Source organism: Choloepus didactylus, chromosome 1 (genome assembly GCF_015220235.1).
Source record: "Choloepus didactylus isolate mChoDid1 chromosome 1, mChoDid1.pri, whole genome shotgun sequence".
NCBI lineage: Eukaryota > Metazoa > Chordata > Mammalia > Pilosa > Megalonychidae > Choloepus > Choloepus didactylus.
The window spans coordinates 108,104,111-108,240,037 of NC_051307.1; the positions used below are offsets into that span (position 1 = coordinate 108,104,111).

Here is a 135,927-nt window from a genome sequence, read left to right on the forward strand (position 1 = left end):
TAATGGATAGAACATCTAGTCAGAAGATCCATAAAGAAGTACAGGACTTGAATGATACAGAAAATCAACTAAATCTAATAGACATCTATAGAACACTGTACCCAACAAAAAGAATGCACAGGAGCTGAGAATGCACACTGTACCCAACAAAAAGAATGCACAGGAGCTGAGAATGCACGCTCTTCTTAAGTGCACATGGATCATTCTCCAGGATAGACCATATGTTGGGTCACAAAACAAGTCTCAGTGAATTCAAAAATATTGAAATCATGCAATGTATATTCTCAAACCACAATGAAATGAAGCTAGAAATCAGTAACAAAGAGAGAAATGGAAAATTCCCAAATATGTGGAAATTAAACAGCATACCTTAAATCAACAAAAGGGTTAAAGAGGAAATCAGAAGTGAAATTAGGAAATATCTTGAGGTGAATGAAAATGAAAATACAGCATACCAAAACTTATGGAATGAAGCACAGCCAATGTTGAGAGGAAAATTTATAGCTCTAAATGTTTACTTAAAAAAGAAGACTTCAAATCAGAGACTGTTCTGGTTTGCTAATACTGCCATTATGCAAAATATCAGAAATGGATTGGCTTTTATAAAGGAGGTTTACTTGATTACAAAGCTACAGTCTGAAGGCCATGCAAATGTCCAAATGAAGGCATCAATACAAGTATATCTTCACCAAAGGAAGGCCAATGGCATCCAGAAAACCTCTGTTAGCTGGGAAGACACATGGCTGATGTCTGTTGATCCACGTTTGTGTTCCATTCTCAGCTCCTGTGCATTCTTCAACGTGTCTCTCTTGACTGCAGCACCTCCTTCTGTCTGTGAACACTTTCATAGGACTCCTGTGATTCAGTTAAGACCCACCCTGAATGGGTGGGGTATCACCTCCATGGAAATTATCCATTCAAAGTTCTCACCCACAGTTGAGAGTCACATCTCCAAGGAAACACTCAGTCAAAGGATTCTAACCTAATCAACACTAATACATCTGCCCCCACAAGATTGCATCAAAGAACATGGCATTTTGGGAGACATAATATACCCAAACTGGCACAGAGACCTAAACTCAAAACTGGAAGAACTATAAAAAAAGAAGAGCAAACTAAGCTCAAAGTGAGCAAATAGGGAAGGATATAACAAATAACAGAGCCGAGACAAACTAGATAAAAAGAGAGAGAGAGAGACAAAAAAACAAAAGTTGGTTCTTTGAAAAGGTCAATAAAATTGATAACCCTTTAGCTAGAATGACAAAGAAAAAAGAGAAAAACTACAAATAACAAAAATCAGAAATGGAAAGGGGGACATTATTACCAACCCCACCGAAATAAAAAGGACTATCAGAGGATTCTATTAACAACGTATGCCAATAAATTAGATAACCTAGATGAAATGGACAAATTCTTAGAAACACACAAACTGCCTACATTGACTCAAGAAGAAATAGAAGATCTCAACAAACCAATTACTAGTAAAGAGATTGACTCAGTAATCAAAAAACCCCCAATAAAAAAACACCCAGGACTAGATGGCTTTACAGGGGAATTCCACCAAACATGCCATGAAGACTTAACTCCAGTTCTTCTTAAACTCTTCCAAAAAATTGCAGAAGCAGAACACTCCCTAACTCTTTCTACAAGGCCATCACCCTCATACCAAAGCTGGATAAAGATACCACAAGAAAAGAAGACTACAGACCAATATCTCTTATAAATATAGATGCAAAAATCCTCAGCAAAATACTGACAAACCTAATCCAACAGCACGTCAAAAGAATTATACACCATGATCAAATGGGATTTATCCCTGGTAGGCAAAGTTGGTTCAACATAAGAAAATCAATTAATGTAATGTAATACACCACATCAACAGAATGAAGGATAAAAACCACATGATCATCTCAATTGATACAGAAAATACAGCACCCTTTCTTGATAAAAACACTTAGAACATCAGGAATACAAGGAAATTTCCTCAACATATGATAAAGGGCATATATGAAAAGGCCACAGCTAACATTCTACTTAATGGTGAAAGACTGAAAGCTTTCCCTCTAAGATCAGGAACAAGACATGGATGCTCACTGTCATCACTGTTTTTCAACATTGTACTTGAGGTTCTTGCCAGAGAAATCAGGCAAGAAAAAGAAATAAAAGGCATCCAAATTGGAAAGGAAGAAGTAAAACTTTCACTATTTGCAGATCACATGATCCTATAAACCAAAAATCCTGAAAAATCCACAACAAAGCTCCTGGAGCTAATAAAGAAATTCAGCAAAGTGGTGGAGTATAAGACCAACACCCTGAAATCAATAATGTTTCTATACACAAGCAATGAACAATTGGAAGAAATCGAGAAAAAAACCCGATCACAATAGCAACTAAACGAATCAAATATGTAGGAACAAATCTAACCAAGGATGTAAAGGACTTGTACACAGAAAACTACAAACCACTGCCAATAGAAATCAAAGGAGACCTAAATAAATGGAAGGATATTGCATGTTCATGGATTGGAAGACTAAATATTAAGATGTGAATATTTCCCAAAGCAATTTATAGATTCAATGCAATCCCACTCAAAATTCCAGCAACCTTCTTTGCAGAAATAGAAAAGCCAACCAACAAATTTAAATGGAAGGGCAAGGGGCCCTGAATAGCTAAAGCCACCTTCAAGAAGAAGAATTAAGCTGAAGAACTAACACTTCCCAATCTTAAAATGTATTAAAAAGCCACAGTAATCAAAATAGCATGGTACTGGCACAAGGACAGACTATAGACAAGTAGATAGATTGAGAGCTCAGAAATCAACCCTTACATTTATAGCCAGCTGAATTTTTACAAGGTGGTAAAGCCTCCTCAGTTGGGAAAGAATAGTTTCTTCAACAAATGTGCTTGAAAAACTGGATCTCAATTTGCAAAATAAGAGGAGGACCCCTACCTCACACCATATACAAAAATAAATTCAAAATGGATCGAAGACCTTAATATAAGATAGAGCTATCAAACTCTTAGAAGAAAACATAGGGAAGCATCTTCAGGACCTTGTGTTAGGCAATGTTTTATTAGACTTCACACTCAAAGCACAAGCAAAAAAAGAAAAAATAGATAAATAGGACCTCATCAAAATTTAAAACTTTATCATGAAAGTCAAACAACAATCTACACAATGGGAGAAAATATTTGGAAACCACGTACCTGTAAAGGATTAATATCCAGAATATATAAAGAAATCTTTCAACTTAACAACAAAAAAGATAAACAACCCAGTTTAAACATGGGCAAAAGACTTGAACAGACATCTTTCTAAAGAAGTTATACAAATGGCCAGAAAGCACATGAAAAGATGCTGAACATCATTAGCTATCAGGGAAATTTAAATCAAAACCGCAATGGTGAGGCAGGCTAGAATAGGGCACTTTGGGCAGGCCAGGAGCATTGGTCAGTTCAGATGGAGAGTCAGCATCAAGCCATAAATAGCCAGATGGACAGCAAGAAGGAGGGACCGAGCCAAAGGGGACCCAACCCTGTCAGCTGAGATAGACAGGTGGAGGGAGAAAGGAGGGGCTGGGTGAAAGGAGGATTCTAATTCCTGGAATCGGCTGTTATAGCTAAATGGAGGAAAAGGAGGGGTTAAGCCAGAGTAGGGGGGAAATGGGACTTTCCACCCCCAACCCTAGCCTGAAGCATAGCAACAGGCTAACATACAAAACCTGGACATAATTCAACCAGGTGTGTCCCCCGCCCCCTTCTTGAGACCTGCCTGCGCTGACCTCCCCAGCGTGTATTCCTTCTTACCAACCCTTGCTATTTCCCCGTGTGTGCTGACTTTTTCAAATAAACTACTATTCCTCTTGTCCCTGAATTCTTTCTTGAAACAAGAAAAACAAGCCTGAACCAGAGCTCACCTTGGGCGCCCATCAAGCTTCGGTAACATCAGCACTCAGTTTCCTCCACCCTAGAACTACCTCACCCCTTCAGAGCGTCCATAGCACGTTACACTTAGTGATTCTCACACCCATCATCAGATTCCATCACAGTGACGCTAGCGAGTGCTAACTATAGGCCAAGCACTTTACATACTTTTTCTGTGGTCCTTACAAAAATTGTGCAGGAAATCATTTTCATCACCATTGTGCAGGACACTGAGGCTCAGATATATCAAGAGACTTGTCCAAGGTCACATAACCAACACGTTTCAGAACTTGGATTCAAACCACTATGCTTAACTGCTGCCAGTTCAAGACGCCATATTTCTGGGAAGTTTCCACAAGCAAGTAAACTGGGGCAACAGAGGTCCAAGTGGATCACTAGCAGAGCAGGCTCTTCTCCCTCCTTGTGTCTACCCCACCCCCACCCACCCCCACCCCCCAAACTGCCTCCTTTCTTCTCACGAAATGTCCTCTACGGAGCCCAAATCCACTCAACTGAGTCTTCTTGGCAACCAAAATGAAAACACACGTTGCAAACTATTAAGGTAACCACAGCTATGCGGAGCAGAGAGTCCAGCTTTGAAGCAGCTTTCGTCCGAGCTGCGGGAGGGGCGCTCCGCCCGCGAGTCGCCAGTTCTCCCTGACACCCTCTGACTGCCGCCTTTTCTTTGCAAAACAGACACTTCCCAGCTCCCTGGTGGCTCGCCGCTGCTCCTGACTGTGGTTCATTTTGGGTGTCCAAACTCATTTCTTCCTCATTCAAGGCGCGCTCAGCCAAGTATCTGCTCTGCAGGTAAGCCGCTGGACCCGGGGCCGAGTTCATTCCACCAAGAAGGCGCTCAGAACCGCGGGATTTTGGCTTGTCCCTGCAGCCTCCGTGACCGGCTTCATCCAGATGTGGAAAAACAGCAGCCACGCGGCAATGCCTGTCTTGAAACTCCCACAATCCGTGCGCTAACGCTCATGATACGTTTGCTAATAGGGCCCAGCAAAGAAAAGAGGGATATAAAACTATAAACACAGGGTAAACCCAACAAAACACAGAGAAGGAAGAAAATCCAACCAGAAACTAACAAGCACAGTCTCCCCATGTGAAAGATTATGGGTGATCGTATTCTTTGCCTTTCTTTTGTTTTTTTTTTTGCTTTTTTTTAACCAACTTTTCTACTGTAAGCAAACTTTTCGTCATTTAAAAAGATGGTTCACTAGAAATACCATCTAAAATTCTGAAGTAAAATCTTGGTATGTTAATTTTCAGGGGAAAAAATCACTATTTCTGAGTTGGAGTTTTAATTTTATTAAGTAATAAATTTTCTTCATTTTATACTGTTCTGTTTTCCAAAACTTCTCCAACGAAGAATCATTACATTTTTCATCAGGAAAAAATAAAATACTATTTATTTTATCCCTGTCAGGAAGTTCCCTCATTCATCTACTGGGGAGGAAAAAAAAAAAAAAAAAAAGCTACTTCTGAAGGTCTTCCCTGAAAATGGCACCATAAAGTGATACCTCAGTTGGAACCTACCAGAAAAAAAAAAGTTCCTCCATAATGATGTCAGCCTTGTTTTTTTAAAAAAAAAAAACAACTCTAAAACTCATGAAAAACACAGTTGATGTGAATCATATGTCTGAGTGGCCGAGTTCCTGCTAAGCTGGGCTAGTGCACAGATGTGCAGGACAGAAATTCCTCTCCACACTGCAACCATTCGTCCCAGGCTGCTGAAGGTAAATAGTCCCCAGAAGGCTGGCTGTGAAGTTCCCAATTCTCTCTCTCCTCACCTTTCTGTCATCCCTCCTCTACGCTCTCTCTAACCCTCCCTCTAACCCTCCTCCTTATCAAAAAGGAACAGGAACGGACAAGAATCATTTACAGTTGTTCACTAACAGATGATTCTTTAACAGATGACTTAATATCTTAACCAACCATTAGCATTTTTAAAACTCCCATCTTCCAGTTATGGAAGGAAAAACCCTTTTATTAAAGGAATTTCAGGCATCAGCCAGCAGGTGCAGTAATGTTTTTGCCAAGGGAAGGAGGGAGATGGGTCCTGAAAGTAAATCTGATTCAGACCTCCTAGGACCTCAGGATGGGGTCTTTCAGAAGGAGGGGTGCTTGGCTCCCTGGTTCGAGCTGCTGGAGCTGCTTGGGGAGAATGAGGCATCTCTTGTCCTCCAACATCTGGAGTCTGCCCATCCACAGGTGGTTTATCAGAACCTTGTCCCACTATCCTTCCCTCGTTCCCCTGGTTTCACATTCACCCCTTTCCCCAGAGTTTCCAGGAGCCTATTTGTGTTTGCTGGCATGGTGCTTTTTTAGGTTGTATTCACTGGGATTTTCAAAATACAGCCCGCCTTGTCTACCAACCTGGAAACCTCTCTATGTTTCATGTGGCATTTTGGCTTTTGACAACATTTCTGACCACAAAATATGTGCTTGAATTGCAACCTCTTCCTTAGTAGACATTTTTCTACAGGGTTCCTTCCCAGTCTGGAAGTAGAAACTCCTCCCTTCTCCCCATTTTTCCAGACTCTTAATTGCCTGGGAGGGTTGTATCTTCTAAGCAAACTCACGCCGGCATAACTGACACATTAATGTATGTGACCTAATTGCACCAGGTAATAAATATTTCTTTAAATCTTACTACAGCCCTATTTCATCTTTATATAGTAGATAATCCAAATAGTAGATGAGGCACCATGTCCTTTGAGATTTAAATGCAGTTGAATTAAGAACTCATCTCCTATTCTTTTGGAAGTCCAATTCTCTCCCCCAGTAATCCAGGGAGCTTTCTCCTGGTTCTCTCTCTGAGTCCTGATGTCAATTAACTTATTGATCTCAATGCATCTTACAATTATGGAGGCTTTCATTCCTTCCTCTCTCGTGATATATAACTTAGCCCCATTCATATTTTTTAAATCATTGTATATCTCCATGGATCATTCCCTCCCCTCCTTCAGGTCTTTATTCAAATGTCACTTCACTGGGGTATACTCTGACCATCCTTTTTTTGAAATTGCATCCAGCTCCTCTCTCCCTGGAATTCCCAGTTCCCTCTCTCCTGCTCTGTTTTTCCCATAGCACCATCTTCCTCTGGCACACTGCACTATTTACTTATTTATTATGTTTATTGATGGTCTTTCCCCCATTAGAGTGTAAGCTCCATGTGGGCAAGGATTTTTGTCAGTTTTATTCACTGCTGAATCCCCCTAGAACAATGCCTGGCACAGAGACGATGCTCAATAAATATTACTTGAGCAAATAACCTTACATGAGGCTTTGGCAGTCTGACATTTTGCTGAAAATATAGACTGAGAGGCCGTCTACATCCTTTCTACTCATGTTGTTCCTGAACCAGCAGCTCAACAGCATCTGGGAGCTTGTTAGCGATGCAGAATCTCAGGTCCTGCTCCAGACCTTCTGAATCAGAATCTGCATTTAAACAAGACCCACAGATGATTCACATGCACGTTAAAGTTGAGAAAGCACGGTCTATATCACGATTCAAAAAACTTCAACCTCGATCTCAGACATCCCTGTTCTTAAAAGGCTTTTTTATATGTAAGAAATTGGTAACAGTGGGTATCCTTAGGGAAGGGACCTGGTTTCTAAGTGATGTGGGGTGGGAGGAGGAAACTATTCCCCAGGTATCATTTTGTACCTTTTGCAAGCCATCGTTACCTAATTTAAAGTGATAAAATTGATTACCTGTAAGATAAATAGAGCACAGTAAAAGGCCTTGGGCAACTACTCCATGAGGCGTTTCTTCCTTTTTCTGCAGCCTCTTATCTTGCTGCTTACTGTCCCCCACCCCAACTCTCCCTCCAGAGAAGTATAATGTCTCTACTGCTACCCACTTAGAAGGCAGAAAGGTTACAGAAAGATTAGGTTTTAAAGAAAAAGTTCTTCACCTTTTTGTATTCACATAGGGGAGAATAAAACAGAGAAATGAAGGCAACTGAAAACTTCACATTCACACAAACATGCTACAAATGACTAATGCAGTGCAGATGCTCCACTCTAATACATCACACACTTCAGCCTTATGTGTGTGTGTGTGTCTGTGTCTGTGTGTGCCTGCTCCCAACAAATACCGAGAGACATAGCCCTTGTCCTGCTTCCCTCTGACCTTCCCTCGTCTCTCTGTCCTTCCCCCTTCCTTGTCCCTCTTCTAGAATCTCCAAAGTACCAAAAGAAAAGATGAAGTCCCCCCTTCTGGCTTTGCAGGCTTTGGATTTCCCTACAAGAGAAGGACGGACTGACAGAAAGGAAGAACCTACATACCCCATCCTGCCCCACAGCACAGCATTATCATGAGCCTCTCGAACTTTCCACTGCTTGGTTGTATGATACCTGGCACTAAGTGCTTGGGGCTGCAGAAACAAGAGACAGCAGCCAGCATGGCAGCTTCTAAGGCCAGGGGCCAGCAGAAGACAGCGGCGGTGAGGACAAGACACAGGGCTGCCTGCCACAGGGTGAAGCACCAGCTCCACCCAGGTCTCAAGCAGCCACTGTGGGGATTGGTCAGGATTCAGACCTTGCTGGTGAGTACCAAGGCCAGCAGGAAGACGGGCAGCAACAGCAGGCTGTGCACACAGATCCCCAGGAGGTAGAAAGCCAACTCATGGTCACCTGCTCCAGTCTCATGCACTGTTTCGCCAGCCTTTCCAGGCTCATGAGGTTCACCAGCTGCTGGGCTGGAAGAGCCTGTACTTGGCAGCTCTGACTTCCAGACAGCAGCCTTTCTGCCTCTCACATGGAGAAGTAGTCAGTGTGGATGCTTGTCCAGCAGCTCCCTTCCACTGACACCTGCTTCCTCCACCTGTGGCCCTACTTGTTCCACCACACAAATGAGAGGAGGAGCAAGCAGTCTGCCCCAGCAGGGCATGGGAGGACTCCAAAAGAGGAGGAAAAGTCCTACAGCATGGCCGAGGCAAGTTGACAGGAAGCAACTGTGAAGACTCCTTGGAAGGAACAACCCCAGTGGCCAACCTCTGCTGCCCACCTGAGGACGGCACAACCTCCAGGCTCACCCAATGTCTTTTAGCTCTGGAGCTGGGACCCCACTGGGAGGCTGTAGTCAATTTGCTGAAAATCACATTGACCAATTTGCCAAATTCTCTGAGTTGTTGAAGATTTTTTTTTTTTTAAGTTTCTGGTTTTCTGCCTTCCCTGCTGCTTTAAAAGCCAAGAGACAGGCTTTCCCTTAACTGTAGTCTACTGATTTCCCTATTTGTGCAGACTTAGTATCATACAAATACCCTAAACTGGGTCAAGGAAAGACGTCACAGTCACTTCACAGGTGAAGCGAGTTGTGCTTCAGGGACAGGACTAAGAGTGAGGGAGGAGCTGGGGCTGGGGCTGGGGCTGGGCAAACCAGAACTTTGAAAACTATTTAGTGATCTGGTGAGTTGCCATTCAGTGAATTCACTTGTGGTGAATTAGTCATTCCAGCAATTGGGGTTGACTAAATTGATTTTTAGCATATTTGCCCACTTCCCCCAGTAGTGGTTTCCTCTCCAAGAAGTCACTTCTAATGACTTTGTTCTCCCCTATTAATCCAGTGTTTCTTAACTCAAATCTCTGCCCTAGCTGTGGGCAGCTCTGTGTCTGGTCCTCAACCCACCAGTCTTATGGGAGAGAGAGGAACTAGGATTAGGAATACCCAAGCAAAGAGGTATAGGGCTGGAAATCCTTTATACCAGTTTCTCATTAAATTATCAACACCCCAGGGAAATTGCTACAGTGCTGAAATTGAGAGTCAGAGAGACACAGTGATTTCAGTAAAGTAACACAGGAAAGTTAGGATTTAAAAACTGGTTAAATCCACCTGATTGCAGAGTACAGGCTATTTTCACTGAGCCCTATCAACTGCATGCAACTTTCGGACTGAATTCTAGCCACTGCTGACTATCTCTGCAGCCTTGAACATGGCACATCACTGCACCTCACATTTTTTATCTGTAAATTAGGAATAGTACTAATTATGTCTCAGGGTTTTTGTGGAAACTAAATGGGATAAGTAAGCAAAGTGCTTGGTTTAAAATCAGTGTTTAGTAAATACTGATTTTGTTGTTACTGATGGTGTTTTTTGCAGTATTAATATCATATCATTATGAGAGTAAAAAGAATTTTCTAAATATGACACCAAGAAGGAGCTCACAAAGGAAAAGATTGAAACCTTTGACTTGGTAAAAAGTCTAAATTTAGCACAGAAAAAATACCAAAACAAAGTTAAAAGTCAAAGTAAAAAAAAAAAAGCAATACATATGATAAATAAAAGGACACTATATACCACAGAAGATATACAAATGACTAACAAGCAATATGAAAAGATGCTCAATATCATTAGTCACTAGGGAAATGCAAATTGAAACCACAAGGAAATACCACTTCACGCCCACTAGGATGGCTAAAATAATAAAATGGGCAATAATGAATGTTGGTGAGGATGTAGAGAAATTGCAGCCCTCATACACTGCTGGAGGGAATGTAAAATGGTGCATCCACTTTGTAAAACAGTTTGACTTTCCTCAAAATGCTAAACATAGAGTTACCATATGACTCATTCCTTGATATACACCCAAGAGAAATGAAAACATATGTCCACACAAAAACTTGTGCATGAATGTACATACCAACATTATCCATAATAGCCACAATGTGGAAACAAATGTCCATCAACTGATGATCAGAGAAACAAAATGTGGTATATCCATACAATGGAATACTATTCAGTCATAAAAAGGAATGAAGTACTGACACATGGTATAACATGGATGAACCTTGAAAACATAATGCTAAGTAGAAGAAGCCAGTGACAAAAGACCACATTTCATATGATTCCATTTATGTGAAACATCCAGAATAGGCAAATCCATAGCGACAAAAAATAGATTAGCGTTTGCTATGGGCTAGGGGCAGGGAGAAATGGAGAATGACTGCTAATAGGTATAGGGTTTCTTTCTGGCATGTTTAAAATGCTCTAAAATTAGATTGTAGTGATGATTATACAACTCTGTGAATAGACCACAAACCACTGAACTGTATACTTTAAATAGGTGGATTTTATGGTATGTGAACTGTATCTCAATAAAGCTGCAAAAGAAGAAAAAAAAGGAAATGAGTTAACTCAAGAAAGGAGGAGCACTATGTAAAAATCCCTTACAAATTGCTAAGAAAAATAATAAATAATACAATAGAAAAATGGGCAAAGGGCATGAAAAAAACAATATACACTAGAAGAAATATAAAGAGAGATTAAACTTCCCTGAAAAGAAATGCAAATTAAAATATTGAAAAACTATAAGAGGTTTAGATATTTTTACATTGGAATGTGCATTTTTGTTTTTTTATTTTAGGCTTTTTGTTTTTGTCTTTGTTTTTTGCATTTACTGACTACTCTTATACCTCATTTAAAAAAAATTAGCTTAATCCAATACTTTCTGTGGCAAATATGGTTTCCTCATTTCATACCTTTTCTACTCCCTGCCTTGCCAACCCCTGCTCTCCACATACACACTTTTGATTTCTTCAGTATTTGGAAGTGAATTATTTGTAACCAAAATTCTTTCTATTAGGATTGCATTTATAATTTGCAGACTGCCTTCCTTGGGGAAAAAGTGTTTTGTTTTGTTTTCTTTTTATTTGTGGTAAAATATTGTGTTTTTTGTGATCTTGTTAAATTGATAAAAAACTAAGCCACTTGATAGCTATAGGAGAGCAGATTGTTTTGAGCAGGGAGAAAAAGCCCCAAATCACAGTGTTTGTATTTGCCTAAAAATGTCCTTAATAACACAGTATGCTTTAGGACTAGACTCTCTAGTGAGTGTATACCAGGAAAGCAATTAGATTCAAATTAGTGATGTTCTTTCTCTCAGTAATCACGGAAATACCAAAGTTTAAAATTGTCCTGAGTTTATTGTTTCAAAGTACATATATGTGTATGTGATGTCTTAAATGTTTTATTAGTCTACAGCTAGTCAGTTTGTTATGATATTGTATGCACAGTGAAATCAATGTCTTGTATTTACTTCTTTTGTGAATTAAAAATTGTCACTTGTTTTTGTAATGAGAACTGTAATATTTTCCTGTCTTAAGAGCTTGATTAATTTTAGTAGAAAATACATTAAAGGCTGAAACAAAAAAATTTGAGAAATTTTTTTAAGGGGGAGAGGGTTTCTGGATTATAACAGTGTCTGAGAGGGATAGGAAAACCAGCACACTTGTATACTGCTGATAGGAGCATTAATTACCACTCTTTTTGGAAGGCAATTTGGCAATAAACCTAAAAATTAAAGGTGTGCAGTAATTCTTCCTCTAGAACTATGGCCTAAGAAAACAATTGATAAATGTCCCCAAAATGTGCATACCAGGATGTTCACTAAAGAATTATTTAAAATTGAAAAAAAATACGGAATTCCCTAACCATCCATCAGTAAGAGAGTCTTTTGAAAAATGGTGGTACGTCCATACCTTACAGAGGTTAAAAATGATAGTATTTTTACATTTGACAAGGAAAGACATCAGTCATAAAATGTTAAATGAAAAAAATGTAGTTTATGAAACACCATCGTTGTGGGTTGAATTGTGTCCTCCAAAAGACCTGTTGAAGTCCTACCCCACAGTACCAGTGGTGGTGACCTCATTGGAAATAGGGTCTTTGCAGATGTAATTAGTCAAGATGAGGGTGTAGCCGAATCCAATACGACTGGTGCCCTTATAAGAAGAGGGTAATTAGGGTACAGACACAGAGAGGATAGATAACACCTTGTGAAGACAGAGGCAGAGGTTGGAGTGAAGCATCTACAAGCTCAAGAAAGCCAAGGATCAACTATACCCCCGGAAGCAAGGAGGGAGGGCATGAAACAGATTCTTCCTGAGGGCAGTTAGAGGGAGCACGGCCCCCTAATTTTGGACTTCTGGTTTCCGGAACTGTGAGAGAATAAGTTTCTCTTGTTTTAAACCACCCAGTTTATGGCAATTTATTACAGCAGCCCTAGGAGACTAATATAAACATATTTCCTATGATTCTATTTTTTGGGGAAAATTATATGTATATGGAAGCACCCACAAATATACATATGTGCATTTTTTTAAGTCAGAAAAGAAATGCATAAAAGGTTAGTGGATATACGGAAATTGGAGTAAAAAGTAAATTTTTCTTTCTTCCATACGCATTTCTTCACAACTACTGACAAAGATTTACTTTTTTTTTTTTTTTTTTTTTTACGAATATAAAACTATTTATTGACCACCGTTCACCAGTATTTACAATAACATAAACAATATACAGTTGGATAACATTCTGATTACTATGAAGTTATTGTTTTCCTGGCTTCTGCTGAACACAAATACTGAAAAGACTGAGCCTATATGTAAGGCATATGTTGGGGTAAACAAAAAACATGCAGGTCAACAGTTTAGATTACAAAAGTCTTGTTTACCTATTTATGTCAACATGTCCTAAACTGCAACATCTTTAACCATCTGGTTAGGTTTCCATGAATCATGATCTTTTTAGTCAATACAGCACAGGGATTTCAATTCAAAGTTCTATAAAGGGATGGCTTTATAGAAGGGATCTTTAAACGACCATTTAACTAAGCCTTGCTTGGCTAATGAAAACATATTCGTTGTTTTCTCATCTGGGTGGGGAGATTGCTGGTTGTGGTAGATTTTCCTTTCAGTTTTGCAAGTATTTTCCATTTATATGACTACAGATATAGACATGGATTTTGCTCTGCTTTAAATTATGTAATTTAAATTATTTTCTATTTTATTTAAATTGTCCAATTAATTACTGAATCATCTATTTGGTTTGAAAGTTTATGACTTTACGAAAATTTTCAGTTTAACTTGAAGTGATTTCTTGCTCCGAATGATGGCATCCCAGAAGCACCACGGATTTACCCATGGTTGTGAAGTGCCATTTTTGTTTTGAATGGTTTTGATGAATGTAAAAAAAATAAAAAAATAAAAATTATGTATGTATTTATATATACACTCACACAAAAAATAAACAAAAAAACCTAAAATGGTCAGAATGGTCTCCTTAGGCATATATGGGCTTAAATGCAAGTTCTGATTCAGTAATGACTATGGAAAATTTTCCCCACATTTAGAAAAGCTGTTCTTTAATGCAAAGGAAATATACCATGGTATCAAATGGTCTTTTCTGACAGATGAAGCAACTACAGAAATCTTTTATTTGTTCAAAGTAACCAGTGATACTGATACAAAAACAAAACAAAAACCAATACCCCCCAAAAAAACCGAACAACTCCAATAATACTACTTCAAAACAAACATATCAAACTTGATTTCCATTAGAACATATTCTTCATACTAATAAATCAAAAAACCAAGATCCAGATTATATATATATATAAATATATATAAAAAGCAATGCAAAACAATTATTGAGCTTCATCTTCTGGACAAGAATGCCAAGTTAGTCTCTCTTCATAAAAAGCAATTACAATTTGAGGACACTTCATGTTTGCCTCTTTTGCCAGCACCAAGTCTGCCTCATCTGAATCTTTCCATTTCATGAGAAACATTAATTCTCCACTGCTGTCCGTGGCACCAATTATGCGTTCAGGATCAAGACCTCTAGCAAAGCCTCTTGGTTTGTCAGCAGCATCTCTTTTCTTCTTTGATTTGCTGTCATCAGACTCACTGTCAGATAAAGATTTTCTTTTGGTACCATCTTTCTCTTTACCAGCTTTTTGAGAATTAAGGAATGCTTCAATTAACTCTGGGCAATCTAAATTTTCTTCAGGCTCCCAAGTATTGTCAGCATCTGTAAATCCCTTCCACTTCAGGAAATACTCCACCTTCCCATTCACTACACGTCGATCCAGTACTTTTTCCACCACAAATTCTTCAGGCTCTGCCTCTTCAACTTTTTTACTCTTTCCATTCTGCTTCTTTCCCATTTTTTGTTCACCGCCTCCGAGCTGCTCCGAGTCCCGGGTCTGCAGCGTCTCCGGCCCTGGGCGCCTCCAGCTCCAGCCACATCCGACGGGGAGGGGAGATTTACTTTTATAATGAGCAAAAGTAATTCTGGCAGCCCCTTTTGTACATAAGAAAAAAAAAAAAAAGGCAAACAATATTATAAGGGGTGGCTCCATTTACAGAGGACTACAATTATACCATCCCTAATAATCCTCCCCTTTGGTCACAATATTTAACAAGATATTTCCAGCATTCCATACAATATTCTCTGTGAGTTTCTTCCTCTCCCCAGCTTCTCTGACAACCTTAAATCCGATGAGCTAAAATGTGTCCCTTCCAGCACGCCCAGTGAGCACTCCCTCTTTGTCCCAATTTCATTATTACTTTCCATCATTGGTGTCAGCACTTTTGTTTTTCTATTTCCCATTATTTTTATAAAAGACTAAGGGCAAAATGCAATAACACAGTTGTTCTGAAACCTTTTTTAAAGCAGCCAACTGTTCTTTGGATGCCGTCTCTCCCAGGAGTTGAGCCGCTCTCAGGGAAGCAGGGGTGGGACCTCCCAGTAGGGTTCCCAGGCAGCTCCGACCCCTCCCCCAGCCCTCAACTCTCCCTCTGCCCCGCGACACTGTCACAAGTCGGTGGCCGCTGTTTGAAAATGACCATACTTAAACCACTGACGTAAATTATTCAGACACCTGCACAGACACTGCTCTGGTGACAGTTCACAGAGAACTGGTGGCTGCAGGCATGGCTCCGAGTGGTCATTCATCTCCTGAGGTACCAAAATCCAGATTTGGCATTTAAAAGGCAGGGAAGGGGTGTCCCGCGGCATGCATAAAAGGAGGTTCACGAGCATAACATGGCCAAGTGGTAGACTGACTGTACCTGAAGGAGTTTTCTCTTTGAAAAAAGATGTTTCCAAACCATTTCCCCAGCCAAGTTGGTATCTCGTGTTTTACCTTCTGTCTCTTTCTGCTGGAGAGGCTCAGAGGCCCAGTCAAACCCTCTCAAATGTAGAAGCCCTTACCTCCAGGGCTAGAAGTCAAATTTTAAATCCTAATAGTAATTTTTTGAGGCACTGAAATATGCCGCCCAGGAAAATAGGCCTCTGCTTAGTTTTGTTGTTGTTGTTTTGTGTTTTGTGTATTTTGGCTTTGGGGTTTTTTAGAAAGGGAAAGGGCTTCCTGACAGTTGTTCAGTGGTCTGCAGGGGAATGGATGGGGTGCCCTCTTGAGGTCTCTGCATGCCAGTCTTCCGAGAAGTCTGAAGTGAAGTCCCTTACGCCCTGCGTGGGGCTGGACTTCCAGGTCCCTGGACCACCTGCAGGCTGTTACAGGAAAGATATTTCAAGGACTTTGTCTAAGGAGGACACTGCCCTGCCTGGATCCATTAGCTGTTCCACTCATGCATTCATTTGCCTGACATCTCCTGAGCCTGCTCTGAAGCCCTGCTGGGTGCCTGGGTTCAGGATCCCTGAGATTTCTGCCTCCTGGACCCATCGAGCCCCACCGTGGGTGACACACCCATCTCCCTGCACCCTGCTCTACATTTCCTCCATTCTTGTGAGACATCAGTAACAAACTCATGCTAAATTTAAGGATCAGAATTTCCCTTCCCAACCCCTCTTCCCACCAAACCCTCTCACCACAGAAGACAATGCTATCAGAGGGTCCATTTCTGAATGCAAACCTCCATCGTACTGCACCAGATGCTGTACTTAGTTCCCTGCATTCGCTGAGTCCTGCTGCCTTTTCTTCCCTGTCTGGCCTTCATGTTCCCACAAGTCCAGTTATCCTCATCCTTGTCTTCCCCTCATCCCACGTCTGGTCCCTCCTTTGCCCCTACACCCACCTCTCTGGGTATCCAGCAGAATATTGGGACAGATGTAATTGATGCCTGTTACCGCTCTCCTCCCCAAATTTATCCCTGCCTTCCATTCCAAAACACCTCAGCTAGAGCACCTTTTCCAACTAACATACACTAGGCACTGAGCTGCATAATTCTCATTTCTGACTGAATCCTGTGTGGGAGATATTATCTGTTTTACAGATAAGGAAACAGAGGCTCATGGGGGTTAAATAGATAGCTTATGTAGGCAGAATTGGAACTCACTGCTTCAAGAGGCTAAGACAATAACTCCTTCCCCATAAATAGTTTGCCTAACATGAAATAAGAAGGGTACGATTTCTCTTTCTTCTTACCCTACCAGTTCATAAAACTCCAGACTCACTTTACTCCACATCACTTAGACAAAAGATAGATCTGCAGGCTCACTTACTTGTTAGATTTCAGCTCTGAAATTCTTGTTTCCCTGTGGCCATGAGGCCCCTGGGATCACCTAGTTCCTGATGGCAGGAATGGGGAGTAAGGAGGTTTATCTTATTCTATACATCATTTGGTTCCAAGATAAGCTCAGCCAAGAGCTTGGCCAGGGCTCATTTCAGTCCACTCCGATCTAGGTTTGCCCCAGAACTGGTTGAGAACACAATTAGCTTCCAGGGAGGAAAAATAACAGGAGAAAGTATTGGCCTCACTTTAGACAAAGAAGGTAGGTAGTTGTCACACTTTGATTTCTCTTTAGAGCAATTTCAAAAACATGGGGGCTAGCAAAAATGCCAGCCATGTGAATAGACCAGTGGAGATGAAACCTAAGCCTAAGTCCTGCATCGGGGGGCCTGAGTTCTCAGGGCTCTAGTCCATCCCAAGGACAGTCCCGGCCCAGCTGTGGAATCCAGGCACCCGGGCCATCCACTCTGCCACCTGCTCTCTCTGCAGGCTCCTCACTCCCCTCCTATTCTCAGACCCTCCTCCTCAGCTGCCCCCCCTCATAGAGACAACCTCAAGTCCAAAGCCTGAAAAAAAATTTTTTTTTAATAAATACAAAAGTCTCCAATAATGACTCTGCTCAGCTCAGGGACAGCAGGAGTGGAGTTGGGGGAGAGGGGGGACCCTTGGTGCTGAGTGAGGATAAATTAAAAATCCCAAACAAGCCAGTGACATTATGTAGAAGGAAAAGGGGCTGGGCTTCCAGGGCAGAGGCTGGGAGGGCTGGGCTGGGGGGCCGCAGGACAGGAGTGGAGATGGCCTTGGTCTGGCAGGGCTGGGACTGCCCCTCCCCCTTGTGGAGCTGTGGTTTCCAGAGGTAGTGGGGGAGGGAGGAGCAGCAGAGAAGAGAAGCCAAAGGCAAATGCAGAGTCCTCGGCACCGCCCCTTCCCCCAGTCCAGGCCCGTCCTCTTGGTCAGGCAGCGGCCTTCTGGCGGCTCCCTAGGAGCCTTTGCCTTCTTTCTCCACCTCTGAAACAGACCTGTCTGGGGCTGCTGAAGACAGAAGAGAGAAAAGTGGGGGGAAGAGAGAAGGAATTAGGTAACCCTAAGAAAGGCTCAGGGAGGGCAGAGCAGAGCCTCTGTTATGGTCCCAGAAAGATCAAAATTCTCAAAGCAAGCCAGTGCACATCAACTGTATGACCTTAATCTGATCACTAAATGGCTCTGAGCTGCAGAAATTTCATAGGTAATAAGTGACAACTTTGCAGGGTTACTGTGAGGATGGAACAGGATAGCATTTGTGAAGCAGGTGGCACTGTTTCTGGCACCCAGGAAGTGCTCCCTTCCCTCCCCAGTTCCCCCCCCCCACGCCAGGCAGCCCATGGCTGACTCCCTCACTCACGCCGCCGGGGTGTGCAGTGGGAGCAGCATCGGCTCTCCTTCCCCAAGCCGCAGGAGAGTGGCACTGAGCAGTTGTCCCGCTCACAGTGGGGCACCCCTGCCTGGTGCAGGACAGAGCAGAGACGGATGGTCCCCCGGGGGCACTGGGACAGAGCCTGCCCTCCCTTGAAGGGTCTCTCCACTCTGGGCCAAGCTTCCAATGCCCCCTTCACACAAGCCCCCACTTACCCCACATCTGCAGGTGATACAGCTCATCTCCCCAAAGGGGGGCACCGAAGGGTGCCAGCTCTGGCTCTCTGGGAACCACTGCCCTGCAAATCGGCAGCCTCGGGGCCCATCAGCCTGCATGGGGTCCCCCAGCTGGGGTCGGGCCCCTGACCCCACTGTTGGAAGAGACAAAGGGAGGGAAAGAGAAAGGGTGAGCAAATATGAGCCTTCTGAAGGCAGTCTGAGTTTTGTCTTTGAATCCCCAGCACCTAGCATTTTCTGCACTCAGTAGGTGAGAAATTTGGATGGATGGATGGATGGATGCCGGGGAACTGGAACCCATCATACTACATGAGTACTTGCACATTCTTTCCACATTTAGAACCGTGGCTCCAGGCCAGGCACCTTCCCCCTACCCTCACTATGTGATCCCCTCACCCAGGCAAGCCTGCCCCACAAGGCCTCAGTGCCCAATCCCTCACCTGGACACTGTTTGCAGCAGTCTGTGGGGTTGACGCGGACAGGCTGGGCACAGGCCAGCCGAGGACACTGCACCTTCTCACAGTGCACCTCTCCAGTGCCCCCCTGTAGGGTTCCATTGAACAAGGGGCATCAGGAAGGCAGAGGGCACAGAAGCCTCCTGCTCCCACCCACCCCTTTCCCATGCCTCAAGCATAAAGTATCTGTGGCCTTTTACTCAGAAGCCCTGGGCTGGCTCTTTATACACCTGAATTCAAATCCTCATGGTAACCCTGCAAGGTAGGTACTATCATTTCCACTTACAGGGGAGGAAAGTGAGGCCCAGGGAGGTACAGAAACAAGCCCAGAGTCAGGCAGAGCTAGTGGGCTGGCAGAGTTAGAATTCACATCCAGGTCAGACCTTGTCCTTTTCCTACGGGAAGCTGAGTCTCAAAGCCCAAGGGACTTTTCTGGTATTGCTTAGTTCCTTGAGCCCTCCAAGAAAGCCACCAAGGAGGGGCTTTCTCTGCCTGGCAGACCCTCTGCATCTCTGCAGACCTCACAGGAGGGTGACAGGACCCAACCAGAGTTATGGCACCAGAGAAGATTGGACAGCCATACCTTGCAGGTGCAGACAGCGCACTTAATTAAGCCAAAGGGGGGCACGACAGGGTGCCACTGGGTACCCGCTGCCCGCCAGCTCCGGTCACCATCAAAATAGCAACCTGGAAGGGGACAGGGCCCAGCTGCGGTTAGTGCTGAGCTCATCGGCTGGGCCCACAGCCAAGACTTGTGCCTCAAACCCTCCCCACACCAGCCCAGGGCTCACTTGTGGGCCAGAAACACTAACAATCCCTGTGCCCCTCAGTCCTCAGACCACCCTCCCCTACATGCACACACACATATACCCTCACTCTTCTAGGCCCCTCCTGGTCCCACACAACAGCTTCTCTGGATCCCCCACTCCTGCATACACACTTCTAGCTCACCCTCTCCAGGGTCCCGGCTCTTCTGTAGCCCTGGTCGGTCTCTGACATCTTGTTTCTCTGTGGAGCCAAAGGCATGGCAAGGGCAGAGGGTGACTGCCCTCCTTTCCCTCTCCAGAGGTCCCACCCCTGGCAGGCCACCCCCTCCAATACCCTCTCCTCCCCTGCCAGGCACTTACCGGGGCACACGGGGCAGCACTGGTCGGGCGCCTGCACTGGGTGCAAGCAGCTGGGTGGAGGGCACACCACGGGGTCACAAATCACTGTGCGTCTCTGCAGGAAGGGGCAGGAGCACTGACTGTAGTGCCTGGGCCCCTTGCCATAGACCCTGGGTCCCCAGTGCACCCTCCCTGGCCTCCTACCTGGCAGGTGCAGAGCGAGCAGAGCGGGTCGTAGTTGGGTGTCCAGCGAGCCCCATGGGGACGCTGCTGCCCCTCGAAGAAGCATGTGTTGGGGTCTCGGGGCCGCCCAGGGCCACCGGGTTTGGCGGGCACTGGGGCCTCAGGGCCCAGCACAGCAGGCAGTGCAGGCAGTGCCACTGCCACGTCCGGAGACCAGGATGCCCGTACCTGTTCAGCCCCGGCCGCCACCAGGCGCAGGCCACCCACCTCACAGTGGTTAGCAATGTGCACCTAGGAGAGACCGGCGGAGGTAGCATCCCAGGCTCCCCCTCGCTTCTCCACCAGCCACAGCCAGCCAGGTGCCACAGCCAGCCAGGTACCTCAGTCCCCTGTCCCACCCCCTGAGCCCCCAGGCCCTCCAGAAGGATGCTCCTAGCTACATAAATTGTCCCAGCTGCCAGCAACAGCAGTGATCTCTATGTACTTTGTCTGGCTTTATCCTCCCAACCAGCCATGGGGGTTGATACTTCCATTCCCAGGACTCAGAGAGAGCAAGTGACTAGCCCAAGGCACATCGTGCCAGCCAAACTCTGCTCCACCCACGCTGCCCACCTACCTGCCCTCGCAACTCCCCCCGGGGGCTGCCTTTTGTGGAGATCAGCAGGGAGGCAGTGCCCTGAGCCAAGTGCCTCAGCAACTCAGGCTCCAGGTCCTTCACCACACCCTGGGCCTGTAAGTAGACAGGAGAAGGGACAGGAACAAGGCACTGCAGGACTGAGCCTACCGTCCCCAATTCACAGATACAGAAACTGAGACCCAGGAAGGTTAAAGGTCTCTAGAGCAGCAGCCCACTAGCGATGGTGTGGAGCTCAGAAGTCAGGTCTCCCAGACTCCAAGCCCATGGCAACCCGCCCCAATGCTCTGGAAGTCCAGGATATTACATGCTACCCAAGGCCTGCAGCAGAGAAGGACTCAGGGAGGAGAATGAATAATAAAAGCTGTTTTACTGTTAGTGTTTTATATACATTGCCTCAGAGAATCTAAGTCACTTGCACAAGATCACACAGCCTGTAAGCTGCTGAGTCGGATTCGTACCCAGTTCTGACTCCTAAGCCCATGCCAGTTCTGCCATACCCAGCAGCCTATTCTCTGCTTCCTGCATGCAGCCCTTCATGCTAAAAAGCAGATATTTTCCAAGCTGTTCCCCACCATCATGTCCTCACCTCCGGACCATAGAAGCCCTTCAGCAGCCGCCGGGGCCCTGGCATCCCAGGAGGCCCGAGGAGGTAGGCAGTGACAGTGCCCTGTTCTGAGCCACCAAGCCCAGCCAGCAGCACTTCATAATGCAGGTGACAGTGGGTGTCCAGGGAGAGCCAGGCATGCCCTGCCGCCTGGCTCCGCACAGGGGGCAGCACTAGGGCTCCTGCCAAGGGCACAGGCAGTGCTGGGTGCAGACAGGGAAGAAATGACAGATAAGGTGGTCTAGAGCAGCCCCTCAATCCCAGAGTTCCCTATCTTCCCCAACCCCGACTCCATGAACTGAGTGATGCTATCCATAGGCACAGAACCTAGGGAGCAGCAAGTTGTAGACCCCTTCACCACAGCAACAGGGAGGGTCTGCCAGCAGGGCCACCCACTCTATCCATCCCCACTCTCTGCAGATAGCAACCTGGAGGCTTGGGCACACAGAGGGCTCTCGCTTTCTGGCACCATCCCTCACATGGAATTACAGGTTAAAGGACACCAAAGGGCAGGCAGAGCCCTGGGGCACTCACTGTCATGGCGGGCACTGAGCCCACTGTAGGGTACAGCAGCCACATGCCCCCGCAGCTCTCCATCTGGGAAGTCCTTGGTGCCCACGTTCAGGAACAGCTCATTCTGCAGCAGCATATGAGTCCCTCGGGCACCCAGCCCAGGGCAGATGCCCACAGCCTGGGGAGCAGGGAAGGGTGAGACCTCACTGCAATCTGCATGATCCCTTGATGAACCCCTCTTCAGCTTTCATATAAGCCCAAGGTTCTGAAGGCATTCCGCATTTGTTCCCCCTCTAGACCCATACATACTTCCACACAGCACCAGTGACACTAAATATGAACCTCACTGGCTCAGTTTCAAATCCCTGCTCTACCACTACCTGTCTGTGTAATCCTGAGCAATTTCTTAACCTGTCTGATCCTTCACGTCCTTATCTATAAAATGGGTACTGTGAGGGCCAAAAGTAACATAAGCAGGCAATCAGTGAAGTTCACTGACTGTTGGGACTCCCCGTTTGACTGCAAGCTTACTGAGGACAGAGACCACATCTGATTTTCTTTGTACTCCAATCCCTAGCCCGGGACTCATCTTTACTCATGTCAAATGAATAAATGAATCAATGCAAGAGGCTGTGAGTGAGTACCTGATGCCAAACATCTCTGCTCACCCAACCTGGCTACCCACAGCCCAAGCCCTGGCAGCCCTGGCACATGGGCCCCGTGTGACCAGGTCCCGTGGTCCAGCCTGCCTGGAGCCCTCACCGTGTGTCTTCCCAGCTGGAATCCAGCCATCTGGCACAGGACAGTGCGCTGGTTCTTCCTCTGAGGCTTGGTCTCCAGCGTCATGGCCACCACCTCGCTGCCTGTACCTACCACTTGCACCTGATGGGGAGGGTTGATAGAGGGCAAACTGGAGTGGCAGAGAAGGCCTGGGGCCTGAGCCATTGCAGGGCAAGTCCTCATCCTGCTGTCTTCCCCATCTCCTGCAGTCCCCAACTCTTACCTGGTAGATCAGAGAGCCATTTCCTAACAGTGTGAGGCTAGCTGAGCCCGCAGCACCTGTCTGGACCGGAACTAGGGCATCAGCCCCACAAAGGACACTTTGCAGGACTGCAGACAGACAGGGCAGGTGGCAGGGTTGCTGCATAGCCATTCACACCCCCATCCCCAGAGCCGCTCGCACACCCCACCCTGTCTGTGCCTCTCAGTTGGTTATGCCCCAGGGTGCCAGACTGCACCCTGCCTCACCATCGCAGCTCGGCCTGGCAGCAATGTGTCCACTGATGCGCAGCCCTGGCCCACTCGCCCTCTCCAGGGTCATCTGCAACTCCCCCAGCACCAACCAGTCCATCTCCTGAGCTGTCAGGTTGGGCAGCACCTCAGCAAAGCCTGGTTCCTGTGGACAGAGCAGGGTGTGGTGGGCAGCAGGAAGAGGTCAGAGCAGGTGGCAGAAGGAGACCTGCCCTCACTTACCTGGGCTGAAGCATTGGCCTGAAACTCTCGCAGTAGCTGCCCATGGTGTAGAATCTGGAGCCGCAAGGGAACCTGGGCTGGTCCTGCAATGGCTGCACATGTGGACACTTCTGAGAGCTAGGGGCTCCCCCTATTCCCCCACATGCTTTGCCTCCATCCCACTTACCCCCACTATTGGAGTCCAGCAGCCCCCGGAAAAGCAACAAAAAATGCAGGGAGTCCTCTGTATCACTGAGAGTGAGCAGGGTGATACCACCCACACCAGGCTGTGGGGGGCCTTCCAAGGTCAGGATGGCACTGAAGGTCTCTGGGGGAGGGAGAGCTATGAGAGCCCATCAGAACATTCCCCTCCTCGGTCCACCACATTCCTAGGGATAGAGGAGACTCAGAACTTCACAGCCAGGGGCTGTTTGCCCCCTCACCTGCAGCTAGGGCCCGGTGCCGGATGAGAGGTCCCCAGATCTCCCCTGAAGTCTGAGTGGGTGTCACGAGGGCCACATACAATTGCTCTGACCTGAGGAGCCGCAGGGACAACCGAGGCACTGCTCGCCACACCCCACAGACCTGGAGTAGAGAGACAAGGAGGCCCTACTCAGACAGTATGCAGGACAGGACAGCTGAGAGGCCCAACCCTGATGAGGAAAGAATACAGGTAGGAGCCCCCAGTCCCTCCTAGGAAGCTTAAGAAGGGGGCTCTGGAGCCAGATGCTTGGGTTCAAATCCTGGCTCCACCACTTACTAGCTGTGTGACCTTGAGCAAATCACATTCTGCTACTGAGCCTCAGTTCCCTCATCTGTAAAATGGGCATCATAACGTTAGTGCCTTCCTCTCACTGGGCTGTTGTGAGGACCAAAGGCAGCAACGCATAGCAAGCCCTCAGCACAGTGCTCAGACTGGATACCGGCTCATAAATGGCATCATCTCACCAGGCCATCCTGGGTGGGGGCTGCAGGGTGTTCAAACAGGATGCTGCCAGTGGAGTCTGAGAAGCGGACCCGCATGGGGCGGTCCAGCCTGGGAATGAGGGATCGTGTGAGTCTCCCAATTCTCCTTCCCCGCCCCCTAGCTGACCTCTCCCTCCTCCCCTTTCTCACCGCCGGTAGGAGATGGAGAAACGCAAGCTAGAGCGCAGCAGTGAGACTCGGGCCCGTGCCACCGCCTGCGATCTCGGCCCGGTCAGCAGTGCCACGAAGTCTGCGATGGGAGGGAGAGGGTCCGAGCACCGTCACCCGCCAGGGCGGTCCGGCCCCGACCACGACCCTACTCCCCAGTCCCGACCTACCCGTGTGGCCGTCGCCGCGTGCCCGGTCCTCAGGGCCGGGCTCCCCGCGGTCGCTATAGCTGCGGTGCTCCGGGTCTCGAGGATACTCGAAGGCCAGGCCCGACGGCTGCCGCTCCGGGCCGCTGCGCTCTGCGCCGGGGGTGGGAGATGGGGGCTTCAGCCGGCCCAGAGGCCGGGCCAGTTGGACGCCGGGATCCGCGAGACCCGGGACGTAGTGTCGCGGCCCTGCTGCCCTCCCCCGGCGGCGGAACGGGCCTTACCCTGCGGGCAGGTCTGGCAGCAATGTCCCGGCAGCTGGCGTGGCTGCCCGCAGGCCAGGGTTGGGCACTCGGGTTTGATGTTCTTGCAACTGACCTTGCCTGGGCCCCTCGCGCGGCGACCCCACTGAGGCTGCTTGCGGAGAAGACGGGAAAGGGGGGTGAGGTTCAAGACGCTAACCGGTGAGGCCCAAAGGCGAAGAGGGAGGAAGGGTTCCGGGACCAACGCAATGATAGTCAATACCTGAGACCTGACGGGGGCGGTCCCCCCACCCCTCCTCTGCCGGAAAAAAATATCCCAACGCATGCCTGTCTGTGGGCTAGCCTCTTTCTCCTCACTAGCTCCAGGTCCACTCCGACATACCTGTGCCCCAGCGCTGCCCCACCCGGAGGACCCGGCTGCCGCCACTGCTGGGTCCACTCACCGCCTCGCAGGCGCACAGCACGCAGCGCATCACCCCGAAGGGCTCCCCCAGGTCCGGGTGCCACGTTTCGTCCAAGGCATAGACCTTCCCGCCGAAGGAGCAGCCTGCGGGGAAGGACTTGGCTGGCGGCCGCTGCCCAGCTCCCGCCGTGTGTCCGCCCCGGGTGCTGCCCGCCAGGCCCTGGGTTCCCCGGGCACGACGCGCCCCGCGGCCCTCGTCCACCAGTCCAGGCCGCCCGCTGCGCCGAGCCACCTGTGCCCGGCGCCCCCTCCGGGCAGGCGCGGACTTGTCCCAAGCCGGACTCCCCGCCCGCTCCTCCCCGGAGGCGCCCACCTACCTGCCGCTCCGCGAACTGGCAGCGGCTCCTTCTCGGACCGGATGGGCAACGCGGGGGGCTCGGGGCCGGCTCCGGAGGCCGGCCCGGAGCTGAGCAGCAGCAGCCCGAGGAGCAGCAGCGGGGCCGGCGGGGCCGGGAGGCTCGGCATGACGCGAACCGGACAGCTGGGGAGGCGGGAGGAGGGAGGGAGAGCGGGAGGAGGGAGGAGGGCCGGGCCGGGGGCGGTGCGGCCGGAGGGGGCCGGGGCCGGGGCAGTGCGGCGGCGAGGGGCTTGTCGGACGGCCGCGGAGTCGGCGCCCGGCGGGGCGGGGCGGGAGGAGCGGCCGGGAGGAGCGCGGGCGGGCGCTGACCCGGGCCGTACTCGGCTCTAGTGCCCCGGGCGCCGGCTCCGGCCCGTTTTATGCCCCGCGCCCGGCGCCCCGGCCGGGGGCCTCCTCCTCAACAAACCGGGCGACGGCGGCTCGGCGAGGGGCCGGGCTGAGCCCGGGGGTCCGGCCCAGCAGCGGCGGCCCGGATCGCGAGTGGGGGAGGGGAGGGAGGGGCTGGGACCGGGCAGGGGAGGAGGGAGGGGCTGGAGGGGAAGGGGGAGCAGAGGGGAGAGGGGGAGGGGAGAGACCAGGGGGCGCGAAGAGGGGAAGGAGAGGCGGGCCTGGAGCCCCCTGCTGCCGGCGGCCACAGGGCTGCTGGACCAGGAGGTGTGTGTCCGGCCCAGGACCGGAGTCCCAGGCCAGGGAGGGGCAGAGGCTGGGCCTGAGGCGTGGGCGGGCCACTGGGTGAGGACCCTGGTTCTGCCTAAAGGATGAAGACTTATCTTTAAGGATGAGGAAGTGCATGAAAGTTCTATCAACTGATCTCCCCCTGACTCGGGGTCCACAGCACCCCTAAATCCTACTCCAGCCTCTCTCATTGCCTAGCCCGTGTCACCACCTTTTCCCTGAGGTCTGTCCTCATTTTACTGTTTCCCTGGACAGGACCTAGACAGGAACAGGCAGTGTTCCCCCTTTCTGGCAAGTGACAGTGTTTCTCTCCCCAATGTAACTTGTCCTCAGGCCAATTACACTACTATTGGGCCCAGCCTAAAGTGCTTTCTCACCCTCTTCCTTCACCCAGGGGACCTTCTGCCTCTCTACCGCACCCCCAATCTCCTTTGTCTTGGTTTCCTGGTCATGACTGCCTCCTCTCCCTCCCACCTCCACACGTGCACCAGCCTTCCAGCCATCCCAAGCACCCTCCTTCCTAATCTTGGGAGGCATCTTGTCTGGCTGAACTGGAGAATTCCGGGATCTAGGCCATACTCCTTAGCAGACAGCCCCATCCTTGGGAGGAGGAGCAGGAGAAGGCCTGAGGAAGAATTAGGGGGTGAGGGGGGTTGGGAAACAAGGTCAGGTCAGGAGGCCCCTGAAGACAGAGACTGTGGGGAAACTGGGATTGAGGGGAAAGAAAATGGAACTAGAGTCAGGGCCAAAGGAAGAGGGGGCCAGTGGGGAGGTATTTGTGGGGGAGGTTCAGCAACTATCTTTCCTAAGATAGGGACACATGGGCCTGGTTATTCCTCTTGTCACATGTGGAATGGTAGGCAATGGAAGAGGGAGAGAGAAGGGGGAGAGAGCACAGACACAGAGACAGAGACATTGTCCCGGCCACTGGGTCCCAGCAGAGGAGCACCTGAGCCTAGGTTTAACCCAGCACTACACACCCTCATCTTCCAGTCCTCTCAAACTGTCCAAACTCTTTCCACCTAACACCAATCCCTAACAGGATCATTCTCTAAAACAGGCAATACCCAGATTCCCACTTGGAAAGAGAACAGCAAAACAGCACCCCAAGGGAGTCATAGGAGAGAAAAGCAGGAAAGCAAGAGCCCTATTGGATTTCAGCAACAGGTGTGGTGTCCAGGGAAAAGAAATTTGGACAGCCAGGAATTTTTAAATCCACCAATCTAAAACAATACTTCTGTGCCTCTTCTCCAGGGACAAAAATGTCCTGCCAAACGCCTCCTGGAAAAAACTTCTGCTCCCCTCCCATCTCCTCCCCCCACCAGGTCCCAGGTTTCCCATCTCCTAGAAATAGATGGGATCCTCCTATTCAAATCCTCCCTGTGGTGTGTGTGTATGGGTGGAGGAGCTGGGTTCGTCAGTGGACCATGGTCCAGGCAGGGGCTCCAGGTCCAGTGTGGGTGGGAGGAGAGACGTCACTTCCGGGGGCCCTCGCCAGTGTCTGGTGGCTCTCTGCTCTCCGATTGGGCAGAAGTGGCCAAGGCAGGCGTGTGTCCCCACTGCCGTGGAGGGGCTGTGCCCCAACACCACATGTCTTCCTACCCATCTGCTCCCCAGAGTGCTGCCCGCTCTACACCTGGGTCGTTGAGTACTTCTCCAACCGGTAAGTGGCAAGCAGGGTTTGGGGTTATATGAGGGTAGAAAGGACAGGAAAGAGGAATTGGGCTCTCCGCTGGGGGAGGGGCAGGCAAACTGGAACCTACAGGCACTGACCTTTGTCGAGAAGAGTGTAGCCTTCCCAGAATGGGAGGAGCAGGAGAGAGCAGGGATAGGGGGTGGGGTGCTGGTTTCTGAGGGACTGATCACAGACTTGGTGGAATATAGCACAGTCCTGGCTGACCTTCAGAAAAGGGAACAAGAACTCATGGAGGAATTAAGAAAGGAGGTACATTTAAGGCCTGGGGAGCACAGCACCAAGATGACATAGCCCCAATCCTCATTCCTTGTCAGCTTAAGGCTCTGAATCCTGGGGCTGGGGGAATCTGGGCCAAGGAAGCAAGGCTTGAGAGGGTAATGGGAGGAGGGCTCATGCATGTTGACAGACCTACAGGAAATCCCAATATTGAATCAGGTGCAGGCCTCTTTGCACAACTTGTGAAAGAAGGAGGAAGCCATGTGGGGGGTCCCCTGAAGGAAACGGAAGGGGTCTGCAGAGGGGGCAGGGAGGAAGGTGTGGAGTATGAGACAGATATGTTGGTGGGTGTCTAAGGCAAGGTAAGCCATGTAAGGCGGTTATCACCTCACTCAGCAGGTACCCATTCTTGGGCAACCTGCTGCAGAACGGAAGTCTCAAGTCTCAGGAGGGCCCATCTCTTTGCCTTGGTAACTAGGGACTTCAAAACTTGGAGTACAAAGAAAGAAAAACTCCCAGAGGCTTTGTGTGGGGGCAGGGGTGGGGGTGGTAAATAGGGAAAGAATAAGAAGTTAACTTCTCACACCACTTTCTCCTAATCTTTTACTAACCTGCCTCTAATAGTCCCAGTTGTATTTTTGACCAATCCTTCCCCCTCTGCTCCCACTCCCAAATCTGAAACTACCTATCAACATATTGTAGATATTTGTTAGTTCCTCACTCTGGCCCTATATCTTGTTTTCTGCTCTCTTCCCCAAGCTTGTGCCACCATACTTCCATTCTCTTTCCCTATCCAAGACTTTCTCCAACCAATCAACCAAGATTGCTCAGAATTTGAAGCAAGTTAAGGTATATGTGCACATATCCCGTCCTGCTTCTCTTGGGAGGGGAGAGGGGGTGAGGGTGGGTTACCAAATCCACATCAGACTTACTGAGGAACCTTGACAAAAAGGAGATTCTATATGCTGCATAAAAAAACACGAGACCTGTCAGAGTTTTAGCAGTTCAGATTGGTCAGCATCTCAAGCCTTCCAAGATTCTATTTCCCCTGCCAAGCAGTCTTTTCCTTGAAATTTGATTAAATGTTCACTACTGCTGTCACTTGCAGGGTAGATTCCAGCTCCACTTCCTCGGCCCACCTGTGCCCCACCCCACTCTACCCGGAAGTGCAAGAGCCCAAGCCGCCTCCATGGCCCCAGGAAGGATTCAGGGGAGAGGCCCCATACAGGGAGCCACTCAAATTGAACACCCTGGCCAGAATGGAGCTGACTGGTAAGAACACACTTGAGGGGCCTAGTGCCAGATCAGAACATGGGAGACAGCAAAAGAGAAAGGATGCATGCCATGAGGCAGGGGATAGGGGAACCCAATCTCCCAGGAGTAAAGCATCTGAGTGTCAGATTCCCTGAGTTTCAGGTCTGGGTCCTAAGTGGGAATTCCTGGCCCACCACCCCACAATGATTTCTTCCTTGTCCACTCCTTTCAACCTCACCTCTCTTCATCCAAGAATTGCTCCTCGTGGTCATGCTTCTCCTAACTGCAAGACTAACTCTGTCCGGCCCGGCTCCTCCTGCTTGTGACCCCCGACTTCTAAATAAACTGCTTCGTGACTCCCACGTCCTTCACAGCAGACTGGTGAGAATCCCCAAGTATTGTCCCTCTATCCACTTAACCGGTAAGATACCTCACTCCCAACACTTCCTCTCACTCCCTGATCCAATTGCTATTCTTCCAATATTGTCTTTGGAAAGACCACCACCTACCAATCACCACTCCCTGACAAGGGTTATGATTTGCAATAGAACCCTCATTTTTTTTTTTTTTTGTTAGTTTTATTTAAAAACACTCCATTTACAAAAGAACTCTCTTTTAAAAAGCTCCAATCTGGACATGTTACTCACGGAAGCCTATCCTGGTCACTGGGCCATCAAACCTCCCTCTATTTCGGCTCCTTCCTCCCCCCAATTTCCAACCTTTTTCAACAGAGCCAGTGCCCAGATGTTAACCCTTTGACCACACCTGTCCTGCTGCCTGCTGTGGACTTTAGTTTGGGAGAATGGAAAGCCCAGACGGTAAGAAAGGCCACCCCTTTTCTTGGTTGGCCTTAAGTCCTATCTCCCAGCAATTTCCTACTGTTTCCCATGGATTCTTCAAAATTCTTGAGCACGCTAAAAATATCTCACCTTCAGCTTGCCACACTAACCCAATCTACATTCTCCTATCATGATACCCTGTGGACAGGATGATGGCTTGTGGGACCAATATGTTAAATAGATTCAGAGCTGAACACCATGAAAAGCTGGATAGCAGGCTCTCGTGGCCATGTCTTTGACCTATTCCTGTTCAACCTTTTTTAAATTGACATGAAAAAGTAAGTCTGAGCTGTCATCCACTGGTGACACAAAGCTGGGCAGCACAGGTGCAGTAACAAGACAGAGTCAAGATTCAAATGGCTAAAAGCTTAGGTCAAAAACAAGGTGAAATTTAAGATATATATATATATGTATATAAAATTCAGTACTTTGGATATATATAAAATTCTGCACATGTAGATTAATTGAGCAAAGCACTATTCTAGCTCTCAGCCTTGATGCCCCTGCCTCCTTCATATAAACTTCTAGCCCTAGAAATTCCTATGAAAAAAGATATGGGAGGGTTAAGTTGACCCCAAACTTTGCATGAAAACATTATTTAAGCAGCTATTTAAAAAGCTAGCAATTTTAGACTGCTTTTGGATATATTTAGCATTCAAATTGTGGAACCATTTCTACAAAACTCTATTCTGATCGGGACTACACTTAAAAGCACTGGATTGAGAACTGGATAACCTCCTCTGGACACATGCTAATTTATTTAAGAGGAGCCATATTAAACTAGCATGTTTAATATGTCCAGAAGGAAGCAGTCTGAACAGTGAGAGGTTAGAAAACATGTTATATGAGGAATGGCTTAAAAAAAAAAAAAAAGAACACCCTAATTAGTTTGGAGAAAAGTGGTAGGCCTGTGGTCTAGCACGAAGTTCTTTAGATTGGGACTCGGAAACCTTGGAAAGAGCATTCCTTGGTAAGTCAACTCTTCTACCCTCAAGATCCCTAAAATTCCTTTCCATTCCCTCAGGTCTTTTAGGGGGACTGGGTCAGAGACAAAGGGCAGTTTTCTACAGTTTCCTTTTAATTCCAGCTCTCCCATTTATTAGCAAGTTCCTCCCCTTCATCTAAAACTCATATGATGCTAGCAGAAAGAATAGCTTTGCAGAGCTGGAATCAAGAGGTAAAGTTATAGTGGGGTAGATTTCAGCATAATGTAAGGGAAAAAAAACTTTTCTGACTAAAACTAAGTGTAATACCAGGCTGGGTTACCGGACACTGGAGTTATTCAAGCAGAGGCTGATGACCAATTGTTGGGAAACTGTGAAGGAATTCCTGTGCTGGGTGGGACCTTGGTCCTGTCCAATTCTCAGCTCCTATGATTCATTCTGCTGGCTACTCCTACAGCCTCCCCACCCGCTATTAGCATGCCCTTTGAAGCAGCCCACTTCTTTCTTCCATCTCATTCCCAGGAGCAGACCAAGGCACAGGACGTTCTGGGAGCAGTGACCCTTTTACTGGAGGGAGTGATGGCAGCACGGGGACAAGTGGGTCCCACCTGCCTCTCGTCCCTCCTGGGCCAGCTTTCTGGACAAGTCCGCCTCCTCCTTGGGGCCCTGCAGGGCCTCCTTGGAACCCAGGTAAGTCCCCATCTATAAGTACTGCCCTTTTTCTCTGATCCAGTCCCCCTAGAAGACCTGAGGGAAGGGGAATTCTAGGAATCTTGAGGGTGAGAGAGTTGAGCTCCCAAACAGTGCTCCCTCCCAGCCCTAAAGCCTGGGTGCTGGGGCCTTATCTTCTCCCCATAGATTCGGGAGGCATGATATCTGGCCCAAGTCTCTGGCCTCAGGCCCATCCTCTGCCTTCAGCTTCCCCCACAGGGCAGGACCACAGCTCACAAGGATCCCAATGCCATCTTCCTGAGCTTTCAACAACTGCTCCGGGGCAAGGTGCGTTTCCTGCTGCTTGTAGTAGGGCCCACCCTCTGTGCCAGGCAGGCCCTGCCCACCACAGCTGTCTCAAGCAGTACCTCTCTATTCCTCACACTGAACAAGCTCCCAAACAGGACTTCCGGACTGCTGGAGAGAAACCCCAGTGCCTCAGCCAAGACTGCTGGCTCTGGACTTCTGAACAAGCTGCAGGGATTCAGAACCAAGATTCCTGGTCTGCTGAACCAAACCTCCAGGACCCTGAACCAAATCCCTGGATTCCTGAACAGGACGCATGGGCCCTTGAATGGAACTCATGGACTCTTCCCTGGCCCCTCGCCCAGGGCCCTAGGAGCCCCAGACATACCTCCAGGAACTTCAGACACAGGTTCCCTGCCACCCAACCTCTGGCCTGGATATTTTCCTTCCCCAACCCATCCTCCTACTGGACAGTACACACACTTCTCTCCTTCACCCACCTTACCCACCCTCACGACCCAGCTTCAATCCCCTCTTCCTGACTCCTCTATCACACCCAACATCAGCAGTCCCCTTCTAATCACAGCCCACCCTTATGCCCAGAATCGGTCACAGGAAGGGTAGGGTGCTTGGAGACTGCCTACTTCAGAATGGTCTCTCGTGTATAATTCCCTCACCCAGAGGAGAGGCCCTGGGAGACAAATGCAGCTATACCAGATTTCCTGCTTTCACCTGAAACCAAAGCCTTGGTAAAAAGGGATACACAGGACAGAAAAAAGGATCATTTTTCACTGTATATTTTAAAACTTCAGAAGCTATTTTTTTAAGCTATCAATAATATTCATCAGAGCAGCTAATTATCTTTGGTCTATTGCTTGCCCAAAGTTACAAGTTAATAATTCCCCAATTATTCTTTTTCATTCACTAATTCTGCAAAGGGCTGGCCTGGCCTCTGAACAGAAGTATAAACTAAACCTTTTATCAGAAAAGAGAGGGTGGTTTCTTTTGCTTTGAGCTTAAGGCCCTCCATTGCCCTCGCCCCTTTACCATCATTCCCGGTAGGATTCTATCCTTAAGAGATCCCCACTTTTGAGAAATGAATGAGAAGTTGTGAAGTTGTCTCTCAGAAAGGCTGTCCCTATACAATCAGACAAAACTGAGCCTCTCTAGATGAATAAATGACTGTGTGCAAAAGCTAACTGAAAAGGCAGGGAAAGATGTTCTTCTGGAGAGGCAACAGATTCCCCCAACCCCCCCAAAAGCTAACAGGAAGCCTTGGAGAGCCTCACACCCCAGGTAAGCCTGTGCAGACAACTCAGTCAAGGCAAGACTGGGATGTGACAGCTGAGCAAACAGCCAGAGCTGCAGCCACTCCGCGGGAGGCTTCACCAGGCATGGGTTCCTGCCTCCCTCCTGTGGAGGCCAGGGGGAAGTGCAGGAAGTGGCATGAGTCAGTCTCCTTGAGCTCACACAGCAGGAGAGACAAGTACATGTCAAGTACAAGTTGAAGGCTCATTTCCCAATTCCCCATGGCTCATAGTATCTAAAAAGCAGCCCTGTGTGAACACCATAAACTCTGCTAGAGGATCTCTAGGAAAGAAACCAGAGGCAGGCTACGGGGCTTTGCAAATAAATGCTGGCTTGGTGCTCAGAAAGAGGTTTACACTGCACAAAACAAAAACTCCATTGCAAAGATCAACCTGCTACCTTCAGAGGCTCCTGCAGGAAAACTAGTGGAAGTTTTTCCCACTCTTTTTTTCCTTTTTAAAGAAAGGAGGGATCATGGAGGTAGAGGAGCCAGGAATCCAGAGCTCCAAACACTGCCACAAATACTCCGGGATCAGCAAAGGCATTCCAAAACAATGGAATGTAAGCCAGTGTGCTGGGAACCTTATGTACATTATCTTTCTTGATGCTCACACAACTTTGCAAGGTACATATTATCATCTCTATTTTAAGGATGAGGAAACGCAGGCTCAGAGAAGCCAGGCTACCCAGGCTATAAGCAGGAAAGAATATAAACCCAAGTCTGACTCCCTCTGGAGTCCATGTTCTCTCCAGGCTGACGCACTGTCCAATATATCATTCAGTGATTCTATTCACTGGAAAAGACTTCCAAGTCCTTAGGGAGTAAATACATCAATAGTTAAAGAGTTCTGAGTAGAAAACAAAGCTCTTAGTGGGGCTGACCAATTCAGACATCTCCAGGTGTCTTTCTTTCCCTTTATGGACAGAACAGTTTCCATGGAGAAGGATCAACAAATGCACAGAGCTCAAAAGTGCTGTCCAAATCAGATGTTGTCAGTTTCTGCATAGGGAAAATTAGTTCATCCACACTACAAATTCCAGAATGCAGTTAAGGAAATGCTAAATGGAAATTGAAATTTACTGAAATACTGAAGTAGGTTAAATTTAATGATCAAATGAAACACTTCACGGTACATGAAAGAGCCAGCACCCAGGGCAAGATATGGCAAAGGGACCAGAGACAAAGAATTAGGGGTTCTCAGCACAGCCAGAGAGGCAAAGATGGCAAAATTGCAAGTTGTAGCCAGGAAGTTCCAGGCACACAGTTTAGGTATTTTACTTACTCCAGTTCAGGGGAAATGCAAATAATTCTTGGGCTTCTCCAGTGTGAACTCATCTGCCCCTACTTCCCCTTGACACAAAAGACAAAAAATCTTTTACAAGCGGAACACTCATATCTCTATTCAAATTTATGCCAGTTCTCTTGCTTCTGCTACCCCAGGGCAGCCAGGACCTTCTGCTGATATCCTACAAACTATTACTGGTAATTAGGTTCTCCCATGCTAACTGAACTAGATCCTTCTCCAGCCACCCCGACCCTCCCAACAAAAAAATCTAACTTCATGGAAAAATTCTAGGATTTCCATAAAAATTCATTCCCACCCCCACCACAGCTCCTATTTTCCCCCCTTCCCCTCTACAACGAAGCAAAAGAAACACCTTTTCCTCCCCCTCTGCAGAGGCCATTCATTTTCAACCCATTTCCCTAAATGTTATTTCTAACACCTCCTATAAAGACTTGAAAATGATGGGGAAGGAAACACCCCAGGTATCCCAGCGGGGGGCAGGGGGACAGCAACCATGACAAAACCAGATCAAAAGAGACAACGGCTTAATACACACTCCCAGAGCAGCTTTCTGGATTGTTCTCTGAATTTTCCAGAGGAAAACGGAGTCCCCTGTGCTTTCTCAGAGACCTTTAATTCCAGGCTAAAGAGTCAGTTCATGTGCTGGAATCCTGGTGAGCAATGGCATTTCCTCGTCTTTTCTCTTCCCCCACTTATAGATTAGGGACTGCAGTGAGGCTGCTGCATTGTCCCAGGCAGTGGCCCAGGCCTGCCACCCTCATTGGTATTGCCGCCTTGTCCACTTCCCTGGTCTAGGCAGCAGCTCCCTGTTCAATGTCACTGGTAAGAACCACCATCATTCACCCTCCCTCCCAGGCCACTACTAGAGTGTAGAGCAGAGTTCCTCCGCCTGCTTCTATAACCACCAAGCTCTCTCTTCTCGCTCTCTTCATATGGTTGTGTCCAATGCTGTGTCTAAAAGCCTCCACCCAAAAAGTACATAAAAATAATGAACATTTCCAGGCTATGCAAGTGATTCATTCATGTCAACGTGAACTGACTGTCTAAGAGGCTGAAAGTGTTGGAAGGACACGAACAGGGCTCCTTGCCAATTCAAAATTCTTTGCCAAATGGGTGGTATCTTCCAGGCCTGGGATGCCTTCAGGAGCCAAAAGCACAAGAACATTCTCTCCCAGATAGAAAACCACATCACAGGACAAATATTGGGACTAGTGGACTAGTTGGCCAGGAGACTGAGATAACCCTGAACTCAGATACAAAAAGGCTGTGATAGATCCTACACTGATACATGATCAGCTGGCTATGGGCCAGAAATGTACCAGAACGGAATATTTTTTAATGGAAATGGAAGATTAAAAAGGGCGAGGGAGTCTGAAAAATTTAAGTTTAATTTAAAAAATCATATACACAAAACAACTTCTAATTCAGTTTAAGGATTTCCACTGAGTCTTCCAAGTCAGTTTCCCAATGCATCCAGACCACCTAAAGGAGCACCCATGGTGGACAGAGAGCCAGCCCCTCCGTAACAGGTGAACAACAGCAACTGCTATTCAGGCTTGAACGTCTGGATGGTGATGCCCTCAACAGGACAAGTCAGATGGAAGTTTGGGGCAGAAATGGACAAAATGTCCATGATCTGAGTGACTAAACAGCAGGGTTGGCTTCCTGGGTGGCTCAAAAGGCCAGTTTCTTCATCAGCAGGTAAACTCTGGAATCCACCTCAAATCCATGCAGGTTGTTGGCATCACCCTGTAGCCTCATGAGCAGGCCCCCATAGGACACGTAGGCAGAGCTGAAACAGAAGGCCCCAGTGCCATGAGTCTGAGCTCTGGAGCAGCTGTTCTGCATCCTCAGCAGCTCTCCATCCCCAAGTAAGAAAGAAAAGAGGCACCCTTCTAGTGTTTTGTCATTAGGAACTAAAATTCAGACAAAGATGAACACACAGACATGTGCAAGGCATATTCTTTCCATTAGCAACAGTGGAAAATACCTACATACCCCAAATTGGGGAAATGGTCAAATGAATTAAAATATATCCATTTATAGAATGTTATGCAGCTATTAATATGTTTAGGAATAGTTTTAAATTGACATGAAGAAATATGTTTTATATAACATTAAGCAAAAGGAGAAGTGAACACTGTAATAAAATGATCTCAAAAAAAAAAAAAATACACAGGAGAAAAAACCTAGACTATTCTAAAATGTTAACATAAAATGTTCCCTCCGAGTATGAAATTATAGGTGACTTCTTTTCCTACTTTACATTATCTTTTTGTGCTTTTTGAATTTCTTACAATGCGCACATATTGTTTTAATAAGATTTCAAACAAAAGAAAAAATAGTTGGGCACAGAAACCAAAGAAGTAGGAACTGGAATGCAGAATAGCAAAACACACACAAAAAAAAAACAAAAAGAGAAGAGCCTAGCAGTTTAATCTCTTGACGTTGCATTTAGTTACTGGGGAAGCAACTCTCCTTTGCACTTCACATAGCAAAATTACCAGTTTCACATCTGGACCATGGACCTAGGTCCTGACAAATGGCAAAGTGAGCAGCTTACATTTCAAAATGGAATCTTCCAAAACAGTTTCCTTCTGAGGTGCTTGTGGACAAGGACCCAAAACAGGAAGCATGAGCATTGCCCAAATTCTCAGGACAGGGAAGGGGGGAAGATTCTCACAAAACCACCGAACTTACAGACGTGTTGCTGCTTCAGTGGAAGTTTCGTCTCCCTCAATCCTATACACTTTACCGTACATTACATACTCAAATTGGTCAGCCCTGTGGAACAACAGTGGCAAAGTTATTCTTAATAGTAACTAACAATAGTAAGAGGCCCTTTTAAAATGGTAACTAGTAACTAAGTTGTATTATAACAACAGGCACTTTATAAATATGGTACCATTTAATCCTCTGTGGCTGGAAATAACCATCTCTATTTTACTGACAAGGACACTGAAACCAAAAGAGGTGAAGGTTATTCAGCAAATAAGCGATAGAGCTGAGATTTGAACTCATGTGGCTCCAAAACCTTTCTGCCACACCAAGCTCCCTCCCAAAACCCAAGCTTCATATCACCTATGTCACTCAGTGGTCATTCTCAGGCATTAAAACACAACTCACTAGCATGTAATCACTGCTCTTGATAAATACGTGGCTGCCTGAATTCTTAAATATAGCAATTTCCTTGTGGTTACTCAGATTCTGCTAATAATCACTTATTCCATGAATTAAATAAAGGTCTTTCTATACTATCAATCTATTTAGTCCTCAGGGGCTATTTCAAGTACTCCCTTCTCATCTCCCTCACCTGGAAGGCCGATCATCTGTGGGGTTGTATTCACCATCATCCAGCGTACCATCTTCATACAAGGTACTGGCTATGACCAATCGGAATTTGTCACCTGAAAATAATGGCAATATCTGAAAATGAAAATCAGTTGTAACAGCAAAAAGTCCCTTGCTGTGTACAATACTTACCCAAGTCTACGGGGTAAATCTGAATGTTTACATCTAAGATGAGGTCCATCTTGAAAGATTCGCTCTCACAATGCAGTCGAGACACTGTAGGGGTGGGGAGTAAATTAAGAGAGTAGAGGTAATTGCCAGGCTCTGAGCAGACCCACTTTGGGGATTACAGGCAACAGAACACAATCTAACCCAGCCTACATTCACTGATCTCTCCTCTACACTCACAGAAGTGCAGGCTCAATCAGAACCAGATATGCAAGAAGGAAAAGGGGAAGAAAACTATGGCTAGGAAATGGAATCCCCAGAAAAGAATCAAAGGTCCCCTGGCATGGAATAGTATCCAAGTTCTAGCCCTGCATAGGTGATTAAGATACAACCTGACTTTGGGCATGGTATTCATTCTTTCAAAGGTTTAGTCTTTCTGTGCTAGGCAATGTGCTGAGTGGATTACCAAGATATATAAGAATTGGTGTGTGGTCTGAAAGAACATTTCAGTCTCCAGGCAAAGGAAGAGACACCAAAGAGAAACAATTATTGATCAACGACAGAACAGTCGTTTATACCAAGCTGTTAACTCTAACCCAGAGAGGACTTCTACAAAGAGCTAAAGATTCTGAGGACAATACAACAATATAGGCTCTGACTTCAGATTACTTGCTGTGCAGCCTTGGGTGGATTATTTAACCTCTCCGGCAAAATAGGGAAGACACCACCCACCTCTCAGGGACTCACAAGAGGAATAAGACAAAGTATGTGTGAGGTGCACAGTAGAGTGCGTAGCAGAGCAGATAGCAATTATGATTATGAAAGATGACCAATTCGCACATCTGTGGCAAACGGCCACCGAGGTGCTGGGCATATCATGTGTGAAGCCAGGGAGAGTTCGTATCAAAGTCTTCTCATCTATAGAATGTTTCCTGAGAGAGTGCCTGCCAGTAGGAGCAGGCCACGTAAGTTGGAAGGACAGGACGTGGGGCCCGGAGGTGCGTCGAAGAGGAGGGCGACAGCCCCTTCCCTTTCAACCGCCCCTACATACCTTACTTACCTCGGTCAAACTTCTTGCCCTCCGGGTCAATGTCTTTCACATCGAAAATATCCTCAAATAGGATGCCCGCCATCGCGAAACGGCCACGAGAGCAGCAGAGGTGTTGAGCGCGCGACCACGACTCGGGGGTCCGCGAACCCCGTCGCGTGAATTAAAGGAGAGTGTAGGGAAAAAGAGTAGCTTCTGAGCAACGGCAGCAAAGGACCAGACTGGCGCATGCGCACGGACAGGCCGTAGCGCTTCCACTTCCGTCGCCTTCTTCTCGGGGCTTCGTAACTTCCGCTCCCAGTGATTGCATCCGAGAGGCTCTAGTATTGAGGGGCGGTTCTCAGGACTAAGTGACCCCGCCCCTGGGCGGGGACATAATAGGTCCCGCCTCGGGCATAGGTGGCGCGGGTTCTCGAACTCCGCTGGGACTCTACTGCGCCCTCTTCAGAGTCCGGGTCCCGGAGGCAGGAAAGTGTGGAGGCATAACTCCTGACAGAGACCTTGATCCTTGGCCCAGAGAAGCCCGCCCTAGCCCTACCCTGCCGGTCCGCATGCCCGCCGAGGGCACAGTCCGAGCCGAGGGAGGGCGGAGCAGAACCCCGCCCCCAGGGCTCTGGCCAGGCGGGAGCAGTGCCCAGCCCCTCGGCTGGCATCGAGGTCCCCCCGGGCTGGCCCGAACCGGCTCAGCCCTGCTAGACGTCACCCGAGCCGGGTCCGTCCAGTTTGGGAATTTGCCATGATGTCACCATAGGGAAGAGGAAAACCTGCACTGTTCCCTCCCCACCACTGCCCTCTTGCGCTGGGCCCTGCTCCCTTCCCCCACATTGCCCCTTCAGCCTCAGAGTAAACCTCCAGACTGCCCTCCTCCTAAGCATTGCCCCTTGAAGCCTGGTACTGCCCATTCCCCACCACTGCCCTCTCCCTCTGGACACTGATCTATATTCTCCTTCATCTTGGCACTATCCTCTCACTCGGATATCAGCTCTTCCCTCATACTGCCCCCTTCCTCCTGGGGGCTGGCTCCCCTCCCCCTGAGCACCGTCTCTGCCTCCTTCATCCAGGTACTGTCCTGTCCCACACGTTGCCCCTTTCCTGACTACCCTCTCTCTCTCACTAATCTAGCCCTGATACTGCCCATCCACCTTGTGCTCCCCTCACCCTCTGCCTTATCCTTCCCGGAACCCTGAGAGGGAACGCCGAGCCCCAGGAGATCGTTCCCCTATGGCGGCGAGCCGTCTGGAGCTCCTCGAGTTTCTCCTAGGGCCCTGCCAGAGAGAAGCGACCTCTGCCCCCTCCCCACGCCCGCCTCCCAGGGGTGGCCTCTCCAGCGCCCAGGCCTCCCTTCCCCTCTCCAACCCCTTCCTATTTCCACTTCTACACACACCCCCAGGCCAGGTTCTCCCAGGTGCACCTCCCTGGGAGAGTCCGGAGGAAGGGAAGGAGGAAGGGAGGGGGTGAGGGAGCCCGAGGGTCTCAGTTCCAAGCATCCCCCGTCTCCACCCCTCCCTGGTCCAAAATGCCCTTCTGAGTGCCCCCAGCTTAACTTTTCACTCCCGGCGGGGCAGAGAGGTCTTCCCAGGCCGGACCGAGCCTCTCACTCCTCCGGAAGAGCAGAGAAAGTGGCTCCCCTTAGAGAGGAGTTCCACTTAGACAGCTCCTGCAGCCCCCGACTCCACGCCCAGTCAGCCTCAGCGTCTCCGGCCCCTCCCTCCCGGACGCAGAGTTGCGGGCCGAACCCGGCCCCTCCACGTGCCAGGGGGCCCGCCCCCGCCGGAGCCGCGGGTGCTCCTCTTAGCCCCCGGCCTCCGCGGGGAGGGGGCCCGGGCTCGCACGGCCCCAGCGCCCTCTGCCGCCTCTCTGGAGCCTGGAAGACGGCCCCAAAGCAGACCCCGGCTGGGCTGGGCCGGCCCCTCCTGGTGGGCCGGCGGGCGGAGCAGCGCAGAGAACACCGCCCCCCGGCCCGCCCGCCGAGGAGGAGACGGGAGCGGGAGGCTGCGCCGGCGGCGCCCGCCTGGGGCCCGCCGCACTCTGCACTCGGCCGCCCGGGCTGCGGGGACGGGACGGGTGCGGGCGCGGGCTCTGCGGGCGGGGAGCCGAGTCCAGACCAGGGCCGGGGCTGCGGCGGGAAGCGAGAGGGCAGAGCGCGGAGATGGCGGCCACGGCGGCCGCGGCGGCGGAGGAAGGGATGGAGCCGCGGGCGCTGCAGTACGAGCAGACCCTGGTAAGTGAAGCCAAGCCGAGCCCTAAGGACTGCACTCTGGAACCGCTTCTCCAGGTTACCCTTGGAGGTGCGAGGAGGGGGGCCTACCCTAACCCCACGCCAGCCCCCAGACTTCTGAGATGGGGAACTGAGGTTAGGGGGTCTGAGAGGCTGGAGGGTCAAATGGGTCAAAAGCCACATGCAGGCTAGGGGCCTGCAGAGGACAAGAACACCAGATGCTTGTCCCAGGTGTCTTTTCCTTTAACCGCCACACACACACACAGACACACACACAGACACACACACACACACACACACACACACACACACGTTTTCCTTGCTTTTCCCCCTCTCCACCTGGGCCCAAGTCTCAGCACCCCCACCACCCCTCCCACTACCACTCACAGCATTGACTTTCTCTCCCTACACTCTCTCTCCATCATCCAAAAATCATCCAAATGTTCCTTGTGTCTCCACTATGTGCATGGCATTGTGCTAGGCACAGAGACAAGGTGTAGAAGGATAATCAGACCCAAACCCAGCCCCTACTCCTGGGAACTCACAACCCAGCATTGTTCAGGAACCGTTCAGTCAATTCTCTGAAAAAAGGTGGCGTGCCACCCTAGGGGACAGGAGCTTGGGGAGGACAAAGCAAGCAAGAATGGGTGTGGGAATTGGGACCTTTGTCCAGGCTGACTCTAGATATCCAGCCCCCACCCGTCCCAGGGGTGTCCCTTGACCTCATTAAAAGCAGGGGTCCTGGGGTTCTGAGCTGACTCAAGGCCAACACTGTTACTTGGTTTTTGAGAAGCCATTTGCCCCCGCCTTGTGTCACTGGGGTAGGGAATTCAAGCCCCAGGGAAGGGAATGGACCCTGTGGCTCTTTTTCACCAGCTTGGGCTGGAATTTGCCCAGGAAGGTGACAGGGAGGAAACCTCTTGGGGAGGAAGGGGCCTGGCTGTAACTGAGGCTGGGAAGTAAGTACCCAATTACAAAAGAGAGTGTATGAAACAAGGATGAGAGAGAGAGATGGCAGGGGTGGGGGTAGGGGCAAGCCGTTGGGATAGGGTAGGCGGTTTCTGTCCATCAGTGCAGGCTGAGGATAGGGGCATTGGTTGAGGAAGCCAGGCACCTGGCTTCCAAAATGGTGTTTGTCTGTCTTGCCCCAGCCACAGCTCCATCTCCTTTGCCTCCGTCCCTATCTCTAGAATGAGCTCTCAGGGTCAAGCTCCCTATCCGGCACTCTCTGCTCCAGCCTCTCCCCCTTCCCTCTCTGATCCCTTTGTCTTTCTTTCACATACTCACCTCCCCCCCTTCTACACTGTGTCTGCTTCTTTATACTCTGCTTTCCTTCTTTTATCTCCCTACTTCTTCCCCTCTCCTGCTTCCTTTCTCTTCTGTCCCTTCCCTTTGCTTCTCTTTTCTGTTTTTCTCTCCTTCCCCTCTAATTCCCTCTCCTCTCCACTTCTCCCTCTCCTCCTATCTCTCACCCTCTCTCTGTCTCTATCTTTCCCTCCCCCTTACCCCCCTCCCCACCCCAGTCCCAACAGGAGCCCTTTGTGTCCCGAAGCTCTGCGGGTGGCAGCCGGAATCTACTCCTCCCCACCCCCTAACACATGCCCAGCTTGGCAGGTCTAGCCATGGTGACTCCCCTGTCCCACTGCCCCACCATCCAGTCACAGCCCAGCCATCAGCAGCCTCTGGTATCCCCCAACCCACCACTGAGCTCGGGACAGCACCAAATTGAGGCTGAGGGCACCAAGCACTCTCCACTCATCCGTCCACTCCCAGCTAGCTGGGCTGGCAAGCTGTTGGGGAGGGGTGGGGTGGGGAATGGGGACAAGGGGATTACAGTGGGTGGGAGGGGTTGCAGCTGAGTGGATCACAGGCCAGAGGCCCAGCAAGAACGTGATAAGGATTGGGGCCCCGCCTGCTCCTAGGCCCAACTCTATGCTGCCCCCAGCTGCCCTTGACCATCCCTTTTTCTCTGACCTTCCCTCCTCCCACTTTCAGACTGTGCCTTAGGTCTTTTCCTCCTCTGGGGACTTCCTTCCCACTCTTCCTCAGTCCCCCCACCAAACCCTACCCCTACCCAGTCCTGGGAGAAGAGGACTGATTATTCTGCCACCCCCAGAGCTGTGTCCCTGTACCTTGGCTGCCCCTATCACTCGGGCCAGGACAGCACCCACAGTCTGCAATGTGTATTGTTGCCATACCTGGAGCCAGAGTGGGAACAGTGAGTTCAAGAGAAGGGGAGTTGAGGCACCAGGAGCCCTCCCTGCATCCCCACTCAGCCGGCGCCTGCTACTGCCCTGTCTTCCCTGTTGCTCCAGATGTATGGCCGGTATACTCAGGACCTTGGGGCCTTTGCCAAAGAGGAAGCTGCTCGGATCCGCCTGGGAGGGCCTGAGCCCTGGAGGGGTCCCCCATCCCCTCGGACTCCCCCAGAGCTCCTGGAATACGGACAGAGCCGTTGTGCCCACTGCCGCAGTGAGACCTGGGTTGGGGCGAGGGACCCAGCTGTGTTGTGCAGTGAGAGCCACCCATGGGCAGGGTGGGATAGCAGGGGTAGGGAAGCCTTGGTGCCAGTCTCCACCTTTCTTCCTATCCCTGCTCCCCAGTCTGTACTGTACACTGCCACAAGTTCCTAGTGTCCAGGGTTGGTGAAGACTGGATCTTCCTTGTCCTGCTGGGACTCCTCATGGCATTGGTGAGCTGGGCCATGGACTATGCCATCGCTGCCTGTCTGCAGGGTGAGGCCAGGACCGGCAGGGGGAGGGGCTGGGAGGAACTAACCTGCTTCCTCCGTGCTACACTTGTCCAAGTATCTTGGCCTCTTGGCCATTGGCCCCATCCCCCAGCCAGCCCAACCACCCCCTCTTTGGGCATTAATCACTGCCACTCCCCTGGGCCACTAGTTCTTACCTCCTCTCTCCAAATGGCCCTCTTACCTATAGTGGTCTTCGTCCCAGTGAATGCCTTCTAGGGCCCCCTTCCCAGCCCCTGTGCCCAGGCTCTGTGTGACCTTTCCTGGGACAACTCGTGTCAGTATATCCCAGTGGCCAGGGAGAGAGAGGGCATGCCCCCTGGGGGTCCAGCAGCATGTCCTCTGCCCACAGCTCAGCAGTGGATGTCCCGGGGCTTAGATGCCAACATCTTGCTGCAGTACCTGGCCTGGGTCACCTACCCCATCGTCCTCATCACTTTCTCAGCGGGATTCACACAGATCCTAGCTCCTCAGGCTGTTGGTACAATAGGGGAGAAGGGGAGAGCAGAGGTGGGGCCTCCTGACAAAGGGACAGATGACTGTTCTGGAATGTACCTTTTCCAGGGTCCGGCATCCCCGAGATGAAGACCATCTTGCGGGGAGTGGTGCTGAAGGAATACCTCACCCTCAAGACCTTTGTAGCTAAGGTTATCGGTCTCACCTGTGCCCTGGGCAGCGGGATGCCGCTTGGCAAAGAGGTGACTACAGGCTGGGGGGTGAGGGGGAGGAGGAAGAGGCCAAAGTCAGGGTCAGCCCCTTCCCTACTTACCACCTGTCCCTGCCTCCCAGGGCCCTTTTGTGCATATCGCAAGCATGTGTGCCGCCCTGCTCAGCAAGTTCCTCTCCCTCTTTGGGGGCATCTATGAGGTAAAGGCAACACCAGGGGAAAGGAGAGGGAAGGGGTGCACTGCTGAGCCATGGCTGACCCCACTTCCTGCCACACCCCCAGAATGAATCCCGGAACACAGAGATGCTGGCGGCGGCCTGTGCAGTAGGCGTGGGCTGCTGCTTTGCAGCGCCCATTGGAGGTAGGCAGGGCTCCTCAGTCATTCCGGCCCAGTCCTTAGCCCAGCCCTTGCCTCAAGGGGGGCTCTTCCCTGCCCCTCGCAGGCGTACTGTTCAGCATTGAGGTCACCTCCACCTTCTTTGCGGTGCGGAACTACTGGCGGGGCTTCTTTGCTGCCACCTTCAGTGCCTTCATCTTCCGGGTCTTGGCTGTCTGGAACCGTGATGAAGGTCTGTTTGGGGTGGGGGGCGCTGAGGGAGCCTTTGAGATGACTCCGGGGGTCTGAGGCAAGACCTGCTTCCCTCTGCTACTCCGCTTTCCCTTCAGAGACTATCACTGCTCTCTTCAAAACTCGATTCCGGCTCGACTTCCCCTTTGACCTGCAGGAACTGCCAGCCTTTGCTGTCATTGGGTGAGGAGCTAAGGGGGATGGGATGTGTCAGAGAGGAGAAAGGTGTCCATGAGAAGACCCCTTTTACCCTGGTGCTTCTTCTCCCTCCAGCATTGCTAGTGGCTTTGGGGGAGCCCTCTTTGTGTACCTGAACCGGAAGATTGTCCAGGTGATGCGGAAGCAGAAAACCATCAACCGCTTCCTCATGAAGAAGTGAGTTGGCTTTAGGCTGCTTTGGGGTGTGTGAGGGTCACAGTGGGGCAGGAGGACAGTGATAGGTGAGATGGCAAATAGTGGTCCAGTCAAAAACAGGCATCCCACTGAGAAAATCAGCCACTTTTCCAGGCTGACTGAGCATTTTGACTTTTATGTGAATTATCTGAAAATTGAAACTTTTGAATTTTTAGTCAGGGACGGGGGGCATTTTGGATCAAAGACTGAGGCTTTCTTAGGCTCTGAACTGGCTCAGGAAGCAACATTCCCTGGAGAGTGTTTGGGCCTCAGTTTCCACTCCTGCCCCCTGTGAACAGTGGGAATGGAGGAGATGGATCTTTTATTTCCGGTGCCCCTTTCCAGCTCTGCCAGTTGTGACCCTGAGGATTGGGAAGGGGGGGAGGGGGCAAAGACATGACTTCCCTTAGGACTGATGTTCTTCAAGGAGAGGACAGCCAGTGAGCCTTTCCTATGGCATCTTTGGTCAACTGCCATGAGTGACCCCAGCTGTCCCCAACACTGACCTTCAGTCTAAGTCATCACAAAGAAATAGGCAGAGGCCGAAACTTCTCCGCACCCTCACACAAAGCACCCTTCAGTTGGAGCTTCTGGGGGATGGGGGTGGGTCACAGCTAGAGGGGGCTGGAAGGCTACCCACTTAGGGAACCAAGAGCTGACAGGCCTTTAGGCCATACCCACGGCTCTTATAATAACCCTAGTCCACTATCACCCTCGGAGCTATGGTATCATGAACAGCAAAGAGGACCTTCTCTCAGTTCTGTGGGCTTTCATGTAAGAGCCAAGGTTCAGTTCTGACTTCAACTTCAGCCCTGAGGTATATGAGGGCACCTCACCGTCGCCAGTCCACAGTAGGTGCATCACCCATGTTTGATGCTATGAAACCCATACCTCTAGACGCCTGCTCTTCCCAGCTCTGGTGACCCTGCTCATCTCTACTCTGACCTTCCCCCCTGGCTTCGGACAGTTCATGGCTGGACAGGTAAACCCCAGGCACAACAGGAATTTGCACTTTCCTTTGGGCTGCATCCCTTCTAAGCCCAACAGCCCCAGCAGGACTCTGGGAGCCTGCATTCCCCTGGATGCCCATGGGCTCCTTCACTTCATCCCATCTGTTCCCCAGCCTGAGGCACCCTATTCATCTGCAGCTCTCACAGAAAGAGACACTGGTCACCCTGTTTGACAACCGGACATGGGTCCGCCAGGGCTTGGTGGAGGAGCTAGAGCCACCCAGCACTTCACAGGCCTGGAGCCCTCCGCGTGCCAATGTCTTCCTTACTCTGGTCATCTTCATTCTCATGAAGGTGGGGTCCTCACATGTATACAGCTAATGTGTACATAGGCTTACCAGGTGCCAGGGTCTGTTCTAATCACTTTACATATATTAGTTCCTTTAAGCCTCACAGCAATGCTAGGAGAAAAGTACTGTCATTATCCCCATTTTAAAGAAGGGAAATCAAGGCACCAAGAGGTTAAGTAATTGGCCCCCAGTCACACAGCTAGGTAGATTTGAACCTAAGCCATCCTGCTCCAGAGTCCTTCCCCTTGCCCCTCCTAGGGGACTCTGGCACAGCTGAGAAGTTTGTGCCTGACTGCTAAGCGAGGTAGGTTCCCTCGGGGTGGAGCAGGTGGGCCGGGTGAGACCACTGCCTGTGTGAAACACCTCCTGCCTGCAGTTCTGGATGTCTGCGCTGGCTACCACCATCCCGGTGCCCTGTGGGGCCTTCATGCCAGTCTTTGTCATTGGTGAGTTCAGCCTATTCTCCTAGCCTGAGCCCTGGTCACCCCCTCTCTGCCTGGGAGTGGGTTTTGGTCCAGCCCCAGCCCCACCCTCACCCCTGCAGGGCTGTCCCCTGCACTGAATGACCCACCGGCCCCTCCCCCACCCTCTGACCCTCTCTCTTCCTAGTGCCCCCGCCCTCCCCCTCCACTGCCTGTTTCTCTTCCCACCCCCCTCCCTGAAGGAGCAGCATTTGGGCGTCTGGTGGGCGAAAGCATGGCTGCCTGGTTCCCTGATGGGATCCACACGGACAGCAGCACCTACCGGATTGTCCCCGGAGGCTACGCAGTGGTGGGTGAGTTGAGTTCCCCAGGTCCAGAGCTGCCTGGCCACAGGGTATGAGACACCCAGCTTCCCTCAGATGCAGAGGCCCCATCCCCAGGACTGTCTGGACAGCCCCGAGCATCCTCCCAGGGGTGGGTAGGGCCATCTGGGCCTGGGAGCCCTGAGGAGACAAAGTGGCTGTCCCCAGGAGCAGCCGCACTGGCGGGAGCAGTGACGCACACAGTGTCCACGGCCGTGATTGTGTTCGAGCTCACGGGCCAAATTGCCCACATCCTGCCTGTCATGATTGCCGTCATCCTGGCCAATGCTGTTGCCCAGAGCCTCCAGCCCTCACTCTATGACAGCATCATCCGCATCAAGAAGCTGCCCTATCTACCTGAGCTAGGCTGGGGCCGCCACCAGTATGGAGGGCCGGGGGCCGGGGGGGTGGGGGTTAGGAGAGGGAGAAGGCACCACTTGGACCCATCTCCATTGAGCCCCTGAGCCAGTGAGCAGGGAAGCCAGCCGCCTTCCTGCCTCCTGGCTTAAACTGCCCTTGTCCACACCCTGGGGAGCTGGGGCTAGCCTCTCCTGATTGAAAAGAAGGGTGGGAGCACTCCTTGGCCTTGGCCCTAAGTCCTGTGCCCATGGGCTCTGGGTTTGCCTTGTGGCCCTGGGAGGGGGGTGCACTGAGCTAAACCTCCCCATACTGACCACAAACCATGTGCCCGTCTGTGCCTCAGGCAATACCGGGTGCGAGTGGAGGATATTATGGTGCGGGATGTTCCCCATGTGGCTCTCAGCTGCACCTTCCGGGACCTGCGGTTGGCACTGCACAGGACCAAGGGCCGCGTGTTGGCTCTAGTGGAGTCCCCCGGTGAGGCCAGGAGGGAGGCTGGGGGTTAGGGATCTCTCCCAGGGGTCACTGCTCAGGAAGGAGGGGTGTACAGGAGCCCAGGACCACTTCCCTTGGTTCCAAATGGAACAGGCCAGCATTTGCCAGGCAGTTTTCCTCTAGTGTGTGGCCTTTGTCCAAGGCCCTACTCTGGGTGTGAGAGAAGGCCAGGGAGGGTGGGAGGACCTCATCCCAGACTCTTGAGTCCTCCCCGACCCCACCCCCTGACCCTGCTATATCCAGAGTCCATGATTCTGCTGGGCTCCATCGAGCGCTCACAGGTGGTGGCATTGCTGGGGGCCCAGCTGAACCCGGCCCGCCGGCGGCAATACATGAAAGAGCATCGAGCTACCCAGGCCTCTCTACCATCTGACCAGGAGAATGCTCCTGGTCCCAAGAGTTCCGTTCGCTTTCAGGTGAGGGGAAAAATCCCCCATATATGCCCTGAAGGTCATGGTGTAGGCTGATTGGGGGGGTGGTACAGCAGGTGGTCTCCATAGCCTCTCCATGCAGGTGAACACAGAGGACTCCGACTTCCCTGCAGCCCGGGGGGAGACTCACAAGCCCCTAAAGTCTGCTCTCAAGAGGGGGCCCAGCAATGCCATGAACCTCAGGGAGAGTCCCACAGGTGAGCCTGTCTCCCACTAGCATCCCCCCTCCATCCCCCACCATAGAGCCCGAGCCAGACCACTGAGATCCATTGAAGTCCTTGGCCAACTTTTTGGCTAGAACACATCCCAGCTGGAAGAGTTTGCCCAGCTGGGCCAGGGATAGAATCCGAATGCCCTCTACCCCATGCCTTCCTCACCTCTCCTGCCCCCCTCCCCCAAAAGATGATTTTGCCCCCTGGGGCCTTGTGTTTGGCCCATAGGGAATGTGGAGCCAGTGGGCATCGCACTGAGGAGCCTCTTCTGTGGGAGTCCACCTCCTGAGGCTACTTCAGAGGTGAGTGGTTGGCCCCTTGCCTTCTGGCTTTCTTTCTCCCCAGCTCCCTCTCTGACTCTGAGACCACCTCTCCATGAACCCTGCAGTGCCTGCATCCCCCTTGCCCTCCTGCACTCCCAGCTGTCAGCTCTGGCTTTACACTGTGCCCTTCCTCCTGGGCTCCACCACTTCCCATCACCACCCCCACCCCCATAACATCAACCCCTCTTCTCTCTGGTTTGGCTCTAACAAAGTTGGAGAAGGCGGGATCATGTGACAAGCGCAAGTTGAAGCGGGTCCGAATCTCTCTGGCGGTAAGTGCTCCCTTTCTCCCTGCAGCCCAGGAGCACTAGGCAAGGAGGACCAGGGTCTAGATCAGGGAACCCCGCCCAGAGACGGGGATACACCACCTACCCCCAGCCCCTAGCTGCCAACCTTCCTCCCTCTCTCCTAGAGCGACTCAGACCTGGAAGGCGAGATGACCCCCGAGGAGGTAAGGTGCACCGGGACTCTGGACCCTGTTTCTTCCAGGGTGTGTGTAGCCATCCTCTTGGCTGCTATCCCCATAGGAGGTACCGTGGGGAAGGAAAATGGGCAGGCCAGCTTTCAGGTTGGTGAGAGCAGCTATTGTCACCCTCTACCTAACCCTTCTGGTTGCTTCCCCTCAGATTCTGGAGTGGGAGGAGCAGCAATTGGATGAACCTGTCAACTTCAGTGACTGTAAAATTGACCCTGCTCCCTTCCAGCTGGTGGAGCGGACCTCCCTGCACAAGGTAGGGCCAGCAGCCCAGGCCTAGCCTAGACTCTCAGGAGGACAGGGTGGGGATCTATGTCCCCACACAAGTTTAGACTCAAGCCAGTAGGGAAGGAAAGGGGACCAGAGAACAGGCTCTGTGCTGGGATGTTTTTCAGCCATCTTGTTTCCAGAATAGCTGTGATGATATGCTGGGAGTTGGAGCCCCTTATCGCCTTCCTGCTCTACTGTGGAGCCACGCATCCTTTTTCTTCTGCTCAGCCCTGCCCCCAGGGAACTCTGGACCAAAGCAGCAACAAAGACAGGGCTTGAGCTGGATCGAAGCCAGAAGGCCAGGCCAGGATCAGAGCTAGGCAAGAGGCTGCCAGAGCCCAAGAAGGCTGATACACCCACGCTGCAAAAAATGGGTGAGAAATAGGCAGGATAAGAAAACCTAATAAACAAGCTGACCAACTCCCAAATAGGCGTGGGGACACTGCAGAGAAGAGATAAACAAAGATGAGAAACGCCCAGTGGGGGGGCTTGGAATGTCAGACCCCAGAAGGTCTGACTTAATGTGGGCCAGAGGAAAATGGGTAAGGACACAGGAAGAACTCAGCAGAAGAGCCAAACAACCTTTCAAACTGAGGCCACAGAAGTGGGGAGAGAAATTGAGGACAAACAGGTTGGTGGTGTGAGAGGCAGATACCCTCTCTGCGTAGGACTGCTTCAGGGGCCCCAAGAATGGGGCAGCCAGTATCGTTGGGCAACTTCAGGCTTCCAAGCGAAGGCAGGGTATGCAGGCATGCCCAGTGGGCTGGTGGGACAGTGCCTGGGACCAGCAAAAGCCAAGGGCTGTTTTACCTAAATGTAAGCCTCTGAGGCACGGGGTGGGGAGAGGGTGTGGGAGGGAGCAGTGGGTGAACACTTCAAGGCCCGTGCCTTGGGCTTCTAGCTTCTGCCCTGTGGCAGACAAGGGGCCAAGGCAGGAAGGACAGGGAACAAAAGAGAAACAAAAAAGCAAAAGATAATAAAAGAACTTATAAGCCTTTGGGTAAAGACCTCAGATCAAAGACCTGGTCACTGCAGTGAAGTTGCAAGACAAAAGGAGATAGGCCTGAAAATACTACATAGGGCTTTTACTTCAAGCCTTTCTTCCTAGGGCCTCTAAAACTTTCCACAGTGATCATTTTACTTACTCCTCAAACATTGCATGAGGAGGAGGTGGATGGCAGTGCTGCTGCTACTAGCATTCTTTGAGTGCTTGCTGTGTGCCAGGCACTGTACTAAGCTCTTCACATGTTTAATTCAATCTTCACACTCCACTGTAAGATACTGTGACATTTCAGTTTTTACAGAGGAAGAAATTTGAGTGAGATTCAGAAAGGTTAAATGCATGCTGCCCAAGATCACACAGATAATAAGTGGTAGATCTGGGCCTGGAATCCAAGATGAGCTGACTCTAAAGCCTCTTATCCTAACCATTGGAGTACATGGGGAAACTGAGGCACAGTTTCACCCACATCAGTTCACCAGAGTCAGGCCCAGAGCCCAGATTTCCTGGCCCTGCTCCCAGGGTTTTCTCGGAAGGCCATGTTGGCCCTCTCCTTGTCAATTCACTGTTCTCGAGCCCAAGAAGTGCAGGTCCACCAATGGGCTCCCTGGTGTCTAATTAAATTAAAAGGAAAAAGAACAAAGTATTTGTTACAAACTTAAAAATCAGGGGAAGAGAAGAAGCCTTTGAAGAACTAACTAACATAGAAAGAAATGCAAGTGATAAGAATATAAGACTAGAATACAAAATGTCCTTGCAGAGGAATCAATAAGTAATAGACCAATTAGGTTCAGGAGGCGAACATTCAGAGAGGAGAGAGAATACATTGGAGACTATTTAGGAACCTGTGCAGCTGGAGGAGATCACCATACCAGCTAAACGCCCATTCGTTCAGAAGCCACCTGCGAGAAGCTGGGGGTGGATGGGTGCTGAGTGCGCCAGTGCTAGAGCCAGACTGGCTGAGCCCGAATTCTGGCTCTGCCACATTAGCTACTGCATGACTGTGACAAACTTAGCCTCTCTGTGCTTCACTTTCCTTATCTGTAAAGTAGGGGTAATAATAGTCCCTACCTCACAGGGTTTTCTGAGGGTTAAAGGACTTAATGCACGTTAAAGCACTTAGAACAGAGCCTGACCCATAAGTTAGAGCTTAATATTACTACTACTACCACTACTACTTATACTGCGGGAACAATGGGCGATTATAAATAAGAGACTATCCCAGCCCTCAAGGAATTTAGTTCCTTAAAGAAGACATGTAAACCAACAATTATACTCTATTATATACCAGCCTCTAATAGAGACATATGCACAATAAAGAGGGAGCACAAAGGAGAGGGTGACTCTCAGCTTAGAGAATTGAAAAAGGCTCCCAAGAGATGACTTTTATAATGAGGGGCTTGGAGGATTAGTAGAACTTTAAAAGATGGTGACATGGGGGAAGGGCTGAAGGTATAGAAGAAATGGATGTTTTCAGAGAAGGATGAGTGCTTATATGAAGCTGGAAGCTAGTGTGCATGGCAGACACTGAGGCTGGAAGGGCAGTTTGGGATCGGCTAGGGAAGGGCCTCTTAGGCCATTTGAAGGAGTCTGGGCTCTAACTCACATTTGAGAAAGAGCATTAGGCTTGGAGAAAGAGCCAAGATGGAGAGAAGGGAGGCAGAAAGCAGGAGAACCCCTTAGGATTTTGCAGACCCTAGTCCTGATGAAGGATGGTAAGACTGGGAGCCAGGAGGGTGGCAAGGATGTTCAGGAAGATTTGTAAGTCTTGGTGACTGCTGGGGACAGTGGTATGCAAACCTACAAGGCTAATATAACCAGCCAGATCACACTGCTTAAGGTTGTGGGAAAAAGAAAATCCAGAGAAACTATTTAATACGATCTTTAGAATAAGATAAGAGAGGGATTATTTGACCATAAGAAGGCAAGGCCTAAGGATTACTAAAATAGGAAATCTTATAATAAATGTTTTCCTCTGAAGTTAGACAAACAAATTAAAGCTAACTTGTAGCATGTAAGATTCAAGATAGATATGGGGAAGAACTTGCTAACCACATGATAATTATGATATAGGCTATTGAAGGTGCATAGATGAGTTTATTCTAAAACTATTTGAAGCCCTAGCCCCCTTAATAAGTTCTGTCATGACTTATATAGGGAAAGGTAGAAAGTTCTGGAAGTTTCTTCCTAAAGCTAAAATTTAGCAACCATATAAGAAAATATTTAAGAAGTGTTAAGACAATTGAGTTCTGCGTAATTTGATACCCAAGAAGTTGGGTTATCAATGCCCATTTTGATTCAGACATCAAGCCCATAAACTCGAAACAGTGAGATAAATGGTAGGCCAAAAATTCCAGGAACTGCTGAGTCAGGAGAGTGCTTTTCAAGACATCTGGCTCAAGAAAATCTACTCACAGCACAAGGAGAACTGGCTGACAATTTCTGAACCCTTGGTGATTAACCTGGAAAGCTTGGGGATGGGCCCAAAGCAAGAAAAACACCGGCCGGAGGGGTGGAGGGAGGAATGGGGATGACTGTTGCCCTTCTGGACCACAAGCTGAGGTCCACAGGACCTGGGATGCTGCTCAAGCCCCAGAAAAGGCAAACTGTATGAGCTGTAGAGTGCTTGATTGGAATGTCAGGACCAGGGTGAAGACAGACCAAAACTGCCCAGCCAGCTAATGAGGACAAATGAGCTAATGGAAAGTAGAGTGAGGCAGAGGGATGGAGGCAGGTGGGGGGTGGGACCTCCCTCCCTCACTGGGTGTGGCTGTGACTAATCAGACATCTGCATGTAGGGGCTGGGCTGTGCTTCCTCCCTCTAGCTGTAGTGTCCTGGTGACCTGGAGGAAGTCTCTTCACTGCTGAGCCTCATGCTGCTGCTTCTGCAGAATGAGCACAGTACCTCCTTCTCAGGACAGTATTGAAATTAAGCAATAATGTAGAATAGACCTAACATAGTGCCTGGCCAATCACTGGATGTCATAAACAGTTGGTCTCTCCTACATCCTGTATTTTATATGGCACTAAATTTTTCCTCTGTCCCCATTCCCCATCAATATAAGTAGCATAAGGATTTTGACTATCAAGTTTCTGAGGCCTGGTCACAGTAACTATTATTTTTCCTCCAATGGTCCTATCCCTTCCCCCCATAATTTGTGGTACCTTCTCTATTCCCTCCCCTCCACCTTGACATGGGCCCCTTTGGCCTGTAGTTTAGATGTGTCTTCTCCACACCCTGCAGACTCACACCATCTTCTCACTGCTGGGAGTGGACCATGCTTACGTCACTAGTATTGGCAGACTTATTGGAATCGTCACCCTAAAGGAGGTAAGATGACATTGACCACTAAAGCCAGTTCTACTTCCAGAAAGGCCGGGATGCTGATATCTGGCTTACCTGGGAGACGTGCTGGGGAAGAGTCTGAGTAGGGTGCTCTAAGCCCAGACCTGTGACCCTCTCACCTTTCCAGCTCCGGAAGGCTATCGAGGGCTCTGTCACAGCACAGGGTGTGAAAGTCCGGCCACCCCTCGCCAGTTTCCGCGACAGTGCCACCAGCAGCAGCGACACAGAGACCACTGAGGTGCATGCATTGTGGGGGCCCCGCTCCCGCCATGGCCTCCCCCGAGAGGGCAGCCCTTCGGACAGTGATGACAAGTGCCAGTGAATCCCTCAGTAGGTGGCCTGGGGTGGTGGCACCTGTGGCCGTGGGCCCAGATCCTGCAGCTGTCACTTCCTTCTGCCTTGGGAAAGCAGAGGCAGCTGCAGCCCAAGGTGCCGGATTCTCCCAGCCATCCTCCCTGGAATCTGCATCAGCACCCACCTGTTGCAGGCTTTCCAAAGGCAGGAAGATCAGCACTGCCCTGGCAGAATGGGGCTGCGTCATCTGACCCGATCCCCCTTTGAGGGGAAAAGGCTTCTAAGATGAGCTTATACTGGAATTTCCAATGACCAGATGTATATAGAGATTTACAAAGATTTTTATATTAATTTAATAAACAAATTCTTAAATAGAACAAAATAAACACCTAATGAGCCACTTATATAAAGAATGCCTGTGCCCGCTGGCTCTTGTTCTTACCTTGGGCCCTCTTACCTCCCACATACCCCACAGCCATAAAAATCTAGAGCCCAGTGTCCTTTGATTGCAGGATTTGCCTGAGGCCTGACTGGGACATGGCCCCCCAGGACTGTAGCTTTGGCTTCCTGTCAGCCAAGAAAGGCACTGCCTTCCTTCCCCCACAAGGAGAGACACTCCCTCATGACTGTCGCTCATTGGCACAATTCCTGCCCGGCACAAGCATCAGCTGACGGCAGGCCAGCCGCCTCTGTGGCCCCCTTGTGGCTCTCTCTGGAAGAACAACCAGAGTTATCCTTTCTTCCAATTCCACCCTTAAGAGAATGCAGGTGAAAGGGTGAAAGGGGCAGTCCCCTGTGAGCCGCCAGGAGCCTGCCCACACATCCTATGCTCCCCTCCCCACCTAGGGCCAAAGGAGTGGCTAGGAAAGGGCCCAGGCCCCTTTAGGGGGAGGCCAGGAAAAGGGCAGAGGGTGCTTACTTTAATCGTTTCACTGCCTCCCAGAGAAGACCCAACTGAAAGAACAGACCAAAAACCCTCTTTCTTTAGGAAAAAAGATTTAGAGACCATGGAGAGGATAAACACAGCACAAGCCCAGCTGGGCGAGGGGCCCTTGGGAACAGCTTGATCTGTAGGCTCTGGGAGGGCAGGAGCCAGCCCCCCGAATGGGGATCACTGTCAAGCACTGTACATGGATTTGGAGGTGAGGAGAGAAGCAGAGAAGAGAGGGGCATGAGGAGGGTGGAGAGTGAGGCCAGGCTCCCTCCCCCTCTACCCAGTCACACAGCCCAGTCACAACAATCCCCTTAACAGGTTCACATCATCCAAGGAAAAATTTGTGTGTGTGGCTTTGTTGATCTAAGAACATGAACGTCACTGTCTGTCACAGCTGTAGCCATGCCCCAGGGGCCCCGGGCAACCCCCGGCAAACCCCAGGAGTGTGGGGGCAGGACATGCGCCCCCAGCCCAGGCCCTGCCTCCTCTCCAAACACTTTCATGCAAATACACAACGGAGGAATGAGTGCTCCCAGGAGCCCTTGAGGCTGCGGAGCTCTTCTGGAAGTCTCATGCCCACATTTGGGCACAGAGGCTCTGTCCCCAGCAGCAGCCAGGGAATGCATGCCACCACCAGGCATGATTTGGGTCACTGTTCCTCTGGCTCTGCCTCATCCTCATCTAAGGACACCACCCCAGAAGAGGCCACATAGGATGCTTGCCGCTGCCGTTCCCAGCTGCCCACTGGTGGCGGGCAGAGTGGCTGGCAGTCCTTGCAGGGGTCTGGCTCCTCCTCGGCAGGGGAAAGGCAGGACTCCGTGAGGGGTGAATTGTAGAGCGAGTCCTGGGCCTCCAATGGGCCCAGGCTGCGGAAGGCACTTTCCCGGCTAGGGGGCAGTTTGGCGAGGAGCAGCTCGTCGCCCAGCAGCTGGGAGGCCAGCCGGGCTGGGGAGCCCAGCAACCCATCCTCCAGACTGCACAGACTAGAGCACAGGGTATCTGGGGACACGGTCTGTGAGCAGTCGCTCTCAGGCTCCACAGAGCCCTGGCGCATGGGCCGGGAGAAGCGCCGGCCAGTGAAGAGGTCCTGGAGGTGGGGCCCGAGGGATAGCTGCCCAGCCATGTCTGTGGAGGGAGAGAAAAGAAGACAGCCCTGCTGGCCCCATTTCCACTGGCCAACCTGGAAGCCACAACCTCCCCTCCCACTGCCTGCTCTCCAACCCCAGCATAACGCTGGGGAAGTGGGGTGGATAGGAGCATGAGTTGGGTAACTTTGGCAAGTCACTTAACCTCTCACTGCCTCGGTTTCCTTAATGGTAGATTGGGGATTCTAACAGTATCTACCTTATGGGGTTGTTGCAAGAACAAGAGTTTGGCACACAGTAAGCAAGCAATAAATGCAGGGCCATCATGTATGGTTGTGCAGGTCTTTCACTGCACAAGGAGAGTCTATCCAAGGCAAGGAGTGAGAGCTGAAATCCAACCCACCTTCTGTTCACCAAGCAGCATGCCCTGACATGGGGCTGCACCTGCCTAGAGAAAGGGGTGTCTTTTTCTAATTTGCACAAAGATTCCACATGGGCTAGTAGTGGTCCTAGGTACATGTTAGTTGTTATTGTTATCCCAGGGGTGGAAGCAGGCCTGGAACTCAATCAAACAAAATTGCTTGTGGTTTAGGGTTAAGTCTTGGCATCAGGCGTCCAAATCTGTTCCCTCTGAGCCAGAGCAGCAGGCTCCAATCTGTTCCAATATGTTGCCCACCTTGGGAGAGCTTGTTAATTAACTGGGTGGGGGCAAGTAGTGGCAATCTTCAAGGCAAAGGGGGAATGGAGGCATGTGAGGCTTGAGCCCAGAAGCTACAGAGAGGCAGCCATGTAGCCTGGGGAATGGAGGATGAAAGGAGGACTGCACAGCTGCACAGCCCCACAGGGTCCTCTGCAAGCACAGGCCCAAAGGAAAGACCCACAGGCAGCTCTCGGCTGGAATGCAAGGATGCTGAGCCAGAGCCAGCTCTGTGGCCCCGTGGGCGTTCCAAACCCAGCAGGCTTTCCTGTTTGCCTGGGGCCCACTGCCCTGTGGGGTGCTTTGCTGCTGCACTGGGGCTTATCTGTCCTGCCACCACCAGCCAGCAGGCTGCCTCCAGGAGGAATAGCCAACGACACAGGCAGACCCTCCCAGAGACATGGCCACAGAGAAGATATCAATGAGCAGTCTGGGATTTTTTTTTTTTTTTGGAGGACTGCAATGCCTAGCTGCACAAACAGGCAGAGAAGGCTCAGCACCTGGAAGAAAGGGAACTACTATGTTTCCAACTATTATTTCCTCCTCCATGAGTGTGTATAGTCTTTCTGCCCCTGGAATATCAAGGACTGCCTGGATGTCTGTTTCTCTCCTCTTCTCTGCCCTTCCAAAGGCTGAGGGTATTCTGGGTGCAGCTGGGAATCACAAGGCCTATCAGGCAGGTCCACCCCAGCTGGCAGCATAGCAAGGGATGTCCTCTCACCTGTGTCAACTCCCCCAGCAAAGTCCTCATCATAGGAGTCATCCGTGGAGTCTTCACCATCCACCGAAGACCATGCCCGGAGCTTGGCTTCTGCAATGGCAAACTGCTCAGCCACTCCTGTGGGAACACAGGATTCATTAGCAGAGAACGTGAGCTAAGACTAGGGCTCAGCTTGGAGACGAAAGAAGAAAGAGACAGGGGTGTGGAAAGACTCCAGTCCCCATCTCAGGCCCCAGGAAATGAGAGAGCATCCATCCCTACTGCAAGTGTGGGGCCGATCCCTTTCTGCCACCCACCTGCTGCAAAGCGAGCCTCTTGTTCACCCTCACTAAGGTCCGAATAGGAGGAAAAGGCTGATTCCAGGGCAGCAGGTGAGTCACTTGGCTTGCTCCAGCCCTTCCACTCAATGAGGTGAGCCACTCGGCCCTGGGCCATGGCAGTGGGCTTGGTCACGTGGTCCTTCACCACCTGGGAAATACCTGGAGGTGGGTAGAGTGAAGAAGCTTAGTAAAGGTACCGGTCAGGGAGCACCTGGGCAGGGAAGTAGAAGGGTGCCGGTAGGTAAAGTGCCCATGTGCCTTTGGGGGGGGAGGGGAGGGCAAGATTCATCTGAAAAAAGGAGGAAAAAGGAGATCCCAGCCAGAGCTCACAGGATACAGTCCCTAAGGGCATGTGCAAAAGGGTGGAGAAAGGGCCAAGTGGCCCGAGGCATGGCAGGGGGTGCATACCATGCAGGGAGGATCTGGCCAGCGCAGCAATCTCCTGGATGGTTAGGGCTCTCCGGGACTTGGGCAGCATCGCGACTGTGTCTCCCACATTCACCTAGGGTGGCACCGCCAGAAGGTCAGGGCCCCTCTGACAGCAGTGAGCCTTCCCCGACATTCCCATCCCTCATCCTAGGCATCACAAGGAGCTGGGAGCTTGGAAGGCAGCACATTGAACCAGTGGCTGCCAGGAAATGTAAAAGGGTAAGCTAGGACCAGGAAACTATGTCGTCCCAGGGAACAAAACCGCTACTGAGCCTGTACCCTCCCAGCTCCTAGAAGGGGAGGAGGCAGGATGGAAGGTGAAGGACCATGGAGTAGGACCTCTGAGAAGAGTTGAGGAAAAGGGTATGGCATCCAGGACTTCCCTGAGGTCCTCTCCGCTTCAGTTCTCTCCTCCCTCTCAGTCTTCAGACCCACATTCTAGTTGTTCCTAGAATGCCTATCAGGGCCCCAAACCCAGCATGACCACAGTCAAGCCCAACACCTTCCCTCCCACATTTGGCCCTTTCTGACTTCCTTACTTTGCAACATCCGCCATCCTCCCATTCACCCTTCTACAAACCCCAGCATTACCATCAACTCTCCCTCAAGCTTTGCCAGCCCATAACTGTAGTAAAGACCTAATGAATCCACCTCCAAACTGCCTTGAAAGTACTCTCATCCTTTCTGCCCCCACTGCCACTGCCCTTCCGCAAGCCCTCAATGTCTACCACCCATATTAGTAAAAGTGGTCCCCAGCCTCCTCCACTCACATGCTACTTTCTCAGCCTAGAACGTTGTGAATGTTGTGTGAAGGCATTTTTTTAAAATTCAGTTTTATTGAAATATATTGACATACCATACAATCATCAATGGTATACAATCAACTGTTCACAGTACCATCATATAGCTGTGCATTCATCACCCCAATCTATTTTTGAACATTCTCCTTACACCAGGAAGAATCAGAACCAAAATAAAAAACAAAATTAAAAAAGAACACCCAAATCACACCCCCATCCCATCCTATTTTTCCTTTAGGTTTTGTCCCCATTTTTCTACACATCCATCCGTACACTGGGTAAAGGGAATGCGATCCACAAGGTTTTCACAATCACACTGTCACCCCTTGTAAGCTACAATGTTATACAATCGTCTTCAAGAGTCAAGGCTACTGGGTTGGAGTTTGGTAGTTTCAGGTATTTACTTCTAGCTATTCCAATATATTAAAACCTAAAAAGTATTATCTATATAGTGTGTAAGAATGTCCACCAGAGTGACCTCTCAACTCCGTCTGAAATCTCTCAGCCACTGAAGCTTTATTTCGTTTCATTTTGCATCCCCCTTTTGGTCAAGAAGATGTTCTCAATCCCACGATGTCCGGTCCAGATTCATCCCTGGGAGTCATATCCTGCGTTGCCAGGGATATTTACACCCCTGGGAGTCAGGTCCCACATAGCGGGAAGGGCAGCAAGATCATCCGCCAAGGTGACTTAGAGAGAGACGGCCACATCTGAGCAACAAAGAGGCACTCAAGGGGAGACTCTTAGGCACAACTGTAAGCCTCAACCAGCTTCAAAGGGGCCAGCCCCAAGACAGAGGGCTCAGCACATCAGGCCGTCAGTCCCCAATGTTTGTGAGAACATCAGCAACAATCCAGGTGAGGAAGTCCAACACCTCTGCATCCTCCCCCAGCTCTTCAGGGGGATCCTGAATATATATTTTTATTCTCCACCCAAATTACTTTAGAATGTGTTGCTATTTCATTCTAATCTATACAAACCTACCATAGCTCACTTCCTATTCAAAGTTCCATGTAATTGTAGCGTTTGAACAAACTGACTGTAAAAGTTATATTGTTTAGAAAATATAGATCCTACACCAAATAAACATCTCTTCCCTTGGTCTCACATGGAAGTTGAGGTTTTGACACACAGTTTCACCCTTTACCCTTTGGCCCGAATTGCTCTAATCTTAACCAGATCTGCTTTATTCATATCTCTAATTGAAGCCTGGGCTCTATTTCAGCTTTTTTTTTTTTTAACAGTTGCTGTATGCGTTAATACTGATATTCATATCTGCTGAGCTCTAGCTCTGAGTTTCAGGTGTAACACAGATACCCAATGTTCTAGAGATCAATCAGGTTATACACTAAGGGATTGTATGAATACATTTAATACCACTGAATTGTATACTTGAACGTGGTTAAGTGATTAATTCCAGATTGTATATATGTCACCAGAATAAAAAATTTAAAAAAACCACACAGAACTATAAAACAAAAAACTATAGACTATAGTTAATAATAATAAAAGAATATTGTTTGTGTAAAGGTATGTGTATTCTCTCCTTCTCTCCCCCCCCCCATCACTGGTTGGCTACTTCTCATCCTTCAGATCTTGCCTAAATAGCATGCCCTCAGAAAAGCCCTCTTGACCCCCTACTCTGCCAGTCCATCCACCCTCTGTAAATCACTATCCTCTATCAATGTTCCCTGTTCATGGCCCTTAATCACAGTGTGTAATTATGGGTCTAATTTGTGTGTTTTTCCTTGTTGGTCTCTTGTCACTGATCCTTAACTCTTTGAGGAACCAGGTCTGTTTTGGTCCCTGGTGTTTAGCACAGTGCCTGGCTCAGAAGAATCTCTCCAACACACAGGTTGAATGAATGAGGTTAGGTATAAATGTAAACAAATTATTTTCCTGGAGTGCAACTGGTCACAGCAGGTCCCAATTTAAAATCTTTTTCAGGTGCCCCACTGTCCAATGAAGTGTTAAGTGCAGGCTTCACACCCGGGCACTGAAGGCCCTCACTTGGTGAGAGCCCTGCCTCCTTCCCAGCTGGCCTGACACTGCCTCATCTCTGCTCAACAAAACCCTTCCACCTACCCTGACCAAGGGCAGCCCTTCTGCTTCCAGGCAAAGCAACCCAGCTTTCCCCTAGGCTAAGAATGCCACCCTTGCCTGACAAAATGTTCCCCACCATTTAAGGCCTAATGCAAGTGCCACTACCTAATAATGCTTTCAGCTCAGTTTTATTTCTCGCTTCTTGCAGCACTGTCTTTGTATCTCCTGAGGGAGTTCCCGATGGCAGGAGCCGAGTCTGATTCACCTGGGTTCCTCCCTCCACCTTGCACCTACCTGGCTCAGTGCTCTTTGGGAGCACCAGCACGTTTTCTCTCAATGAATGAATGAATTAATGAAGTCGGAGGCACACGCCCCCCCCCATCCCCACATTGCCTAGCGCTCCTCTTCAGTCACGTTCCCACCCCCACCCCCACCAGTCTGTCCTCTACCTGCCCCTTGACCTCAGGCCCACCCTCTTCCCCTCCGCTTTCGTACCTGGCTGGCAGGGCCCCAGGGTGGCGCTGGTAGCTTCCAGCCAGGCCTGGGGGATGTAGCACCTGCTGGGTGTTTCCTGGCTCTGCTCTCCCTCCCCTCCCTCACTCCCCCCAGCCGCCGCCATCAGTGACTGGTGCATCGCGCAGCTGCGGCCCAAACCCAGCGAAAAGGTGTGTGTCTCCCTGGCAACCCATCACCATGCAACAGGGTCTCCCAGGATACAGCCCAGGATACGCTGACGTCAGCGCCCAAGGCGCAAGCCTGCCCGCCCGCCCGCTGGCACAGTGCCGAGCAGAGCAGACCGGCGCGGGGGCGGTATTGCAGCCCGCCGGCCGGATAGCGCCTCCGCTCGCCGGAAAAGGGAGCCAGAAGCAGGCTGGCGAGGCGGGGGTGGGGACATACAGATCCCTTTTATATGGAAGCGGGTCCCCCTCCCGCACCAACACCAGGGACCCAGCACCTCGGGCAAGTCCTGGCTGTCCACTGAGGAAGGGCGAGAGGACCGGCTCCAGCCTCGGAGGGTCCGAGCAGATCCCAAGGAGGACAGAGAGAGGCCCCGAGGAAGTTCGATCCACTCCACAGCCCACGCGGGGTCCGAGGCCACTGAGGGGTAGGGAAAGTTTGTTCAGGTGGGCCTCCCCTTCTGCCAGGACCCCCAGTTTCATCCAGCGTATCCATTCTTTCCCCTCATTCCTTATCCCCACTCCCCACCCCCGACATTCTAGACTATCAGTGACCACCTGGTGCTCTCCTCAACTCTGAAAGCCCCCACCCCGCAGCCCTGACCCTCAGGCCCCTAGGGACATTTTGTGGCAGCCCACTGGCAACCTTCCTCCTCTGGATATATTTTGCCATCAAACCCCCGATGAAATCCAAACTTTGATAAATTCTGAATCTTCTCCTGTTTCCTCAGCCTACCCATTCCTGTTGTAAATCACAAAGAACTCCACCATCATCACTGTCCCCCTCCCCACCACCACCTTCAACCCTTGGTAGGCTCGCTGCCTTCCTTCTCTATCCTTGCTGCCTTGGTTCTTCCTTTTCACCAGCCTCAGCTAGTACGCACCTCTTTACTCTTATTTTCTGACACACGATTTTTTTTCTGACTTCTGATTTTTCTGGTCCCTTAAAGCCTTTTCCTGATTCCCTTTCTGTCCCCAACATCCCTGCTTCAGCCTGGTTCCCAACATCCAAGCCAGAGTAATTTTCCTCTTGCCACCTGAACACCTTTCTCCTCAGCTTCCCATCACCTCCCAGAACACATCTGTGGTCCCTGGTCTCACCTCTGCGACTTGTCTGACAAGTCCATCGTCCTCCAGGCCCTTCACGCTGCCACAGAAACATTTTGCCCAGCACAGAAATCATAGGCATACTGGCTGTGTTGATGCTGAGAACCAAAAGCCCAGAACTGCTCCAGGCTCCGCTCCCAGTTCTATTCCTGTTTTGGCTCCGGATGTTGAGCCAGTCCCCACCCCACTTGGAACTGGTGCCTAGTCACATAAGGAGAACCCTCCTGCCTCATGGCTTTGAGGAGGTGGGGGTGCAAGGGGCCCAGACAAGCTCTCTGGGGCTCAAGGAGCTTAGGCCCATCCCCTAAACAGTGCCAGTAGACAAGGTACATTACAACTGACCTTTAGCTGGAGCAGCCGTCTCTGTCCCTGAGCCTCAGCCAGCTGGTGGTCCCTAGAAATGCTACCAACCAGAAGGAAGACACGAGATTACAGGCCATCCCTGGCCCCGAGCTGGTACCTAATCAGGGTCCTCAAGGCCAGTCCTAAGGGCAGTCAAACTACCCCCATCCCCTCCAACTGCAGGGGGAGATGACTTCCTTAACTCCAAGTCTAAGCAGGGCCAGAAGGACCAGAGCAACGTACTGCTTCTCAGCTTCAAAAGTCATAGGGTTATTTTAGGACTACAAATCCCAGAATTCCTCACACGGGAACGCAAGGAAAGTACAAATCTTAGCCAAAGTCCAGAGAACCTCAAATACCAACCACACTAAGGCCTGTGTAACCGACCACCTGCCCTGAAGGCCTAGGACCCATTCAGCCCAGCCCTCAATATCATGAAGTCCCTGCCTGGCCTTGGACTTGGAGAAATCCATGACACTGAAGTAAAGTAGGCAGGGAGATCTCAGAGGCAAAGGACTAAGCCAGGCCCCAGCATCCATCATGGGAACCAAGGCACAAGCAGGAGTCAGCAGGTGTGGGCAGGAAGCCCTATGGCCTCTCTCTGGACTCCACTTCCCCTCCATATGTTGGGGGTGGGGGTGGGGGGAGAAACAGTTTTAAGATGTGACAAGTTATCAAGTGCTCACAGGTGCCCCAAATAGGGCTCCGGTCCCCTTCACCAACCAGCTGACCCCGAAGGGGGGAGTAAGTTTTAGGCAAAAACTCTGTGGCAGTGTGCTGGTTAGCATTTGTTTCCTTCCTCCTTAAGGGGAGAGAGACACAGCTAGAAGAGGCAGGTTCCCAGCATGGGGCCACTCCCAAGACAGGGAGAGAAGAGGTATACGCAGAGCAGAGGGGCGGATGAGTGTGTGGGCGTGCAAGGCCAGTCGCCAGGGGCTGGAAAGGGTGGGGGCATCAGGCTGACTAGCCCTTCCCAAGGCTGTGCGCCTCCAGCCACCTTCAGCGGTGGGAATACAGGCGGAAAGCGGCGGGGCCACAGATCTGCCCTGCAAAGCCCAGAAGCAGGCAGGCCGTGAGAGCTAACCGGAGTCGGTTTAGCCCCCTCCCCCGATCACTCCCAGCCCCTCCTCTGGCCTGGCCCGCCTCCCCGGTGCAGGCTCCTCCCTCTCCCAACACGGGCCCCCTCCTCAAGGCCCCCATCCACCCTCTGCCCGCGCACCAAGTGGCCGCAGCCCGTCACCCTAACCCATGCCCGGCCTCCGCCTCTTACCCTGACCCGCTGGGCTCCGAGAGCCGATACAGCCCATGGCCAGGCACCCAGAAACGCTAGCCAGCGCTCGGGGCCCGGGCCATCGCCTTACAGAGGGTCGGGCCGCGGCCGGTACCGGGCAGGGGAAAGGCCGTGAGAGGGGAGGGGGGCGGGAGGCGCGCGTCCGCCGCCGCTACCGGGAGAGGGAACCGGGCTGGTGACGTAAGGGCGAGGCGTGGCCTCCGCGTCACTACCCAATGCGGGCGAGGCGAAGTCGACGTCACCGCCGCGCAGGGGCGGCCTCGGGCGGAGACCAGAAAAGGCCTGTCCTGTCTTCCCGGACACGGACTGCGGGGACTAACCTGAAGGCTGGGGAGATGACCCACTCGGCCTGAACTGCCCAGTCACAATACATGGGGACAGAAAACTTTGTTGCGGCCAAGCCCCCGCATTTTACAGTTGCAACTATGAAACTATAGTTTCTCCAGCTACAGCCAGCCTGAAACCCAGGGGCTTCACATACTAGTAGGAGGGCGAGAGCAGCATGAATGTTATTAACTGACCCATAGCTACTTCCCTCCTAATTAAGAGGGTACCCCAACATGCCCACCTCCAGGACCCAACCATGCAGTAAAGTGACTCACCAGCCCCCGCAATCATGGACAGGGGAAGAGGCAGGAGGGGTGCCAGGTTACAGGGAACAGTGCTACAGTGCCAGCTCTGGAAAGGAGGCTGCCCACCTATCCATACCCCTTCTCCAGAGGGAGCAGGCCATAAAGCAGAGAGGCGGTGAGCTTAATTGAATTCATGTTTAATAATTACAGGCACCGTGCCCCCCCCTTCCCCCTGCCCAGGCAGCAGCAGGGGTGGTGCGGGGGCTGGGGCATATGCCCCCAGCAGCGAGGACAGCCGTCCCAAGAGTGATTTTCAGAAAATAAAAAAAGACCCCAGGGGCAGGCGGTGGTGTCCCCCCCAAGACACACCAAATTTCAAGACTTTATATATAATATATCTCTGTGCCCCAGGGGGACGAGAGGGCACCTGGCAGCATCCTGGAGGGGGGCCCCAGGCAGCCCCAAGCCATCCTGCCTCTTCAGCCACTTTATTAGCTCAGACACACCGCACTACAGGCTCCCACTGCCGCCGCCTCTGCTGCCGCCCCCCTGCAGTCCGGGCGGCTGGCTGGGCCATCCGCATGTCCATGGGGCTCCATGTCCCCGGCCCCACCCGCCCTCAGTTGTGGTCGGACTCCTCCTCCTCAGCCTCACGAAGCCACTTGAAGAAGGCTGTGACAGATTTAAGGGCCACGCCCTTGCCCTGCTGCTCAGCGGGATCCTTGCTACTCTCCCAGCTGTAGAAGGTGTCCTCCTTCACCACGTCCTCGTCATATAGAGCGTCAAAGAACATCCGAAGCAGGTCTATGAACAGGCAAGGCAACAGTTAGAGGCAGCCAGCCACAGCCAGCCCAGCCCAGCCTCAGGGGTCCCTCCCAAGGGAATGGAGGCAAAAGCTCCACTGTTACACAAGGCCCTGACCCACAGTCCTGACATTTATGGGTATGACCCTTCCAGAGTGACTAGGCCTCTGACACAATGCTAATGTCATGACCTAAGACACTGGTGCACAGGAATGTGTCACCTGGCCATGGAACAAACCCACCCGGCCTCACCTCTACAGCTCCAACCATCTCCACTCATGATAGATTTAATGGGAAAAACTATATAAACTCAGGTACTCCTGAATGTGGAGAACCACAAAAGTCCCAGATGTATCAGTCACAAACATCAAAGATATAACTTCGAACATTTACTGGCCCCGAAACAGATCAACCAAGTCCTCACAAACTTCATCCCAACTTTCACTGACTTCTCACACATCTCTTGAATACATGCATTCCTCTCCAGCTCCCATGCTTTTGCACCTCTTCTCTAGTTACCTTCCTAGTGAATTCCTTCAAGATTCAACTGGCTCAAGAGGATCACCCTGTTCTGACTTCTTTTCTCCTCCACCTCTGCCTGCTAGGTAGCCTCCCCAAGCACTTGCCCAGTAACACCCCCAGTCCCCCAAACACAACCTATTGCATCCATCACATGCCGTCTTTAACTTTATACTCCATAAAAGCAAAGGGAGGCAAAGTAGCGAAACGAATAATGTACAGACAGGTGCTTGAGTTCAAACCTGGGTGAAATCCTGACTAAGCTATCTATGAGATGCCACAGGCTAGGTTGTTCCTCAGGGTGTGCTCACCCACCCCCAAGTCCACAGACCACGCCTGTGGACACTGCTACCCCCACCCTCACCCCACCCCCACACCAAGGACCCTATAAAATCAATTAGCACTTTGCCCTGTATTTTCAAGCCCAAGTTTCTCCCCTCTAAACATAAAAGGCCCCCTTTTGAACTACCATTTCTTAAAGCCAAATAAAAGATTTTGCCTACACTTACTTGTTTTTTTTTTCCCAACTCACTGGAGGATTTCTAAGTCCTTTCCAATCTAGATTCTGCCCCCTTTTCCACCAAGTTACTGTTTCGTCAGGATGACCTCCATACTTCTGTCCTCCAAAGGCCCTTAATTTTGGGGACCACTCCTATGGAACTCTCAGCAGCACCTAGCATCACTATTTCCCGCTCCTAAAATTTAATCTATTGTCTCTTTTTTACAGGGCTCTTGTCCTCCTTTGGTCCCTACCCACTGGGGTCCTTCACAACCTCCAGGTTCTATCCCAGGCCCTCTATACTCTCTCTAGGGCAATTCCATATACTCATGAGACTCGCACATACCATGTGCCAGCAACTCACAGATCTGCCTCCCCGTCTCCAGCTGCATACATGACATCTCTGGATCCTCCCCCATTCCCACCCCAGGAAATGCAAACTCAATATGACCAAACTCAATATGACCAAACTCAACGTGACCTAGTGTTCCCTGCCCCCCAGTGAATGGCACCGCCATATCATCTCATCTCCTAAAAACTATCCTGGGAGTCATCCTTGACTTCTAACCCCTGACCACCCCCCTCCCCAGGCCAGTGTGACACAAAAAAAGCTATCAAGTCAGCAGCTCTCTTGCATCATGCCCCACCCTTCCCCCATCTCCATTAGCATCATGACACTGAGTCATTTTACCAGCACACTCCTGCTGAATGCTCTGCTACATTCACTCTCGCCCCATTCCAAATCACTCTTCCCACTAATGGCCAGGATGATCTTAAGACTAAAATCTAGTATGTTAGTCTCTTCCTGCTTAAACTCCCACAAAGGCTTTCTACTGCCCACAGGGCAAAGCCCAAAATTCTTCCCAAGGCTTACATAGCCCTTGCATGACTGGGCCCACATCCACCTCTCCAGCCCCATCCTGCCTCACTTACAACTAGTTGATATGCTCCCCGCTCCCCATCTTCCTTACACTGCGTCAAGTAGTTCTTTCCACCTCTGGGCCTCCCTTCACACATACTTCCTTTATTTCAAGTGTTCCCTTTCCACTTGTCACTTAGCTTGTTCTCACTCATCATCCCTCAGACTAGGTATACTCCCCCAGAAAGCACTGCAGGACCCATCTTCCAACACTCATCACCCTGTTACAGACTCCAAGCTGGTCTTTGCCAGGTTAAGTACAGGAACTGTACTTGACTTATTCAGTGCTAACATCCCAGTGCCTGGCACATGTCTATTTGCTGAATGAATAACCTCAGGCACTAGCCTCCCAGTCCGGAGAATGCCATTTACCCTCAACAATAGTTTTAAGGATTAAATGAGGCAAGGCAAGCAAAGCATCCCACCCCCGTGCCAGGCAGATACCTGGAAGATGTTATTTATCACGTCTGTACTCCTGGCATCTAACAGATGGCTAGGCACAAGACAGGTAGTTAATTAACCCTTCAAGGCTGAGTCCAACTCCTTCTAATTATAGACAAATAACAGAAGGTTGTAGGAGGAAGGAAGGAATCAAACCATCAGGGCATTATGCTCTTCAATGACTACCCCTCCTGGGTTTAGACCCCTTCTCCTCAATATGACCAAACTCAACGTGACAACCACCTCCTGCTGCCTGGCAGTCCACTCTACCCCACCACCCCTCCCAGCAACCTGGCTCTTACTGGCAGGCTGTTCTAAGGTCACTACAAGGGCCTGGAGGGCATAGAGTGCCTGCAGCTCTTTCTGCTCATCACATAGGTATTTCTGCAGCAGTTTCGCTCGCGCTTTCAGCACTGCAACATCCACTCGGAGGGGAGTCTCAACTATAGAAAAGAAGGATAAATGGAATAATGCTCTCTCAGTATGGCTCAGAATCAGGAGGCAAACACTGAAACATGCCTCCCACCATTTGTCTTGTTGAGCCCACCCTCACTCCCTCTATCTCCCCAGCCCCTCTTACAGATAATTGCAGAATAGCAGACAGTTGTCATAAGGGCTCGAACTAATGTGTTGGATGCTACCTGCTGCTCACTCAGGTTGGCCTGTGCAGGAGAAACAAATGGCCCATAAGTTTCAAATTTTGCCTTTCAGTCTCCTTCATCCTTGCCACCCCACCCCAAAAAATACTACTCCTTCTTTTCCCTCTCTCCCAATCAACATCTAAGAACAACATACCTCTATCCAGTCAGATACCCGCTGGTTACTGCTATTCTCTTTAAGCAGCTTCTCCAGCTGCCTGCTCAGCTCCTCAGAGGGGAGTGACCTCTGGCCAGGGGCCTCTGACTCTTCTCCCAGGGTATACTCCACCTTCTGCAACAAAAAAAAACCCATCCTTAGTCAACAGATTTATAAAGTATACCATGCGAGAGAAATGAGGGCAGTAGGGAAAGAATGCCCAGCCCCAAATACTAGAATTAACCTAACCAGCACCAAACCTGTTCAACGATGAATGCAACAATATCTTGGCCTTCAGGCAGAAATTCCTTCCAGCTGAGCCCAGCCTCTTGCCACATCATCCCCACCTTTTTGGAACCCTGGAAAACAAGACCTACTCAGCAAACTCCCCAACCCACCTCTCCATGTACCTGACAGCTCCACAACATTCACCCCAACAAATATTTACTGGAAGTCCACTAGGTGCCTGCTAGGGGCTAAGGATACTATACTGGTACCAAATAGACACAACAGTCCTCCATGCCTATAGCCTATGGCAGGGCACAGACATCAGTCAAATGACCATCCAAATAAACAAGAACTCATCCACCACAGTGCAAAGAGATTAGGGTTGGGGAAATGGTTCAAGTCTCTAGAAAGGATGTCAATTAGCTTTCATGGGATTCTCAAAGAATTACCAGACCTCAAAAAGGTAAACAACCAAATCTAAATACCTCATCCTCGTCTCCCAATCTCAATTACATACATTTCTTCTTCTGAAACAGCTTGGTTTTTCATTATTCCAATTAACAAATGCTACTGAGGGAGACAACTTCTAAGTATGCTAATGTGGTCCCTAAATACAAGTTCCAAAGGAAAATTTTAGAAGTAGATGCCCCTACCCCCAACCCCAACACTAACCACAAAGACTGAGCCCATTTTTTCTAAGGGGCAAGAGATACTAACAGATATTCAGAATACTAACAGATATTCAGAATGAGGCCATGAGCCCTTAACAAAATATTACTGCAGTTCACAGATTTTAAATATGCTCATTTGTTCACATTTTAACACTATTAAAATTGAGTTGTCTTACATTCTAAAATGAGGACCATAAGAAAGCAAAAGAAAAAAATAGTATGACTGTTAAGTCTTTTCTTTTTTAGGAACGCATAAATAGGACCTACAACCTGTGGCAGCTTAGACTCGATGACACACATAAGCAATTCAATATGCTTTTCTTAAAAAAAGACATTATCCTGGTATATATTTTTATCTATTGATGAAAGAGAATATGACACAAAAGAACAATACTTTTTAAGCCAAAGTTTCATGGCTCCAGGTTCCAGAGAGCTGAACTTTTTTGAAACCTACACATCCCAACTTCTTACCACCGCTAAGTACCACACTCAACTTGCCTTTTCTCATCTTTACCACTTTCCACTTGCCAGTCACCAATTAACTTTCACAAAACAGCTTTAGCGCCCTTCCAAGAAAGATTCTGTATCAACATTACCAAACAGATACTCCTTTGCAACCACACAGTACTTAGACACTCCATTTCAACTATTTTATTTCATGCTTTACTTTATACTGTTGTTTTTTATGCTAAGCTGTCGTCTTTTTTCCTCTGCCAACTAGCTTTATTCACTACTGTATCCTCAGAATCTAGTATATAATAAATTTTCAAAAAGCGCCAGTTGAATGAATGAATAAATGAATCTATCAGTCATAGGCCTAGGGTCTTTTCCCCTCTAGCCTTGGCCAGAACTCAGGATAGGAACCCATCCGAGGGAAACGGCCATCAGCATTTCCTCTTCAAGGTTCCAATACAGAACTTCCATGACCATTACCCACTCCAAAGGGCCATGAGGCTAAGATCATGCAAGCAGCCCAAACCCAGCAGTAGGACAAGAGTCCTGAACACCTCACCCTCAGAAAGGCCCTTACTCACCATGCTTTTGCATAGGAGCCCCAGGATTTCCAGCAACAGAGAAGCAGCTTTGCCCAGGGGTCTCAGAGGCTTTGCAGTCTCCCTACAAGGAAAGAAAATCCCAGCATTGATAGGTTCCACAAGCCTTCTCAACACTACCCCATTCCTCCCCAAACCCAGATGTCCGATCTTCCACACCTCCCTACCTCTCCTTTCCCTCTTGTCTTTACCTGCCCTGAATTACATCAAGTAGGGCTTACCTAAACAGCTCCCCCATGGGCACCCCACCTTCTTGCAGAATGGGTGTTACCAGTTCTGCTAGGTAAAGCCACACGTGGGGGATGTCGATTTCCATGTCCTCAGCCAATTCCAGGATTTCATACAGTCTGCAAAGGGAATTCAAGACAGGGCATTCTAGAAAAGACAAACTAGACTCCCACCCTCCTGGGGCAACACGGCATGGCTAAAAATCAACTGGGAGCCCCAGAAATACTACCTGGACATGGGGAAATTATCTCGAGCTAAGATCACCTTCAAAAGATGGTTCACACCCCACCCCCAAAAGGAGTGGTGACCAGAGCAGCTGAAGAGTATGCACTTAATCTGAGGGGGTCCCACAAAGGAAAGGAAAATTTGTGGGTACACAGAAGTGGGAGGCCACAAAAGTCGATCATACCCTTGGAAGTACTGAGCAGTGGAGAGGTGCCCAGCACAGAGCAGCTGGTGCAGCAGCCGCCCCATATGCTCACGAGCAACGGCGGTGCGCTCCAGTGTGGACTCGATGCCATGTCGCACAAAGATGAAGAGCAAGGAGGGTGAAGACAGCTCCTGCACACACTGCACTGCCTCCTGTAGGGGGCGCAGGGCACAGGAGGGAAAGAGTGGTCACAGTCGGGCCCAGAACCACACTCCAGGCCTGCCACTCTCAATTGTTCAGATCCCTCCTCCCACTGCCTACCTTCATGTCATTGAGGTGGAGGTATTCCTCAATGATGGCCTTGGATTTCTTCTCCATCTCCTCCTCAGAGAGTGAGGACTTCGGTGGGCTCACTGGGGGCAGAGCGGCTTCCCGCTTCACTGAGAGGGGAGAAGACAGAACAAAGATACTTACTCTTCAGTTTCAGTCTTCCTAGCGAACACATCAGCTAACTCCAAACTAGCCAACACCCTTCTCCCTTCCATTCCTCTCCCAAGACACTCACCAGTATCCCGCCCGCGGTCCCGATCCTCTGTGAGACTAGCTGCCTTGCGCAGTCCCTCAGGCTGGGTGGGACGTTCTCGACTCCGCTCCTCCACTTCCTTGCTGAAGCTCCTTTTGGTGGCAGGGGTTCGTGCACGATCCAGCCGGTCCCCACGGTCGCCTCCCCGTTCACTCCGTTCTAAGCGGTCTCCCCGGTCCCCAGCTTTCTCACCTCGTTCTCGGCTCAGGCTACTCCTACAAGAAAACCAGGCAAATTGTTCCCCACCAGCTCTGCCCAGGCACTCCCTCATGTCATTATCCAACATACTGAGTAAATGCTGTGCCGTGTTCCTGGCATTAGGAAATACTTCTAACTTCAGCTAGGCACCAAACACTACAGGTGTGAGAAACCCAAACCCAATCACAGTGCTCTCCATGGGAAGGACAAAAACACCTAGGAAATCTTACCTCTGTACAACACGTCTGTTATCTGTGCTTTCTGTGGGTACTGCCTGTTGAAGAGCTGAGAAGCGATTCAAGGTACTAGTAGCCGGACGAGCAGCTTCTGATACTGGGGAGGCAGAAAACTCAGATGAAAACCCCCTTGTTGTTTTCTGTGTCCTTTCTTACTTCCCAGTTTAGGAAACCTGGTCCCAGCTCCAACACTAAAACGGTTCAATCCTTAAACCCAAGTGCATGCCTCCTACATGCCTAAACACCTTGTATTAAAAGCCTCCCTTGTAGATGAGGCTCTGCCCTCAAGAGCTCAGCTCTTTAACACTGGCCTCCGTACCTGCATCTGAGGGCTTGGCCCCTGAGCCTCCGCTGCTGCCCTTGCCCCAGCTCAGTCGCCCTCCAGGTGCAAAGAGCTGGTTGTTAGAATCAATGGAGCCAGGCTGAGGAAGTAAAGGAAGTGTCATGAATGAGTCTGACCTGGCCAATGCCCCCAGCCAGCACCACCATATACAGCCACACAATTTGTGACTATCCGAGACCAAGGATCAGAAAACTTTTTCTGTAAAGGGCCAGGTGGCTTTGCAGGTCACACAGTCTCTGCTGCAACTACTCAACTCTGCCGCAGCAGTGCAAAAGCAGCTACAGGACTGAGTGTGGCTGTGTTCCAGTAAACTTTATTTTTGGAAACTGAAATTTGCATTTCTTATAATTTTCACATGACACAAAGTACTTAGGTTTTTTCCAAACATTCAAAAATATAAAAACCATTCTTAGCTCATGGGAGGTACAGAATGTATGCATGCCAGTTTCCCAACCTGGCCTAGACCAACGTGAACAGACCCCAGAGTTAAGCAACATGGTAGCCCTGTCCCTGAACAATCTAACCAGTTAGTCTAAGAGGACAACTTCAGCTGTCACCCTCCCAACCTCAGAAAAGCTAGGGAAGGAGCCAAGATCCAAGTCTCCGCTGGCTGGCTAATACCTCTCTACCCTCCCTGCCACCATCAACACCCCCAACACACACACCGCTACCTTCGTGATCTTGGTGAGTCGTGAGGTGTCAATGGGGCGGCTGCCCTTGCTGATGGGGACTGTGTTCCAGCCACCATCATCCACAAGTGGAAGGCCACGGCCTGGGACAAAAAGAAGGATATACTGGGATGATGAGTAAGTCCCAAGAGCCTCTTCCCCTTAGGTCACCCCACCCTCCCCCTTCCTCAGATCCTCAGTTCCATCATGGGGTCTCAGTGGCCCAGACACGTGGCACTAATAGGAAGTCATCAGAGGAAATCACAGCATCTCATAGTCCCTTACTCCCCTGGCCTGGAGAGGTAAAGCCTCAAACTCACTGATGGGTGGGCCTGGAGGACCACCCCGACGCTTGTCGCTGCCCTTAGCCATGAGCTGCTGCACTTTGATGTGCTCCCGATGCTCCTCCATCTCAGCCTCCTTGTGGATCTGATCAATGGTCTTGGGACCCTGGTCCCCTCGGCGTGGCACCCAATTGCTCTGTGGAAAGAGGAGGCCAGTCACACCATAATTACCTCAGGGAAGGCCAGATAAGGCAGTGTTGGGAACTGTGGGCTGCAGGGTCAGAGGCAGCAGGCTAGCTGTGGGAAGAGGACACATACCCGTCGCAGATCCAGCACATCCTGCAGCATGAAGCGGATGCGGGATGATGTCTTCTTTTCCTTAATAATTTTTTCCATCTGGTTGAAATATTGATCCATTCGGGGCTAGGGACAAGCAAAAGGACCAGATCAGGAACTTCTAATACCTCATACCTCCCTGCTCCTCCTTGGGCCCTCTGCTTCATCACTGTGGCTCAGTGGCCCAGACACGACGGCCCAACAAGATCATCAGTGTACAGCAGGCCCACACTTCAGCCTCCAGGACCCCTACCTTGGCTTTCTCGAAGTCCAGGTCTTTGCCAATGGTAGTGAGCAGACGGCAAAGGCATTCAAGGGACTCTTCGTCATGGTTCTTAAGTAGTTTGACCACGCAGTCATGCATTATTGCCTCTGTTAACATCTTCAGTTTAAACAACTCCCCGATAAACTTGATGTTCCCTAGAGAACGCCGCCGGGCTATGTCCCGAGCCTCTTCCAGCTCTTCCTTCAGGCGCCCCCGTTCCTCTGCCTGCCAGTCAAGGAACAGGGATCATGTCAAGATACTCAGCCACTCTGCTTTAAAACCCTTCTCTGCTATCTAGATGTCTACACCTAGCAGCAGCACTCATGTCTTAAGGTAGAGAAACACCCCAAACCACCACTATGCCCACTCCTCTTAGCCCCACCCCACATTCTACAGCTGAGTAGTATCAGGACATCTGGGTGGGAGAAAATGGCAAGCAGGTGGTGGCATTAGCAGTGGGTGGGTGTTCTCTCACCGTAGCGGCTTCATCCATCTCTTTTTGCTTCTTCTCAAAAACTTCATCATCATCTTTGTCTTTCTCAAACTCCTTCTGACATCTATTCAATAGCAGTTTTCGGAAGTTCACAGTCATTGTTGGCTTTTCCGTTGTGGGCACTTTCAGCTGTAAGTCAGAAAATGTCATACTCAGACTAATCTAGGACAGTGAAAGCCCTCTAGGGGTCTTTAACTACCTGACTCAGCAAGACCTCTGGCCCCAACTATGCCTCCTCCTGGCTGCCATCAACAGCACAGGCTGGGGGTAACCAAAAAGCTCAACTCAAGACCTAGGAATAGGAATGGGATGCAAGACCATGAGATTTAGAAAACAGTGGGTTCGAAAACAACGGTGGAAACTAACCGCCATGAGGCAGCGGCACATATTGGCATAGGCCACAGAGAAGTTGGGTTCTGAAATGGCCTTCTCGAAGATGAGGTCAATGACTCCTTTGAGGCGTTCCTCGGTATCAATGGCCAGCTGTGTCACCTGCTTCATCAGCTGCTGGAACATCTGGGGTGTCAGCTTATTCAGGATGGAGCGTACCCTGCGGAACAGGTCCTGGAGGAAGACACATGGGATCCAGTGAAGTTTTCAGAACAGAAGCTGCTGGGAGGGACAAGAGAGGGTGGTGGGAACTAGGCAGATGCTAGTGAAAAGGATGGACAGAAACAAAAAGGACACAACTGGCTCAGAGGGCAGAGCCTGAGAAGGAATGGGGACCAAAAGCAGGACTTGTCAATACCTGGGTTTTGCTGCCATCAGCATCCTCTTCCCCTCGGTCTTTATCAGCTGCCGTCCGCTTGCTGCTGGGTTTCCAGGCTTTCTCCGCTTTGTTCAGTTTTATATCTTCAGTCATTAACACTGTTGCAATGATCTTACGAGGTTCCTTTCGGAGGCCCTGCTGAGAGCGCCGGGGTCCCAGGCCAGCCTGCTAAACAAGGGATAAGGACAAGAGACGATACAGAACTAGTCAGCACAACACGTGACAACGCCACCTCACACCTCCCTGGCAGACTGCTCTCGGATCCCCAACAAGGAGACACAAGGGAGCCACCCACTCTCACACCCCATGCCCATCTGCTCCTCTACCAGTCCCACTCACCGGCCCTCGGGGCAGCTCCCCACCTGGCCCACCCCTTGGGGGCCCACGATTGCTAAGGGCTGGTCGACCAAGGTTGGCAAAGGGTGGAGTGAAGTCTGGGCCGCAATTTATGCCTGGTAGTCTGCTGGGATCAAGTGGTCGCAGTGGTGTTTTATTGGCCTGCAAAGAGAACAGAGAAGGTCTCATACACAGGCTGTGGCTATTGACTACTCCTTCAGAATCTCAGGCTCCTTCCTCCCCAGTGCATCCAGCCCACTCGGCCCAAAATTAACCCCACATACACACCCTTATGCCCACCAACCTTGTCCAATACCACATCACTGATATGGGGCAATCCCTCTGGCTTCTGCATACTGGCAAAGATGAATTGAAAGCCAAGCAGGAACTCACGATCATAACGTTTTTTCTCCTCAAGGTTTAAAGGTTTCCACTGATCTGCAAGAAGAGAGGATGAGCCATTCACCTGGGGTCCTGACAAGAGCACTCAGTCATTCTCAACCCTTCCTTCAGCATACCTGACTTATATTCATACTTCTGCTCCCCAGGCTGAATGTTCTCAGCATTGTGAATTTTGTCTTCCTTTGAGTCCCAGGTCTCCTCTGTCTCTTCAGGCCTTGGGGACATGCTGCTGCCCTCAGACTCTGGGCCTGGACTGATGCCTGCAGGAGGCTGATTTTCCACCTCTGGTACTCCTGGGTTCACCTGTAACCATGGAACATCAAGTTTTGGTTACAGAATGACCACTGTTCTGTGTTCTATACCCAAACTCTGCCCTCTCCCCTTGGCTACTTTGTTTCCTCCTTACCTCCTTGAAGGCATCTAGAAGGTCTCCCACAGCCTCCTTCTTATTTAGCTCCTTAATTTTCCGTCTCCTCTTTGGCACAGATACTGCCACTATTTAAAAAAAAAGGTGGGAGCAATTTAAGGAGTACCCCTAATTCCTGGGAAGAATAAAAAGTATCTCCTTTACTCCCATCATGCACTCTCTAGATTTACAATTCCTCATTCTAGTTCTCCTAGGTTCCATCAGTGCTTCTGTGACCCCGACACAATGGCACAAATGCGAGGTCATCAGTGAGAGAAGGAACCACACCAACCAGTCTGCCCCACCTCTACCATCCAGCCACACCTTACCTTGGGTGGCTGCTGCTGCCTCCAAATTCTGGGGCAGGTGGGCTGGGGCATGGGTGCTCTCTGGAGGGAGCAGTTCCTCTCCTCCTTTCTCACCCTCAGCTTCTCCTCCTTCTCCTTCTTCTTCCTCTTCTTCCTCTTCCTCGATTTCCTCCTCCTGAGCCAGGGAAGTAGCTGGAGGAGCCACAGCTGGAGTGGCAGAGGGGACGGTGGGGGGAGACACTGATGCTGTCACCTCCTTGGCCTGCTCCTTGGGCTCACTCAATGGGCTTAAGTCCACAGCTGGTGGCGAGGGGGCTCCGTTGACCAGTTCCTCAGGTTGGACAGTTGGAGCAATGGGCACAGGAGGTTCAGAGGGGCAAGTCAGGGGAGAGAGAGGGGGAAGCTCTGGGCTTGGCTCCACCTCTGGTTCCAGATCCTCAGATGGAACCACACCATTAGGCTCATGAGGAATTTCCACCTTGTGAGATGCAAGTGGCGTGGGAACCTGGAGAGGACTGGAAGAGAACTCAGATTCTGGAACTGGTTTGCTAAGTGTCACTTCTACCTCCAGTATGGGTTCAGAGAGGGCAGTAGGTTCTGGAGACAGGCAATATGGCTCCCCAGTATCATGGGGTATGGGCGCTGATTCTTCTACAGACATTTGTATCATCCCCGTTGTCAGAGTGTCTCCAGGAATAGAGAGGACTGCAAGATTAGGCTCAGACCCCGGTTCCAAGATTGGGGGTGGTGATGGGGTCGGAGAAGGTGATGAAGGCTGGGATTCTGAAGGGCTGTGCTCTGGGCCAGGCAGCCCTGGCCGACCCCCAATGATTGCTCCCTGAGACCGGTCATCTGCACCACAGGAAGGAAGAGTAATTAAAGGCAAGTTCTTCACTGCTGCTGTTCCTCCTCCTCCTTCTCCCAACTAAGACATTCCAACTTAACACCCTCCTCCAACTTCTCCCATCTAAGCTATTTCCCCCTTCTCACCCAAAAGCCCATTTACACTCAAAATCTCACTACTTGAAACCTAAAAGTCATTCTCCTCCCAGTTCCATTGTTCCACCTACTCGGTATCACAAATCATTGCACTCCTTTTCCCCATAAAAGCTCTATTCCACCTGCTTACTTACCTGGCCGGACAATGACAGCAACCTGGGGCGTCTCCCCATTAGCTTGAGGCTCCAGACCGCCTCCCATCTGCAGGACACAAACAAAGTTACCAAGTTTGCCCTGAAGAATCCCACAACCTTTTTTTCCTAGGCCATTTCTATTTAGCTCTGCCTAGAGATCCAGTAAAGCAGGGAAATAAATCCTTTAGTTGAAGGAAAGGATCAAGGGACTTGGGGGTTCTGAGCAAAACAGCCAAACTCACAGCCAGGTAGTCACTCAAGGGGCAGAGAGACCATACCTGGGGAGGGGTGGGTGTGGAGGTGGTACGGGCCCCAGACATGATCTCTTCTGTGATATCCTTCCCTCCTTGGTTGGGATCTCGAATTCGGATCTGGGAAAAAAAAGTTACGGGATAAGCGGTGAGCACCTCTCCACCCTGACCCTACTCCTAGGCTCCAGGCCACCCCCCCACCCCCCACTGGGAAGCAGGTGAGTGAGTGCCAGAAACCCCATGAGTTCTACTGTCAACCCATTCACCTGCTCTTGTAGTCCTTGACCTGGCCCCCACCCCTAGGAGATCCTTGACCTCACAGAGCAGCCCAGTACATCACAATGCCCCTGCCTCCCTCACCCCTGCCCCACCAACAGTCCCCAAGTTAGTGGCTACAAACACTGGGGCCCAGGACCCCCATTTAACACCCATGTGGCTCACTTGCAGCTAGTCTGCCTGATCTCTGGGGGCAGGGCCCAAATCCAGTAGGTGGAGCCAGGGTGACTCAGCGGCTTCCCCAGCCCTGGCACCCTATTCTGGGCACCACGCCCAGAGCTTGAGGACTGAGCAGAGGCGGAGGCCCAGAGAACTACCAGAACTAAGGGGCGGGGAGGGGGGGGGGCACTGGAAACAAACCATTTCCAAGGCAAGCCACCAGAAACCCAAAACCAAGCACAGTTCTTGTAGACCCCCAGAGCCCAGGTCTCTCAGGAATTTTCCCACTAGCCACTCCAGTCTTTCCATAAGAGTCTTCTACACTGAAATCTGAGGCCCTACAAAGAACCTGAGCACTCCACAGACCCCCATTCTCTGCCCACTTTCAGCTGACAATCTCCTTCCTCACACTCCCTGACCCACAATGCCCCAGCAGCTCCTAACCTTGAGTCTCCCCTTCCCAAATGTCCCAGGGCTACTTGCTGCTACTCACCGTCTTACGCTCCCTCTTGGGAGCAATCTGGGGTGGCTGGTTCATCAAAACTGGGGCGGGGGCCACGCCAGTGGGAAACTGCTGCACGCCTTGCGCTGGGTAGTAGGCACCAGCTGAGGGGGTGGGGGGAGTAGACAGGAAGAAGGGTAGCAGCGTCAGGGCCCAACCACACACAAATGCCTGCTTGAACCTCTCATCACCCACAGCCGGCCCCTTGCCCTGCCCCGCCCTCCTCCCCCAGGGAAGTAGGTGTCTATCCAAGCTGGGGAACCAGTCTGAACTGCGTTTACAAGAATTCCTGACACTGACACCCGCACACCTTGTAGGCAGACACTCCTTCCTCACCACACGCCAGCTACCGAAAGACTTCTATCTGTTCCTCTCTACCCCATAAGGTACTGTGTATGCACCAACCCAGAACACGTACACACAAACTCTGAGAGCGCCACAACTACTTAACCTGAAACAGAATCAGGTCTTTGGCCAGGACTGAGAAAAACAGATTTGCCAACCCTGTTCCACTCAACCTGAGTTCGGTTTGACTCTCTAAAGCCCTTTGCTAAGGAGCAAGGAAACAAAAAGAAACATTATGAACTGGACCCAGAATGAGGAAAATTAATACCTTAAAGCAATGGTCTTTAAAGGGGGGTGTATTTTTTAAACTCTTCCCTAATTTTCACTTGTTTTTATAGACAAAGACACAAGGGTTTTGTTTAAATTATGCATATGTATTAACAAACAAAAATATACACGTATTAGAGGTACATACTCAAAATTTATCCTGATAGGTGATCAAAGTTTTGGAAACCACTGCCATAAAAGACAGACTAATCCTTCCCTAGAATATAAATGAAAAATAGCTACAAAACCCTCCCAAAGCCATGTTACATGGGCTCTCCCAAACCATGGAAGGCATGTCACGAGGAATGCTTACTGACAGGCCCCCAAGCCAGTGCCTGATCCTACATTCCTTGACCTGAGGAAGGCCCCAACTCTCTTGGCAATAGAATCAAATCTTCTCCCCCACACCACTGCCAGTTAAATATTAAGCACCAGTCCCTACCATCTATCAACCCTATCATTTTTAGACCAAGAGCCAAGCCTGGGATGGGTCTTAATGCTTTAGAAGTAAGTAGATCAGTTTAGATGCTCCCTGGCACTGTCACCTCTGACTTCCTCCCCAGCTTACCGTAGGTCCCAAACTCTGTAGGGCTTGCACCCGGATAGAAGCTGGGGGCTCCTGGCTGCACAGGGTACTGCTGTGTTGGGACAACATATGTGGAACGCCCCTGGTGGGGGGAAGGGGAGGGGAGGAGAGAAGGGATTAAAGGAGCTATGAGTACCACATCAGACTACAAAGAGAATGGAGGGCAGAACAGAACAAGCCAACTCTGGGCAATGACCAGAAGGAAGTCCCACCTCTAGAGAAGAGATGGCACTGGAGGGTCAGGGTAGGGAAGGTGAGGGTTGGGGGGGACAAGGTCCTATGGCTTCCAGCCCCCAAGCCTCCAGCCTCACCTGTCCAGGGATGTAGTAGGCCCCCTGGGAGGCTGGGTAGGAGATCTGGGAAGGGATCATCATTACTTGGGATCCAGCAGGGTAGACATGGGCAGCTGGGCCAGGGCGGGCGGGGGCTGCACTCTGCACTCGGGAGGCTGCACTGCTCGGGGGCTGGGCCCGGCTAGGGTAGAAGTGCTGTCAGGAGGGAGGAAGGTAGTTGGCATCGGGAAGGAGAGGAAGGGGACAGCAAAATGGCCACTCCAAAAAGTTGCTGTAGTCTGGAGAGAAGTGCTGGGGGCTTTGGAGCACTGGGGACCAATTCTTCCAAGACCCAGTTTTCCAACTAATGGCCTCCTACTCACTTGTATTCACACATGGCCTCCAAATTCAGGTATACACTTTGCATCCTGCGTATGTTTTACTCCTCACTGCCATGCATACATACTCATGTCACCTCCACCAGACTACCCCTCTGCAGGGGCTCCTAACACCCAGGTGCATCATGCCTAAGTAGGCCCTTTCAGGCAACATATAACCCAACATGCACTGCTCCACCCTAAGGTACTGAAGAGAAGCTAACCTCTAACATGCAACAGTTCCCCAGTTTCCAGATACGCTCGCTGCAAAATTTAGCCCCTAACATGCAGTAGTCAGCCTCAGTCTGAGGACCTGTACAGCAAACAGGTCCCCACCCTGAAAACTCCCAGTCTTTGTGTGTAGCCTCTGACTAGGGTGGAAGGTAAGGGTAAGACCAGGAGAGGTCAAGGATTAGGAAAAGGATTTTACCTGCAAAGACCTGAATCCTCCCTGAGAGCACATGGGGACAGGAAAGAAAAGAATTACCCCCAAGGTGATAAGGGAAGGGGGCAACAAGGTAGGACAAGAATCCTTCCACTCAGTAAGGAAAAACATGGGGAACAGAGAAAGGCAAGAACCAGCTGGAGTGTTCTCTTGGACCACAGTCCAAGTAGAAAGCAGGGAAGGCAATGGAGCAATGGCAACCTCCAAATAAAAGGAGGAAACAGGAAAGCAGGAGTTTGCATTTGGCCCCAAGCACTGCCCCCAATTCTCAGAGGCACCAGAACCCCAGTAATGCCACCCCACCAACTACATACCCCTCAAGGGGCCAGCCACCATAAGTAATCAACAGCACAAAGTACAGAGCCGCATGAAAGAACACAGAGCAACTGTCAGGAAATTGAGGCCAGGTACAGGGCCTCCAGAGTTTCCATCCTAGGCCCAATATGGCCTAAATCCTCCATGGCTCCCACCCAGGCCCCCTACTCCCCTCCCCAGAGCCCCTCACCTGGCGGGGCTGAGAAGGCGTGTTCATTTGTGTCGCTTGTGGCGTACTGAACACCACCGGTGCTGTCTGCCCCGGGGGAAACGCTGGCTGAAGGGGGAGATCAGAGTTCAGCAAGAGGGGAAACCCGGGTGGACAGAAACCCAAGCTGGTGAAGTAAGGCGAGTAGATCTGTGACAAGAGCCTCAGCAGTCCACATACCCCCTTCCCAAGACAGCCCCTAGGGACAGCCCAGGGCCCTGTCTCAATTTGGCAGCAGACAGCTGCACTTTGCACTGACACAGATGGGGGTGGGAAAATCCAGAAGTTGGAACCTATTCCTGAACCTGGTCTCCCTCATCACCACCCCCACCCCAGTCTCTACTATTTCCTCAGCATTCATCTCTAATTACCTGCGGGAGTCCAGGGGATGGGGCGGGCGGGGGGCCTGTGGGCTGTGAAGCTTTGTTCATTTCATTTGGTGCCACATCAGGGTCCCCCCAACACCTGTTGGGAAAGAGTGGAGCTTGGAAAGGGGAAGGCACCCAAGCTTAAGACAAATGGAATGGGGGAAGGGTTGATGCAAGGGCTGGGTCCAAATCAGGAGCCCCGGAGGCGCCAAGGTGGTGAAGGAGCAGAACACGGTGTCAAACCCGCATCACCTCCAACCACCCCCCGACCTGATGAAACAGACCCCTCACTCACCCCCTCGGTTAAGAATAAGTCCACGGTGCGGCCTACAGGCTCTGGGCATCCGAGGGCCTGGGATTGGGAGGTGAGGGGTATCAACCTGGCTCCGCGGGGCCCAAGACCAACCAGACCGGAAATTCCAGGTCTCGCTGGCACCAGGCTCCCGGATCACAAACGGAACTAGCTGCTTCGGCCGTAGCCTCCCCACCCCCCACCCGGGGACACCGGGTTCGGGGCCTGGCCCAGGAACACACAAGGTATGCCTGCCGCGAGGGCACCCGCGCGGGACTGAAGGTGAAGCCTGCTGCAGCCCAGAAGAGGAGGCCAGGAAGGGCGGGCGGCGGCCGAAAAAGAGCCGGTTTCAAGCAAGTGAGGGTCTGCCCGGAGGGCGGGCGGGGCCGGGGGCTCCTCCCTGCCCGCCGCCGCCGCCGCCGCCTCCCCCCGCTGCGCCCTCCCAGCGCAGCGCCGGCCAGTGCCAAAGAACAACGTGTCACTTCCCGGCGGCCCGACCGAGAAGGGGGGAGGGGGCGACGGGCCCGGAGCCGCGATGCCTGCGGCCGCGGGGCCTCCTCGAGTCGGGCCGAGGTGGCACTTCCCAGCCGACGAGCTCGGCGCCCTCCCAGCCCACGGGGCTCGCATATTCCGGGCCTGCGCACCCCCACCCCCACCCAGGAACCAGGCCTGGCCGAGCCGGGCACACGTGGGCCGGGGATCGGGCCTTGGTGGGCTGGGGCCCTGGCTCCGGGAGCGGGGCTAGGGCGCCGGGGCGGCGGCGAAGGGTGGCGAGTCCCGGCCCGGATGGCGGCGGATGCGGGGGGGAGGGGATGGGGGGGCCGGGTCGGGCCCGGACATGGCGGCTTTACCTTCAGTCTCCTTCAGTCCGCGCGGCCGAGCCCCACGCAGCCGCACAGACGTAGTCCACAACCATTTCCGGCTCCCCGCACAGATCCCGCTCGGCGGCCACCGCTTCTCCGCAGGCGCAGCCGGCGCCCCCACGTGACCGGCGCAAAGGGCGGAGTTGCGCCCGGGCCGCCGGGCGCCGCGGAGCACATGGGATGTGACCCGCCCCGTCACGTGACAGCTACTGCCCGCCCCGGTGTCCCCTCCCGAACTTTGGAACTCCCAGACAGACCCCCTTCTGCGTCTCTGTTTGGTGGTTCTTTGGTTCATTCATACATACATTCAGTAAGCATTTATTGAGTGCATGCTAATTGAGAGGCAAAGCGCTGGCGGAGGATTGAGAATACTGAATCTAAAGACTGAGTTCTGGCTAAGTAAATCATAGCACAAATATGGAAAGAAATACGAGTTATGCAGCCTTGAAAATAATGTCGATTAGGTCATTGAAAGGCCTGTTAACAAAGAGATTGAGAGTTACACCAAAAGGATTGTAACATTCTAACTAAGGGAGTAGTATGAGATTTTTCTTCTACAAAGATCACTCCCAGGGAGCGGCAAAAGTCAACCTAGGTATCAATCCCGGAACCACTGCCCGGCAGCCAAAAAGGCCCGTCCTAGGACCGGATTTGCTGCCCAGAGTCAGATAGCTTGGGTTTTAATCCAAGCTCCGCTCTAACGACCTGACGACCTTGGACAAGTTGTATACTTGGGAGATTTGAAACCAGGCTGAGCGTTTAACCACCATGCTTTCCCTTGTAATAACATCCACTTTGTTGGGTTGCAAAGATGAAAGGGGTTGATTCATATGAAAGTGCTTTAAGCAGTGTCTAGACTCCTAACCAACATTCTCTCTCTCTCTCTCTCTCTCTCTCTCTCTCTCTCTCTCCACACACACACACACACACACACACACACACACACACAGATAGATAAACGAAAGTAACCTCAGAAGATAAAACATTTTCTGGAATGGGGGACTGGTCATTCAAATATATGACCTATGTGAACTCCCTTAATCCTCACAATCTCTTACAAAATAGACTGTATTACTATTTCCATTGTATATGAGGAAATGGGGCTCAAAGAAGTAAAATCAAGAATTGGTGTTTGGGTCTTATTCCAAAGTACATTTTTTCTGTAATCATAGACTGCCTCCTGACATGCATGACACCCCAGGACTTGATGTGGCTGAGTAAGATGGCATAAAACAGCCCCTCTCATTAGCCCTATCAAGAAAGTTCGACTGCAGGGTGATCAAACTCAGGTGCAAGAATACCCAATAGTCATCTCCCTGGAGGAAAGTAGGGCAGTGGCTCCAAAGGACAACAAAATAGACCCATGGAGGAGGAGCCATAGTGAGAGTGAAAATGCAGATCTGTAGTGTTCTCTGTGACACTCCACACTTGAGTTCTGTGACTATTGTCATATAGGACTCCCTTCTCTGCTCACTCCTCTCATTTCTCTACTTTCTCCCTAAGCAAACTCATCCATGCACTATAAATAAAATCAGTTGCTGCCTACATGCTAATGACTTCCCAATCTGTTCCTAACTCAAAAAACCACTCTCTTGAACTCTGTTCAGAACAGTGTACTAACCAAAAGACACCTTCACTTAACCACCAGACATCTCAAATTGAATATATCCAGATAGGAATTTGTCATCTCTCCCTGTTCGATAGATTCCCCCCACCTTGACCCCAAACAAATATATTGCTCACATACTTGTTTTCAATTAATAGTGTCACCATTTAATGCCTGTGGTGGTTTGAAACATAATCCATTTCTGTAAGGGTAATCCCATTGTAAGTAGGACCTTTTGATGAGGCTACTTCAGTTAAAGTGTGATCCACCTCATTTGTGATGAGTCTTAATCCTATTATTGCAGTCCTTTATAAAAGGAATGAATACAGAGAGCGATTTAAAAAAAAAAAAAAAAAAGCCACAGAAGCAAGAAACTGAAAGCAAGGGAACCTGGAAGAGAAGGAAGAGACCAGCAGACATCACCATGTGCTTTGCCATGTGGCAGAGGAGCCAAGGATCACCAGCTGCCAGTTTCAGGAAGAAAGTATCACCTCAATGATGCCTTCCTTTGGACATTTTCTCAACCTCAAAACTATAAACTACATGGATTGTGTGGTATGTGAATTTATCTCAATAAAACTTTTTTTTTTTTTTTTTTTTTTAAAGCACAGACTATCAGCTGATAAATTCAATTGTTAAGCCAACCCATTTCATGGTATTTGCTGGAGCAAACACCCAACCTGAAAACCTGGTATTCAACCTATGTTCTTTCCCATCCACATGCTGCATTTAATCAAACACCAAGTCCTATTGATTTTACCTTTAAAAAAATCTTCTGCCCTTCCTCACCTTCCTACTTCTACTGCCCTCATTCAGACATTCATTTCCCTTGCCTGGTCTCCTGGCATCCAGGGTGAGTGAGCTTTTTCACTCAGAAAACTGGTCATATCACTTTCCTGCTCTTATTCAATGGTTCCCTTTAAGATACACTGCTGGCTCTCACCCCACTCAAGATGGCAAAGTGAGATGCTACAGAGATCCATCCCCACACAGAAGATGTGAACAACCAACAAGAACTAGCAGAAACATTCTTCTCAAAGCTCCAGAAATCAAAGGACTATAGTCATAGGGCAAGTGCCAAATCAAGAAAAAGTCTATTTAGAAGTGGTAGGATCTTGTGACACACTGGTTTGCCTCTTCCCCACCCCTCCCCAGATCAATCCTGAACTGGCTCATGCTACCAGTGCAAGTTCCTGGTCCTGGTTCCAGGGGGAGCAGAGTAACCCTCATGCACATATGGGGTGCATGTATGGCTGGCCCAATCTGCCTGGTGAAGGCCTGAGGAATGTGCCATCCCAGAATTTGCCTGTGTGCGGAAGGCAGCTCACAGAACTCTCCTACAGAATGCTGTGGGAGAGCGGTCAAGTGGCTGCCTGGGGCAAGAGATTGCTGGCTATAGGACATATAGCAATGCCCAGGACTGGCAGCATGAGGAAACTGTTTCCTGGGGAAGAGGGGGCACTCATATCCATGTAAATGGGGGAGGGGGGAGTTTCCAGGGCCACAAGCACATGGCCAAGGTAAGACACATGCACAGAAAGAATCAGGGAGTCCCCTACACTTTGGCCTCAAGCTATTCTCCAAACTCATATGGATAAGCCCTGATGGAGACCTCACACAGGTCACTCTGCAAGGACTGGGGAAAGGTGTTTTGTTTTTTTTCCTTTTTTTGTTTTTTGTTTTTTGTTTCTTTGTTTGTTTTTGGTTAGCTTCTGGCATTCAGGGAAACCCTGTCATAACACTAGCTGGACAGGAGCTTGAGCAACGATGCTTCAGGGTCTAAATTCCAGTGAGAACACATCAAAATATCAAAATGTCCAGGTTGCAACAAAGTATTATAAAACATACAAAGAAACAGGAAGTGATGGCCCAGGTAAAGGAGAAAATTAAAGTATTAGAAACTGTCAGTGAGGAGGATCACATCTGAGACATACCAGACAAAGACTTCTTAAAAAATGGTCCTAAAGATTTTCAAAAAGCTAAAGGAAAACATGAACAAAGAACTTAAGGAAATCAGGAAAATATGAAATGAACACAAAGAGAATATCAATAGATGGCAATTTTGAAAAGGAACCAAACAGAGCTGAAAACCACAGTAACAGAAATTAAAAATTCCCTAGAGGGATTCAACAGTAGATTGGAGCTGGCAATAGAAATAATCAGTGAACCCAAAGATAAGACCATTGAAATTATCCAGTCTGAGGAGCAGAAGGAAGAATGAAAAAAAGTGAACAGAGCCTGAGGAAGAAAGGAGCAGAGAGAATATGCAAAGAAATAATGGCTAAAAACTCCCTAAATTTAACAAAAGATATTAAGTATACATGTTTTGGTTTGCTAAAGCTGCTGGAATGCAATATACCAGAAATGGGTTGGCTTTTACAATGGGGATTTATTAGCTTGCAAATTTACAGTTCTAAGTCCATGAAAATGTCCAAATTAAGGCATCAACAAGAGGATACCTTCTCTGAAGAAAGTCTACTGGCATCTGGGACACGTCTGTCACATGGGAAGGCACGTGGCTGGTGTCTGCTGGTTCTTCTCTCTGGGTTCCATTGCTTTCAGCTTCTGGCTTCAGTGGCTTCCTCTCAGCTCCTTTGGGGGCTTTTCTCTCTCAGCTCCCTCCAAATTTCTTTGGGTGTTTCTCTCTCTGAGATCTCTGGGCTTTTACTTTATCCTCATAAAGGACTCCAGTAAAGGATTAAGACCCACCTTGAATTGGGTGGGTCATATCACAATAGAAACAACCTAATCAAAAGGTCCCACCCACAATAGGTCTGCCCCCACAGGAATGGATTAAAAGACTGGCCTTTCCTGGGGTATATAACAACTTCAAACCAGCACACACATCCAAGATTCATGACAAACTCCAAACAGGATAAACCTAGATAGACCCACTCCACATCACATTATAATCAAACCATCAAATGCCAAAGATAAAGGGAGAATTCTGAATGCCACAAGAGAGAAGAAAAATGTCACATATAGGGGAGCCACTGTAAGATTAAGTGCTGATTTCTCTCTGGATACCATGGATGCAAGAAGGCAGTGGTATGACATAGTTAAAGTGCTGGAAACAAAAAATTGCCAACCAAGAATTCTATATCTGACAAAATAGTCTTTCAAAAATGAGGGAGAACTTATGACACTCCTAGATAAACAAAAGCTGAGGGAGATCGTCAGCAATCGATTGGCCCTGCAAGAGATGTTAAAGAGAGTTCTGCAAGTTGAAAGGTATAGGACAATAAATAGTTCAAAGCTGCATGAAGAAATAAAGATCTCTGGTAAAGGTCATGACAGGAGTAAATATAAATGCCTGTATCATTGTATTCTTTGTTTGCAACTCCACATTTTACTTCCACAGGATCTAAAAGGCAAGTGCATAATATATAATGATAAGTCAGTGGTTTTGGACACATAATGTATACATATGTAATTGTGACAAGAACTACATAAAGGTCAGGGGGATGGAGGGGTATAGGAACATAGTTTGTGTATTCTGTTTAAGTTAAGTTGGTATCACAGTAAACAAAAATGTTACAGGTTTAGGATATTAAATTAAGTCCATGGTAACTACAAAGAAAGTATCAGAGAATATGCAAGCTCATAGAAACAGAAATTAGAGTACAGGTTGCCAAGGGCAGGGGGAATGGGGAATGGGGAGTTTATGCAAAATGGGCATAGGGTTTGCATTTGGGGAGATGGGAAAGTTTTAGGGATAAAAGATGGTGAGGGCACCACAGCATAATGAATGTGACTAATCCTACTGAATGAATGGTAAGCTTGGGGGTGGTTGAGATAAGTTACTATATATATATATATATATATATATTTTTTTTTTTTTTTTCCCCTGCAATAAAAATTTTAAAAAGAAAGAGCAGCTGAAGAGACAATAGCAGTTAAAGGCAACACATGATACTTCAGGATCTAACAAGGAAAGAGAGAAGGTCCCAGTAATGTCAAAAAGACATTATTGGGACATATGAAAAAACTGGGATATAGACCGTAAGATTTATATTAATGTTAAATTTCTTAAACTGGATAACTACACTTAAAGTGGTTACATAAGTGAACATCCTTGGTTTTAAGAAATGTACATGGCAGTATTAAGTGTTCAAGGAGCATGTACATTCAAATGTTTGTAAAATGGATTGCTAAATAGACAGACCGACACAGATAGATGGATAGATAGATGGACTGATAAATTGATGAATAGAGTGATACAGCAAATGTGGCAAAATGTTATATCTGGGGGTATAGGGATACTTTGGCATTCTCTGTATGGGGTTCATATTATTTTTGTAATGGTCCTGTAAGTTTGAATATTTCAAAATAAAAAGTTTAATTTTTTTTAAAAGAAAGGAAAACAAAGGGATACTGTCTATTTCCTGGCACAACAAAACCCTTCTAAACCTGGTTTAAGCCTGGGTCTCCAACTGTATTTCCTACCATACTTTTCCCTGGTACCTGTTATACACTTAAGCCAAACCAAACTATCCATACTTTCTGAAAACACATAGATTTTTCCTCCTTCTTGCCTTTGATATTCCCTTACCTAAATTATTCTACCCTTTTTTTTTCTCTGGACAAATGCATCTTCCTCCAAATCTCATCTTCCTCCAAGAAGTTTCCCCTGACTCATCCAGGCATTTAAGACCTCTTTCAATGACCCCAGGAAACCTTGTTCACACACCAGTACAGTATTGATTACAATATATCATAATTGTTTTCATAAAATTGTCTTCCTTTCTTTATGTAAATTTATTTCTTAAATATAATTTTAATGCATTTTTAATTGTGAACTTTAACATATATACATAACTGATAACTTTCAAAGTACAATTTAACAAGTAGTTAGCAAATTTCAAAGAATGTTATGGGTTACAGTTCCACAATTTCAGTTATTTCATTATTATAAAATATAACATGCAGATTTAATATAATTTTTTAATTAGAGAAGTTGTAGGTTTACAGATAGAAAAAAAAAAATCCTCTCAAGAAACTTTCATATCTGAGAGGATTTTTTTTCTATCTTCGTACCCTGCCCCCCTCCCAAACTAGAATAATGTCCAGTGCAGAGTAAGGCTCCATTGATATTTATTGCTGAATGAATAACTGAATGTAAAAGGCTAAGAGCCACTAGGAAAATTTCTTTAAGCACAGTCACCAATTTGGGAGTGAATTATCCTTTTATTTATATTGCTTTACATTGACAAATCACTTGTTTTGTTTTACAGTTTACAAATTATAAATTGCTTATCTCATTTTAAAAATTAAAACTATTGTTTAGAACTTTAGGCTTACATAAAAATTGAGCAGAAAGTTCTCATATACCTCCTCTACTCCCACAGTTTCCCCAATTATTAACATCTTGCATTAGTGTAGTATGTGTTACAATTGATGAACAAATATTGATACATTATTATTTACTAAAGTCCCTAGTTTACATTAGGGTTCATTCTTTCTGTCATACAGAGCACTCTTTTTGTCATGTATCAGTCATTATGGTATCATACAAATGTTTCACTGCCCTAAAAATCTTGTGTTCTACCTATTCACCCTCCCCCTGAACCCCTGGGAAACACTATTTTTTTTTCTCTCTCTCTAGTTTTACCTTCTCCAGAATGTCATATAATTGGAATCATACAGTATGTAACATTTTCTGACTGGTTTCTTCCACTTAGCAGTATGCATTTAAGGTTCCTGCATGTCTTTTTGTGGCTCGATAGCACATTTCTTGACTATTATTCCATCATATGGATGTACCACAGCTTATTCCATTCACCTATTGAAGGATATCTTGGTTGCTGCCAAGTTTTTGCAATTATGAATAAAGTAGCTATAAATATTCATTTTTGTGTGGACATAAGTTTTCAGCTCCTTTGTATCAATAGCAAGGAGTGCATTGCTAGATCATGTGGTAAGACTATGGTTAGTACTGTAAGAAACTCTCAAATATCTTCTAAAGTTGCTGTAACCATTTTGCATTCCCACCAGCATTGAAAGAGAGTTCCTATTGCTGAACATCCTTACCAGAAATTGTTTTATTTTGGATTTTAGCCATTCTAATAGGTATGTAGTGAGTGGTATCTTACTGTTGTTTAAACTGCAACTCCCTAATGACGTAATGTTGAATTATTTATCATACTGTAACCTCATCACCACTGGAAATCAGGTAAGGCAATTACTGTATTCCCATTTCGCAGATATTAACAGAGGCTCATCAGAGACATCGATTTGCTCCATTATGACAGGACACATAAAAAGGGGTTCAACAGATCTGCTGATTCCCAAGTCCAGTGCTTCAACCTTTTATTTCAGGATTGCTATGTTAGAGCAGAAAAAGACAATGGATGCACTCAACCCAAACTTGCTACTTTTCCAGCTAGCTAAGACCTTGGGGTAGAATGGGGCCTACAAGCCTCCAAGGCTAGACAAGATTAATATAGTGAATAAAGGCATGGGCTTTGGAATCAGATGGACATAATTTCCAATCCTGGTTCCACCGCTTACTATGTGACCTTTAGCAAGTTATTGAACCTCTCCAAACCTCACATTCCTCACCAAAACATGGGGACAATACTTACCTCTTAAAGTTTTTGTGAGGTCTCAAATAAGGTAATCATGTAAAGCATGTAGAAGTTATTCTTACAACATTTATATATCTATTAAATGCCAGTTACTGTTTCAGGGTTAAACTCACCTTAAGAAGTATAAATGCTAGCTATGATTATCTGACCAGGCCACGTGTTTTCCCCTATTGCATGCACAAGAGTCCAGGCCCCAACCAGCAGTTGTAAGCTATACTTACACCAGCCCTACCAGGAAGGAGCACTTGCAGATGAAGAGTGATTACATTCCAGGAAGGAGGTCCAGAATTAAACAAGGAGGCCACTCCTCTTTCCCACTGCTAGACTAAGTTAACAAGTCAGGGTCATACTTTCTTACACCCGGTTTTGGCCAAAGACAGCCCAGAAATAGATGTCAACTTGATCAAATCTCTCAAATAGACTCCCAAGAGGGATCACAAAAGGTAAATAAGTCCCTTCCCATCTGCGGCACAGAAGTTGGGGCAGGAAAGGGTGGGGCTGACTATCTTTCCTCTTAGAGCAAGGATCCTTAGCCTAAGGCAGGGGATGATGGGCTTGAAGTGGGTGTGTTGGCAGGAAGGGGCAGGGGAGAAAAGAGCAGCATGGGATCCAGTGGACCCTTGGAAAGTTATATGTAAGAGGCTGTGTATGTGCAACTCCTAGAAAGAAAACCCATTGCATTTATCAGATTCTCAAGAGTACATGTCTCTAAAATGAATCACTGTTTTAACATAAAAACAGAAGATAATTAGGAAGGAGGGGAAGAGGAGAAATGGAGCTTAGTTCATTCCCTTCAGGGCCAGATTCCCCTGCTAGCCTAGGCTAAAGGTTGCTCCAAACAATGCCCTCTCATGCCCACTCCCCACACTAGTCTAGCCTCCAACCTTGATACCAGGGAAAACAGACACAGAGGGAAACCCTGGAGATAAAGGTCTTTCTTTATTCAACAAAGTTATCTCACTCAGTAACAAAAGAATAGGAGGTAACAATTCCCCCAAAGGTCTGGAACAGTTTCCACCCCTGGCAGCAGGAAGCAGGGCTCGCTGACACAGCTGCAGGTTGGGGCCCCTGTTGGCCACTTAGAGGTCATAGTTGGGGTTCTTCCGAAGAATAACAAAACCTTCCAGAATGGGTGTGACAGGAAGAAACTCCTCAGTGGCCAGTTCTGCTCTCTCTCCATGGGCCAACAGCACTGGGGTTGTATGTGTCTGAAACCCTGTGATGGTCTTAGGCTTACCAGCCTGACCCACCACATCCACTGCCTGTAGGGTGAGAAAAATGAAATGAAGGAACTCCAGGTGGGAGAGCAGCTGCAACCCGTAGCCCATAGTGGTTTGAAGAATCAGGTACTTGGTGATAGCCTGAGCTCCCCCCTCCCCCCCACCCCACCCAATCCCTCACCTGGCCCACACGGACAGATACTGGTAATGGCCTCAGCTCCTCATCAAACGTAACCAGCATTCGGGGCTGCATGGCAGCCACCAGCCCATACAATACATAGTGCGATTTGCCTAGGATGACTTGAGGAAAGCACACAGGACAAACAGTTAGAGGCAGTGGGTCAGGCTTGACCTAAATCTTGGGAACCCCTCCAAGCCTGACTTTTTAACTCCCAGTCATATAGCCGAATCTACCCTCCCCTCATATATTCCACTACTACCCAGAGATGCCCCAACTTTATTCGCCCAAGCCCTCACATATGAAACTCGCTTTTCCCCAGTCCCTTAGGGGCAGACACTGGAGTCAGTTCTTCATCCTCAAAAGAAAATCTCTCTTCGGATCAGCATGGGAGGTGGAAGTCTCATGAGGCCCAGCATCCAGTTATTTCATCATAGGCCCAAAGAATCCCTGGAACCCAGAGTGGTATGGAGCTAAGTTGGGTCCTGGTCCTGAATTACCAAGGTGGCCCTGGTAGGGGTAAAGATAGGGCACCATACGTCACAATATAAGATTCCTGACAGGAACTCACTGTTGCGGACATCCAGAAAAGAGACAAGAACAGTCAGCAGCCCAGCCACAGCCACTTGACTCATGAGTTGCCGGTCACTGTGGTAGGGGCAGAGGGTGAGTGTGCCCTTCCCTAAATGTGTCAGGCCCTGAAAAAAAACAGAGGGAGGTTAAGTGGAGCTGGAGAGTCACATCTGAGGAGATATCACCAAACAACAAGAAACCCCACAACTCACCCTCATCTTCCCTGCGCGGGCCCAGAATTAAAGTCTCCTTTGTGTCACTACATTTTCCCCCTCCATTTCCATAGACGCTTCCCTTGGCACATTCTAAGGAGAAGAGTTCTATTCTTTACCTGTGCCAAGCGCACCATGAAGAGGTTGTTAGGGTCCTTGGCATGGTACTGGGCTAACTGACGCAGCATTGCAGCCAGACGGGCATTATTGGTACCTGGAAAAGTTGACCATGACAGAAGCTTGGAAAAAGGGCCTCAAACCTTCACCCAATCTGCTTATGATCTTCCTTTTCTGCCTGATACTCACCACTGCCCACCATGCCCATGGCAAAGATGGAGTTATAGGAAACTTCTGGATCAGCATCATGAGAGAATTTGCTTAAGGTATCCAGGATGTTGAGTCGTGGATTTGAAACAGAGATTAGGGCCAATGCTAAAGGCACAGCCCGCCGGAGTGTTGGCTCCCCATATCTCAGCTGATGACAGAAGAAAATAACAAGGGTATCAGGGAAAGCAATAAAAACAAGAAGCTCCATTGTATGAACAGACTGATGGGTAAAAGGGGGCCTTAAACAAATTTTGTAGAAAGCGCACTGCAAAATGTCCATTTTCTTACATTCTACCAAGAAAACCCACTAGGAAAGCCTCCTTTAGGGAACCTTAAGCCATCAAAACCAGTATATACCAGTGTCCTTCATCTTATACTCACCAAGTGGCCAAAGGTTCGGAGTGCCATCTCAGCACCAATCTCCTCCCCCATAGCAATAAGAGCAATGCCCAGCACAGCCACTCCCTGCAATGGAAGAGGCAGCAGAACCCAGTAAGTCAAGGAACAAAAACCTTGAGTCAAGTCCTTTCTAAGAAAAAAAAGCCACCCCTCACATATGGAACCCAGTGTCATGCCATTTCAATATACAGTAATACCCAGAAAACAAAACCAAACCCAGCTCTCCTGTTCCCCTACAAGCTTCGTTTCTCAGAGCCTCACTCTGAGAGTACTCAGCTGCCTACATAACCTGATGTGCTCCCATGTCGGCAGGGGCTTCCTTCTTGTCCTTGTCCTTCTTTTCCTTCTTGTCTTTGTCTTCCTCCTTTTCCTTGGAGTCAAAGTGCTCACTACAGATGTGGAGCAGCTGCTGCACTTTCAGTACATTCCCAGAGCCTGCCGCATGGTGATAAGGGAGAGAAAGGGTAGAAATGAGAAGGCACCACAGAAAAGCTAACTCTGGGATTAGGAGAAGCCAAAATGATATGCAGACCAGAATGAAGGAGAAAAAGGCAACAAGAGAGAAGTGAGGAGTCACTGCAGATGTACAAGACAGAGTTACAAAGACACAGACCTGCATAGGCACACACATCCACCAGTGTGTTGGCAAAACTGCGGAACGGCTCTGACACAACCTCTAGCGCGGCCAGGATTGCCTCAATGGCCTCGCCCTTCCCTACAGAACAGATTCAAGGAGTCAGAAGACGCCTGCTCCCCATCTAGCACAGCTTGACACGTAAATCCTCCCTCTTACTCCCAGTTACTATCAGCCTTTTGCCCAAATAGAGAGATATCCCCTCACCCAGGTGGTTGAGGCCCAGTCCAAGAGGAAGCCAACGGGCATAAGTGTCCTTGAGCTCAGTCTCTGACTTCTCCATGATGGTCTGAAGGATAGTGGAAGTGACATCTCCATTGCAGGATCCCACTGCTATCATTCCACAGGCCAGAGCTGTCACACCTGCCACCTAGAAACAGGAAAATCATTATTAGACACAAAGTAAGTTATTAAAGTACTTATTTATCTGTTTTGATTCAAGATAGCTGATTCTTGCAGTCCACTGTAAGGCATCCCCCCTAATCACACCAAATAATAATCCCTTTCTGATGGCAGGTCAAAATAACAACAATAATAGGAACCATTCACTGAGTTCCTACCATGTGCCAGACACTATTTGCACACTACCATGTGCCAGCTGATTTGCACATTATTAGCATTTAATCCTCATGACATGGAACAGGTCCTGCCATTATTCCCCTTTTACACATGAGAAAAATGAGGTCTACAGAGATCAAGTTACTTGTCCAAGATCATACCATTTATAAGCAGGGGTGGCAGAATTTGAACTCAGGCCTTTCTGACTCTAAAACCTATATTTTTAGCCACCATACTATATCCATCTCTAAAACAACTAGACAAGTTAGAAATTTTAAGGTTGGCCAATAACTAAAAACCCTGAGTGAGAATCACCCATCCCAAGCTGGGTAAGTTACTCCCCACTCTGGTCAGCATACTTTCTCATAGATTCCAAGGGGTAGAACTCAACATCAGAGTACTAACTTTTGCCTTAATACCACCTGAGGCTTAGAATTCCAGTTCCAAGTGGTATCACTGAGGTGACAACCCCACCCCTCACCCTGTGCCTCCCTATTTATCAGAGAGTTTAGGATGCAGAGTACCTTCCCTACCTACCCTAAATCACCAACAGCCTCTACCCACCTCCATGCTGGACTTGGAATCTCCCATCACAGGCAGCAATAGTGTCAAAACATCTTCACGATTTGAGCCAGCATAGGCTAAGCCTAACCTGCAAAAGCCAGGGAGAGGCAGTCCCCCGAAACACACCCAAGGACAGGGCAAGCAAGGAAGAAAAAGAGAGGAGGTTATTTCATAATTTCAACAAACATTCACCAAGAACCAAATACTTGACAGTCATGGTGGTAGTCCTGTGGCAACACAGAGGTTAAAAAAAAAAGGCCTAGTTCCTGCTCTCACAGAACCTACAAGCTGAGTGCTACCAAGAGAATTGAGAGGCCTTACCCAAAAATGGAACCAAGTCTCATGGTGTTGCTGTTGTGGAGAACATAGTCTGAGAGCAGTGCCAGAGCAGGGTCACACTCGTTCCGGACCCCAGAGTTCACAATGCCACAGGCCAGAAGAGCTCCTGACTGCAAAGAGAGAATAGATTCTACTCTCAGGCTACTCTAACTTCCTCACCACAAAGGCAGATCACAGACCTCAATGTAGCACCCCACCTTAACTGGAGTTAAAAACTGAGTAGACCTCACCAGTGAAAGGGAAGCACAGCTGGGCTGCGGAACAGGGGAGGGAAAAGACTCCATTAGTGAGCTGTGCCAGACCAACCTTGATGTAGTCCTCAGAGGAGTACAGATACTTGTCAATCTGAGTGAGGCCACCATCCACATCCCACAGCAGAATCATGCCAAGGGATGCAGCTGCACTCAACATTCCTACACCAAGGGAAAAAACCTATCAGTCTTAAAATGACCCCAACCTGAGACAACTGTTATAAAGGGCTCTCCAGGGAACTGCCAGGGAGATCTCTCGTCACATAACATATTAATCTAGAAGGACAACAAAGTGACCAAAACAACATAAAGATAAAGGAGGAACAGAATTTTACCATGGTCCTTGTTCTTGTAAAGCCATTTGTTGCCATCATCAGTCAGCAGTTTGTCCTGGCCAAAGGCTGCATTCACAAAGCCGTTCACAAAAGAAGAGGCCAGGTTCATGCGGGCAGAATCCACTTGAGAGCCACTGCCCCCAAACCCTGCAAAGGAGGCAGAGGAAAGGAAAGGAAGGCAGGCAGGCTTAGAGCAGGACAAAAAAAGAAAACAGCATAGTAAACACATCTCTGGTCCTGAGTTGGTCCCTTAGGATCCTCTACCAGGCAGTAACCTGGAGAATGGGCACACTGGAATTCTGGGCTTTATAAGATAAGCATGATGGGCCAAGCCATCAGTCCCAACACAGGGGGCATAATTAATAAGCCATCAATACTCCCCCACACACACATAGAGATGGCTACTCACTGTTGTTCTCTAGGTGGGTTTTGTAGATGTCATCAGGCACCTTGGGCTCCATGATGTCCAGCTAAACAGAAGACAAAGGGTCACAACTTCTCCCCCAGTATTCTCCCAGCTGTCCCTTCTGCTATCCCACTGAATGGCAATTCTAACCAAGGAGAGTCTATTCAAAGAGACAGTCAGGGAAGTGAAAAGCCAGGTAGAATTAAAACCAAAATGCCTTGGTAGGGCAAGAGTCTCACCTCCCGAGCTAACGCCAAGAAGTTGCTGTTGAGCTGCACATTGGACATGATCTCTGTCAGGTCCTCATACTCCTCTACATCTTCACTCAGCTCCAGGAACACCCCGTGCCGGCCTAGCATGAATGCCATCTGCTTCTGCACTACCCTGTGGGAGAGAGCCATCACATCTGCTCAGCCTCCATCCACTAACGTCAGTCATAGGAAAGACCCTCAAGTAATAACCCAAATCAGAAACTACAAGTTCCAGCTCTTCATGCAAATACCTCATCTCTGAACTTATCTTTTCTTATGCCAACTTTTCCCCTACATACACATCTTTGCAGGAGGTGAAGATGTCTTCTACAAGCTCCATGTCATTGAGCATCAATGCCAATCTCAGAGCTTCAGGGAAGCGGCTGAACTTTCGGAACACACCCAAGGCACAACGCAGAAGGGCAGAGTTTTCGGGCTCGGGCACATAATTCACACAACTACAAAGGTAAAAGTAACAAAGGAATCAGAAAGTACTAGACATTCATTCACTCCATTTAATTTACTTACTCAAAATATATATCAAATGACTACTATGTACCAGGCATTGTGCTAGATGCTGTGCCTACCAAGGAGACACAAAGTCTCTGCCCTCAAGAAGATGACGGACATCAACAAATTAACTACAGACTAGACTGATGCTACCCTTGAAGCAGATACCAGATGCTCTGAGAGAATAAAGGGAGCACAAGTGAGGGAGGAGTGCTGGGAAGAGCAGGCCTGCCACCCGTCCCTACTGTGCTCACTCACCTGGTGAGATAGAGGCAGACCTTTGCATATGCGTTCTCATCAATGTCCTTCTCCAGCATATCCACCTGCTCAATTTCCATGAGCAGGTCGCAAGCTTCATGCTCTGCATTGTGGGCCATGTTGTAGGGGACAATCTCCTTCACCAAAGTCAGCAGCGGCTCCCGCTGTGCCTTCTCCGCCTCATCCAGCTCCTGCCACTCCTTAGCCACTTCTCCTGCCAGATGCCTATGGATAGGCCCAGACTAGTAAGGGAACACAGCTTCACAGGAAGCTCTCCCCTACGGGTCAAGGAATTCAATGTCTGGGAAACTCAACACACTGCTACACTAAGATCCACAGTAAGAACTCCAAGTCAGATGTCAGAATTATACCTCAGACTCCCCCTCAGATTCTCAAGAAGAAAGGCCTTACCTGACATACTCATGACCCCACGATGCCAATTCCTCCTGGGAGCCCACCAACCGAAACTTGAGGCACTCACGCTCCCCACTCATAGTCATGGCCAAAACAGAGATGATGTCAGCTGCAAAACGCTATAAAAAGACCAGTCCTTTGAAGTCAAATCCAACAGTCCAGAGTAAGGGGAGTGTGACATTATGGATGGCTGTCACTGTCCCCCAAATTAAGTTTTAACCATATACCAGTCTCTGTACTAGAAATTTACTTATGTTATCTAAGCTAAGCCTTACAATAACCCTAAGGTTAGTGCTGCTATCTTCCTTTTAAACTAACATGGCTGAAAGGTGGTAAACAAAACGGAGAGTAGAGAAAAAAAGAATCCCTGGATTCTATTCTCATTGCAAAAGTAAGCTATTGGAAGGTTTTAAGCAGAAGAGATATACAATCTAGAAAGATTGTTATTATTTTTGCATGAAGGAAAGACTATGTAGGAGGTCAAGGACAAAGTCAAGGCCAGTTACAATGTTGTACCAACAGGTAGAGAAGTGACTCAACTGGGGAGCATATTTTTGACATAGAACAAATGAATGTACAAAGGATATGAAGGAAAGAGAAAAATCAAGGTTAAACGTAAGCCTAATTAGACCGCACTTGGATATACCCAAGAGAAATGAAAACATGTCCACATAGAAACTTGTACATGAATGTTTACAGCAGCATTATTCGTAACAGCTGAAAGGTAGAAACAATCCAAATGTCCATCAACTGATGAATGGATAAACAAAATGTGGTATATTCATACACTGGAACATTACTCAGTCATAAATAGGAATGAAGTACAGATAAATGCTACAACATGGATGAACCTTGAAAACATTATGCTAAGTGAAAGAAGGCAATCACTAAAGACCACATGTTATATGATTCCATTCATATGAAATGTCCAGAGCTGGGAAATCTACAGAGACAGAAAGTAGATTAGTAGATGTCTAAGGCTGGGGGGGTGGGGGTGAGGAGTGGAGGTAGGGTGGAAGGGGTTGGAGAATAAGGAGCTAATTCTTAAAGCATATGGGGTTTCTTTTAGGGGTGAGGAAAATGTTCCACAACTGACCATAGTGATGGTTGCATATACGTGCGAATATACTAAAAACCAATCAATTGTACTTCAACTGGATGAAATGTATGAAATGCAATCTCTATCTCAATAAACCTGTTTTTTCGTTGTTGTTGTTAAAAAAAAAAAAGATCACACTGATGAAATCTCAAGGTCCAACATGAATGACAGAAACAGAGTTTGCAGAGAAGTTAATTCTTTTGGCTCTCATGTGGGTATTTTGACTGTGACGAGCTCTGTTCAACTAGCTCAGGTCTCAGGTCTATCTGACTTCCAGTGACTCACCATAAAGCCAATAGCCTAGATGAGGACTTCCTAAACTAGGGCCTCCACCAACTTCTGAAACAGGTTTACCTTATTCTCCCCAGGGGCCATGTTCTCATAGATTTCCTTCAGTTTGCCATAGTGTGGACGAAGAAATTTGAGAGGTTTGGGCACTGAAGTCATAGAAGTTGTAGAAGAACGAATCTGCCTCCGCAGTTCCTCCAGGGCTGGTCGGTACAGTGATGTGTCCTTCTCCTGATCAGGAGATGTTAGGGTTCAGACAAAAAGGAGTCGCAATCCTGTCAACTCATTATATGGAGGTTTTAAAATATTGGCTCCGCTAGGGAAATAACTGTATCTCATTCACTTGTGGTTCCCCAATTCTGCACACTGCCTGGCAAAAATGACTGACTCCAATTAGAGTTCAAGAACTCTGCTTCTCCCATGAGAGAAGCTACAAATTCTTTCAAATATCCTCTGCAACTCTACTCCGTCACAGAATCATCATAACACTGACTCTTAAATACAGTCCATCTTTCTCCATACTTCACATAGGACTTGTTGCCTCCAAATGGAATAAAGCAAACAAGTGGGAAAGACCCAAATATGCACAGCTCAGGTTAACATCATGACTCACCCCCAGTCGTTCCACGAGCATCTCCAGTTCATCCTGAAGTTGTTTGTCCTCCTCAGACTGGAGGATTGAGGGAAGAAGCTCATCAAGACAAGGAATCCCAAACATATCCTCCTCCCATTCACCCTGGGACTTGTGGAGTGAGCCTGCCCCCTTAGGTCCCCCTTAGGAGGGACCAGGGCCAAGAAAAGAGAGTGGGAATGGGAAGCCCTGGTGGGAAGGGCGCCTGGTTTCTGAGACAGGCTCTGCCTCAATGCCGTTCTGTGAAGGTGGGTGACAATGTCGACCCTTCTTCGCTAGGCGGTAGTGAGGGCTGGTGGAAAGGGCAGAGGTGCCAGCGCGGTGTGCAGGAGAAGGTTCTGAGAGGTGGGGTGCCGGGAGCCCCTAGGATCGCCCCATCAGCCCTCTTCCGGACCCGGTGGGACCGTTGGGAGTCGGGCCGGAGGCCTGCGGAGCCGCCGTGACTCAGCCCGCGGGCCTTCTCCGCTGGCTCCCGGGGCCGCGTCTCACCAGCTCCTGCTCTTTGTCCTTGTCTCCAGCATCCCGTCGCTCCTTGCTGCTAGACTTCTCGTCCGCGCCGCCGGGGGCCGTCGCTGGGGGCTGCTGGGGCTGCAGCGGCGCTTTGTCACGGCCGCCCTCCTCCATCGCTCACCTGCGGGAGCCTGCCTCCACCGCCCCTGCCGGCCCGCTGCGCGCGCACTCACTCGGACCGCCTCGTTTCCCAGATGGCCTCGCGCGCGTCGGCCACCTTTCCCCGCCTGCTCCACAGCCCGCCTGCGACCGGAAACGCCGCGGCGAGCCCGGGGCGCGGGACGGCACGCCCCTCCTTACCCCGGACTGGGATCCCCAGCCCTCGGACCCCGCCCTCGGAGGCAGGTTGGAAACTACCATCCCCAGCATCCCGCGCGCCGTAGACACCGCCCCGGTTCCGACGTCCGAGTGTCCTGAACGTGGCAGGACTGTGCTGTTTGGGATTTGGGTGCACTTGCTGCTGTAGGAGATAAATGACCTGCGAGCTGAGATGCGGAGTTTCCTTTGTCCAAAGATTTCCTCATAACAATGTGAATAATACCCACCGTGAAACCACAGTCGGCTGCTTGGTGGGACAAACGGACAAGATTCTTGAAATCGGGGACGTTTGATTGTCATATACATAGTCTGTGTAATATATGACTAGCCCTACACCACTGTGGAGTCGTAACCTATAACATCTCCCCTCCTTACCCCTTGCCCCATAAAGGAGAGTGGGCTAACAGTACTATGAGGACTTAGTTGCCATCTTAAGTGCTGTGGGGAACTAGGTGGAGTTGAACTCAATCAATAAAAATAAAGTCCTATATTCCACTGTTAATTCTGGAGCTAAAAGCAGAATAAGTGGTCTTTGCTCTCAGTCTGGCTTTTGGTCTTCCTTCTCCCTATTGACTTAGGGTGTGACCAACACTCTATCAGGATGGCTTTCAAGTGATCACATGTTGTTCTCACAATCTTTTGAAATTGATGAAGGTATGTCCACTTTACACAGGAAACTAAAGATCAGAAATGAAATAATAACCAGACATCACATAGTAAGTAGTAGAATCAGGATTTGAATCTCCATCTTTCAGTCTTCTAGGCCTTTGACAGCTTTAGACAAACCCTAACGATTCTCCTTCAACCTTGGCCATGTGTGTTTCTCCCCTTCATCTAGTAGGAGCACTCACCTTTTGGCCTATGGGTTCTGATGCATTAAAGAATGCGGAAAATGTAAAAAACATCTAGCCCAACATAGTTAGTACTGAATTAGTGTTTGAATAGCTTAAAATGGGTCTGAAGCCCATTTTAAAAACCTGTTGTTCTTTTCCACTCAATGCTTGGATACTAGGGATGATCTTCCATTTCCATTGCCAGTGACTCACCCAGCACTGGTCTGCTGATGGAAGTTAGGTAGTTCATCTCTGTTCTGCCTATTCTATCTGTGGTTTCAGGATGTCTATACATTTTTATGCTTTCCTCAGTTATCTGTAGAGAGATTCTCCTATATCTCTCCTTTTTCCATGATTTCCTTCTGTCAGTTTCCGAATTTTTCCTATATACCAGTCATATTCCAACCAGTACCTTGGAGAAGAGGGAGTAATGTGGCAAAAAGTACAGGCTGTTAACAGTCCATGGATCCGCATGAAGAGTATATGAATGTTCTTTATACTATGTTTCAACTTTTCTGTAGCTTTGGAAAGTTTCAAAGTTAAAAAAATGGGGGGCTGGGAAAACACAAGCTTTAGAAACAGACAGGCCTGGTGTCTAAAGCCAAATTCTACCATTAACCAGTTGTAAGACTTAGGCAAGATAACTAAGGTTTCTCAATGTGGTTTCTGCCTCTATAAAATGTGGATAATAAAGTATCTCCCTAACAGGTTGTTATGAGAATGAAATGATACCATGTATACAAAGTGACTTTCTGGGTGCCTGGCAACCAGAAAAGAGGCAATTGCCATTTTATCTTCCAACTACCTCAATTCTGCAGTGCTGGGGTAAACTTTCTTGTTCCTGCTCCCCACACCAAGCACTGAACCCCCTACCTTCTCTAGCCAAATGTAAATGTATGACAGTTATTTGCAGGTCCCCATGATAACATGCAGGTCTTTTCTCACTTCCCTTTGAGGTCCTGCCTTAAGCTCCATTTCAGCCAAACTCCCAGCCTTGTGGTCGATCTGCCCTCCAATCATAAGGCTGCCCATCACTGGCCCCTTCCTACTGCTTTCTTCCGAATTGCATCCACAAGCCTGCCATGCTTCCCCCAAATTCATGGCCTCAGTTGTACACATAAGATGTGTATCTTATGGATAGCTCTACTTGTATCTGAGAATTATTTAACCAGAAGTCATGGCATGCATCACACCAGAAGTGCTCCTGGCAGAGCACAACATTTCACTGTTTCTACTGCGCTGCTTCTTTCTTTGTGTTATATTTTTCAAACAGCCAGATTGCATTGTGGCCCTTTTGTTAATTCCCAGGACTAATAGCAGATGCTACAATCCCCTCTTTTTCATACTTACGACTAGTACTATCCTTCTCCAGACCATCATCTCTTACCATGCCCCTTTCACCCACCCACTTCTGTTCATCCCAGACATTTTACCATTTTTGAGCATGCACTGCCCCTTCAAGCTGATCAGCCTTTTCACGTTGCCATTCCTTCTGTGTGGAATGCCCTTTGCTGTTTTCAGCCAGCCAACTCTCCCATCCTTTAAGCTTCAGCACAATGTCATCTGTCTAGATGTCATCTGGCCCTACCAGACCAAGTTAGTCACTTTTTCCCTATCATCCCACCGTGCTTGGTGCATACGTTTCCCATCCTAGACTGAGCTCCTGGAGGACAGGAACTATGTCTTATTCATCTCTGTGTCCCTAGCACCCTGACTAATGCCTGGTTTGTGGTGAGCCTTGACAAATAATGAATGAATGAATGGTTTTGTATTCATCTTCAGGTCATCTTTGGGTATAATAGTAGCCCATTGGCAGCTCTCTTTAGAGTCAGGGCTGGGCATTGGGAAATTGTTTTCAGGATTCTCCAGTTGTGAGACCTCATAGGTCCATTGAAATTGTGCTTATTTTATACTTGGCCTATGTTACCTTATTGTGCATGGGAATTAGTCAAACTTCCCAGTAGATCAGCACAGTATATGGCCTAGAACTTTACCTATAATTGCTCTCATGTGTCTACCCAGGAGCACCATCCTTTATTCCTTCTTCTGCCTCGACATGCTAGAGCATATCACAGATACATATTTACCAGACTGTCAGTGCTATGAGGGTAATGGTTACATCTGTCACCTGATGTTCACCTTGCCTTACCCCTGGAACCAAGCACCTGCAGAGTGCTCAATAAATAGGTGCTACCTGGCTTATTTTCAGCTCAACAGGTGCTTACGTTTCCTGCAGCTGCCTGGTTGTCACACATGCCAGGCCCAGGGGAGATGTGTGGCATAGAAATGCACCTACTGGTGGTGGTCCCACCCTGAAGTATGGGGAAATTACCCAGAAGACAGATGTCTATGCTCGAGTCTAAACTCTTTCATGACTTAGAAGACAAAATGATGGGAATTAAGAACATGGGCTTTGGACCCAAGTTCCAAATCTGACTTTAATGCAATCTGTCCTGTCTGACATTGGAAGTTATGTAATCTTTTTCCTTAGTTTCTCCACTTATATAGTGGAGAAAATGGTAGAACCTTATTATAAGTTGTTATGGGAATTTAATAAGATGGTGTTTTTCAAGTGTTGGGCATAGCCTTAAACAAAATAGGGAGTCAGTAAATGAAAGCTGATGAGTATTATATTATTTGACACTTTGACCTTTTTGCAAATATGGAGTTTGAATGCCACATTTATGTCCAATTGCTGGTCAGGATCCTAAGCTGGCCTCTGAAATCAGATGGCGAGGGAAGGGCAAGGCTTTACGCTGCCAAGCCCCTCTCCTCAGTCATAATGCTGACATTAAAAATCTCATCCTCTGTGTAACACCCAAACTTCAGAAGTCTTATATCTTAATATCTCTTCAGGTTCTGAAATTTGCTAAGCTCATGAATCCACTTCCTAAAACATTAAAGCTGGAATGGTCCTTTGAGATCATCTCATCCAACTCAATTATTTTACAGATTGCTGAGGATACTAAGATCTGAGGAGGGGATGAGTCATGCCTACTGTCACATATCTAAAGGGCCAAAACCAGGTCTCCAGATTTGATGGTCCTGGCTCTTTCCAGTGCACTCTGCTGCCCCTCCTTGAGTCATGCTCAGAGGTTCAGGCCATGCTGTCCCTTGGTCTTGCAATCCCAGGGGCCACTTTGCTTCTGAATGAGTTGCCACCTATTTCCTTCCCTTAGTCAGCAATCAGCACTTCCAGGGACATGACAGAGGCCCACGTGTAGCTCTTTATGAGGACAGTCCAGTGCCCTGAAGAGCTGGGGCAGGATACAGGGGGACATATGCTGATGACATCACAGAAGGGCTACAGACCCCAATGGTAATCACTGCCAAAATTTCACTCTTCCTCTTCCAGATGCAACAAACCCACTCGTTATTAAACTTTGCAGAACACCCAGTTTTAAGGAAAATATAGACTGGACCTTTCACTGTTTTGCTCTAGTTGTCATTTTAACAGAAAAAGTAACTGAGGCTCATGGAGCTTAGGGAACAGACTCAAGCTCACACTACTAGCAGAGCTTCCATTTCAATCCAGCTGTCTTTGATTGCAATAATTTGGTTGATCTTAGATCTGAAAAATGGAAACTAGAGCACTCACAAAATATGGTTGCTATGAGGATTAAATGAGTTCACAAAGATGAAAGTACCAGTATACAAAGAGTTCTCTGAGGGAAGGAACAGTGTTATTCATCTTTGCGTCACTAGTGCCTGGCACATCATTGGTAATCAATACACTTAAAAAAAAATAAATCCACAAATGCATAAACCAATTCATGAATAAATGAGTAAAGAAATGAGTCACCAGTACAGGTGCCTGGAATACAAGAGGTATTCAATAAGTGTTCCTTTCCTTCCCTCAATCTGGAAGGTGATGGCTGTATTTGTAGTCTCTATGGATGGCACTTGGTAGACCTCAGTGTGTATGTGTAGGCGGAATGAGCATCTGTCAGAAACTCTGAGCCCGTGAGGCCATGGGGAAATTCTTGATTTCTCAGTCAGGAGCAGAGTCTAGTGCTCCAAGTTCCAGGACACTGGCATGCTACCTTAGCCAGACCATTCTTCCACTGCAAGGTAAGAGCTGCTCATCTTCCAAGCCCACCCTGGCCCAGTAGTTAGCCAGACTTGGCATGAGGCCTGGGTTCATGCACCAGTGGAGGGAGCAGCAAATCCTTATGGCTGTAGAACAGCCAGTAGTGGGGAAATAACCATAGGGAGCAGAGGATATTCTCTTTTTGGCCAGACTCAACTTCATTCCATCCCTCCATCCTGCCTCTCTTTGTTTTCTTTGGGCTTCAAATCTCAGTTCCCTGTGTCTGGTAAGTGAGTAAATGAGTGTCTAGAGGAGTGCCTAGCCTACAGTAGATGATCAATAAATATTGGTGGAATGAGTGAATGAATAAATGAAAACAGGACATAAGGAAGAGACAGTCTGACTAATGTGTGTCTGTTTATTGACAGAGGGTCCCACAGGGCCAAGACCACTCCCTCCCCACCCTCTTTCCTGTAAAAATAAACTCTGTCCTTCCCTCTCCCTGCTCTATCCACTTTCTTCCTCAGTCCAGGGAGATTCAGTGACTCCCTAAGACACTGGTACCAGTACCCCCTGCATGTACACACTTCCCCTCTCAGTCCAAGGACACAGGGAGGCAGAAAGAAGGCTTAAAAGGCCCTCAGGCTTCCACTGAAAGCCAAGCACAGCTGGCCCAGCAGTAAGGGGTGGCAGCGGTACTGAGAGCAGCATGAGAAGCAAGGGGGAGGGGAGCAGCCTGTAAGGGTGGGGCTAAAGGGAGGAGAGTCCATTCCCAAGTGAGCACTGAGAGAGCCTTTGGGGAGAAGCCTGGGAGGCACACCACTGGGTCCTGTGTGTTCAGAGTAGGGCAGGCACAGCAGGCCAATGGCCACCAAAGCAAGTGAGCTTGGGGCCAGAAGAGGCAGACTCCTTACTATGGGAGCTGGTGGGTGCTCACCTCCCCTACCCCCCCACCCTGTCCCAGGCCTCCTTCATGTCAACACCCAGGTAGGGTGACACGTTAAGATGTCACAGTGAATGGTGGGGGCTCTGCTGGAGGCAGGGGCACCCCCAAAACAGAGGCACGGTGTGGTGGTTGAGGAGGGGCTGGGACTCATGTCACCTGGAGTGTGGAGGGGCTGGGCACAGCTCGGCTTACATCTGCCTTCCCCTAACCCTGGAGTCAATAGCCTCCTCAGGCGCCTCACCAGGTGGCTCCAGGCCACCGTGTTGGGTGGACATTTCTCCCCCCACCCAGGTCTACCACACCTCACACAGCTGCCCTGGGTTCATGGGGGAGCCGACAGGGCAGCCGAAGTGCCGCAGGAAGTCACGGGAGTTGGAGAGGGTGCCCAGCACACGGAAGCGGGCAGGGCTGTGGGGGTCGGTCACCAGCCCCTCGTGAGAGCTCTCTGGTGTGCGGACCGAGCACCACACCTGTGGGCCAGGACAGACACAGGGCCATATGGTGTCTAGTGTGGGACCGGGCCATAGACTCCACTACAGCAGAGCCATCCCAAGGGCACACACCAGCCCCTGTTCCTTGGCTCAGGAGGGATCCAGCCCTAATTTCTCCAGGCCTCAGGGAGCCTGCAGAGGCTCAGCCAGCATCTCAGCCCCAACCCCTTTGCTATCAGCATCAAGGGAGAGGAACACACCCTCCCTCTCAAACTCCTCAAAGGCTTTTCAATGTTGCTCTGAATTTTAGGTTGCCCAGGACAGCCATGTATAAGGAAAAGAAGTGGAGCCCCCAGAGGCTGCCTGCTATGATGCAAAGTGCCTAGAGAAGACCCTGCCTGAGTGTAGCTCTCCCACTTCATTCCTGTGTGGACCTCTCCAAGCTTTATTTCCTCCTCCTTACCTCCTTCACAGGAACAGCATGAGGATCAATGCCCACTGCCCACTCTTGCCTCCCTCAAGCAGGATGGTCCTGCCCTTGGAGATCTGCAAAATTCTATTGAAGAGTTCTCCCTACCCCAGCTTCCTCAGACAGCTCTCACAGGCCCCAGCAAGAGGCTCTGGGCACAAGACCTTCCCGGTCTACCTTCAATACCCCAACTTTGGCCTCCTGCTTCCCAGCCCCTCTCATGCATGCCCCAGAACTCTTCCTATGACACCGTGAGGAGGGAATGGGTACAAGGCGTGGACTGCAGGCCTCCCAGGAGTGCAATACCTGGGCAAATCCCACAAAGAAGAGCTGGTGGTTGGTGAGCCCCACGGCTGGCAGCTGCTGCTCCTCCCCGTGCTTCCTCAGCCATGCTTTGTAAGCCTGGGGTTGGGCAGAGGGGGCAGTGAGTCCATCAGGCCTACCCACCTCTTGCCAGCACCCTTCCTCACTGGAGGACTGGCTGGGCCACTCACGTTGTAGGCAGCTTTAAGTCCCCCGTTGTCAGCAATGTTCTCCCCCAGCGTCTGGCGGCCATTGAGCCTCTCCCCATTGACCTGGTATTGGCTGTACTGCTCCTCCATGCAGGCCGTGTGGTTCCGGAAAGCCGCCAGGGATTCATTCTGCCACCAGGGTCGCAGGTTCCCTTCCTTGTCATATTCACGCCCTGAGGAGAACTCACCTTTGCACCCCACCAACACCCAGAGCTCACCCCCTGGGGGCAGGAGCACCCCTACCAACCCTGTGCCACAGATTCCAGAAACCCTGGGGTCTGGCCTTCCACATCCCAAGGCCTTGCAGGAGCCACTGGAAACTCTAGGCTGGAAGGACAATCCATGGGCTCCTACCTTGGTCATCAAAAGCATGTGTCAACTCATGGCCCATCACCACACCGATGCCACCAAAGTTCAGGGCCCTGATGGGTGAAAAATGCTGAGTGACAACGCAGTGGGGGTTCTTCTGACTCACTTTGGCCCTGCTCCCAGCTTTCCCACACACACAGGCCCCAGTGCCCAGCCCCTCCCGTCTCAGACGCACTTGGGGTGGTTGCGGGCATAGAAGGGGACCTGCAGTATGCCAGCGGGGAAGACAATCTCATTCTTGGTTGGAAGGTAGTAGGCATTCACTGTCTGGGGGGTCATGCTCCACCTGGGGGATAAAGAGGCTGAGGCTGTCAGTCTTGACCGTTCTGGTGCCCCTCCCAGCCCAGCAGCCCTGACCTACCTCCTACAAGGGCCTTGCACCTCTGGTCTGGGATCAGTCTTGCACTCCCTTCCCCCAGTCCTAGAAACCTCCCCCCACCTCTCCTGCTGTCCCAAGTGCCTGAGGCCCCCCCACCCCATTCTCACTGGTCCCGGCTGGGAGGCTTGCGGAGCTGGTCGGCCATCACCTTAGCAGAAAAGTTGTACAAATTCAACATGTTCTGGAAAAAGGAATCTTCAGAGACTTCATACTGTGGAAATGGTGGGAAGAAGAAAACAAGCAAGAGAACATGTTGGAGAGGGTAATAGTCCCAGTTTGGCCACTAATTATTTTCTCTCTGAGCCTCAGTTTCTTCAACTGTAAAATGGGAGTAAAATATACTTCACAATGTTATGATGTGGATTAAATTAGAATATAAATAAAAATAAATAATAGCTGCCAATATTTAAACAGTCCTTCTCATGTTGCAGGTGCCGTCATTTTTTTTTTTTACATACTGCCTCCTTGAATTCTCAGAACCATATGAGGTAGGTACTAGTAGGTCCTCCCATTTTACAGATGAAGAAACAGAGGCTCAGAGAGGTTATACAACTTTTCCAAGATTAAATAATTAGTTCAGGGTAGAAACAGGATTTAACTCAGTTTAATTCCAAATCCCTTTTGTAAGCACTGCATTTTACTGCTGTCTGGTCTGCAGCCTGGCACGGAGCCAGCACTTGAGAAAGGCTGGAGGCCTGCATCTGCCTCTGCAAGGGGCCAAGTTCCTCCTTCCCTCCAGTGCTTGAGCCCCAATTCCTGAGTCAGAGAACAGTGCTCCCCATGTGGCTGCCATTCGATATTGGTGAACAGAGACACTCACCCCATCATAAACATCGTCCAGCTCTTTGGGTTCCAGGATGAAGTCCGGGAAACCAATCATGTCGTAGATGGCGTCTGCCTGAAGAGACCAGGTCAAGGGTTTCCCTCTCCAGGCTCGCACCTAACTGTATCCTCTGTTCCCACCTCAAGGTGGCGTCCCTACACCAGCCACGGCTCACTTTCTCCTTGGCTGCCAGACGGGTCTGCTCATCCATCCAGACCAGCTGTTCCAGGGCCTCCTCAAAGGCTGTCCGGATCTCGCTGATCATCCCTTCTGCCTGGGAGGGAGGGGGCGCTAGTCAGTTTCCTCCCTGCACTTAATGCATCCCTTCTCCCCCTTCCATCCTGGAGCCCCGATCCCCAAACCTCCTAAAGAGGCACGTGGGAGTGCATGGACTCATGAAATAAGGCAATCTGGTGAGGATGGGAAGGAAACATGATTCAGAAAGTACTGGGATTGTGGGTGGCTTTTTTTCCCTAATTAATTACTATTTCAACTGACAATACATTAATTAAAGGAATGTTATAATTTTAGTATAGTGTATTGATTTTATTTGATTATAGAAGGAAGGCATTGAAAGTAGAAAATTTGGAAAATTGAGAACTAAGAGAAGAAAATAGACTTCATTTTAATCCCATCACTAAGAGGTAACTTTTTTTTAACATTCTGAGGATCTACTTCCAGTGTTTTCCTCTACTCAGATACAAATACATTCATGGAATTACATTGCACAATATATCTATTTTTTGTCACCTGCTTTTTTTTTACTTAAAAATATAGCCTCAGTTTTAAGGCTGCCTCATAATAATACATCCCAACCACAACTGGACATACAAGCTGTTTTCATTTTCCTCTATTATAAACAACACCATCATAAACATCCTTGTAGATAATACTTTAAGTCATTCATTTTCATCTCCTAATAAAAAATGATTTTTTCTAATTTTACATGTAAATAAGCTCATTGTAGAAAAATTGGAAAATACAGAAAACTTTAAAAGACCAAAAAATCTCTCATAATCCCATCACTGTTAATTTGCTGATGAATTTCCTTCCAGATTTTTTTCTATATATACACACATATGAACAATGAGTTTCTAAAAAAAAAAGAGGTAGTGTTGGAAGAACCTTGGAGACTCACAATTTCCTTGCTTTGGCGGTCAAACGTGGCCTTCACGAAGAGGGACCCCAAAGCAAAGCCAAGGGCATCATCCGTATTGGAGATACAGGTCTGCCACCTCGGCACGCAGGACTGTCAAGAGACAAAAAGTCAGGTCTCTATCCCTTCCTGTGTCTCTGGGGCTCACCCCTCTCAGCTCTGAACAACAGAGGCCTGGGTTTAGGGTGTCATCACTCCCTTGGACTCCAGGGAAATGAAGGACAGTATCTTGAAGTATGACAACCCCAGCAGCTAAACCTCAAGAGGACCACGTGTGCTGTCCATTCTATTCTCAGTGCTGCCCTCCTCTTTAGTGTCTAAGAGGCCCATTGGCGTCCAGAAGTTTTTTTGCTTGGCTCCACATCCCAGTCTACTATCCAGTCCCCCACGTCAGAAATCTGGGAGTCTTCCCAGCTTCCTTAATCTCCCTAAGCCCCACATTTGTTCAATCCATCATTGATTTCCACTAAGCCTACTTCTTAATCATCTTTCCCATCCACCTCGTTGCCACCGCCCTGACCTAGAACACTACCATCTCTTGCCTGAAGATTGAAGTTGCCTCTTAACTAGACATCCTGACTTCATTCTCACCCTCCCCCAACCCCAGCCAACCCTCCTCTATCTCTCATTTAGTTGCCAGAGAGTTCATCTCATACATAAACATGACCAGATTATTCCTCTGCTTAAAACCATCTCATGGCTTTCCATCCCTGAAAGAATCAAGGCAAAACTTCTTAAGACAGCATCCAGATCCCTTCATGGACTGGTCCATGCTCAACCCACCAACCTCAGCCTCTCTGTTGCCCTGTTCTCAAGCTCATGCCAGAACACATGCAAACCCTCCATGCTCTTTCTGGTCTTGAGGAATCTGCTCGTGCTGTTTCTCCAGCTTGGAATGCCCTTTCCACCCTGCCTTCTTGGTGAACTCAGTCTTCAAATGTCATCTCCTCCGAGAAGCCTTTCCTGAATCTCTCAACACCATCCCCCCAGGTAGATATGCTATCCCTATCCCTACCTCTTTCCTATAGTGAAAAGAAGATCTTTCATCCAATGTCAGCACATGTCCACTTCCTCACTTAAAAGGGCATCTTGAAACTGAGAACTGTATTTATTCATCATTGTCTTCATCATCATTATCATCAAAGCCGAGTGCCTGCCTATACATACCACATAATGAGTAGGTGCTTCACTTACATTAACTCATTAGTCCTCATGACGACCCTTAAAGGTATTTCTGATCTACACACCAGGAAATGGGGAGTCAGAAAGGCTGGGTGGCATGCCCAAGTTCCCACAAGCTAAAAATTGGAGGAGCTGGGATTAAAACCCAAATCTGCTTGATTCCAGATCTTGTGCTCCATACTTTTCTATGAGGAAAAAAAAAGTCCTGACAGAGTAGGTGTGAAGCATCAGCTAGAATGGATCAGAAGATGGGGGCAGAGCCAGAGAGCCCACCTTCTTGGTGCCATAGAGGGTCTCCAGCAGCTTCTCTTGTGCAGACTCAAAGCGCCCGTCCAGGCTCAAGGTTGTCTTCTGCACCAGGTTCCAGATCAGATAATTGTTCAGGACACTGGCATTCAGACCAGAACATAAGGAAGGGGCAGCTGTGGCTTCATTTCCACCCCCAAAGCAGCCCTAGGAATGTGCAGGCAGAAGAAGTCGCGAAAGGCAAGTGTGGGTGCTGTCACAGAATCCCTTTCTCTCACCCTGAGACCACACATCTGCCTGCAGAAGTCAGGTTGCAGCAAGATGTGGGAAGAGAGATCACAGGAGGCACCCTAAAGCCCCAGCCTGGGGGAGAATAGGCTGCAGACATTCTGTTTTAATGTTTGGAAGGCCCAGCAGCAGTCAATTACTGCTCTGTGTCTGACTGTGCCAGTCCTATATGCTCTCTCCCTGCCCGAGACCCCCACAGAGCCCTGAGAGACACACCTTGGCTCCGTGTGGTTGATGAGCTCTGACACCTGCTGCAAATAATCTGTCCCATACACCACCACAGGCTCAGAGTCACTCAGCTCCAGTGGTGACAGCAAGAAAGACAGGAATTCAAGCCAGTCGATGGATGGTGCCAGGGCCTGGGAGCAAAAGAATCTCAAGCCTCCCTGCCTGCTCCCTCCCCCAATGACAGGCTGTAGCCTTCGAGCCCTTCCCATTGCCATAGCAACAGCTACTTGCTGCTTGTGACCCCTTCCTGCAACAAACCCTTTCCCAGGCCTGAGCGCCCCTCCATCTGCAAACCCTGCCACTCAAGGAAAACAATCCGTGTGTGATATTCAGAGGGGGCACAGATATTCAAATATTTTCACAACAATTGATAAAACACCATGCCCATGACCTCCCCAGAGTTCCTGCATACCTGGCCCTCTCCCCTGGCCTCCCCCAACTTCTCCATAATCCAGCAACCAAAGGATTGATTCCCGGCACAGTAAGGGTCCTCCGGGAACCCACTTCAGTATCTATTCTGATTGTTCCATGGACAGCTTGTACAAGTTGTTAAAGATTTTTAATGTCACCCCTCCCTGTATTCTCAGACAACAGGAAAGGGAGAATCCAATGAGAGGTGGCCTAAAATGGACACCACTTTTCTTCCAGAAAAGCAAAGGTGCAGCTGGGAAGCTCAGAAAAGCAAGGAAACAAAGAAGGGACTGGCTGCCACAGGAAGATGGCATGGAGGCCAGGGGCTGGCTCCAGCCAGCTCTCTCTAGCCTGCCCCACCTGCAGCTCAGCGATGTTCATCTTGTGATAGATCTTCTCCTCATCACGGCGCTGGTCCTGGGGCACAGTGATGTTGGCCAGCTGTACCTCCAGCTCCAGCACCTGCTGCATCTGCTTCCGTGTGGAGACTGGCCGTCCACCCAGCAGCATCCCCAGCTTCTCCATGTAGTCCAGGTAGGCAGTGAGCACCTGTCAAGGCCCAGAGAAGCCCTCAGAACCTAGCAACAAGTTCTGTCCTAAGCCAAAAGGACCTGTTCTGGCCACCACCACTGCCCACCGTCTCTGTTGCTGACCTTCCTCACAGAAGCTTTATTGGACCACCCTGTTTCGTTTATTGTCATGGTACTTATCACTGCCTGCTATTATCTTATCTGTGCACTTGTTATCACTTATTTCCTCAAGGAGAAGGTAAGTTTCAGGAGACTTTGCTCCTTGTCTAGCTTATCCACTACTGTATCTCTAGGTCTAGAACAGTGCCTAGCACAGGACAGGTGCTCTGTTAAATATTTGTCAAGTGGATGGACCTGCTTCCCACACTGCTCTGCCTTCTCATTTCCTACAGGGCTTCTGGTTTGCCGCAACCATCAGTGACTGTGAGCCGAGTGGACCCCATGGGAGTTTGGTCCACAGTAGCTCCAATTCCCTTCCACCTTCCATCTTGCCAGGCTTCAAACTGCTTCCTCTACTCCCCCATGGTCACCAAGGGTGAAAAAAGCACAGAGAAGAAATATTCAATGACCACCTATGCATACATGTATCTGACTCTCTGCTAGAGGCTTTACATGTAATATATTTTTTCTCCCTCACAACTCCCTAAAGTAGATGTTATTAGTCCCGTTTTATAGATCAGGAAACCACCTTGGGGAGGTAACATGACTTAACTCATATGACAAACTAGCAGGTAGCAGGATCCTAATGTCAACCAAACCTGAGGACTCCAGGATCCCAGCCCAGCACTACCCGGGCCCAGTACAAATGCCTGTTGTCTCCCCCGCTGCTGGCAGTTGAGCTTCATGAGGGCAGGGGCCGTATTTGCTTTGTTCACCACCATCGTCTCAGGCTCGAGGATGAGCACGAGCATGAGCATGGTGTCCAGCACATAGTGCTCAGTAAACATTTATTGAATGGAGGGATGAAACTTGCAAACAGACCCTCTGCACTGCTCAGCACTGACTCCCTGTGGCCTTCCTCCCAGGGACCAGTCCACACTCCTGCCCTGAAGCCCCATCCTGGGCTCCCTAAACTGCCAAAGGCCAACTCCTCTTCTACTTTATTACATCCCTTAATACCCATTCTTTGTACATCAGTATTTCTCCTCTTTCCTACCTCTCCTCTTCCTCACTGCTCATTTTAGCGGAGGAGGTTTGAATATCCTTCTCAGTCATCCCAACTCCCATAGTGTGGGGAGTTTAGCTCAGCCATGACTTTGCCCCTGCCCCCTGCCCACATTACTCCTTTCTCTCCTCATCTCCTTACTCTCAGCTTAAGACTTCGTGAGACTTACCCTCAGCTTGAGACCTCCCTGAACACTGCTTTACTCCTAAGTTTTCATCTTATCTTTAAATTTGAGAGAAAAGTTGACCCTACCCTGTCCCTTCCTGACCACCTGCTCCTTAACCTTTTGTGCTGCAGCTTCCCCCAGATCAGGGCACAGCAAGCTTCTTGCCTGGGCAAGCAGTAACTCACTGAATGTCAAATCCAAGGCTGTCTTCTTGTCCTCTCCGAAGTTTTTGATGATGTGGTTCCTGTCTGCTTTCTCAAAATTCTTTTCTCCCCTGACTCAGTGATGTGATTTTTTTTTAAAACATAAAACCATGATTCTGTTTGTACCACTCTCCCATTTTTGAGTTTTCCTTTCCATTTCTTTTAGGAGAGATCCCAAATCCTAAATTTGACCCACAGTGTCCTGCATAATGTGAATCTACATACCTGTCCAGAACGACATGTCCCTCCCCTCCTGCTCCCCTCTCTGGTCCGCCAATGTGCCATTCTCCTTTCCACCTCTGAGCATGTGCATGAGTTGTTCCTTTTGCCTAGAACCATCGCTGAAGCCTACCCTCACCCTCAATCTAGGCTGGTTCCATGTTATACTCATTGTCAGAACCTCATACTTATCCTCTATAATAGTCCAAACAACTGTAAACAGGATAATTGTGTAAGTAGTTGTTTCACATCTTCTCCCCCACTTAGAGGTCAGCGACAATGTCTTGCTCACCACTGTGCCAAGTAATGTTCAGTAAACATTTGTGAATGAATGAAAGAAGGACAAATGACTTTCCTGGTTGTTCCACTCTATAGCAGTCTCCTTCTCCCATTGGCTCTCTTTCTCCCACTGCCCTTAAAATACAAGGGTCTTTGGCATCATGTGATCAAGAACATTTTCTTGACCAAAAGGGGGATGTGAAATGAAACAAAATAAAGTTTCAGCGGCTGAGAGATTTCAAATGGAGTCAAGAAGTCACTCTGGTGGACATTCTTACACACTATATAGATAACACTTTTTTTATTTTAATGTATTGAAATAGCTAGAAGTAAATACCTGAAACTATCAAACTCCAACCCAGTAGCCTTGACTCTTGAAGACGATTGTATAACAATGTAGCTTACAAGGGGAGACAGTGTGATTGTGAAAACCTTGTGGATCACACTCCCTTTATCCAGTGTATGGATGGATGAATAGAAAAATGGGGACAAAAACTAAAAGAAAAATAGGGGGAAATGGGGGGATGATGGGTGTTCTTTTTTACTTTTATTTTTTATTCTTATTCTGATTCTTTCTGGTGTAAGGAAAATGTTCAAAAGTAGATTGGCATTGATTGTTTACTTAGGATGGAATGTATGGTGTGTGAACAAAACTGTCTTTAAAAAAAATGGGTTGATGAAGAAACCTTGAGGGCACTATATTGAGTGAAATAAGTCAGACACATGAGGACAAACATTGCAGGGTCTCACTGATATGAACTAATTATAACATGTAAACTAATAGACATGAAATATAAGTTACCAGGATATAGAATGAGGTTAAAGAATGGGGCGCAGTTGCTTATTATGAGTAGTATCTTCAACTAGGTTGAACTTAAATGTTTGGAAATGGACAGAGGTGACAGTAACACGTTGTGAGAATAACTAACAGTGCTGAATGGTGTGTGAATGTGGTGGAAAGGGGAAGCTTAGAGTCATGTATGTCACCAGAAGGAATGTTGCAGGTTAAAAGATGGGAATGTATAAAACAGTGAATCTTATGGTGGGCAATGTCCATGATTAACTGTACAAATATTAGAAATCTCTTTCATGAACTAGAACAAATGTATGACACTGTAACCAGAAATTAGTAATAGAGGGGCATATATGAAAAAATATACCTATTGCAAACTATATACTAGAGTTAGTAATATTTGTCAGTAACAAATATACTATACCAGTATTATTGGTCAGTAATGGAGGGGGGGTGGTTTGGGGCATGGGAGGATTTGCGTTTCCTTTTTTTTGTCTTTATTTCTTTTCTGGAGTAATGAAAATGTTCTAAAAATTGGAAAAAAAAAAGTAACATCAGAGAAAAGACATAATTTGGAAGATCAGATTTTTAACTTGTTAAAACATACATATCTGTCATTGTATTATGTAAACATAAACAATAAATATTCTTTTAGATAAAAAAAAGTAGATTGGGGTGATGGATGCATAACTGTATGATGGTACTGTGAACAGTTGATTGTATACCATGGATGACTGTATGGTATGTGAATAAATCAATAAAACCAAATTTAATTTAAAAAATACAAGGGTCTCCCTCTTTCCTTTCTCTATTCTTTCCCTTGGCTCAAACTCTCTTAAACTCTTGTTCCTGGCTCTCTTTAGAACTCTACACATTTTGAAAGTTGCCTATCGGCCTCTTCATATATATGGCACCCACATTCCTCAAACTCACACGTATAAAATGAGGGGTTCCCACTCCGAGTGTCTGTCACATGCAGGAGCATTAGCTTGCACCCCTCCCAAACACCATAGGAGGTAGATGCCATGAACCCCATTTTATGGATGAAGGAAATTCAACCTCAGAGAGATTTATAAACTCACACCAAGCAGCAGAGCTGGACTGAAATCCAGGTCTGACTCCAAAGCCATCCCTTTTTCTGTGACAATACACTGTCTTCTCTTTGTCCACCTGCCCTCAAGCACTCCTGATTCTCTAAGAATCCCTCATTCCACCATCACTCAGGCTTAGAGCCTCAAACACCTTTGCCTCTTTCCTTCTTTTCCTCCTCTCTTCTAACATTCTGCCACCAACAACTTGTGATTCTGCCTTGGTTATGTCTCTTGCATCCTCCCCTTCCTAATATTCTCTCTGCCACTTCCCCCATTTGAGCCCTGTGGTGGTTTGGAGCTATGTACCCCAGAAAAACATGTTCTTAAGCTTAATCCATTCCAGTGGCTGTGAACTAAACTAGAGGAAGGGGTAGCAACAGACAAGATGGAATTTAACAAAGGATTATGAATACCGAATCTCTATGCAATTTTCTTCTTCTTAGTTGCTAGGGTATTAGAATAGCTAGAAGGAAAGAACTGAAATGCTGGAATAGTAACCCAAAGCATCCTTTGAAATTTGTTCTGTAGCTACTTGTTAAATTGTAATTTGAAAGTTATCACCTTTTTGTATATATGCTATGTTTCATAATAAGGAAATAACTGAAATTATGGTACTGTAACTCATAATATTTTTGGAAATTTCCTCTATAATTAACTGTTAAAGCATACTTTGAGAGATATTACCTTTTTGTATATATGTTATATTTCACAATAAGGAAATAACTGAGACTGTGGAACTGTAACTCATAACATTATTTGAAATTTGTTTTCTGACTACTTGTTAAATTGCACTTGGAAAGTTATCAGTTTTATGTATATCTGTTACATTCTACAATAAAAATATGATAAAAAAAATCATGAGCCAATAAATTCCCATCGTATTAGCCAAACCATTGCTTAGACTACTGCAGAGACTCAACTCATCTCCAGGCTCCGTCTCTCACATATCCCAGGCAACCAGCTCATTGGGTCACTACCTTCCTGCTCAAGAGCATGCAATGTCTCCCTGAGGCTTATAGAATAAACCCTTTAGTATGGCATTCAAAGCCCCCTCCATAAATAGTCCTCACCCACCTTCCCAGCCTCTTGTCTGCATGGAGCTCTACATTTTGCCAAACTGAACCCCTTCCCATAGCACAAACACACCTTAGCCTTTCCCTCCTATACATTTTTGTTTAAACTGTTCAATTTATCCAGCATGCTCTCATCTGCTTCTACATATTCTACCACGGCCCAGCTTAACTGCAACCTTTTCAGGAAACCTTCTCTGGTTTTCTCAGTCTCTCTTCTTCTAAGCCCTAGACACCCTCTTTTGAGCCTTGTCCTGAGCTATCTGGGTCCTTGAACCCACCTACAGTGAAAGCTTCCTGTGACAAGGGATCTGAAACTCACATCTCAGAATCCCCCCACTGCACCTGACACACAGTAGGTGCCCAAAAATGTTTTCTGGATATAGTTAGGAATGAAGGAAGCAAGGGATGGAAGGCAGGCTGGCAGGCAGGCAGGCAGGAAGGAAAGAAGGAAGGAAGGGAGGGAGGGAGGAACGTGGAGAGGGAAGAGGGAGCAGGGGAGGGCCGGAGGACATAATTGGCTCACTAGACAAAGGGATACACGCTCACCTTCCCTCATCTGACCCTGGGCAAAGGGAAAAGTAAACAGGGATCAGCCCAGCTCAGCTGATTGGGAGTGGGGAGGGCTCTGGAGACACTCCTTACTTTCTCATTGGCAGTCTTGTTTAGGTAGTAATCTCGAGAGGGCAGAAAGAGCCCAGACTGATCCACCTGCAATAAATAGGAAGGAAAGGGGGTAAGACATCCCCCTCCCCCATCCTGAACCTGGACTCTTATACAAGGTTCCCCAGCCCAGCCCACCTGACACAAGGGAGAGAAATCTGGACTCACCAAAGGGCCCATAGGTCCCGCCCTGCCCGTCCCCAGCCCAGCACCTGGATAACATTGCTGTTAGAGCTCTTCGAGTCTGCACTGATGTAGACGGTAAAGAAGGGGGTGGCCCTGTAGGTGCCAGCCACTGCCTTCAGCACCTCCATAAAGTTGTCCTGGTCCCAGGGCCCCGTAATGTTCCAACCACCAATCTGAGGCGAGATCATCAGTGGAACCCACTGGCACAGAGGATCCCAATTTCCTTGGGCTGCATCCTCTGCCGTGGCCCCTTCTCGCTCCCCCCAGCCACAGCCCACCCAGCAGCCTACCTTGTCAATAAGGTCTCGCAGCGGCTGGGCTCCCAGCTCCTCAATGCGCTCCACACGCAGGCAAGACAGGTAGAAGCGCTGCGTCTTCCGCTCAGCTTCACTGCTGGAATTGAAGGTAGTGTTTTCTGTGGGGAAGAACACAGCATCCAGGTGGCTAGGAGGTTAACTGCTGAGGAGGAATCCCTGGCCCACAGTCCCTCTCCTTGCCTTCTCAATGAGCAGTTCTCTTAACAGACTCAGGAAGACTGTCTGAACCAGTGTATTGTGGCTTCCTCCCCTCTGTCCATGGAGAGCCTCAAAGGTATCTAAGCACTACAAACTCTCTGGTGCCTATCATACCCCAATAATGCAGACAGGATCTTCTCCATTAGACTCAGAGGTGCCTGACTCCCCTGAACCCAGCTCCACTTCTCAGGAGTCCCCTGCTCTCTGCATCCTCTACTTTGGGGATGTTCTCAGAGTCATCTACTTTTTCATTCATCCATGGACATTAGTGAGTACTACTAAGTGCCAGGCCCTGGGCTGGGCACGAGGCATGTTCTTGGCACAATTCCTCCCTGACAGGGCCACTCACCAAGAAGGTGCTTCAGGATAGCCTGGTTCTGGTCCCAGAGGCTGTTGAAGGTGTTCCAGCGAGAACGCCCATCAGGCAGGGGGTTCCTCCGAATCCAGCCTCCGCAGGAGAACTGGTAAAAGTCCTCACAGGGACTCACCCCACGGTCCAGGGACTCCAGGATTTTTCCAGTCACTCGAATGCAGGCCTCTGTGAGGCAGGTGCTGTGGGATGGGTCTGTGGCAGGGGACATGGCCGGGGGTGTAGGGGACTGTCAATCAATCTGGGACAGGCAAACGCTTTGGGAGGGGCCATGACAGCAGAAAGGTTATGAGGAGAAAGAAAAGCCAAGGGTGGGAGGCTATGGGGAAGACTGACCCCTGATCCGAGAAAATCTTAAAGGTCCTTCAGGCTCTAGAGCCCCCACAGCTAGGAGGGCAGGTGACAGGTGTGGGCCCACCTACCTCTGTGGTACTGAACTCCCAGGGCCACAAGGCAGCCCAGAAGCAGTACAGCCAGTAGTAGAGAGACACCTGCCAAGACTAGCTCCAGCTGCGTGTGTGAGCCTAAGAGGCATCTAGTCCTCTTCTGGAATCCCACCTAGGTTACACAGGGTGACAGAAAGAGAGGGAGAAAGAGAAAGGGAGCTGCAGGGCTGGGGCCCAAGATCACAGGTGTCCTCCCAGAGGATGAAGCCATGGCAGAGCAGTTTCCAGGGCCATGTAAGCAAAGATGTTAATGGGGTTAACTTTGGGCAAAGGGGCAATGAGGCAGGCCTGGTTGAGCCCTGAGGCTACTAATGCAACGTCACAGCATAGAGGTGGGGGCAGGTGACTCTCAGAACAGTCTGGAGCCCTGGGTGTGATCGGAGTCCTGTCAGAGGAAAGGGGGGGGGGGTGTCTGGTGAGAAAGGGGGAATCCCCTTGCCCACCTCCTCGGCGTCCAGGGAGGCCCTACTTTCTACGGGGGTCTCGGGAGCATCTTCATCACGAAGCGTGGCCCGTTTGTACTCCACCATCTGCCAGACAGTCGGGACGCCAACCGAGGTCAGGCGGAGAGGGCTCACGGCCCTGCCCCAGTGCCCCTCGCCCGGCCGGGCCCCCTTCCGCGCTGCAGCGAAGGCCCCTTCCCACCTGCCGGGTTCTTTGGCCTGGGGTCCTGGCCGACTGCCTCACCCCACACCGCACTCAAGTACGCAGCACCAGCTCTGCAAGCCGGAGCCCCCGCCCGACGCAGCGCGCTCTCTCGAGGTCACCCCCGTCTGCCTCAGCCCCCAATTCCACCCGGGACCTCGCCCGTGGGGCCCGGGGGCCCCACTCACGCCGCCGCCGCCGCCGCCGCCGCCGCCCAGCTCTTGCAGCGCGACGTTCATGGTGGAGTCGGGGCGGGCGGCGCCCTAGGGCTCCCAGCGGCTGGCCCTGGCCCAGGACGCGGCCCCGGCCCCAGCCCCGGCCCCGCAGCGGCCCGCCATCTCAGTTGCTGCCGCAGCCCCTCACTGGGCCGCCGCAGCCCCCGCCTGCCCGAGTCCCCCCTCCCCCCGCGGCGCCGCGCCCGGGGGTGGGGTGGGGGAGGGGAGGAGCGCGCCCGCGGCTCCCCGCCACCTGCCCTGCGCCCAGACCTCGGCTCTAGGCGCCCGCGACCCGCCCTGCAGAGCTGCGCCGGAACCCGCCGCCACGGAGCGAGGTGCCCTCCAGAAACGCCGGCGGCCTCTTCTGCTCTTCACGGCCAGCACCCGCCCCCCACCCCATCCCAGCAGCATCTTCTTGCGAGACATCCATAATTTACGTTCCTTGACCAGGACTAAGTTCCTTGGCTCAGTTCCCCAATTGCAGGCTTAAACCCTTTGAGAAATTATGCCCTCACGAGGGACAACTTCCCCCAGCAATCCACACACACCCTTCTTAACCATAGGGCACAACACATAAGCAGTGCATCCACATAGAAGGCGTCCTCGGGATATCCACACAGAGAGCACATAAACCCAACGTACACAGGCAGGCACGCACCCCAACACGCAATGCACACACACACACACACACACACACACACAAGACATTCACAGAATATGCACACTGCATACTCATACACAGTTTATACATACACAACACACCCAGAGCTAACACATCAAGTACACAATTGTGTACTCCACAACACACACACACAAAGTGCACAGGCCACATAAACAACACACACACACACAGCCCACACTCTGACTCCACTTTTGCATGTTGCTTCAAGACCGCCACTTTTACTCTCCAAGATAATTGTTGTCATCAGATCATCTCACAAAGGGAGGGTTACAGATGGTGACAAATTGGCAGGGAAAAAAACAGCCATGCACAGATATTTAAAGAAAAGACATGCTAACACTTCTAACTTGGAGAAAGCAAATCATTTTACTTGGGAGGTTTACAAGGGGGAAAAAAAGCAGCCAGCAATATTTAACTGAAAGGCAATAGTGTGTGGCACCCATGCATCTGTCTTCCATATTGTCACTCCTTAATCAAGCCTGGTGTTGCATTCTGCTGCATAGAAGAGTGCCTCATTCTCCCCAGTCCCCCAGCCACCCACCCTGACCCTCGACTGAGTGCAAGAATTTGACCTGAAAAGGCTTGGAGTGCTAGCAAATCTATAATCCAATCCTTGACTCCCACCTCAGTTCTTGGCCATCTTGCTGCTAGTGGTTCTAACATGGGATCCTCTGGTCACTGAGGAAGGGTAAGTGGTGAATGTATCAAGCTGCAAAATGTCCAGATTCAGATTCCTCATCTGTAAAGTGGAAATATCTACTTCAAAGGATTGCTGTGAGGATGAAATGAAAGAGTACTTGTAAAGTGCTTAGGATAGTGACTGGTATGTAGTGGGCACACACTGTGTTAGTTGCTTTTATTATTATTGTTATTATTATTCAAAACCTATAGGTACAATTGAGAAGTGTAAGGCTGGAGGAAGCCTATTCTATTTCCCAAATGGCAGAGTAGGCAGATGGGTTCCAGGTTAGTCAGGGGTTCTCTGAGCAAGGAGCTTTCATATCCAGGTGTGCAAGGCCTTGGGAAATCTACTTGTAACAAGTCTCTGGAGTTGTTCAAGTTCCCTGTGGTGACACTGCAGCATCACAGCACTCACCTTGTCCCCAGCCCCCCTCAGGACCAGATGAAGGTAAAACACAGCAGCAGGGTTGGTCCCACCCGGAGACAAGTCCCACTATGACAGTGTAATCAAAGCTACTGAATAAGGACCACCTGGCAATAGACTCATTAGAACTAGCCTGATGGCCACTGCAATACCATACTGCAAATAGCAAGCTCTTAAACAGCACATCATAGCTAGCTACTGCTATGGGAGCTTTAAGTACTCATTTACTTTCGGTACACTATTATGAAATCATTTTACAGATGAGGAAACTGAGGCAAAGAGTCACACAGCTAGTAAGTGGCAGAGCTGGGATTCTAACCTAGGCAGTCTGGCTCCTTTCTGGAGAGCAGTTTGGCAATATGAATCAAAAAGAGGCTATGTTTCCTCCTAACATTAGTTACCAGTCTTCTGCCACATCTTCTTGGGAAGGGCAAGGGAAAACACATCAATTTTTACACTGACAGACCTGGTCTCAAATATGGGCTCCAATTCTTTATCAGCTGTATTGCTCTTTATCAAGTTGCTTAAAACTTCTGACCCTTAAATTTCTTCATCTGTAAAATGGGAACAATAATTCCTATCTCAGAGAGTTGCTATGAGAAGTAAATGCAACCAGGTAGTAAAGAGTCCTTTGGTACCTATTTTTACAGTGTTCTCAGTTTCACTAGACTTAGGGTAAATGGACATTTCCTTTTGTGCCTCTTTCATTACCAAAACAATTTACTGGATACGTAACTATTCCTGACCACACATTAAATAACCTAGATATGAGGCTTGAAGATTGCTCCATTCTATAATTCTATTCTCTTTCCTGTGTTTATTACCTTTGACTGTTTTTCTCTCATTCTCTTGGTTTTTTTTCCTCTCTCTTTTCTGCTCTTCCTTTCCTACAGGAGTAATCTTTTGTTGGTCCTCTTTTCCAGAAATTGATTGTGAATTGAGAGAGAATAGAGAGATTGGATAATGGTTTACTTGTGAAATTTACAAGCACAATGTAGTAATGAAGACAACAAGAAAGAGCAATACCCATTGTTGACAAATGTGGGGTAAACAGGCCCTCTTATATTGCTGATGGCTTGTAAATTGATACAACCTTTTTGGCAATATGAAACAAAAAGTATAAAGTGTGCACACTCTTTGACCCAGAAGTCTACTTCTAGGAAATTTTTCCAGGAAATAATCATTATCCATAGGAGATTTATGTCAATTAGTTAAAAAAAAAAAAATCATGCCCACCATAATTGCTAATATAGTTTAGGAATCAGTCATCTCCCAATAATGAAAACTTGCCTTACCCTGGGACTGAAAAGAGAATAGAAAATGAGATACTGCTTTAAACCTGTGCAAATGCCACATTAAAAACTAAACCTCTGAAAATCATGAGTTCCTTGAGGACAAGCTCTGTGGTCTATCTAAGCTGTTGTTCCATTGTGCCTAAACTAGTGCCAGGCACATGGTATTTACATAGGATTTACTAAAATAAAATAGATAAATTTGATGTTGATAAGGAGATTTCTTGGCCTTCAAAGTCACATTAGAAGTTTTCTTTTTTTGAACAACAAAATGTCATGTGCTAAAATAGCAATCTAACTTCTTAGCTATTGTTCTAAATTCTATTTGTAATATATAGAGTTATATATATATGGTTATGTGTAGTTTACTTGCATACATACTGGGGTATATCTTATCATCTGTGCCAGTTTGAATGTATTATGTCCCCCAAACGCCATTATCTTTGATGTAATCTTGTGTGGGCAGACCTATCAGTGTTAATTAGATTGTAATTCTTTGAGTGTTTCCATGCAGATGTGCCCCACCCAACTGTGGGTGATGACTCTGATTGGATAATTTCCATGGAGGTGTTGACCCACCCATTGGGTGGGTCTGAATTAAATTACTGGCGCACTATATAAGATCTGACAGAAGGAGTAAGCGTGCTACAGCCAAGAGGGACACTTTGAAGAAAGCACAGGAGCTGCAGATGAGAGACAGTTTGAAGACAGCCGTTGAAAGCAGACTCTTGCTCCGGAGAAGATGAGAGAGGACAAATATCCCAAGTGCAACTAAGAGTGACATTTTTGAGGAAATGCAGCCTAGAGAGGAACATCCTGGGGGAAAGCCATTTTGAAACCAGAACTCTGGAGCAGATGCCAGCCATGTGCCTTCCCAGCTAACAGAGGTTTTCTGGACACCATTGGCCATCCTCCGGTGAAGGTACCCAATTGCTGATGTGTTACCTTGGACACTTTATGGCCTTAAGACTGTAACTGTGTAACCAAATAAACCCCGTTTTATAAAAGTCAATGCATCTCTGGTGTTTTGCATTCCGGCAGCATTAGCAAACTAGAACATCATCCTTTCCAAAAATGTCATGGGAACAATAGCAATTAACTTTTGCTATGTAACAAACCACCCCACACTTAGGGGCTTAAAATAATGAACATTATTATTTTCATGTTCTGTTGATTGATTGGGTGGTTCTTTAAGTCTGGGCCAGAGCAGCAGGGGCTGAATGTTCTAGGATGGCCTAGAATGACCTCACTTATGTGTCTGAGCCTCAGCTAGGATGGTTGGTGCTTCCTTTATGTGCTCTCTCTTCCCCCAGTAGGCTAGACCAGTCTTCTTCATATTGTGGTCTCAGGATTCCCAGCAGCAAAAGTGGAAGCAAATCTCAGTACTTAAACAGTTCAAGCCTCTGCTTGCATCACGTTTGTTAATGTCCCCATTTGCCATAGCAAATCACATAGTCAAGCCAAGATTCAGGTGTGGAGAAATAGACACTTCTTGATTGGAGGAGCTACAAAATATTATGGACATTCTTTTAATCTATGGATATTTGCTCATCATAGCACTATTTATAAGCCAAAAATTGGGGGGAAATTCCAAGTCCAAGAATGGAGGATTTGTTGACTAAATCATCCATACAATCAGATACTATGGCACATTTGCAAAAGATGGAAAAGGAGAGTTAATGCTATGGGGAAATGTTCCCCATATAGAGTTAAGTGTCTGTGTGTAGGGGTGGTATCATGGATGTCACCCTCATTACTTCATTTCATCTACAAAAGTTCTATCATCTCCATGCTTCAGACAGGATACGGAGGCTCAGAAAGGTTATGCATACTATGCAAATGCACAGGAAAAAGACGGGAAGGATATATATCAAAGATTTTATGAGATTTTCCACATCTTCCTAAAATTCTACAAGTACAAATGAATTAATTTTTTATAACTGTAATTATGGGACCTTCAGTTCAAGGTCACACAGAAAGCCAGAAAGCCAAGTTTGGAAGCCTTTGCTGGACAACCTCCAGTGGAGGTGGAATTTTCTGGATTCTCTCCTAGTGACCCTGAGCCCAGGCCTCTCTTGTCCTTCCAGGTCTCTGGCTCCTCTCACTCCAGGCTGGACCTCCATATCCATTTGCAGCCCTCATTCCAGAGATCGGGACACAGCAGAGAAGGGGTGTTAGGGATGGGCTCCCAGACTTGGGGCCTTGAGTAAGGCCTTTTGATATCTGTTGCCATCCAGTTCCCTGAAGGCAGTCACCATTGCATTCGTCTCTATGTCCCAGGGCCTTGCACTCTGCGAGGCGTCATTGGAGGAACGAAACTGAGCAGCGACACAGACCTGCGAGACAGACGCCAGGTCGAAGATCCAAACAGCCTTGATAGTTGTGTGATTTGGCTGGAAGAGGTGGGGAAAGTGCTTCAGGGACGGTAGAGACCCCTCCCGGGACTGATCGATTACTATCTTCATCAGCGCTTTCGTCACGGTTGCCCTGTGTGAGACATACTTCTCCCACCCCATGCCCGGCCCCACCCCCGCCAAGGCCAGGGATTGCGCCAGCAGGTGACGCTGCCGCTGACGGCCAGCTGGGCGGGGGATTGGGGAGAGGAGGAAGGAAGAAGAGGGCGTGTCCCCATCGGTGCAGAGAGAACAGTCACGTGATCCTCCGCATCCAGGGCGGGAGGCGCCCTCCTTTCCCTCCGGACACATACACTGGCGCGCGCCGCGTCCTCAGGCGCTCCGGGCTTCCCCGCGTCACCCGCAGCCAGGGCGCCCCCCGCGACGCGCCATTCATTCCTCCTACACTGCACCGGCCGCGCCGGCATCCGGGGCGGTGGGAGACGTAGGGCTCGGCGGATGCCTTCAGCCCCTGCTTCGGCGCCAGCAGCCGGGCGGGGATGTTCGCCCAGGTGCGCGCTGTATCGGCCCAGTTATTGGGACCCCTCTAGGAGAGACCGAAATCCACAAAAACTCAGGCGACAGAGATACAGTGACACGCAGATACAGGGGCCAAGCATGAAGTCTGAGACACAAAGAGGCAGGCACGCTTGGAACAAACGTAGACAGTGACCGTGACACATAAAGAGATGTGGGGCACAGAGACAGAGACAGACGGACACATAGAGATCGGTAGAGAGACACACACAAAAGGGCAGTCAGAGGCACACAGACCCGGATGAAAGCCAGGGACAGCTTACGATAGGCAGAACAACCCAGATACACCAGCGCACCGACGGCGGGGACGCCATCCATTGGCCTGAACTCTTCCCGCGCCCTGCGGGTTCGCTGCATGCTCCGCACCTCACCGCGCCGCATCTCTCAAGTCACCCCTCCAAGTGGGACCCGCCCTCCACTCCCAGTTCCCCTTGCCCGACTCTCTTAGCCTCAGTGCCGGACCTTCCCTCTGCTATCCCGGTGTCGGGCTCCCGCCCCCTAGGTCCCGCCTTTCTCCGCCAGATCCCGTCCCGTTCGCTGGTACTGGTCCCCCAATTCACCATTTCCCCGTGTCCACCAGTCCCGCCACTGTTGCTCCTGCCCCCGGCCCCGCCCCTCTCTCCCAGCTGGTGCCAGCCCCGCCTCCGCCGCCCGCCGCGCTCTGCCGCAGTCGGGCGCTCATCGTCATTCCGCTCTTGCCGCCACCGCCACCCCCGCCCCCCGCGCACCGCCCCCACCGGGTCCCCGCCGTCGCTGCCGCTTGCCCAGCGGCCCAGGAGGCGGAGGCGCGGGGGAGGAGGCCGCGCTTGACACCGCAGCCCCGGATGCTGCATGACTTCATCCTTCCGCCGGCTCCCGGGCTGAGCTAGGGCCGGTGTGGCAGCTAGCCCGCCGCCCGCCGCAGTCCCGCGCCCGCCCCGCGCCCGCCATGTCCGAAATCCTGCCCTACAGCGAGGACAAGATGGGTCGCTTCGGCGCCGACTCCGAGGGCTCCGACCTATCCTTCAGCTGCCGCCTGCAGGACACCAACTCCTTCTTCGCGGGCAACCAGGCCAAGCGACCCCCCAAGCTGGGCCAGATTGGCCGAGCCAAGCGAGGTACGGGGCTGGGGCCTCGAGTCGCCGCCTGACCCAGAAACCCTCCTCCGGGCGCTCAACCCGCTGCCTTTCCCCGTCCAGCGCCCGCAGCTCCTGCCGCAGACCAGCGCAGTCAAGCCGCTCGCCGGCCCGGGCTTGGCTATAGGTGGGGGGGTGGGGGTGGATACTCGCTGCAGTGTTGTGTCCCCCTCTATCCCTCTCCTGGGACCATGGTGTCCCGGATTCGATGTTCGCCACCTCTGGAAGCAGAGCAGAGGGACCCGGACAAGGGGGAGGGGCCAGTCAGGTATTTGGGGCTGCCTAGAGTGGGAACGTGGGGCGACCGGCCGTTTCTTCGGGTGGGGAGGGTCGTCCGGTTGGAAAGAAGGCGGGGGACCGGGGGTTCAGTTGTCCCGTTTTTTTTGCATGGGGAGGGAATTCTGCTGGTGCCAGGATCGGAAGAAGGGTTCAGGCGGCAAGAGGGTTAGGCTAAGGAGAGGATTGGACTGGCTGGAGATTCCGTTTGAGCACGGGCGAGGAGGGGATTCTGTGGAAGTGAAGGTTGAAGGCGGGCGGGGGATCCCAGGAGCAAGAGGCTACCGACGAACTCAGACTGAGGAAGGTTCACTCGGCGGGAGTATTTAGGCTGGGAGGTTGAATGGCGGGAGCCTTTGGAAGAGGGGCGTTCCTTTCTACGGAGGGGCGGGGACCTGTGGGATCTAGGCCTGGCAGCGGGTTGTCAGCAGGAGAGGGCATTCCGTGACACGGGGGTCCGAGAGGCGTCGCTGGGGCCATGGGCAGGAGCTGCGCGGGGCGCGAAGATACAACGGGACTCTTTCTCGCCGCTGGCCTCCGAGGCCGGGTGGCTGACGCCCTTTCTCCCTGCGCAGTGGTGATCGAGGATGACCGGATAGACGACGTGCTGAAGGGGATGGGGGAGAAGCCGCCGTCCGGAGTGTAGACGCGCCGGCTCGGGCGGCGGGCTCCGGACCCAGCCTCGCAGCGGCCAGGAGCGCGGTCCAGCGATGCGGCTGCCCGCGCCCCCCGCCCCGGCCCAGGCGCCCGCGGGCGGGGGCTGCAGGGCCGCGCCGCCGCCAGGTCAGTGTCGCTGCAGCCGCCGCCGGGCGCTCCGGAGCTGTCCGCTTCAGCACCACGGAGGCGGCGATAGCCGCGGTGCGGACCCGCTGGGAGCCCGCCGCCGCGCTCAAGCACTTTAGAACCTCGGGCCGCAGCCCCACCCAGCACACCGGAACGGACACGGAGACCCACGGCCCTTAGCCCTTGGCCGGCCCCCTCCCGCACGGCTCCCCTGCCCCGCCCCCACCGGCCCGTCTAGTCTACAGACCCAGCAGCCCGCCGGCATCGGACCGCGCGTGTGGCCAGGGATGTTTTGGCTGCGTATTTGCATGAGCTTCCCATCCACCAGAACCCAGCCCTCCGGGCCGCTCCTCACCCCAAACCCATGTCTGGCGTGACCCCATCCGCAGCCTCTTTCTAAGGGACTTCCTCAGCACATTTGTATTTTTATATCCGACTCTTTGTTTACTGGCTCTGCTCATGGTTCGTGCCCTTCCCCCACGATCTCGGCCACGCTCTTCTGCGCCTGGCGGATAGGACGGGTGTTGAGGCTGGGGTGGGAAGCCCCCAATATGGTAACCAACCACATGGCCAGTCTGCCCAGGCCTGACTCCAGGCAGACCCCATCTCCCACAAGGTATCACCTTCCAAGGGCCCAAATCTGAATTTACCTTGGACCCCTGCGTCCTGCCCATGGGGACCCAAATGGGAATTGCTCTGCATCTTTGGATGATATCTGTGGCCCTGGAGATGTTTTCAGTCCAGGGATGTCCTTTGTAAATGTTCCTCCATCCTCACTGTACCAGGAGTGTGTGAATAAACACAGACCTCCCTGTGTGTATGTGTGTGTGTGGCCACAGCCGCTGCTTCAGCCTGCTCAGGAACCAAGCCAAAATGACTGAGTCCCTTCTGGGGAGTGGAGCAGGTACTTGAGAATCTCAGGTGCATGCTGCTGGTGGAGGAGGGCTGCCAAGTGAACACAGACAAGCCAGCTTGGCTTGAAAATATTATTACAATGTGGCCTTTCTGGGCACACATCCAACTTAAACAGGGCAGGCCATCAGAGTTGGGGCTGGGGTCAGAAACACAAAGCAATCTAGATTCAAAGCCTACAGTCTCTTGTGGATAAATCCAGATCAGATGGGACTCAGTAACAAGTCCCAGGGATGCAGATCTCAGAAACTAGCATGCAGGGGGACTGTGCTGAGCTTTGCCCCAAGGGATGGATCACTGGTGGGTGCAGTATGGTGGAGAAGGGGGTTGGGGAATCCAGGAGAGATCTGAGGAACCCAAGAGGGAATCTCAAAACCTAGTATTAGGGATATATTTCGGCCCAGGCAATATTGTTTCATGTGGGTTTGCTCCTACTAACTTTATCTTAGGTATGAGGCTCCTGAGATCTGAGTATCTTGGGCCCAACCCCAAGCCCTGAGTCAGGAATTCCAACTACCTGAGGAGCTCCAGGCAGAAAAGCAGGGAGAGCTGGAAGACCATAATTTTGGCCTCAAAGCTGAATGGCACTGAGGAAGTCCTCATGATCTGAGTCCTGGAGGCAGCAGGGTGAGGTGGAAGGTCTGGGGGGTGAGAGGATCTGGGCCCCCTGGGCCAGCTGGGCCACACTTAGCTCTCTGCCCTTGTGCATGAGGTAGAGATGGAAGTGAAAACCACTGCTGTAGGTTGCATGCCTCAAGGACCAGCCATAACGGGCTTGGGCATAGTGTCTGGTCCGAAAATGGGGGGCAGCAGAGGTCAGTGAGATGAACCGGCCCCTAGGGACCAGAACTCGGCTCACCTGCAAGGCAGAGAGAGAAGCCATCAGAGACGATAGTCCACCTCAGATCCTCAAAGGTCAGTACTGCCCTGGATGCCCTCCCAGTCAAACTTTGGTTACTATCCTACATCCAGTAGCTCTGGGCTTTCCATGGCAATACAATGAGACCCCTCCCTGCCCCTGGTCATTCCATGGGGGATAGGGCTATATGCTAGAAAGGCTGGAGCATAAAAGTGATGTCAGGTATAGGGGAACTGCTTTCCAATTAACTGCTCACCCTCCCAGTCTGTGTCATCTGTCTGGTACCTGACTGCTACCTCATTCCTATGGTAACCCAGTAACCAATCATCAACCCATGTGGGCCTGGCCACTCCAGGTCCCCTCCAATCCTGATCCAGCTTAACCCTCTCCCTCCTTCCATCAGGAAGCCACTCTCAGTGATCCACCACCTGATCTAAGTCATGCCTCCTTCTGGCTTCTGACCTCTTTCAATCTCCTGAAACCTCAACCTGTTATTCCTGCCTCTTGGTCTGCCCTCCTCTCTTGTTGCTTCCTCACCTCATTCAGTACCTGGTCCACAGTGTGGACACCTTCAGAGGACACAGTCCAGGGATCCCGTTCTCCAGCCAGCAAGGCATCCAGCATGCCTTTCTCGAGCACCACATCAAAGGAGCCACTTGGGAAGCCCAGTGCACGTACATCCATGGTCTCCCAGCGCAGCGTGGGCACATGGGCATAGCGAGCCCTCATGGCAGCCACCACTACTGATGAGTAGTCCACACTGGTCACATCAGGGAAGCCCCTGAGGAACAGCTCGTAGCTCAAGGCACTGTTCCCACAGCCTGAGGTGAGTGACAAAAGGGTTAGGTTAGCTTTAGTTCTCAAAAACCCGATTATCCATCCACTCTTGGCCCCATTTCCTCTCAACCCAAACCTTCCAGTACTGAGAGGGAAGCAGAGTGGTATAGAAAAAGAGCATGAGCTTTGGAGTCACACAGACCTGGGTTAAAATCCTGGCTCTATCATTCCTAGCTGTGTGGACTAAGGAACCTGTATTTCCTAGTCAGGAAAATGGAGATAACAATCCTAGCCTACATGCAGGATGTGGTGCACTAAACTT

At 49.5% G+C, this 135,927-nt stretch overlaps 10 protein-coding genes and 3 non-coding genes across 49 annotated transcripts in view; 3 read left to right on the plus strand and 10 right to left on the minus strand.

The window, feature by feature from the left end:
• Positions 1–14,058: 14,058 nt before the first annotated feature.
• Positions 14,059–14,968, minus strand: LOC119511487 (chromobox protein homolog 3-like). The gene has a single exon (XM_037805978.1). The coding sequence runs from the start codon at positions 14,877–14,879 to the stop codon at positions 14,358–14,360; it is 522 nt and encodes a 173-aa protein (XP_037661906.1). The 5' UTR covers positions 14,880–14,968; the 3' UTR covers positions 14,059–14,357.
• A 2,784-nt stretch (positions 14,969–17,752) lies between these two features.
• CHRD (chordin) lies at positions 17,753–26,332 on the minus strand. Of its 7 annotated transcripts, none has more exons than XM_037806490.1 (23): positions 26,090–26,331; positions 25,753–25,856; positions 25,331–25,460; positions 25,071–25,199; positions 24,883–24,982; positions 24,715–24,802; positions 24,210–24,351; positions 23,954–24,109; positions 23,788–23,870; positions 23,563–23,710; positions 23,318–23,424; positions 23,077–23,196; positions 22,336–22,492; positions 21,784–22,004; positions 21,177–21,290; positions 20,582–20,851; positions 20,399–20,492; positions 20,223–20,279; positions 19,855–19,958; positions 19,257–19,359; positions 18,796–18,950; positions 18,569–18,668; positions 18,022–18,216 (listed from the first exon to the last, which is right to left on the minus strand). In XM_037806490.1, the coding sequence occupies exons 1-23, from the start codon at positions 26,235–26,237 to the stop codon at positions 18,167–18,169; spliced, it is 2,880 nt and encodes a 959-aa protein (XP_037662418.1). In that variant the 5' UTR covers positions 26,238–26,331; the 3' UTR covers positions 18,022–18,166. The 7 variants fall into 7 exon arrangements, 6 of the variants coding, with proteins under 6 accessions (XP_037662270.1, XP_037662310.1, XP_037662418.1 ...); XM_037806615.1 differs by having other exon boundaries at positions 23,954–24,094; positions 26,090–26,330; XM_037806567.1 differs by having other exon boundaries at positions 18,022–18,219; positions 23,954–24,094; positions 26,090–26,330.
• A 433-nt stretch (positions 26,333–26,765) lies between these two features.
• THPO (thrombopoietin) lies at positions 26,766–36,323 on the plus strand. 9 transcript variants are annotated; one of them, XM_037839290.1, is made up of 8 exons: positions 26,766–27,448; positions 27,866–27,972; positions 28,423–28,468; positions 29,826–29,989; positions 30,225–30,352; positions 30,703–30,789; positions 32,277–32,444; positions 32,673–36,323. In XM_037839290.1, the coding sequence occupies exons 4-8, from the start codon at positions 29,977–29,979 to the stop codon at positions 33,333–33,335; spliced, it is 1,059 nt and encodes a 352-aa protein (XP_037695218.1). In that variant the 5' UTR covers positions 26,766–27,448; positions 27,866–27,972; positions 28,423–28,468; positions 29,826–29,976; the 3' UTR covers positions 33,336–36,323. The 9 variants fall into 9 exon arrangements, 8 of the variants coding, with proteins under 8 accessions (XP_037695218.1, XP_037695225.1, XP_037695237.1 ...); XM_037839297.1 differs by lacking the exons at positions 26,766–27,448; positions 27,866–27,972 and adding an exon at positions 28,114–28,130; XR_005217403.1 differs by lacking the exons at positions 26,766–27,448; positions 27,866–27,972 and having other exon boundaries at positions 28,150–28,468; positions 32,613–32,753; positions 32,870–32,936.
• A 373-nt stretch (positions 36,324–36,696) lies between these two features.
• Positions 36,697–40,665, minus strand: POLR2H (RNA polymerase II, I and III subunit H). 3 transcript variants are annotated; one of them, XM_037839366.1, is made up of 5 exons: positions 39,846–40,665; positions 38,810–38,893; positions 38,640–38,709; positions 38,027–38,110; positions 36,697–37,118 (listed from the first exon to the last, which is right to left on the minus strand). In XM_037839366.1, exons 1-5 carry the CDS (start codon positions 39,916–39,918, stop codon positions 37,001–37,003), a joined length of 429 nt encoding a protein of 142 aa, XP_037695294.1. In that variant the 5' UTR covers positions 39,919–40,665; the 3' UTR covers positions 36,697–37,000. The 3 variants fall into 3 exon arrangements, with proteins under 3 accessions (XP_037695294.1, XP_037695286.1, XP_037695299.1); XM_037839358.1 differs by having other exon boundaries at positions 38,640–38,733; positions 39,846–40,658; XM_037839371.1 differs by having other exon boundaries at positions 36,699–37,118; positions 38,640–38,733; positions 39,837–40,655.
• Positions 40,666–41,530: 865 nt separating this feature from the next.
• CLCN2 (chloride voltage-gated channel 2) lies at positions 41,531–56,113 on the plus strand. 6 transcript variants are annotated; one of them, XR_005217394.1, is made up of 25 exons: positions 41,531–42,054; positions 44,367–44,523; positions 44,655–44,786; positions 45,153–45,281; positions 45,365–45,498; positions 45,590–45,667; positions 45,750–45,828; positions 45,911–46,036; positions 46,134–46,218; positions 46,309–46,410; positions 47,326–47,410; positions 47,577–47,732; positions 48,105–48,174; positions 48,393–48,503; positions 48,681–48,894; positions 49,216–49,349; positions 49,611–49,783; positions 49,881–49,995; positions 50,239–50,312; positions 50,546–50,605; positions 50,746–50,784; positions 50,960–51,064; positions 51,219–51,452; positions 55,323–55,409; positions 55,552–55,602. XR_005217394.1 is itself a non-coding variant. In XM_037839212.1 (24 exons), exons 1-24 carry the CDS (start codon positions 41,983–41,985, stop codon positions 55,744–55,746), a joined length of 2,712 nt encoding a protein of 903 aa, XP_037695140.1. In that variant the 5' UTR covers positions 41,540–41,982; the 3' UTR covers positions 55,747–56,113. The 6 variants fall into 6 exon arrangements, 4 of the variants coding, with proteins under 4 accessions (XP_037695166.1, XP_037695147.1, XP_037695159.1 ...); XR_005217395.1 differs by having other exon boundaries at positions 41,533–42,054; positions 51,307–51,452; XM_037839212.1 differs by lacking the exon at positions 51,219–51,452 and having other exon boundaries at positions 41,540–42,054; positions 55,552–56,113.
• On the minus strand, positions 56,053–66,788 carry FAM131A (family with sequence similarity 131 member A). 4 transcript variants are annotated; one of them, XM_037839321.1, is made up of 8 exons: positions 66,144–66,788; positions 64,874–64,934; positions 64,526–64,629; positions 63,703–63,845; positions 59,884–59,977; positions 59,452–59,634; positions 59,156–59,272; positions 56,053–57,777 (listed from the first exon to the last, which is right to left on the minus strand). In XM_037839321.1, the coding sequence occupies exons 3-8, from the start codon at positions 64,611–64,613 to the stop codon at positions 57,302–57,304; spliced, it is 1,101 nt and encodes a 366-aa protein (XP_037695249.1). In that variant the 5' UTR covers positions 64,614–64,629; positions 64,874–64,934; positions 66,144–66,788; the 3' UTR covers positions 56,053–57,301. The 4 variants fall into 4 exon arrangements, with proteins under 4 accessions (XP_037695249.1, XP_037695255.1, XP_037695261.1 ...); XM_037839327.1 differs by lacking the exon at positions 59,884–59,977; XM_037839333.1 differs by lacking the exons at positions 63,703–63,845; positions 64,526–64,629.
• A 129-nt stretch (positions 66,789–66,917) lies between these two features.
• Positions 66,918–85,672, minus strand: EIF4G1 (eukaryotic translation initiation factor 4 gamma 1). 8 transcript variants are annotated; one of them, XM_037839155.1, is made up of 33 exons: positions 85,536–85,634; positions 84,688–84,744; positions 84,396–84,489; positions 84,007–84,093; positions 82,719–82,895; positions 82,390–82,489; positions 81,201–81,313; positions 80,300–80,392; positions 80,022–80,088; positions 78,910–79,740; positions 78,581–78,669; positions 78,291–78,477; positions 78,077–78,210; positions 77,776–77,934; positions 77,416–77,604; positions 77,034–77,231; positions 76,650–76,796; positions 76,163–76,399; positions 75,892–75,996; positions 75,610–75,769; positions 75,293–75,393; positions 74,598–74,700; positions 74,273–74,375; positions 73,827–74,059; positions 73,583–73,701; positions 73,301–73,473; positions 72,885–73,010; positions 72,646–72,727; positions 70,973–71,071; positions 70,713–70,847; positions 70,498–70,579; positions 70,220–70,360; positions 67,356–67,540 (listed from the first exon to the last, which is right to left on the minus strand). In XM_037839155.1, exons 3-33 carry the CDS (start codon positions 84,453–84,455, stop codon positions 67,356–67,358), a joined length of 4,815 nt encoding a protein of 1,604 aa, XP_037695083.1. In that variant the 5' UTR covers positions 84,456–84,489; positions 84,688–84,744; positions 85,536–85,634. The 8 variants fall into 8 exon arrangements, with proteins under 8 accessions (XP_037695129.1, XP_037695076.1, XP_037695083.1 ...); XM_037839163.1 differs by lacking the exon at positions 84,688–84,744 and having other exon boundaries at positions 85,536–85,672; XM_037839172.1 differs by lacking the exon at positions 84,007–84,093 and having other exon boundaries at positions 85,536–85,633.
• Positions 75,474–75,549, minus strand: LOC119510706. The gene has a single exon (XR_005212003.1). It is a non-coding gene; the product is annotated as a small nucleolar RNA SNORD66 (small nucleolar RNA).
• LOC119510713 lies at positions 76,055–76,128 on the minus strand. Its single transcript, XR_005212004.1, has one exon. It is a non-coding gene; the product is annotated as a small nucleolar RNA SNORD66 (small nucleolar RNA).
• LOC119510722 lies at positions 78,788–78,855 on the minus strand. The gene has a single exon (XR_005212005.1). It is a non-coding gene; the product is annotated as a small nucleolar RNA SNORD66 (small nucleolar RNA).
• A 9,008-nt stretch (positions 85,673–94,680) lies between the features above and the next one.
• On the minus strand, positions 94,681–103,811 carry PSMD2 (proteasome 26S subunit, non-ATPase 2). The gene is made up of 21 exons (XM_037839380.1): positions 103,677–103,811; positions 103,170–103,226; positions 102,623–102,787; positions 101,167–101,288; positions 100,756–100,980; positions 100,287–100,445; positions 99,976–100,120; positions 99,740–99,800; positions 99,331–99,477; positions 99,051–99,157; positions 98,727–98,854; positions 98,406–98,493; positions 97,491–97,653; positions 97,263–97,364; positions 96,939–97,084; positions 96,632–96,715; positions 96,230–96,398; positions 96,043–96,137; positions 95,710–95,836; positions 95,142–95,260; positions 94,681–95,002 (listed from the first exon to the last, which is right to left on the minus strand). Exons 1-21 carry the CDS (start codon positions 103,809–103,811, stop codon positions 94,820–94,822), a joined length of 2,727 nt encoding a protein of 908 aa, XP_037695308.1. The 3' UTR covers positions 94,681–94,819.
• Positions 103,812–109,282: 5,471 nt separating this feature from the next.
• Positions 109,283–135,927, minus strand: part of LOC119536538 (endothelin-converting enzyme 2) — a 31,627-nt gene continuing 4,982 nt past the window's right edge. The window contains exons 2-20 of one of the 6 annotated variants that reach the window (XM_037839428.1): positions 135,366–135,649; positions 124,458–124,544; positions 123,991–124,126; positions 123,548–123,763; positions 122,974–123,098; positions 122,710–122,856; positions 122,480–122,545; positions 116,679–116,867; positions 115,896–116,038; positions 115,419–115,533; positions 113,946–114,056; positions 112,983–113,081; positions 112,805–112,882; positions 112,092–112,195; positions 111,781–111,891; positions 111,591–111,658; positions 111,219–111,409; positions 111,031–111,126; positions 109,283–110,294 (exon numbers count right to left, since the gene is read on the minus strand). In XM_037839428.1, the coding sequence (XP_037695356.1) occupies positions 110,118–110,294; positions 111,031–111,126; positions 111,219–111,409; positions 111,591–111,658; positions 111,781–111,891; positions 112,092–112,195; positions 112,805–112,882; positions 112,983–113,081; positions 113,946–114,056; positions 115,419–115,533; positions 115,896–116,038; positions 116,679–116,867; positions 122,480–122,545; positions 122,710–122,856; positions 122,974–123,098; positions 123,548–123,763; positions 123,991–124,126; positions 124,458–124,544; positions 135,366–135,649 (2,543 nt within the window). In that variant the 3' untranslated portion in view covers positions 109,283–110,117. Of the gene's footprint in view, positions 110,295–111,030; positions 111,127–111,218; positions 111,410–111,590; positions 111,659–111,780; positions 111,892–112,091; positions 112,196–112,804; positions 112,883–112,982; positions 113,082–113,945; positions 114,057–115,418; positions 115,534–115,895; positions 116,039–116,678; positions 116,868–122,479; positions 122,546–122,709; positions 122,857–122,973; positions 123,099–123,547; positions 123,764–123,990; positions 124,127–124,457; positions 124,545–124,847; positions 124,957–133,491; positions 134,829–135,365; positions 135,650–135,927 lie in introns of those variants that run through there. The other 5 variants (XM_037839393.1, XM_037839403.1, XM_037839411.1 and 2 more) reach the window with 5 other exon arrangements.
• CAMK2N2 (calcium/calmodulin dependent protein kinase II inhibitor 2) lies at positions 131,603–133,877 on the plus strand. Its single transcript, XM_037839448.1, has 2 exons — positions 131,603–131,980; positions 132,850–133,877. Exons 1-2 carry the CDS (start codon positions 131,812–131,814, stop codon positions 132,918–132,920), a joined length of 240 nt encoding a protein of 79 aa, XP_037695376.1. The 5' UTR covers positions 131,603–131,811; the 3' UTR covers positions 132,921–133,877.

Excerpts from the sequence above, each read along its gene's own strand:
- CHRD (XM_037806342.1), bottom strand. The coding sequence starts at position 26,237 with ATGCCGAGCCTCCCGGCCCCGCCGGCCCCGCTGCTGCTCCTCGGGCTG. Across the intron at positions 22,493-23,076 it reads TCCAGCTGGGAAGACACACG|GCTGTGGGCATCTGCCCTGG; the intron begins GTGAGGGCTCCA and ends CCTGCTCCCCAG. Across the intron at positions 22,005-22,335 it reads GCTCAGTGCCCGCCATGACA|CACTGCCTGTGCCCTTGGCA; the intron begins GTGAGTGCCCCA and ends GTCTGCACCCAG.
- POLR2H (XM_037839358.1), bottom strand. The coding sequence starts at position 39,918 with ATGGCGGGCATCCTATTTGAGGATATTTTCGATGTGAAAGACATTGAC. Across the intron at positions 38,734-38,809 it reads GATTTACCCCGTAGACTTGG|GTGACAAATTCCGATTGGTC; the intron begins GTAAGTATTGTA and ends CATTATTTTCAG. Across the intron at positions 38,111-38,639 it reads ACAGATGATCGGCCTTCCAG|GGCTGACCAATTTGAGTATG; the intron begins GTGAGGGAGATG and ends GTTGTTCCACAG.
- FAM131A (XM_037839321.1), bottom strand. The coding sequence starts at position 64,613 with ATGCCTATGATTTCTGTGCTGGGCAAAATGTTTCTGTGGCAGCGTGAA. Across the intron at positions 59,978-63,702 it reads ACAGCCAGGACTTGCCCGAG|GTGAATGTGGGAGACACAGT; the intron begins GTGCTGGGTCCC and ends GTGCCACCCTAG. Across the intron at positions 59,273-59,451 it reads AGAGGCTCGCTTTGCAGCAG|GAGTGGCTGAGCAGTTTGCC; the intron begins GTGGGTGGCAGA and ends GTGTTCCCACAG.
- CAMK2N2 (XM_037839448.1), top strand. The coding sequence starts at position 131,812 with ATGTCCGAAATCCTGCCCTACAGCGAGGACAAGATGGGTCGCTTCGGC. Across the intron at positions 131,981-132,849 it reads GATTGGCCGAGCCAAGCGAG|TGGTGATCGAGGATGACCGG; the intron begins GTACGGGGCTGG and ends CTCCCTGCGCAG.
- LOC119511487 (XM_037805978.1), bottom strand. The coding sequence starts at position 14,879 with ATGGGAAAGAAGCAGAATGGAAAGAGTAAAAAAGTTGAAGAGGCAGAG.
- CLCN2 (XM_037839212.1), top strand. The coding sequence starts at position 41,983 with ATGGCGGCCACGGCGGCCGCGGCGGCGGAGGAAGGGATGGAGCCGCGG. Across the intron at positions 46,411-47,325 it reads AACCGCTTCCTCATGAAGAA|ACGCCTGCTCTTCCCAGCTC; the intron begins GTGAGTTGGCTT and ends CCATACCTCTAG. Across the intron at positions 48,175-48,392 it reads CATGCCAGTCTTTGTCATTG|GAGCAGCATTTGGGCGTCTG; the intron begins GTGAGTTCAGCC and ends CCCTCCCTGAAG.
- PSMD2 (XM_037839380.1), bottom strand. The coding sequence starts at position 103,811 with ATGGAGGAGGGCGGCCGTGACAAAGCGCCGCTGCAGCCCCAGCAGCCC. Across the intron at positions 99,158-99,330 it reads TTACAAGAACAAGGACCATG|GAATGTTGAGTGCAGCTGCA; the intron begins GTAAAATTCTGT and ends CCCTTGGTGTAG. Across the intron at positions 96,138-96,229 it reads CATGGGCATGGTGGGCAGTG|GTACCAATAATGCCCGTCTG; the intron begins GTGAGTATCAGG and ends CAACTTTTCCAG.
- THPO (XM_037839251.1), top strand. The coding sequence starts at position 28,233 with ATGGTCCAGGCAGGGGCTCCAGGTCCAGTGTGGGTGGGAGGAGAGACG. Across the intron at positions 30,353-30,702 it reads ACGTCCTTCACAGCAGACTG|AGCCAGTGCCCAGATGTTAA; the intron begins GTGAGAATCCCC and ends CTTTTTCAACAG. Across the intron at positions 32,445-32,672 it reads AGGGCCTCCTTGGAACCCAG|CTTCCCCCACAGGGCAGGAC; the intron begins GTAAGTCCCCAT and ends CTCTGCCTTCAG.
- EIF4G1 (XM_037839148.1), bottom strand. The coding sequence starts at position 84,455 with ATGAACAAAGCTTCACAGCCCACAGGCCCCCCGCCCGCCCCATCCCCT. Across the intron at positions 82,896-84,006 it reads CGCCTTCTCAGCCCCGCCAG|CACTTCTACCCTAGCCGGGC; the intron begins GTGAGGGGCTCT and ends CCCTCCTGACAG. Across the intron at positions 78,670-78,909 it reads GGCAGCAGCAGCCACCCAAG|TGGCAGTATCTGTGCCAAAG; the intron begins GTAAGGTGTGGC and ends TTTTTTAAATAG.